Genomic DNA, 144,179 nt, shown 5'->3' on the forward strand with positions numbered 1-144,179 from the left:
TTTATCACTTCTTTCTGTTTAAATTTTAAACAGAATTTGTATTTATTTATCCTCTCTTGATGACAACAAATTGCTGTTGAATTCGTAAAATAACAATTCAGTATGTATTTACTCATTTTCGATATTCTGAAGTAAAAACTGACCCTGCCCAATGTCTGTACAGGAGGCTACACCTGCAATTCTGCTTATCTTGCCAATGCTTTGATTGAGTCTCAAGAGCTTAGCTGATTCTCCACCCATCTGCTCTACCAGTTACTGCAGTAAGCAAAGCACTGGGTCATGTTCTTTATGCACCAAACAGAAGAAAACGGACTAAAACCAGGAGGAACTACCTGGGCTTGTCCGTTTCAAAAAGTTTCAAATTCAAGTTTTATTGTAGTTCAGTAATACTGGTTAATAAACGATCATTGGGAGTTCTTGTGTAAAAATCCCAATTAGAGCTCCGCGCTTAGAAATCCCCAATCCATATGCGACTTGAGCATTTTATGAGAAACATATTTGGTTCTGTAAGGGTTAAAGAAGTTAGGCATCTGTTCCGTGCTCCCCTGCAATCCCCGACATTTGTCTTGTTTCCCTGCGCTCCCCCTTCTCACTGCTCTCTTAATTCGCTTGGAACTCAGCCCAGAGAAAGCTAGAAAGTCCAATCTTTTTTTAATGATTTCGACCTTAAACTTCTCTGCTTTTCTCAGTGAAGTTGTTTCTATGTTCTAGTCATTGTTTCAAGCAAGTTGGGATAGCTGGTACTCACTGTCTGGCTCCATTAGGAGGTACTATCTGCCTGGATTTTCCTCTCAAATTCACTAAGAAGAAGCCAATGAGCTGACTGCCTGATTAGTCAGTTCCACTCCATAACCTAACTGTTTATGTTCATTCTCCATATAATATTATATGAATGCAGAAATGGACTGGCCATAGGGCAGTGCGGTCAAATGTCAGATGTCCTGTTGGCCTGTCTGAGGTTTTCTGGATGGGCTGGTGTGTTAGTACGATTGACATGCAATAATTTCTATCTTGCCTCATCCATGGAAACGAAGTGATGCTGTAGACCCATGGGTAAGTGGGGTGAATAATCTGCACTTCAATGAAGAGATGAGTCTAATTTATTTTGCAAGTTACACATTCAACAACAGAGGGCGCTATTATGTCACATTAGACATATGCACAGACAGGTCATATACAGTACAGATCACTGGCTACATACAGAACAAGATATCAGTACAGCTGAATGCATGGTCTCTTGCTGTGATGGGAGCAGTATTTGTGTTACTCCAAAACAGTACATCTAGAATGCTAAAATATGTGCAGTTGTAATCAGATAAAGGTGGATCATGAAAGTATAAACGTTCCATGGTCTAAACTAAGTCTGTGAATATTTGGTGAATGTCATTGATATGTCAGCATGAACCATCAACAGAGTGATTAGACCAGTAGCATAGTCTGTAAACATACAGCAAGTAAAATATTAAGCGTAGCGTAAAGATTGATCAGATCCAGTAATAGGATTCTGTTTGTTAAAGCTATTCTTTTTCACAATGGAACCGGGTGAGATTATGCTTTATGTGGCTCTTTGACACATGTTGAAGAGCCAATCACAGGTACCGAAAGATTCTCCACACACAGATGCTTCAACTCTGTCTACTCCGTCACATGACATGGGGAGTGAAGTGGAGCCCGCTAAATAAGTCTCTTGCATTCCTTATCTCTTTTTGCACGTGTTCAAAGGGAAAGGGAGAAAGTGTTTATATGTCGCCCTTCTCTCAAAATGTTATATTTGGGACCTCTAGAGACATTTTGTATTGTTGGTTAATTTAATTAAATCTCTCGGTATTGCTGGTTTCCCCACATGACACCTCTTGGGTTATTCCTTTGTGTAGTAGAGTTGCAATAACTGTGTAATAGAGCTGTATGGATGGTGTGATTGCCAAGTTTTCTGTTTTAGTCAAGCTGCCAAATGTGAAACTGACCAAGGGGAGGGGGAGAGGGCTCTGAGGCATTTTAATTTACAGCTTTGAAGTAACTCTGGGCCAGCAAGACAAAGAAGAGAAATGACACTGAAAACAATGGGCGGGGGGAAGAGAAGGAGAGAGAAAAAGAGAGAGAAATGACAAAGCATATGGGGTTGGGGAAAAGAGTGCAGGGGAGGAGTGGAGTGGAGACCCTTAACTTGGACGTGAGAGGGGGAATGACACGGAGCAGGAGAGAGAGAGGATGCAGAGGAGAGAGTGGCAGCAGAGAGAGGGAGAGAGAGTTTGCTGTAGTATTTGATGTGTCGAGCCTCTCTTCCAAGCAGCTTCTCGGAATCAAGTGTCACTTCTACCTCCTGGAGCCTCTCAGCTTAGCCGTCTCTCTGCAATCAGGAGTCAGCAGGCAGCTGCCCACCCTACACACACACACACACACACACACACACACACACACACACACACACACACACACACACACACACACACACACACACACACACACACACACACACACCCCAATAGCTCTGGAGATGAGCAGCACAGAGGCACTTCAAGAGGCTGTCGGATACACATTCACCCTAGGATAGGAGTGTGTTTTCTATCAGGTAAGGTCAAACATTTGCTTTCAGTGCTATTACTGTACTTCCATTATTTACTTTGCCTCTTGCTCTGTCAAAGGTATTGCATGCTTTGGCTGTGTTCATTCAGTGTCCACCTTTACATTTCAAGGCAATCGCTCATCAGGATGACAGTCATACGTACAATTTTGTTTCCAGGGGATGAAAATGAGACTTTTAGCCCAAAAACATGTTTGCATTTGCCAAGAGCCTATACAGATGATGAAGTTGTTTACAGTGCATGTCGGCCATAGTTTCTCATGAACCCCTTGGACTGTTGCTTGCCAAATCAAACATAAACAACAAGGCTGGAGCAGAGGTTTGACTTCTGCAGGGTGATATTTCAAAACAAGTAAGCCTCATGTCTTCTCACAAGTCTGCAGCCTCCGTGTTTATTTTTCAAACTCTGGCACGTGCTCACGGAAAATGGTGAGCCACAATCTTTCTGATGGGAAAACTTGAGTGGACTGAACGCTTTCAAGCTGTGCTTTCCACAGGTGGGGGAACCTCTAGCTTCGAGTTAAATACTGTATAACATTGCATGGAGGTTGTGTAGAAGTGGTGTTTTTGTTTACTGTACACTAGGGCTCTCTTTGGGCTACTTTATCTTGGGGTTTCTCCCAGAGATTGCAAAGCAGATGATGTCTATTCTGAAGTAATACCCATTTTGATGTGAGTAATGAGGGCTAACAGAGCTTTGACACACGCTAATCAAAAGCAGCCTCCAAGGAAGAGTCAGACATGTCCCATGTAGGCTTATTAGCAGGGTGACATGGAGGGTTGCTGCAATCCTTAATTTAAAGATAAATATGACAAAATTATGAAAAATGGCTAGACTACACCTCTTAAAAATAACTGAACAATGCCTTAGACCCAGGACATGCTTTCAATGGTACTATCCCACTTAGTAGTGTACTGTCATCATAACCCTCCATTCCCTCCACCCTCGTCCACTCGATTCCACCCATCAATCCCCATCCCACCCTTCCTCCACCACCCCCCTGCAACTCGCATTGATGCCATTTTGTGAGAACCTGAAACTGAATTCCAGATTAAACTACTCGCTTGAGAAATATGAAACTCTGAAAGGGAGAGAAAATCCAAGCCAGGAATGAATGTTTCAGTTCCAGTTGTGAGAACTGTTTTTTCCCCCATACCGTATGGTGATGGAATTCAGTGAAAGAGGTAAATGTTTTTAAATCAAAGTGAAAAATAAAGACGTCAGTTGAGCAGCTCTCAGGATCCATTACCTTGCATAGACAAGCCATTAACACATTAACACTGTGCCAATAACCTTTTTCTGTCACGATCGTTGGAATAAATGGACCAAGGCGCAGCGTGCGTAGAGTTCCACATGTTTATTAAATGAAACTCACAAAAACAATAAAGAGTAACGAAACGTGATGCAAAGGCAGTGCTCACAGGCACTACACAAAAACAAGATCCCACAAAAACCCAGTGGGAAAAGGCTGCCTAAATATGATCCCCAATCAGAGACAACGATAGACAGCTGCCTCTGATTGGGAACCATACCAGGCCAACATAGAAATAAAAAAACTAGAGTACTCACCCTAGTCACACCCCGACCTAACCGACATAGAGAATAAAAGGCTCTCTATGGTCAGGGCGTGACATTTTCTCTTAGAGTGTAGGTCTATCTCTGTAATGATAGTTATTCTTGTAAATCGGGACAATCCCATCTTTTTTTACACAAATATTTCTTCTTCATTTTAACAACATTTTAAAAATATATTTGTATAGATCACAGTATCAGCTATCACACCATGTACAGTATTTTTAGAAAGTATTCCCACCCCTTGACATTTTCCACACTTTGTTGTGTTACAAAGTGGGATTAAAATGGATTTAATTGTCATTTGTTTGTCAATGACCTACACAAAATACACTCTAATGTCAAAGTGGAAGAAAGATTTACATTTAAAAAATATAATATAATTTATCTTTATGAGATATTCAACCGCCTATGGCAGCAATTACAGCTGTGAGTCTTTCTGGGTAAGTCTCTAAGAGCTTTGCACACCTGGATTGTACAATATTTGTACCAGATTTTTTTACCCAATTGGTACGGACTTGGGAGAGGCGATGGTCGAGAGCCATGCGTCCTCCAAAACACAACACAGCCAAGCCGCACTGCTTCTTGACACGATGCCCACTTAACCCGGAAGCCAGCTGCACCAGTGTGTTGGAGGGAACACTGTACACCTGTTAGGCGTGCACTGTGCCCGGCCCGCCACATGAGTCGCCAGTGCGTGATGGGACAAGAACATCCCTGCCGGCCAAACCCTCCCCTAACCCGGACAACGCTGGGCCAATTGTGTGCCGCCCCATGGGTCTCCCGGTCAGCTGCGACAGAGCCTGGACTCGAACCAGGATCTCTAGTGGCACAGCTAGCACTGCGATGCAGTGCCTTAGACCACTATGCCACTCAAGAGGCCCATACAGGATTATTTAAAAAATTCTTCAAGCTCTGTCCAGTTGGTCGTTGATCTTTTCTAGACAGCCATTTTCAGGTCTTGCCATAGATTTTCAAGCCAATTTAAGTCAAAACTGTAACTAGGCCACTCAAGCAAAATCCTAGAGGAAAACCTGGTTCAGGTTGCTTTCCAACAGACTGGGAGACAAACTCACCTTTCAGCATGACAACAACCTAAAACAGTGCATATTTGGCCTTGTGTTTTAGGTTATTGTCCTGCTGAAAGGTGAGTTTGTCTCCCAGTCTGTTGGAAAGCAGCCTGAACTATGTGTTCCTCTAGGATTTTGCCTGTGCTTAGCTCTATTTTGTTTCTTTTTATCCTAAAAAACTCCCTAGTCCTTGCCGATGACAAGCATGCCCAGAAAATGATGCAGCCACCACCATACTTGAAAATATGAAGAGTGGATTTGCCCCAAACATAACGCTTTTGTATTCAGGACATAAAGTTAGTTTCTTTGCAACATTTTTGCTGTTTTATTTTTGTGCCTTATTGCTAACAGGATGCATGTTTTGGAATATTTTTATCTGTACAGGGTTCCTTTTTTTCACTCTGTGTCACACTCTGGCCTTTGTTATATTGATTTTCTTTATTAGTTTAGTTAGGTCAGGGTGTGACATGGGATGTTTATGTGTTTTGTCTAGTTTAGGGTGTGTGTATTGTTTAGGGGGTTTTGTATAGTGTATGGGGTTGGGTTAAGTAGAGAGGTTTAGGAAAGTCTATGGTTGCCTGGTTTGGTTCTCAATCAGAGACAGCTGTTTATTGTTGTCTCTGATTGGGAGCCATATTTAAGGCAGCCATAGGTTTTAGGTGATTGTGGGTAATTGTCTATGTTGAACGTTAGTAGCTTGTGTGTGCACTTTCGTTTATAGCTTCACGGTTGTTTATTGTTTTGTTAGTTTTGTAAGAGTGTTTCGTGTTACGTCTTCGTCTAATAAAAGGAAGATGTATGTCTCTCACGCTGCGCCTTGGTCCGCTTATTATGACGATCGTGACACTCTGTCAATAAATCCCCACAGTGGAGGTGTCATAATACCGATAAAACCTAGCGGACAGACAGAGAAATGGTTCGTATTGTTTTTTCACCATTAATTTTTCCCATAGGGGATTTTAGAAACACTTAAAATAAGGGCTGTGTTTCGTATAGGCTTAGCCTGGCGTGATGCTTTGATAACCATGTGAATCTCTCTCGGACAAGATTAATTTTATCAATATATTGTGCAGTCTACTACTGGTTGATACATGCGACGTCTGAGCAGGGGAATGTAACCAATATCTGCGGTGCTGCTCATGGCAACATCCTCTCAATGGGACCGCCAGATTCAGAAGCTTGAAAACCACATTTAAAAAAATTGCTTGAAACCCCCATTCAATTTTTACCCAAAATGTAGACAATTTATTTTTTAACTGAACATAATTCATGATGGTTTTATTTTATTTGTAGTTCCTTTTGAAGTCAAAGATAATAATTTCAGTATTGTTTTAGTTTTTCAAACGGGTTTATTAGTTATTCTATTTCAGTTTACGAAATAGTATTTTCATGATTAGCTTTTGTTTTAGTTTCAATTTTAGTTTACTATAATAACCTTGGTTTGTTGATAGTATCCGGACTGTCTAAATAAGGTGGATTTATGTCAACTCCGTCATGCACATAATAAACTCTATGGCAGCTAGCCATATTCCAAGATCTTCATTTCAATCCCCCAAAAATCGAATATCTTAAGTAAACAAATTAGCCTTCCGGAAAGGCAACAACAACAAATGGCTGTCCAAATACTGTAGAAAGTAAATGGGATTTTTTTTAAATTATCTTATCAGAACTGTATTGTTTTACTGAGAAAAATAAAGCTTTCAAATGAATTACATATTAGATAATAGGCCATATAAGAACGGCATGTGAATATCGATTAGTACAGTTGGTATAGAATGTTTGGCTAACAGAAAACAAATGGAATGTGTTAGCTAGCATTAGCAAAAGTTTGCAAACGATTTCCTTTTAAGACTGACACGTGACCTCTGTGTCCCCCATGTTCCCTCCTCATCCCCCAGGGAGGAAGCCTCCTAGCTGGTAGTGCACTACATAGGGAATAGGGTTAATTTGGGACATAACCACACACATCCCTCCCTGGCTTCGAAATAACACCCAAAACATTGATTACTCTGAGAGGAAAAAATGTGTAACTCTGAAGCGAGAAAAGAGACTGTGTTACGGAAACATCCTCAGAAGGCTCCCTTGTAACAGTAGGCCTACTGAGTTGCAATGATTAACTAGACATTATGATAGAGTTAGCCTGTCCATACCCAATAAAGATAAGGAATAAGATTGACCAAAACAGGTCGGCAGTAGCTGTTCGTCTATGATAATTAATAGGATTGTGTCACTTTCTGTGGCTTTGGAGAACAATGGCATCTACTACAGGAAGGTATTTGTGGAACTATGCCATGGCACACATAGGAAAATTCTATGCACCCCCATCCTCTGGAGTCAGATATCCGGTTTTACTTTTCCAGATGACCATTTACATTAGTAATGTATGGAGGCATTGGCATATGCCGATAAAAAGGTACAGTGCTGATAGGAAACAAGGCTTTATCATGAAGTTATTGAGCTAGGAGTTCTGCTGAACGTTAGTTGTTGTGGGGGCAAAAGTTTTGCAGTGACTTCAATGGCTATACTTCCCACTGGTGTACCAGAGCATTTAATACTGATTCTTCCACTGTGAATTCTTATTTTTCTTCCCGCAATGGGATTTTGCCTCTGCCTGGAACATAAGTCATTTAGAAAATAAGAATGAGGAGAGAAGTAATAGAGGAAGGATGGGATGCAGGCCTGTGAGTGTTTTGCATTTCAAACGAGAGCCAACATCCCATTGCCTCCAACTGAGGTGTAGAGAGAGAGAGAGAGAGAGAGAGAGAGAGAGAGAGAGAGAGAGAGAGAGAGAGAGAGAGAGAGAGAGAGAGAGAGAGAGAGAGAGAGAGAGAGAGAGAGAGAGAGAGAGAGAGAGAGAGAGAGAGAGAGAGAGAGAGAGAGAGAGAGAGAGAGAGAGAGAGAGAGAGAGAGAGAGAGGTGAGCAATAATAAAAAGAACACTTACTGGACAGTATGTACTGTCCTCTGTGTCCTTTATTGTTTCCATTACGGCCTAAAGTAAATAAGGTCCAGTGTAAGTCATGAATGTCCCTTCAGGGCCACTGTACAGGAGCCATGATCCCAGGAGTCTAGTCATGGGGGAAGCTTGTTATGCTATTCCCTATGAACATGTAATGCACTACTTTTGACCAGGGTCCATAGGGAATAGGGTGCCATTTGGGATGCAGCACTAATACAGCCCATCTGGCATTCCACACAAACAGGATGCAGGGCACCAGTAGCTCTGGGATCCATTAAAACAAAACAGAACAAAAATATCAACTTGAAAGAAGCCTTGATTGAACTCCTCGTGGATCTGTCTCTGTCTGCCCTGTCATCTCTCAGGCTTTCAAGTGGCTCTCTACAAATACCAAAGGGGAGAGATTTTGTGCTCGGGTTTAAACCAAAAAACCCCACCTTTATTTTTGTTGACACTGTGGAAATCGTGTGCATGTGACCCTCTTTGTTTCTAAAGGGAATTGTTAAAACCATTTGTTTGTTTCCCTGAAATATTGACTGTTTAACCAGTCTCCTCATCACCAGTTTTAAAGGCCCAGTGCAGTCAAAAACTGTATTTTTCTTATTTCATATATATTTCCACACTATGAGGTTGTAATAATACTGTGAAATTGTGAACATGATGATAATGCCCTTTTAGTGTAAGAGCTGTTGGTAAGAGCTGCCGGAAATTTCAGGCTGTTTTGTTGGGATGGAGTGTTGGCCTTCCAAGGTGACATCACCATGCAGTAAAGTAGTTAATAGATAAAAAAGAAAGACATTTCCAAACCTCTCTGGCAAGAACAGATAATTTTCAGATAATATCTTCAGTTTTATAGCTAATTTCCTGCAATTCTACACATTTTGTAATGACTTAATGTATGCCATGTTAATATGATATCTGAGTGAGAATGTTTAACAAAATCAATGGGGGCACCCTGGAGGTCAGGGCCCCTGGGCACGTGCCCTGTGTGCCTGGTCAGTATTCGGACATGATTACTACTACTACTAAGTATAGATAGCTGGCGAGACTAACCACCACTCTCAAAATTGTCAGCTGACATGGCTAATTGAGTGACTCTCTGTGACTGACATAACAAGAGAAAAACTGCTAATGCACTACTAAATTTTGAAATTGCACCTGGTGTTTTCTACTATTCTTACTCTCAACAGTAAGTTGAGACCCCGACTGAGTCACCCCCCCCCCCGAGTCACCCCCCAATAAATAGATAAAATATTAATAAAAAATAATAATATATATATATATGTTTTGGATTGGGGGCCCACTAGCAACCACTCAGAACTCTTGGAACTGGCCCTGCTCATCACATTTTATTAGCATGTTTTTTGGGGGAAAACAACAATATGGTGATCATAATGATGCAGAATGTTGCATAGGAAAGACATTATATTCATATTATATTCACATAAAGTCAAAGTGCACATAAAACTTTCTTCATATAAGATCATCTGTTTCTATGCAATTTTACCTGCTGGCTAGTGAATAACCAGACACATAGTCTCACCTCGCTTTCCCTCCCTATGCCAAGCACTGCATTCAAGTAACGCATAACAGAATCTGACATCTTTTCCAGGTTTGCCTTCAATTCACAGAGTCAGCAGGAGAGTACATTAGAATGTATTCCCTCCTCACTCTGCACACGCATGTGCACACAAGCACACACACACACTTTAAATAATTGTCATTGTCTGCCTCGACCGACGACACACATTTAGATTAAGATAAATGTATTGGTCAATTGCACATAAGGTCCATCCAAAAGTTTACTTCTGCTTTGAACCCACCCCATCGAAGTACACATATACATACACATATACAGGTCTTGGAGAGGTGCGGGACATCCTTTGATGCTCTCACGGTATAGACCTACATGAATACCCCAAGAACCGTCTTTTATGTAAGTCAGGAAGTGGAGTCTTCCCTATTTTATTCTTAAGGATGATCATTTTTGTATTGATTCCGGAGGGATTTTCATAACAGCTTTGAATCAAGATGGCACCAAAAAACATGGCTGACGTTTTACGTTCTCCCAACCAATTGTGCCATTTTGTTATTTTTGTTTTGTTTTGTGTAACTTATTTTTTTACTTATTCTGTACATAATATTGCTGCTACCGTCTCTTATGACCGAAAATAACTTCTGGACATTAGAACTGCGATTACTACCAAGACAGTCGTGAAGAGGGCACGACAAAGCCTTTCCCCCTCAGGAGACTGAAAAGATTTGGTATGGGTCCCCAGACCCTCAAAAGTTCTACAGCTGCACCATCGAGAGCATCCTAACCGGTTGCATCACCGCCTGGTAAGGCAACTGCTCGGCATCTGACCATAAGGCGCTACAGAGGGTAGTGCGAACGGCCCAGTACATCACTGGGGCCAAGCTTCCTGCCATCCAGGACCTATACAATAGGCGGTGTCAGAGGAAAGCCCATAAAATTGTGAGAGACTCAGTCACCCAACTTATAGACTGTTTTCTCTGCTACCGCACGGCAAGCGGTGCTGGAACTCCAAGTCTAGAACCAAAAGGCTCCTCAACAGCTTCTACCCCCAAGCCATAAGACTGCTGAACAATTAATAAAATCGCCACCGGACAATTTACATTGACACCCCCCCCCCCCTTTTGTACACTGCTGCCACTCACTGTTTATTATCTATGCATAGTCACTTCACCCCCACCTACATGTACAAATTACCTCAACTAACCTGTACCCCCTCACATTGACTCGGTACCAGTGCCCCGTGTATATAGCCTCATTATTGTTATTCTTATTGTGTTACTTTTTATTATTATTTTTATTTTAGTCTACTTGGTAAATATTTTCTTAATTTCTGTTGTTTAAGGGCTTGTAAGTAAGGATTTCACGGTAAAGTCTACACTTGTTGTATTCGGCGCATGTGACAAATAAAGTTTGATTTGATTAGATTTGAATGTCTGAAGTTCCACCCTATTCCCTATACACAATGTACTCTATTGGCCCTGGTCAAAAGTAGTGCACTCTATAGGGAATAGAGTGCCATTTGGGACATTGCCTGGAAGATCGATATGAATGGCCTTCCTATTGTTAAGAGAAAGGTTATAACTGATGAGTACAATACTAATATGGGGAAAGGGCAACAATCGTTCAGATATAATTTCTCACATTTGGCACTACAAAACATGGTTTGACTTGAACTTTAGAGGCAGAAATGTCATTTGATTTACATTTGATTCACTTTCAGAAAATAAATAATGCTGTTAATTATGCCATGATGAAGGTATGACAACAATAAGGGAATGATTAAGATGCCATGATAAATCATGCAGGGGCCAAGTTCATCACCAAAAGGGAGCACAGAGCAAGCATGGAGAGAGGCATGCAGCATCTGGAGAAAACATTTTGACTAACCATTATATACCCCGAATATCTCCCCATTTTTTTTAACCTTCCTGTTTAAAGGAAGTTTTTGCTGGCTTGTATGGCGCTAAAGCGTCTCATCGTTTCTGGTTACAGAATTAGTATCAAGGTTTTAATGGGTATTCACGTTATGGGCCTTTTCTTTACAAGAGGGTCTCTCTGGTGAGGGTTCCAGTGGTTAGCCTGTGGTCCAGGTTGTGTGTGTGTGTGCTTATTTATGTGTTTGTTATTTCTTTGAATGTCTGAGTGTGGGGGTATACATACACTATATAAACAAAAGTATGTGGACACCCCTTCAAATTAGTGTATTTGGCTATTTCAGGCACACCCGTTGCTGACAGGTGTATTCAATCGAGCAAACAGCCATGCAATCTCCATAGACAAACATTGGCAGTAGAATGGCCTTACTGAAGAGCTCAGTGACTTTCAACGTGGCACCATCATAGGATGCCACCTTTACAACAAGTCAGTTCGTCAAATTTCTGCCCTGCTAGAGCTGACCTGGTCAACTGTAAGTGCTGTTATTGTGAAGTGGAAACGTCTAGGAAGAACAACGGCTCAGCAGCGAAGTGGTAGGCCACACAAGCTCACAGAATGGGACCGCCAAGTGCTGAAGCGTCTGTCCTCGGTTGCAACACTCACTACAGAGTTCCAATCTGCCTCTGGAAGCAACATCAGCCTAAGATCACCATGCGCAATGCCAAGCGTTGGCTGGAGTGGTGTAAAGCTTGCCACCATTTAACTCTGGAGCAGCGGAAAGGTGTTCACTGGAGGGATGAATCACGCTTCACCATCTGACAGTCCGACGGACAAATCTGGTTTTGGCGGATGCCAAGAGAACGCTACCTGCCTGAATGCATAGTGCCAACTATAATGTTTGGTGGAGGAGGAATAATGGCCTGGGCTGTTTGTCATGGTTGGGACTGTTAGTTCCAGTGAAGGGAAATCTTAACTTTACAGCATACAATGACATTCTAGATGATTCTATGCTTCCAACTTTGTGGCAATAGTTTTGGGAAGGCCCTTTCCTGTTTCAGCATGACAATGCCCCCGTGCACAAAGTGAGGTTCATACAGAAGAACGCTACCTGCGAGATTGGTGTGGAAGAACTTGACTGACCTGCAAAGAGCCCTGACCTCTACCCCATCGAAAACCTTTGGGATGAATTGGAATGCCGACTGCGAGGCAGGCCTAATTGCCCAACATCAGTGCCCGACCTCACTAATGCTCTTGCGGCTGAATGGAAGCAAGTCCCAGTAGCAATGTTCCAACATCTAGTGGAAAGCCTTCCCTGGAGAGTGGAGGCTGTTATAACAGCAAAGACAGGACCAACTTCATATTAATGCCCATGATTTTGGAATGAGATGTTCAACGAGCAGGTGTCCACATACTTTTGGTCATGTAGTGTATGTGAGTATTGTGTAGGTATATTGGGGGTGTAGGTATAAGTGTGTAGCCTAGGTCTGTCTATGTGTGTGTTTCTGTCAGGGTCCCCTCCTCTGGGCCCTATTGTGGACCTTTCTGCCCATTGGGGAGGCTGTTTCTTAACAATTACTGCTGACCTGTGAGTGATTTACACGTGTGAGTAGCCCCCTTATGAGAGCCCAGCATACGTCATACCTCTCACATGTAAACACAGGCCCCCTTCTCCAATGTACACAAGCACATGTGAAGCTGGAAACACAAGGAACTGATTTGGGGCATGTCTCTTTTTCCCTCTCTCTTGGGTGGGATGCGGGGAGTATTCATACAGTATGTTTGCATGTACAGCACCAGTCAAAAGTTTGGACACACCTACTCATTCAAGGGTTTTTCTTTATTTTTGCTATTTTCTACATTGTAGAATAATAGTGAAGACATCAAAACTATGAAATAACACATATGGAATCATGTAGTAACCAAAAAAGTGTTAAACAAATCAAAATATATTTTAGATTATTCAAACTTGCCACCCTTTGCCTTGATGACAGCTTTGCACACTCTTGGCATTCTCTCAACCAGCTTCATGAGGAATGCTTTTCCAACAGTCTTGAAGGAGTTCCCACATATGCTGAGCACTTGTTGGCTGCTTTTCCTTCACTCTGCGGTTCAACTCATCCCAAACCATCTCAATTGGGTTGAGGTCGGGTGATTGTGGAGGCCAGGTCATCTGATGCAGCACTACATCACTCTCCTTATTGGTCAAATAGCCCTTACACAGCCTAGAGGTGTGTTTTGGGTCATTGTCCTGTTGAAAAACAAATGATAATCCCATTAAGCGCAAACCAGATGGGATGGCAAATCACTGCAGAATGATGTAGTAGCCTTGCTGGTTAAATGTGCCTTGAATTCTAAATAAATCACGACAGCGTCACCAGCAAAGCACCCCCACACCATCACACCTCCTCCTTCATGCGTCATGGTGGGAACCACACATGCGGAGATCATCCGTTCACCTACACTGCGTCTCACAAAGACACGGCGGTTGGAACCAAAAATCTCAAATTTGGACTCATCAGACCAAAGGACAGATTTCCACCAGTCTAATGTCCATTGCTTATGTTTTTGGCCCAAGCAAGTCTCTTCTTATTATTGGTGTCCTTTAGTAGTGGTTTCTTTGCAGCAATGAAGGCCTGATTCACTCAGTCTCTGTTGAACAGTTGATGTTGAGATGTGTCTGTTACTTGAACTCTGTGAAGCATTTATTTGGGCAACAATCTGAGGTGCAGGTAACTCTAATGGATTTATCCTCTGCAGCAGAGTTAACTCTGGGTCTCCCTTTACTGTGGCAGACCTCATGAGATCCAGTTTTATCATAGCTCTTGATGGTTTTTGCGACTGCACTTGAAGGAACTTTCAAAGTTCTTGAAGTTTTCCGTGTTGACTGACATTCATGTCTTAAAGTAATGATGGACTGTCGTTTCTCTTTGCTTACTTGAGCTGTTCAAAAAATTCGACAAATTAACAAGGTGCACATGTTAATTGAAATCCATTCCAGGTTGAAGCTGGTTGAGAGAATGCCAAGAATGTGCAAAGCTGTCATTAAGGCAAAGGGTGGCTACTTTGAAAAATCTTAAATATAAAATATATTTTGATTTGTTTAACACTTTTTTGGTTACCACATGATTCCATATGTGTTATTTCATAGTTTTAATGTCTTCACTATTATTCTACAATGTAGAAAGTAGGAAAAATTAAGAAAAACCCTTGAATGAGTAGGTGTGTCCAAACTTTTGACTGGTACTGTACATTTGGTTGAAGCGAAGTTGAGGAAGAGTTCTGATTGTTTTTGATACTGTGTCTCTTTTAGCCTTACTCTCTAAGTCTAAATTAATGCATATGCATACATACCCATACACCGATAGAATTGAACGATGCACTCCGTTGCTTTCCTCTCCCTTGTGGTTGGAGGATGAATTACGTACACAATTGCAGGTTGTTATCTCCTAGGAAACAACAATTCACATGTCTCTTTACTCAACCACAGCATATGGAGAAACGCTTATAGTCTCCTTACCTCTTGTACAGTCAGTAAAACTCAAAACAAAAAGGTGGAACATTTTGTGCGCTCCCCACCCTCCACCCTGCTCAATAAATGCTGCTTTCTGGGGATTCTTGGTTTCCCTCTGTAGCCCCTACCCCTTCACCTCCCCATTCCTCCATCTCTGTGAAACAGCTTTTCAGTGTCAGTGAAAACATGTATCTCGCTCTCTCTTACACTCTCTCTCTCTCTCTCACTCACTCACTTATTCACTCACTTATTCACTCACTTATTCACTCACTTATTCACTCACTTATTCACTCACTTATTCACTCACTCACTCACTCACTCACTCACTCACTCACTCACTCACTCACTCACTCACTCACTCACTCACTCACTCACTCACTCACTCACAATCTGTCATTCCCCTCTCCCAGACTTCTGTAAATCTTTAGGAGAGCCCCAAACAGAGTGAGCATGACTTCTTAACATCATTTTTTCCCCTGAGGAAAATGCATTGACCACACAATGCTTTTGGGATACACTGTATATTGTAAACTGGGTGGTTCCAGCCCTGAATGCTGATTGGCTGACAGGCGTGGTATATGAGACCGTATACCATGGGTATGACAAAACACTTGTTTTTACTGCTCTAATTACATTGTTAACCAGTTTATAATAGCACTCCGGGATGCATCGTGCCTAAGAACAGCCCTTAGCCGTGGTATATTGGCCATATACCACACCCCCCCCGTGCCTTATTGCTTAAATATACGTTGCACAATGTACTTAATTGGGCTCAACAACTTCCATACGCTCTATTTCCATATAGGTCCAAATGTTCCAGAGTGTTTATACTTTACAAATGCCTCCTTAGGAGAGGCTCGTTGTTTGTTTTTTTGCGAGGAGAGCAGAGAAACAGACATACTATTATGATTATCAGATTATGCATTGCGAGGCCCCGTCATCTGTGGCTCAGAGCCAAAGGAAACTGACTGGCTCTTGGGGAACGGTCATGCTGGAGTTAAAGTGCATTGATGAGTAACAGTCCCCTGAGTGAACAGCTATGCTCAACATGCAGAGAAGAGAGGAGAAACATCACTTCCCAAAACAGTGACTTAGTAACAACGAGAAACACTCACTGCAATAGACTAGTGATGGGTTGTTCGCGAATGAACTGCTCTTTTTGAATTACTCTTTTTGGTGAACGTCAGGAACCGGATCGCATCTGTAAAATAGCCATTCATTAGGTAGTGCGGAGAGATCCTCATTCTGGTCCACACATCACTCAACGTAGAGCTGTTTGGCAGAAAAATGAACGGCTCTTTTAGGTGAACAGAGCCAAAAGATCCGGCTAACTGAAAAGAATGCTCATCATTACAATAGACAACATCCTCAATCAGTCAAAGAAAACTAAAAGGGTTTACACAACGCCAATTCTTTCTATAGTGATGTCAACTTTTTAAGAATGTTTTTTATATATACAGTCGTGGTCAAAAGTTTTCAGAATGACACAAATATACATTTTCACAGTCTGCTGCCTCAGTTTGTATGATGGCAATTTGCATATACTCCAGAATGTTATGAAGAGTGATCAGATGAATTGCAATTAATTGCAAAGTCCCTCTTTGCCATGCAAATTAACTGAATCCCTCAAAAACATTTCCACTGCATTTCAGCCCTGCCACAAAAGGACCAGCTGACATCATGTCAGTGATTCTCTCGTTAACACAGGCGTGAGTGTTGACGAGGACAAAGCTGGAGGTCACTCTGTCATGCTGATTGAGTTCGAATAACAGACTTGAAGCTTCAAAAGGAGGGTGCTTCCACTGGTCCTGGGGCCCTTGTTAAGGTCAATGACATCATCAACTTTACCCAGTACCAGGACATTTCCGCCAAAAACCTGGTTGTCTCGGCCAGAAGGCTGAAACTCAAGTGGATCTTCTAGCAAGACAATAACCCCAAGCACACATTAAAATCCACAACAATTTTTGACATATACTAGATTCTTGACATAAGTCACTCTAAAATATCTACTACTGTACATATCATTCTAAGTATATCTTGTGTACATTTGTCTGGTGTAAATATGTATAGATTACATTTTGATTACTGTTACAGTGCTATTTGGGTTGTTAATTGGAACATTCTTGATTTCTAGTAAAAAAAACAATATACAATAACATTTGAATTATTTGTGTACTTGTTTGACATTTTACTGCATTGTTAAGAGCTAGTAACGTAAGCATTTCGCTGCACCTGCTACAGTATAACATCTGCTTAACTGTGTACACAACCAAAAAACCTGGTTTGAAAGAAATAGTTAATTGGCCACAAAATCAACATTTTGCAATGGCCATCGCAATCTCCGGACTTGAAGCCCATTGAAAACCTGTGGTTTGAATTTAAGATGGCAGGTCATGAGTGCAAATGAAGGATATCAAGGATCACGAAAGATTCTGTATGGAGGAATGGTCTTATATCCTTCCCAATGTGTTCTCCAATCTTTTGAAACAGCTCAGTGCCTTTATGCTCACAAGGTGAGGTATTGAAAGGAATTGAAGAACAGGGGTGCCAATAATTTTAAAAAAAATCAATTGACTTGTTAAACAAAATCTCTTTCGCTGAGTAATTGTATTAGTATAAAATAATATATATAAGGTTGGAGCATACAATATAGCTCAGTATTTGTAGCATTTATTTTATGCAGTCTTTTTTTGCTCATCCTTATCAAGGGTGCCAATAATTTTGAACATGACTTTAGAATGTGGACTAAATTACTAGACTATGCCGCCTTTTTGTATCATGAGGGGAGGTATTCAGGCAACTAAATAACAATGCAGGTTTGTAAAAGTCAACACCGACTAAGTCGAATCATAAAATACAGGTTTCAACACTGCCTTGACATAATGTTTTGACTTTGTGTCAAATATGAGAATAATTCTAGTGAATCTGGGGCAATTCGTGGAAAATAGCAAAGAAACAAGCAAACAAGAACTGTGAGTTGTGATTCTCCAGATTGTCTCTTTAGTTTCCACAAGGACATTTTTGTTACTGGATCCTTTCTTTGTGCTAATATTTCAGTTGGCCCGGGCTTGGTAACTGCAGCGTTGTCATGTGGAGAGACACGGCTATCCGAGTCAAAGTGAACCCGGTGTCAAGATTAAAAGACTTTCAGTAACTTCATTGGCCATCTTAATCCTTTTTCACTTCCTACAAATATACCAGCGCTAACATTATTATGGAAATGGTACACGCCGCCCCAAACACCATCTGAGCCATACATTCTCAGAGAGCATAGGAGATGTGTTTATTAAAGCCGTGTGTTGGAACATGTGTGATGATGGCTCTCATGAAGTCAACTCCTTCCCACTCAAATCATCCCTGTTTATTTGTCCACTGTTGGAGACAAATCTCTCATAGGGAGAATGTAACCGTTTTCAGATGTGCCCCAAAAACTGTTTTAAGTTAATCTCGCTGAGTCCCTCCCCTGTTGTGTAAATTTTTTCTCTCGTGGTTGTGTAGATCTGACACTGAAAGCTGAAGGATCCAAACATACACAGACGCTGAAGTTACCTCAGGAGATCCAAAGGTCTTTCTCGGAGAGTGTGTGAACGTAACATTTGCCTCTTGTCAGTCTCTGTCTTGATCTCTATTCGAGCCTACACTTTTACTTCACCTCTTGGCATGGTTGTTTCGCATATTAGACCATTTTTTAAATGTTTTATTATTATTGGTAGTTACGCTCTTGTCCCATCGCTGCAACTCCCGTACGGACATAGGAGAGATGAAGGTCGAGAGCCACGCAGCCTCCAAAATACAACCCTGCCAAGCCGCACTGCTCGCTTAACCCGGAAGCCAGCCAGCCTGGCGACTGAAGTCAGCTTGCAGGCGCCCGGCCCACCACAAGCAGTTGCTAGAGCACGATGGGACAAGGACATCCTGGCCGGCCAAGGATGCGCCGCCTCATGGGTCTCCCGGTCACGGCCAGCTGTGACACAGCCTGGGATCAAACCTGGGTCTGTAGTGACACCTCAAGCACTGCGATGCAATGCCTTAGACCGCTGCGCCACTCGCGATGCCCTGACCATTACTTCCCTTGGTTACTCTGACCATTACTTCCCTTAGAATCTTTCACAATTACAATAAATCAGTACTGCAGCAGAGATGTGCTAGGCTAGAGTATGTCCAGTGACACATTAGACACAAACTGACATAAAGTATTCTAATAGGCTGATTTGCCTCTTTGCCTTTGCCTTGAGTCTCTTTGATCTTGTGCTACCTCCATAGCAAAACAGAAAGGACTATCTTAAACTGGATAACCCTGCATTGCGTCATTGAGTAGAAACATTGAAGGCCCAGTGCAGTCAAAAACATGATTTTCTATATATTTCCACACTATGAGGTTGGAATAATACTGTGAAAATGATAATGCCCTTTTAGTGTAAGAGCTGTTTAAAAAGACCTCCTGACATTTCTGCCTGTTTTGGTGGGATGGAGTTTTGGCCTGCCTGGTGACATTACCAGGCGGTAATTAATAGACCAATAAGAACGAGAGATCCTAACTTTTCTGCCAATAACAGCTAGTTTTCAGTTTTACCCTCCCCACTCAGACCACGCCCAGACAGGCCTAGCAAAATTCTTGCTTGTGAAATTGCTCTTTGCTAAGAAGCTATTTTGGTTTCATTATGATCATTTTAATTGAAAACAATCAAAGTAAGGTACTTAATTGTTATCCAGAAATTATTTGATGTTGATATACAAATGGCTGCATTGGTCATTATGGCCTCTCAAGCAAATCCTGTTTAGTTGTAGATATAAACATGTACAAGGCTCCCACCCACACTGGAGATGGGGAACAAGACATGTTTAGATGTTTACTTCTTCTGTGTCAAAATTAATTATTTTCTAGGGTTGTCGGAGAATATGCTGTCTTCAAGCACAATTACAATATATTTGAGTAGTTGTATACTGTTTTTTAAAGTGTTGATATTTTATATGTCTGGTTTCACTTAGTTGCCTATATTAGTGAGTAACAGCAACAACAAAAAAATCCTGTCCAAACTATTGCTTAGTTCTGTGCAAATTTCTACCTCCGGCAGGAAATTGCATGAGTTACAACCCGAGGGAGGATGAGAAGTTCTGGGTTCTCAATCTCAGTATCTCTCCATGGCCCTCGCCTAGATCTGAGCCTAACTTACACAGAGACAAAGCGGGAGTGTGTGTGTGTGTGTGTGTGTGTGTGTGTGTGTGTGTGTGTGTGTGTGTGTGTGTGTGTGTGTGTGTGTGTGTGTGTGTGTGTGTGTGTGTGTGTGTGTGTGTGTGTGTGTGTGTGTGTGTGTGTGTGTGTGTGAGATGCTGGCGGGCTATGGAAGAGAGTAAAAAGCCATCTCACACTAAAGAATGTACAAATGAAGTGGATGACAACAAACTGAGACATATGAGGGGAGACAGTACAAAACTAGGGCTGTCAAATTATTTTAAAAATATTGATGATGACCGCTATGTGTCTTTCTGGCTTCACAAGAGGGTGTGTGAGGGGGGAGGATGGATGAGGGGATGAAGGAGTGAAACTCTTTTTATGTTGTGGTAGAAAAAATCCTTCCTATCCTGTTTATCTGGATTGGAGAAAAGTCCTTTCTAATATACAGGGCCCAGTGCCATCAATACAAGTAACCAGCTTTTCTGGCCAAAACCATTTAAGGTTAGAAGAGAGAGAGAAAGTATTCTGGTGCTGTGAGTATGGGTGTTTGATTTCATTATCAATGTAGCAATGTTTACTGTGAAACAAAACAATTAAACTTTGTTTACATTTCAAAATTCCAACATTGTAAGAGGGATCCTAGAAAACCTGGAATTGTAAAATAACCTGAGTGATTAAGGCCCTCAGTCTGTTCACTGTAGGCTGAATGTACAGTAACTAAAATCAACATTGTGTGTGTGTGTGTGTGTGTCAGGCAGGCAGTGGACAATGTCGGTGAAGCTGCGGTTTGAGTGTCCCGCGGACGAGTGCGTGGTCCAGAGGAGCTGCTCCTTCACGAGGTTCAGCCCCGTGAGTGGACGCCGCCGGTGAGTGACATCCTTAGTCGACCACTAAGGTGATAAACAACTATCATATAATATGGTCACGTGTAACATGGTCACACATCATGGTCCAATCAACTGAACTATCAGACCCATGGCTATGGAACCATGAAAATCCTGACCAGCTCAACAGGAGCTTGTTCCCTGCAGTCTAAAATACATGTACATATAATCACCCTATCAACCCCCACACATTCACTCTTTATTAGTGTGTATGGATGTCTTTGCTGACAGGGACACACACGTTTCATGCCACTTCATTACAAAGTGATTTTCGTAGCAGGTTAGGGGAGCATTTTCCCTAACCCTAACCCTTTTCCTAATCTTAATCTAACCTGTAACGAAAAGGTCACTTTGGTATCAAGTGGCGTGAAAAGAGTGCTTCCCAGATTGCCTCAGGCACAAATATTGCTCTGCAAGAGAGCCAATCACTTCACTTGACCAGTGTTAGAGATAGTCAATCACTATCCAGTACAAGAGACAGTCAGCCTCCTCCCACAACCTCAGTCTTGCCTGCCAATCAACCACCTTGTATTCTAGATAGACAGATATAAATACTTCATTAAGCAACTCAGTCACAAGGACAACAATCAACAACAGTTAAACAATCAACAGGTAAATAAAGGTTAAATAAAAAGGACTTTATGACTGAATCACTCCAATGCTTGACTTATGCTTGACTTACTTACAGTACGTTATCAATAACGAATATCAATAACGAATAGTGAGACAAGTAGAACTCAAGAGGTGAGCCAGCAGAAGAAAATACAGTCATAGGGTGCATGTAAATTCGCTCTGGCTATCTACTTCGATTTCAGAGCACTCTCGTTTGAGTGTGCCAGAACGCAGAATAACTGATGAGTTTACAAATGCTCAAAACCCGTTGTATATGGCCGGTGTCAGTAAACATCGGCAAAAAAGGTAATTAAATTGTGCCAGCAGCACAGTTACAGTCACCAGCGCTCTGGATAACATGAAAACAGCCTAACCAGCTCTGCTAGGGTGAAAAAAATGGTCAGAGTGAGGTGTTCTCTCATTTGTGTCTGGAAGTACCTAGCAAGCTAGCCAACGTTAGCCAGTTAGCTTGGGTGCTTGACTGCTTTTGTGAGGTCAGAACGTTCGGATCAACCCTACTCTTCTGCCAGAGTGCGCTCTGAACACTCCGGGAGCGAAACGCTCTGCATTTACAAATGGACAATCTGACAACGCTCTGAATTTTTGAACGCCCAGAGCTCACTCTGAGCACACTCTGGCAATCAAGATTGAATGTACGAACACACCCTTAATGAATATTCATTCCAACCCAAAGCCCTTAGTTTGCTATGCGCTGTGTATATCATATCATGAGTGTAAGACATAGCTGCAAGTTGGAGAGGGGAGATTTTCAACAATTTTAGTGTCATATTTACTGAACACTAATACAAACGTAGCATATGGGACAGCAACCCGTTCCATCTCATCCCAAAGTTGCTCTATTGAGTTGAGGTCTGGGGATTGCGCAGACCCCTCAAGTAAACTGAACTTGGTGTCATGTTTCAGGCACACCTCAATTGTCCAGTGTTGGTGAGCACGTGCCCACTGGATACACTTCTTCTTGTTTTATTTGATATGAGTGGAGTGCGGTCGTCTGCTACAATAGCCCATCCATAATAAGGATCGACGAGTTGTGCGTTCTGAGATGACGTTCTGTACACCACTGTTGTACTGCACCGTTATTTGTCTGTTGGTCGCTCGCCTTTTAGCTTGCATGATTTTTGCCATTCTTCTTCGACCTCTCTCATGAACGAGCTGTTTTTGCCCACAGGACTGCCGCTGACGGGATGTTTCTTGTTTGTCGCACCATTCTTGGTAAACCCTAGACACTGTCATGAGTGAAAAGCCCAGGAGAGCGGCTGTTTCTGAAATACTGTATCCAGCGCGCTCAAGTGACTTACAGTAGTGAGTGCATACTTTGTGTTGGTGGCCCTAGTAGGAATCAAACCTCCTGGCATTGAAAGCACCATGCTCTACCAACTGTCACACTTTTTTTTGCACTAAAACGCTTCTGCAATTCTGATGGGTTAGCAAAGGGGGACGTGATGTCATCTTAAGAACCCAGGAGCAACACACTGGAATGCATTTCCTGCCTCAAAGCAGAGAGGGACAGAGGAAAACTGAGGCTATTTATTTGATTTATTTAACCTTTATTTTGACAGGGAGTCATGCTGAGACCAAGGTCTCTTTTACAGATGAGCCCTGTATCAAACATACACATCAATACACTCTATACACATCAATATACACATCAAAATACACAAAATGCAAAACACAATCATATAAAACAAACACATTCTTCAGTAAAAAGGCATTCATTCAGCCATCTGAATTGCCCCAGAGGCACCAGCGCTTCCAATTGCAAAAAAAATAAAATCAGATTAACCTAACTCAGTGGATATCGAAGGGATCTTCAGAGTTAGCCATCCTTGAGACCGAGTCTGGCAGCTCGTACGTCTGTAACAATGAAGTAAGGTATGGCAGAAGTTTATGCAAGTCAAGATGGCTTTATAAACAAAAAGAGTGCAATGCATCAATCTACGAGACTTCAAAGAGGGCAAGGCCTACTTTCTGATACAGAAAGCAATGATGTGATCAAAGTTACTAAGTTTATTGTGCTAAGCGTGAACAGCACTTGACAGTGGTCCTCATACGTTGTTATTATAAAGCTTTCATGGTGACATACAGTGGCCTGCGAAAGTATTCACGCCCTTTGGCATTTTTCCTATTTTATTGCCTTACAACTTGGAATTGAAATAGATTTTTTTTTAGGTTTGTATCATTTGGTTTACACAACATGTCTACCACTTTTAAGATGCAAAATATTTTTTATTGTGAAACAAACAAGAAATAAGACAAGAAAACTGAAAACTTGAGCATGTGTAACTATTCACCCCCCCCCCCCCCCCCCCCAAAAGTCAATACTTTGTAGAGCCACCTTTTGCAGCAATTACAGCTGAAAGTCTCTTGGGGTATGTCTCTATAAGCTTGGCACATCTAGCCACTGGAATTTTTGCCCATTCCTCAACGCAAAACTTCTCCAGCTCCTTCAAGTTGGATGGGTTCTGTTGGTGTACAACAATCTTTAAGACATACCACAGATTCGATTGAGAATTGGATTGAGGTCTGGGCTTTGACTAGGCCATTCCAATACATTTAAATGTTTCCCCTTAAACCACTCGAGTGCTGCTTTAGCAGTATTCTTAGGGTCATTGTCCTGCTGGAAGGTGAACCTCCGTCCCAGTCTCAAATCTCTGGAAGACTGAAACAGGTTTCCCTCAAGAATTTCCCTGTATTTAGCGCCATCCATCATTCCTTCAATTCTGAACAATTTCCCAGTCCCTGCCGATGAAAAACTTCGATGGTGTGGATGGTGGATGGTGTTCTCAGGGTGATGAGAGGTGTTGGGTTTGCGCCAGAAATAGCATTTTCCTTGATGGCCATAAAAATCGATTTTAGTCTCATCTGACCAGAGTAACTTCTTCCATATGTTTGGGGAGTCTCCCACATGCCTTTTGGTAAACAGCAAACGTGTTATCTTATTTTTTTCTTTAAGCAATGGCTCTTTCTGGCCACCCTTCCATAAAGCCCAGCTCTGTGGAGTCTACGGCTTAAAGTGGTCCTATGGACAGATACTCCGATCTCTGCTGTGGAGCTTTGCAGCTCCTTCAGGGTTATCTTTGGTCTCTTTGTTGCCTCTCTGATTAATGCCCTCTTTGCCTGGTACGTGAGTTTTGGTGTGCGGCACTCTCTTGGCAGGTTTTTTGTGATGCCATATTCTTTAAATTTTTTAATAATGGATTTACTGGTGCTCCGTGGGATGTTCAAAGTTTCGGATATTTTTTTATAACCCAACCCTGATCTGTACTTCTCCACAACTTTGTCCCTGACTTGTTTGGCGAGGTCTTCATGGTGACGCTTGCTTGGTGGTGCACCATGCTTAGTGGTGTTGCAGACTCTGGGGCCTTTCAGAACAGGTACATACATGTATACTGAGATCATGTGACAGATCATGTGGCACTTAAATTGCACATAGGTGGACTTGATTTAACTAATTATGTGACTTCTGAAGGTAATTGGTTGTGACAGATCTTATTTAGGGGCTTCATAGCAAAGGGGGTGAATACATGTGCACGTACCACTTCTCAAGCTCTGTCAGGCTGGATGGGGAGCGCCGCTGCACAGCTATTTTCAGGTCTCTCCAGAGATGTTAGATCAGGTTCAAGTCTGGGCTCTGGCTGGGCCACTCAAGGACATTCAGAGACTTGTCCCGATTCCACTCCTGCGTTGTCTTGGCTGTGTGCTTAGGGTTGTTGTCCTGTTGGAAGGTAAACTTTCGCCCCACTCTGAGGTCCTGAGCGCTCTGGGGCAGGTTTTCATCAAGGATTTTTCTGTTTTTGCGCCATTCCTCTTTCCCTCGATCCTGACTAGTCTCTCAGTCCCTCCTGCTGAAAAACTTCCCCACCGCATGATGCTGCCACCCCCATGCTTCACCGTAGGGATGGTGCCAGGTTTTTCCTCCAGACGTAACGCTTGGCATTCAGGCCAACGAGTTCAATCTTGGTTTCATCAGACCATAGAATCTTGTTTCTCACGGTTTGAGAGTCTTTAAGTGCCTTTTGGCAAACTCCAAGTTGGCTGTCATGTGCCCTTTAATGAGGTGTGGCTTCCGTCTGGCCACTCTACCATAAAGGCCTGATTGGCGGAATGATGCAGAGATGGTTGTACTCTGGAAGATTCTCCCATCTCCAAAGAAGAACTCTGGAGCTCTGTCAGAGTGACCATCGGGTTCTTGGTCACCTCCTTGACCAAGGCCCTTCTCCCCCGATTGCGGGGCGGCCAGTTCTAAGAAGAGTCTTGGTGGTTCCAAACTTCTTCCATTTAAGAATTATGGAGGCCACTGTGCTGTCTCGGAGCTCTACAGAGAATTCCTTCAACCCAATGGCTTGGTTTTTGCTCTGACCTGCACTGTGGGACCTTATATAGACAGGTGTGTGCCTTTCCAAATCATATCCAATCATTTTACCACAGGTGGACATTTCAAGGATGATACATGGAAACAGGATGCACCTGAGCTCAATCTCGAGTCTCATAGCAAAGGTTCTGAATACTTATGTATATAAGGTATTTCAGTTCGTTTTTTGTTAAAATTTCAAAAAACCTGCTTTCACTTTTTCATTGTGGTGTATTGTGTGTAGATTGATGAGGATTTTGTTTTATTTAATCAATTTTAGAGTAAGGCTGTAATGTAACAAATGTGGAAAAAGTCAAGGGATCTGAATACTTTTCGAATGCACCATACGACATCTTGGTCCTCTTCCCTGCTATTCAAATCTGTGTCACGTTCCTGACCTGTTTTCTGTTGTTTGGTATGTGTTTATTGGTCAGGGCGTGAGTTTTGGGTGGGCAGTCTATGTTTTCTGTTTCTATGTTGGTTTTGGGTTGCCTGGTATGGCTCTCAATTAGAGGCAGGTGTTTGACGTTTCCTCTGATTGAGAGTCATATTAAGGTAGGTTGTTCTCACTGTTTGTTGGTGGGTGATTGTTCCTGTGTCTGTGTAATCCACATGGGACTGTTTCGTTTGTTCGTTCGTTTTAGGTAGTCTGTTCCTGTTCTTGCGTCCTTCGTCTATATGTAAGTTCGTTTGTTTCAGGTCTGTTGCCTTCGTTTATTGTTTTGTAGTTTGTTCTAGTGTTTTGTCAGTGTTTCGTCTTGTAAATAAATTCAGTTATGTATTCATCACCCACTGCGCCTTGGTCCGTTCATACACCACCAGACGAACGTTACAGAATCACCCACCAAACCCAGATCAAGCAGCGGGTTAACGGACAGCAACGACAGCAGCAGTGGGTCAAGGAGGATTGGACATGGGAAGAGATTCTGGACGGAGAAGGACCCTGGGCAGAGCCAGAGGAGTGTCGCCGTCCCAAGGCGGAGCTGGAGGCATCTAAAGCGGAGAGGCGATGATATGAGGAGGCAGCACGGAAGCAAGGCTGGAAGCCCGCAAGTACAACCCAAAAATTTCTTGGGGGGGGGCTAAAGGGTAGTGTGGCGAAGTCAGGTAGGAGACCTGCGCCAACTTCCCGGGCTTACCGTGGAGAGCGAGAGTACGGGCAGACACCGTGTTACGCAGTAGAGCGCATGGTGTCTCCTGTACGTGTTCATAGCCCGGTGCGGGTTATTCCACCTCCCCGCACTAGCCGGGCTAGAGTGAGCATTGAGCCAAGTGCCATGAAGCCGGCTCAACATATCTGGCCTCCAGTACGTCTCCTCGGGCCGGTGTACATGGCACCAGCCTTACGCATGGTGTCCCCGGTTCGCCAACACAGCCCAGTGCGGGTTATTCCACCTCCCCGCACTGGACGGGCTACGGGGAGCATGCAACCAGGTAAGGTTGGGCAGGCTCAGTGCTCAAGGGAGCCAGTACGCCTGCACGGTCCGGTATATCCGGCGCCACCTTCCCGCCCCAGCTCAGTACCACCAGTGCCTACACCACGCACCAGGCTTCCAGTGCGTCTCCAGAGTCCTGTTCCTCCTCCACGCACTCTTCCTGTGGTGCGTGTCTCAAGCTCAGTGCCTCCAGTTTCGGCACCACGCAGCAAGCCTCCTGTGCGTCTCCAGAGCCCTGTACGCACTGTTCCTTCTCCCCGCACTCGCCCTGAGGTGCGTGCCCTCAGCCCGGTACCTCCAGTTCCGATACCACGCACCAGGCCTATAGTGCGCATCGAGAGTCCAGTGTGCCCTGTTCCTGCTCCCCGCACTAGCCTTGAGGTGCGTGTCTCCAGTCCGGTACCACTAGTTCCGGCACCACGCACCAGGCCTACTGTGCGCCTCAGCGGGTCAGAGTCGGCCGTCTGCCCAACGCCTTCTGCACTGCCTGTCTGCCCAGCTCCGTCTGAGCCATCCGTCTGCCCAGTGCCATCTGAGCCATCCGTCTGCCCAGCGCCTTCTGAGCCATCCGTCTGCCCAGCGCCTTCTGAGCCATCCGTCTGCCACGAGCCATTAGAGCCGCCCGTCTGTCCCGAGCCATTAGAGCCGTCCGTCAGTCAGGAGCCGCTAGAGCCGTCCGTCAGTCAGGAGCCGCCAGAGCCGCCAGCCAGTCAGGAGCTGCCAGAGCCGCCAGCCAGTCAGGAGCTGCCAGAGCCGCCAGCCAGTCAGGAGCTGCCAGATCCGCCAGCCAGTCAGGAGCTGCCAGATCCGCCAGCCAGTCAGGAGCTGCCAGAACCGCCAGCCAGTCAGGAGCTGCCAGAGCTGCCCTTCAGTCATGAGCTGCCCTCCAGTCATGAGCTGCCCTCCAGTCATGAGCTGCCCTCCAGTCATGAGCTGCCCTCCAGTCAGGAGCTGCCACTCAGTCATGAGCTGCCACTCAGTCATGAGCTGCCACTCAGTCAGGAGCTGCCACTCAGTCATGAGCTGCCACTCAGTCATGAGCTGCCACTCAGTCATGAGCTGCCACCCAGTCCGGAGCTGCCACTCAGTCCGGAGCTGCCACTCAGTCCGGAGCTGCCATTAGTACAGAGTTGTCCCTCTGTCCTAAGCTACCTCTCTGTCCGGAGCTACCTCTCTGTCCGGAGCTACCTCTCTGTCCGGAGCTACCTCTCTGTCCTGAGCTACCTCTCTGTCCTGAGCTACCTCTCTGTCCTGAGCTACCTCTCTGTCCTGAGCTGTCTCCTCTATGTAGGAGGGGCCTTAGTGAAGGTTCCTGGACCATGGTCGGGGGCGAGGGTCGCCACTCAAAGGACGCTAAGGAGGGGGACAAAGACAGTGGTGGAGTGGTGTCCTCGTCCACCGCCGGAGCCGCCACCGCGGACAGATGCCCACCCAGACCCTCCCCTTGAGTTGTAGGGGTGCGTCCGGAGTTCGCACCTTGAGGGGGGGGTTCTGTCACGTTCCTGACCTGTTTTCTGTTGTTTGGTATGTGTTTATTGGTCAGGGCGTGAGTTTTGGGTGGGCAGTCTATGTTTTCTGTTTCTATGTTGGTTTTGGGTTGCCTGGTATGGCTCTCAATTAGAGGCAGGTGTTTGACGTTTCCTCTGATTGAGAGTCATATTAAGGTAGGTTGTTCTCACTGTTTGTTGGTGGGTGATTGTTCCTGTGTCTGTGTAATCCACATGGGACTGTTTCGTTTGTTCGTTCGTTTTAGGTAGTCTGTTCCTGTTCTTGCGTCCTTTGTCTATATGTAAGTTCGTTTGTTTCAGGTCTGTTGCCTTCGTTTATTGTTTTGTAGTTTGTTCTAGTGTTTTGTCAGTGTTTCGTCTTGTAAATAAATTCAGTTATGTATTCATCACCCGCTGCGCCTTGGTCCGTTCATACACCACCAGACGAACGTTACAATCTGAAATCGGAACTGCATTATCTGGTACTGATGCAACGTTACAGCTGTTTTAGTAACTGCATCAACAACATTTTCTGTATAATTTTAAAACAACTGACATTTTTACCACTTTCCTAACAAGTTAGAAAAAGTAAACTTCTCTGCTATTCAAATTTGTCAACGGATATCTCATTATAAAGCTTTCATGGTGACATACAGGGTATATGACCACACAGACCAATGAAGAGTGTGAGAAAGATTTCCACTGTCTGTCTGTAAAGAGAAGAGCGGGATGTACGTTGATCCTGCTGCTCTGATTGGATGGAGTGAAGCTGTCTCCGTTCACTCGCTTCATATTTCACCTGATCACTTCTCATCGCACTTCTTTCAGTTTTCACACGCAACAACTGTAGTTTAGACACTGACCACAGCTACTGACCACAACCATACACCTCTGACCCAAACTACTGAACCAGAACTACTGACCATAACCACAAAACTACTGACCACTACTGACCACAACTAGCTACTCACCACAACCACACAACTTCTGACCACACACCTACTTACCAAAACGACTAACCACTAAAGACCACAACTACTGACCTCAACTACTGACCACAACCACAAAACTACTGATCACAACTACTGACCACAACTACTGAACACAACTACAAAACTTGGGACCACAATGACTGACCACTACTAACCATAACTACTGACCATAGCTACTGACCACAACCACACAACTACTGACCACAACTACTAAACCAAAACTACTGACCACAACCACACAACTAATAACCACAAAACCACTGAACCATATAAGTTATGACCTCAACTACTGACCACAACCACAAAACTACTGACCACAAGCACACAACTACTGACCACACAACTACTGGCCACAACTACTGACCAGGTCCATACTGTAGGGACCAAAGAACCTTCAACACAATTACTTACCACAACTATTGACCACAACTACTGACCGCAACTGGCACTGTCATAGTATTCCACCTTTCCAACAAGTCAGTTCAGCAAATTTCTGCCCTGCTAGAGCTGCCCCGGTCAACTGTAAGTGCTGTTTTTGGGAAGTGGAAACTAAGAGCAGCAATGGCTCAGCCGCAAAGTGGTAGGCCACACAAGATCACAGAACGGGACCGCTGAAGCGCATAGAGCATAAAAATTGTCCTTGGTTGTCCCCGGTTGCAACACTCACTACCGAGTTCCAAACTGCCTCTGGAACCAACGTCAGCACAAGAACTGTTCATTGGGAGCTTCATGAAATGGGTTTCGACGGCCGAGCAGCCGCACACAAGCCTAGGATCAATGCCAAGTGTCGGCTGGAGTGGTGTAAAGCTCTGGACTCTGGAGCAGTGTCACGGTCTTGATAATGGACGGACCAAGGCGCAGCGTGTGTTGGGTTCCACATATTTTATTTAATGAACTAGAGCACCCCCTAGTCACGCCCTGACCTAACACTCCATAGAGAGTCCTTGGATCTCTATGGAGTGTTAGGTCAGAGCGTGACCTAACACGCTCTGACCCCCCCCCCCCAAAGGTGCGGACTCCGGCCGCAAAACCTGAAACCAAATGGTGAGGGTAGGGGGGGTGACTAGTGTCGGTGGCGGCTCCGGTGCAGGTCGTAGCCCCCGCCCAGACCCCGGATCCGGCCATGGCGCCGGGCTGAACGCCGTGCCTGGACTGGGCATCGGCGCAGAAGAATGCTCCGGCCATGGAGCTGGACTGGACGCCGTGCCTGGACTGGGCACCGTGCCTGGACTGGACCTCGGCGCAGAGGAAGGTTCCGGCCTTGGAGCTGGACTGGACGCCGTGCCTGGACTGGGCACCAGCGCAGAGGAGGGCTCCTGCCATGGAGCGGGACTGGACGCCGTGCCTGGACTGGGCACCGGCGCAGAGGAAGGCTCCGGCCATGGAGCAGAACTGGACACCTTGCCTGGAAGCTCCGGACCGTTGACCGTCGCTGGAGGTTCCGGACCGTTGACCGTCGCTGGAGGTTCCGGACTGTGAACCTTCGCTGGAGGTTCTGGACTGTGAACCGTCGCTGGAGGTTCTGGACTGTGAACCGTCGCCGGAGGTTCCGGACTGTGAACCGTCGCCGGAGGTTCCGGACTGTGAACCGTCCCCGGAAGCTCCGGACTGTGAACCGTCGCCGGAAGCTACGGACTGTGAACCGTCGCTGGAAGCTCTGGACTGGGGAGGCGCACTGGAGACCTGGTGCGTGGAGCTGGCACAGGTGGCACCGGACTGGTGACACGCACTTCAGGGAGAGTGCTGGGAGCTGGCACAGGACATACCGGACTGGGGAGGCGCACTGGAGGCCTGGTGCATGGAGCCGGCACAGGTGGCACCGGACTGGTGACACGCACTCCAGGGCGAGTGCGGGGAGTTGACACAGGACGTACCGGACTGGGAAGGCGCACTGGAGGCCTGATGCGTGGAGCCGGCACAGGTTGCCCCGGACTGGTGACACGCACTTCAGGAAGGGTGCGGAGAGCTAGCACAGGACTCACCAGACTGCTGACAGGCTCTTCAGGTCGGATGCCATGCAGAACACACCTACATAACATTTCTCTCCTCTCTCTATCTCCCAACCTCTCCATTGCCTCCCTGGCGGTCTCTGGCTCTTCAGGGCGAGTGCGGGGAGCTGGCACAGATGGCACCGGACTGGTGTCACGCTCCTCGCCAAAACCTCTCTCCGGTATCCCTCATTGAACTCCTCCAGAGACTCCCATTCGGGTTCTGGCACTTTCCGCTGCTCAGCTGCCAGCTCCTGTGGCCGTGGTCCCCGGTGTTGTCGCTGTCCCTCCACCTTCCTTGGTGTCTCCTTCCAAGGAAGGGTCTCACAACCTCCCATGATTTCTTCCCAGGTCCAAAACTCCTTTACCATCACACGCTGCTTGGTCCTTGAGTGGTGGGACATTCTGTCACGGTCTTGATAATGGATGGACCAAGGCGCAGCGTGTGTTGAGTTCCACATCTTTTATTTAAGTGAAACTTAAAAAAATAAATAAAAAAAACAAGCAACCAAACGTGACTTACGTGGTGCAACCAGCACAAACACAAACAATATCCCACAAACACAGGTGGGAAAAATGGCTACCTAAATATGATCCCCAATTAGAGGCAACGATTACCGGCTGCCTCTAATTGGGAACCATACAAAACACCAACATAGAAATAATGAACTTAGAACAGCCCCTAGTCACGCCCTGACCTAACACTCCATAGAGAACCAAGGGCTCTCTATGGTCAGGGCGTGACAAGCAGTGGAAACGCGTTCTCTGGAGTGATGAATCACGCTTCACCATCTGTCAGTAAGACGGACAAATCTGGGTTTGGCGGATGTTAGGAGAATGGTACCCGCCGGAATGCATAATGCCAACTGTAATGTTTGGTGGAGAACGAATAATGGTCTGGGGTTGTTTTTCGTGGTTGCAGCTAGGCCCCTTAGTTCCAGTGGAGGGAAATCTTAACACTACAGCATACAATTGTAATGGCGCCGGGGAGGATGGCTGCCATTTTATTGGCTCTTAACCAACCATGCTATTTTGTTTGTTTTTTCACATTGTTTGTAAGTTATTTTGTACATAATGTTGCTGCTACCGTCTCGTATGACCGAAAAGAGCTTCTGGACATCAGAACAGCAATTTCTCACCTTGAATTGGACAAATAATTTTTCTTTAATGAGTTGGACAAGAGGGATTTACTCCAGACACCCGAACAGGCCCTCATCCCAGTCATTTGCAGGAGAAAGAGACGGAAGAGTTATCACCGAAGGAGATTATGGTGCCTTGTGAGGATCCGCCGACGAGTGACTAATTTGCCTTTGTCATCGGTCCTATTGGCCAACGTTCAATCGCTGGATAATAAAATGAACGAACTAAAAGCACATAGATCCTACCAACGGGACATTAAAAAGTGTTATATCTTATGTTTCACCGAGTCGTGGCTGAACAACGACATCAATAACATACAGCTGGTGGGTTATACACTGTATCGGCAGGATAGAAGAGCAGCCTCTGGTAAGAGAAGGGGTGGCGGTCGATGTAGATTTGTAAACAACAGCTGGTGGACGATATCTAAGGAAGTCTCAAGGTATTGCTTGCCTGAGGTAGAGTATCTCATGATAAGCTGTATACCCGATTATCTACCTAGAGAGTTTTCATCTCTATTTCCGTAGCTGTCTACATACCACCACAGACTGATGCTGGCACTAAGAACGCACTCAATGAGCTGTATACCGTCATAAGCAAACAGGAACACGCTCATCCAGAGGCGGTGCTCCTAGTGGCCGGGGACTTTAATGCAGAGAAACTTAAATAAATAAATCCATTTGACCTAATTTCTACCAGCATGTTAAATGTGCAACCAGCGGGAAAAATACTCTAGACCACCTTTACTCCTTACACAGAGACGTGTACAAAGCTCTCCCTCACCCTCCATTTGGCAAATCTGACCAGAAATCTATCATCCTGATTCCTGCTTACAAGCAAAAATTAAAGCAGGAAGGACCAGTGACTCGGTCAATAAAAAAGTGGTCAGATGAAGCAGATCCTAAGCTACAGGACTGTTTTGCTAGCATAGACTGGAATATGTTCCGGGATTCTTTCGATGGTATTGAGGAGTACACCACATCGGTCACTGGTCGCTTCATCAATGACGTCGTTCCCACAGTGACTGTACGTACATACCCCAACCAGAATCATGGATTACAGGCAACATCCGCACTGAGCTAAAAGGTAGAGCTGACGCTTTCAAGGAACGGGGCTTATAAGAAATCCCACTATGCCCTCCGACGAACCATCAAACAGGCAACGCGTCAGTACAGGACAAGGATCTATTCGTACTACACTGGCTCCGACGCTCGTCGGATGTGGCAGGGCTTGAAAACTATTACAGACTACAAAGGGAAGCACAGCCGAGAGCTGCCCAGTGACACGAGCCTACCCGACGAACTAAATTACTTCTACGCTAGCTTCGAGGCAAGTAACACTGAAACATGCATGAGAGCTTCAACTGTTCCGGATGACTGTGTGATCACGTTCTCCGTAGCCGATGTGAGTAAGACCTTTAAACAGATCAACATTCACAAGGCCAGACGGATTACCAGATTGTGTAATCCGAGCATGCACTGACCGGTGTCTTCACTGACATTTTCAACCTGTCCCTGTCTGAGTCTGTAATACCAACATGTTTCAAGCAGACCACTATAGTCCCTGTGCTCAAGAACACTAAGGTAACCTGCCTAAATGACTCTCACGTCTGTAGCCATGAAGTGCTTTGAAAGGCTGATCATGGCTCACATCAACACCATTATCCAAGAAACCCTAGACCCACTCCAATTTGCATACTGCCCCAACAGATCCACAGATTATGAAATCTCTATTGCACTCCACACTGTCCTTTCACACCTGGACAAAAGGAACACCTATGTGAGAATGCTATTCATTGAGTACAGCTCAGCGTTCAACACCATAGTGCCCTCAAAGCTCATCACAAAGCTATGGACCCTGGGACTAAACACCTCTCTCTGCAACTGGATCCTGGATTCCTGACGGGCCGCCCCCAAGTGGTAAGGGTAGGTAACAATACATCCGCCACGCTGATCCTCAACACGGGGGTCCCTCAGGGGTGTGTGCTCAGTCCCCTCCTGTACTCCCTGTTCATTCATGACTGCAAGGCCAGGCACGACTCCAACACCATCATTACGCTTGCCGATGACACAACAGTAGTAGGCCTGATCACCGACAATGACGAGACAGCCTATAGGGAGGAGGTCAAAGACCTGACAGTGTGGTGCAAGGACAACAACCTCTCCCTCAACGTGATCAAGACAATGGACAGACGGGCGGCTCAGGACAGACGGGCGGCTCAGGCGGCTCAGGACAGACGGGCAGCTCAGGCGGCTCAGGACAGACGGGTGGCTCAGGACAGACGGGCGGCTCTGGCGGCTCAGGACAGACGGGCGGCTCTGGCGGCTCAGGACAGACGGGCGGCTCTGGCGGCTCAGGACAGACAGGCGGCTCTGGAGGGTCCGGACTGGAGGGAGGCTCTGGAGCGTCCGGACTGGAGGAACACACAGGAGACTTGGTTCTTAGAACAGGCATAGTACTCACCAGGCTGGAGAGATCTACTGGAGGCCTGGTCCTTGAAGGAGGCACAGGATAGACCGGTCCGTGGAGGCGCACTGGAGGTCTCGAACTAAGGGCCTGAACAACCCGTCCTGGCTGGATGTTGATTTTAGCCCGGCACTTGCGGGGCGTAGGCACAGGACGCACTGGGCTGTGCAGACCCACGAGAGACAGTGCGTAGGGCTGGTGCCATATAACACGGACTGAGGAGACGCACTGGAGACCAGATGCGCTGAGCCGGCTTCATTACTCCTGGCTCGATGCCCACTCTAGCCCAGCCGATACGAGGAGCTGCAATGTAGCGCACCGGGCTACGTATGCACACTGGGTACACCGTGCTCTTCACCGCGTAACACGGTGCCTGCCCGGTCACTCTCTTTCCACGGTAAGCACGGGGAGTTGGCTCAGGTCTCCTACCTGACTTAGCCACACTCCCCGTGTGCCCCCCCCAATACATTTTTGGGGCTGCCTCAAGTCCCAGCCGCGCTGCTGTGCTGCCTCCTCATACCACCGCCGCTCACCTTTCGCTGCCTCCAGCTCTGCCTTGGGACAGCGATATTCCCCAGCCTGTGCCCAGGGTCCTTCTCCGTCCAGAATCTCCTCCCATGTCCATGAGTCCAGAGATTTCTGCTGCTGCCCGATACCACGCTGCTTGGTCCTTTTTTTGGTGGGTGATTCTGTCACGAACGTTGTAGTGATGAGACCAAGGCACAGCGTGATTTGAAGACATACTTCTTTTAATAAAGAAATATACTGAACAAACAAAAATACAAAAAAAACGAACGTGACCGCTATAAACAATGAGTGCAGACATGCAACCTCACAAAGACAATCACCCACGAAATGCTCAAGGAATATGGCTGCCTAAATATGGTTCCCAATCAGAGACAACGATAAGCAGCTGCCTCTAATTGAGAACCAATCTAGGCAACCATAGACATACAAAACACCTAGACTAGTAACAAACCTCATAAACATACAAAAACCCTAGACAGGACAAAAAACATATATCACCCCTTGTCACCCTGACCTAACCAAAAATAATGAAGAAAACAAGGAATACTAAGGTCAGGGCGTGACATTAGGATTCTACAAATTAGTTGATTACTGCATCTGATTTTGAAATTACATTGTTGGGCTTCGGTCTGAACCTGTCTAGACTTGGATGCAATACACAATTGAAATCTCTGCCCAATATCAAATGATGAGAGTTAAGGTCGGGAAGTGTTAAGATGAGGTCAGAGAAAAATTGAGCGTCATCCCAATTAGGACCATAGAGGTTAGCCAGAATAATCTGTGTGCTAAACATTTCCCCATCACTATAATATATCTGCCATTAGTATCTGAAATTACTTTGGAGGAGCCTTTTCTGATAAGGATGGCTGCCCCTCTGGCCTTAAAACCAAAGTTGGAGTGAAATATTGGGTTTACCCATCCTCTCTTTAGTTTATCATGGTCGCTGGACCGGAGATGGGTCTCTTGGAGAAAAACAATGTCCGGATTTAAGGACTTAAGATGAGCATACACTCGGCTACGCTTGACCACCTGGTTAATTCCTTTCATGTTCCAGCTGATAACGCATGTGGAGCCTAGAGTATGTGAATTAGGCATAGTCATAGTAATCAGAAATGAATGTTAGTACGATCTGAAAGGTCAGAGTAATAAAATAAAAATAAATAAAAAAACAACAAAATACCCAGAAGAAAACCTTGGACCCCTATGCTGGCCTTCCCCCTGTCGGAAGGCAGCATCTACCTCTCCTAGACTAGAGCAAAATGCTACCATGTTAAACTGAACCTAAGTAGAGCTCTGTCCAGGGCGAACATAATCAAGTTTACACATAGGGAAAGGGATTCTGGAGGGAACCAACTCAGCCATCCAAGGTGGCAAACAATATATAAAAAGGAGGTATAGGTATATGTCCCCCCCACCAACCCCATCCACTTGGGATGACTTAAAACAAAAATATGTATACAGTTGAAGTCAGAAGTTTACATGCACTTAGGTTGGAGTCATTAAAACTCATTTTTCAACCACTCTATAGTATAACAAACTATAGTTTTGGCAATCTATTTTGTGCATGACACAAGTAATTATTTCAACAATTGTTTACAGACAGATTATTTCACTTATAATTCACTGTATCACAATTCCAGTGAGTCAGTAGTTTACATACACTAAGTTGACAGTGCCTTTAAACAGCTTGGAAAATTCCAGAAAATGATGTCAAGCTTTTGATAGGCTAATTGACATCATTTGAGTCAATTGGAGGTGTACCTGTGGATATATTTCAAGGCCTACCTTCAAACTCAGTGGCTCTTTGCTTGACATCATTGGAAAATCAAAAGAAATCAGCCAAGAACTAAAGATTGTAGACCTCCACAAGTCTGGTTCATCCTTGAGAGCAATTTCCTAACACCTGAAGGTACCACGTTCATCTGTACTAACAATAGTACGCAAGTATAAACACCATGGGACCACGCAGCCATCATACCTCTCAGGAAGGAGATACGTTCTGTCTCCTGGAGATGAACGTACGTTGGTGCGAAAAGTGCAAATCAATCCCAGAACAACAGCAAAGGACCTTGTGAAGATGCTGGAGGAAACAGGTCCAAAAGTATCTATATCCACAGTAAAACGAGTTCTATATCGACATAACCTGAAAGGCTGCTCAGCAAGGAAGAAGCCACTGCTCCAAAACCACCATAAACAAGCCAGACTACGGTTAGCAACAGCACATGGTGACAAAGATCGTACTTTTTGGAGAAATGTCCTCTGGTCTGATGAAACAAAAATAGAACTGTTTGGCCATAATGACCATCGTTATATTTGGAGGAAAAAGTGGGAGGCTTGCAAGCCGAAAAACACCATCCCAACCGTGAAGCACTGGTGTGGCAGCATCATGTTGTGGGGGTGCTTTGCTGCAGGAGGGACTGGTGCACTTCACAAAATAGATGGCATCATGAGGGAGGAAAATTATGTGGATATATTGAAGCAACATCTCAAGACATCAGTCAGGAAGTTAAAGCTTGGTCGCAACTGGGTCTTCCAAATGGACAATGACCCCAAGCATACTTCCAAAGTTGTGGCAAAATGGCTTAAGGACAACAAAGTCAAGGTATTTGTGGCCATCACAAAGCCTTGACCTCAATCCTATATACAATTTGTGGGCAGAACTGAAAAAGTGTGTGCGAGCAAGGAGGCCTACAAACCTGACTCAGTTACACCAGCTCTGTCAGGAGGAATGGGCCAAAATTCACCCAACTTATTGTGGGAAGCTTGTGGAAGGCTACCCGAAACGTTTGACCCAAGTTAAACAATTTAAAGGCAATGCTACCAAATACTAATTGAGTGTATGTAAACTTCTGACCCACTGGAAATGTGATGATAGATATAAAAGCTGAAATAAATCATTCTCTCTACTATTATTCTGACATTTCACATTCTTCAAATAAAGTGGTGATCCTAACTAACCTAAGACAGGGAATTTTTACTAGGATTAAATGTCAGGAATTGTGAAAAACTGAGTTTAAATGTATTTGGATAAGGTGTAGGTAACCTTCTGACTTCAACTGTATATACTGTATTTTATACCGTCTATTGCATCTTGCCTATGCCGCTCGGCCATCGCTCATCCATATATTTGTGTGTATAAGGTAGTTGTTGTGGAATTGTTAGATTACTTGTTAGATATTACTGCACTGTCGGAACTCGAAGCACAAGCATTTCGCTACACTCGCATAAACATCTGCTAACCATGTGTATGTGACCAATACAATTTGATTTGATTTGATTTTTATACATGACCCAGAGCATGATGGGATGTTATTTTCTTAAGAATTGCTCAGGAACCACACCTGTGTGAAATCAACTGCTTTCAATATACTTTGTATCCCTCATTTACTCAAGTGTTTCCTTTATTTTGACAGTTACCTGTACATGTAGTTCACTACTTCCCAACTCTGGCGATAAATATGTTGATTGAGTCAACCAGGATGTGTAAACTAAGCTATGACATACATGGACATACAGCACATATTTGACATATCATAAATACCTCAGTAATTACAATACATTGCATGTGTCCCAAATGGCACCCTAAATCCAAGCATACCTGATTCAATGTGTCAACTGATCATCAAGCCCTCAATGAGTTGAATCAGGTGAGTTTGTCCGGGGCTACAACAAAAAGGTGTGCTGTTGGGGGTACTCGAGGACTGGAGTGCCCTATATGGTGCAGTACTTTTAACCAGGGTTCATAGGACTCTGGTCGAAAGTAATGCATTATATAGGGAATAGGGTGCCATTTGAGACGCAATCAGCACTGTGTGTAAATGCTTGCCTTCTTCATCCTCTCCTCCATACAGGGTCTCCCCTTTACAGAACTCTTTTCGATCCAAGGCCCTGTCGGGGAAATCTACCAGGGTGCATCCCTCTCCCAGTCGGATGGGAGCCAGTATCTGGGGACAGCAACCTGAGCAGGTGGACCGGATATTCCAGGCCTTACGGAAAGGCCTCAAGTAAGTAGCAACTCCAATCATATGAATGTCCAAAGGAGTAGACAAGAGTGATCTAAGGTTAGTCGCCGATCTAAGGTTTTATGTTTTCCCTTTTAATTGGTGGGGGGGGGGGGGGTACGCTTGGGGAAACATAAGCTGATCTTAGATCTGTGCATCAGGGCAACTCGCTGTTAATTCAGAAGTCTCATGTACTGTACAGCACGAATCAGCATCACGCACAGTGCTTGGTGGCTGATATTGAGCTTTGTTGGCAGGGAGTATCTAGATGGCCATCAGACGGAGATGGACTTCCTGTCCTCCCAGCAAAGAGACACCAAGAGGAACTCCAGACTGGTGAGTATATAGTAGTCGAGGTTGTTGGATGGGAAAATGGGAAGTATGGGCTCATTGCATTACACTCCTAGATAAAAAAAGTTTATTTGTTTGTCACCATAGGTGAACACTTTTTGGTTCCAGGTATAACCCTTTGGTGGTGAAAACGGTTCTACTTAAAACCTTTTAGTGGACAAACGATTCCACGAAGAACCTTGTATTAATGAAAGGATTCCACTAATAACCACAAATAAAATATTTTCAGAGGGTTTTCCTACTGGGACAATTGAAGAGCCCTTTATGGTTCCAGATATAACCTTCTTTTCTAAGAGTGTAATGAGTGGAACTGCAGTAAACACATGGAAAAGAAAGTCTCCACTAGTACACAGTCCAGTCACAATGAACAATTTAGGCTCTTTATCAACAGTCTTTTCTCAATCTCTCACGTCCACTCTTCTCGTCTCCTCAAAGCACATTGGAGCAGAATATCTGAGGTTCCTCATCTAGGATCTCTTCCTCCAAAACGGTTTGAGAAAGAGGCGAGGAAAGAGAATGTGAGGAATAAAGAAACAACTTTTAAGACATAGCTTTTGTATCGAGTTCATAAAACATATAGATCTCCCAGAAATAAACCTAGACAATCCTTTGTTTTCAGGCTTTTCTGTATGATTTGGAGAAGGTGAGATACCGTTTTTTGCCTGCTCTCTTATTATTTTTCGAATGGTCAAAATTAATTGTCATGGGGCCTCCCGAGTGGTGCAGTGGTCTAAGGCACAGCATTGCAGTGCTAGCTGTGCCAATAGAGATCCTGGTTCGAGTCCAGGCTCTGTCACAGCCGGCCGCGACCGGGAGACCCATGGGGCGGTGCACAGTTGGCCCAGCGTCGTCCGGGTTAGGGGAGGGTTTGGTTGGCAGGGATGTCCTTGTCCCATCGCACTCTAGCGATTCCTGTGGCAGGCCGGGTGCATGCACACTGACACGGTTGCCAGGTGTACAGTGTTTCTTCCGACACATTTGTGTGGCTGGCTTCCGGGTTAAGCGGGTAGTGTGTCAAGAAGCAGTGCGGCTTGGTTGGGTTGTGTTTCGGAGGATGCACGGCTCTCGACCTTCGCCTCTCCCGAGTCCGTATGGGAATTGCAGCGATGAGACAAGACTGTAACTACCAATTGGATACCATGAAAAAGGGGTAAAAAAAAGAAGACCATTTTTAAAAATTACATTTAAAAATTGTTGTCATAAAATGTACCACTTGATTTTGCGATGTCAGGAGATCCGAGCATTGGAGAGATACATAAGAAGACTGGAGTTCCAAATCAGCAAGGTAACAACTTCCATAACTTTCCTAATGCATATTGCTGGTGTTTTTATTTAACAGACATGATACTGAAGAGATGACAGGAAAGGTATGACATCTATGAGTCAGAGGGGCAGTGGTTCAGTTTCGAACCCATGTTGTCTCCGGTATACATGCATGCCGGGATCAACAGCACAAACCGCTAGACCACACAGGCCACACTTCTATGACCTCTATGTAGGTCTATGTAGTGTCAATTCTGTCTCCAACACAGTCATACACTGAGGGATTTTCCCACCAGCCAATGTGCATCGATGCATCAGGAAGAATAACACCATGTGGGAGCAACAGCCTCATAAATAACCAGAGGGAGGGCAAAATGGTTGCCTGTTTATATTTACATTTCCAGGTGGAAGAGCTGTACGAGACTTACTGTATTCAGTGGCGTCTGTGTCAGGGGGCGGTGAACATGAAGAAAGCCTTCGCTCTATCGCCCTCTTCACGGGCTTCCAGAGAGAGCCTGCAGGAACTCAACCGTAACCATCGCCACAGCCTGGAGGTATTGCAGTCACACGCGGCCGGGTGCCACACAACTTAATTTACCTCAACAATTTCATGGGTTATCTCACACACCGTATACACAGATCCTCTGGTCAAACGTGTCCTTCGGTTGCCATGTTTATAACATACGGGTGGATATGGGACATAAACAGACAACCAAAAGCTTGTTCATCTTCCTGTTTCATGAGTTAATTCGCACGTTATACGCTTAGCAGCCAACCGCTGAGTCTGGAGTCACATGTCACTGATGGGCACCTGAAGGCCCATTACTCTTCATATTTCATGGGTCACACGGGAAGGTATGGGTCACACGTGAGCTAGCGTAACCCCATTTACCACTGACATAGTGTGGAGGTATGGTTCACAGATGGACTTTGAATCTCCCATTTGTCTTCTCTTGTCATGGGTTCTCACACACAGAATTTCACTATAAGATCTATTAGACATATTCAAGTATACTTTAAAGGATTTTGAAGTAGTTTATAAACAGGTTTGATTAGTTCATAGATAGATTAGAAACGAATAATAAACCACGTACAAACTACCTAGAAATACTTTATAAAGTTAACCTGTGTGTAAAGTGTTACCAAGACAATTTAAGTCTCTGATCATGCAGACAACTCCTACAGGTCCAGTTAGATCAATAAATTCATTGTGAAAATGAAGTACAGTAGCAATCCACTGCAGATCATAACCTACAAATTCTTTCAGGATATGTGTGTCATGGAGGGGGAGTTGGAGATTCTCTTGGGAGAGCTTCACATCAAAATGAAAGGTAAAACATATGTTCAACCTTCATCATTCTAGTGAAATGGAATACAAAAAATGGCACACCTCAATGGCAAGCTTCAACTTTGTCTGAAAAATATATTCCAACAGGATTGATCGGCTTCGCTCGACTATGCCCAGGCGACCAATACGAAGTGAGTGCCTCTATCAAAACATATCCCAGTGAAAAACGCTCTGAGGAACCACAACTGAGGAAAAAGACTCAGGCTGCGGCCGAAATGGCACCATATCCCCATAGCTCTAAGGACCTTGGTCAAAAGTAGTGAACTTCATAGGGAATAGGGAGCTATATGGGACACGGTCTCAAAGATGTCTGCTTTTTTCCATCCAGGTTGTGATCCGTCTGGGGAGGCAGAGGTGGAAGATCCGTGGAAAAATCCAGACGGATGATAGGCAGTCATGGGATGTGGAGGAGATGATCTTCCTCGCTCACATCCACGAGAACTTTGATATAAAGGTGAGCTTTTGGGGGCGGCTTCCCATACACGGATTAAATCTAGTCCTGGACTAAAAAGCTTGCTCAATTAAGAATCTGTATTGAACTAGTTTTAATCTGTGCCTAGGAAACTGGCCCCTAAAGATTTAGACTGAGCTGCATCTCAAATGACAGTCTAACTCATACATAGTGTATAACTTTTGACTGGAGCAACGTATGGTCACATAGCACACTACTACAGAGGTAATAAGGTGACATTTGAGATTTAGAAGCAGTTGAAAGCAGTTGATTTTCCCTGTGGAAACTTCATTTGTGTGTCTGTCAGGTACATCCAGGCACATCAGGATCACACATGACAATACATTCAGATGCTCTACGGGTGCAAGCCCACACACCAGTGTAAACGTCATATCCTGTCAGGGACGACCATGTGGGTAGTGATGACAAGCTTATTCCTGTCCTTTGTGTGCGGGAAACACAGTGGCATACAGTGCATAATGTGGATGAAGTTACATTCTATGTTGATGGGGAAAACAACATCCCTTCTGTGAAAAAGATATGAAGCCCATTTTCTGGCTAAGTGAGTTATCTTTACAATGGACAAAGGATTTCCAGTCAAACTAAGTCTAATTGAAGTTGCAGACGTTCAAAGCTAGAAACAGTAGTCTTCAAGTGCATGATAATACACCTTAAAAACAAAAAAAGTAAATGGTTGTGAATGAAAAGGATAGAGAAAGAAGAAAGTTGTATTGTTAAGAGTCTACACATGAAAGAATGAGGAGTAAGACATTTCTGACCTTGTGTGACGTTTCAACTGACCAATCAAGTGTCTCTACTCAGGTAACAGAGGTCAAGGGCCTGGGCTCCCTGCTGGTTGGCATGGTAATGTGTAAGAGTGCTGACTTCTTCATGTCTCGACCCCAGCTCATGGTAGTGGACATCACTGAACTAGGCACCATCAAGCTCCAATTAGAGGTGGTGTGGAAGTAAGTACACCAGGTAGCCATTTGAAAAATTATTTACAAGGTTTATGTTTATATGCAGAGTACGAATTATACCGTGACATTGGGGGGGGTCTCTATTTTTTTCAAAGAACTTCAGGTGAATGCACAAAAACATGTATGGGTTAGACATGTATTATAAGACATGTATTATAACGGTAAACATGTATTACCTTTTAATGTGGCATTAACACAACCAGTCATGATGTTTTCATCTTATTGTCAAACAAATCACTTCAAAAAGTCGGCTACCTGCTCACGTTCGTCCACTCAAAAATAATTCCAGCATCCAAACAGTGCACTGTGCACCGGCCATTTGATGAATGGAAATAGACATCTGTTATAAAACATCAAAAAGTGTAATTACATTCGCAGATTGTCATTAGGCCAACACTCTTGTAGCCTGAATTAATTGATGCATCTTGCTGACAAATTGAACTGTTTTTGTAAAAAGTAAAGTTGGGACACCTGAAAAGGGGCTGAAATACAGGAAACAAATACAGTTGTGTCTGTCCTGAGCTCATCGGCATAGGAAACTGTGAGGGCCCAGTTTGCTAGCAGATGCTCAAGACAGACAGAGATGCAGATAGGCGGAGTAGAGAGAAGAATGCAATTGAAAGAACCTGAACCAACTGTCACTGGTATAAACCATGACAGAGAGGTGGTGGTGTTGGTTTCATTCGAAATAAACTTTTATTTTAATATTTGTATCAGTACACTGTTTATATGGTTATGGTTATAGGGTGCTGAGTTATTCCTGATTATACTGAGAAGTTAGTGGTGACATGTGCAGGTAGGAATTAAAAATAGTAAAACATAAAAATATCTTCCTTACAAATAAAACTATACGAAGGTGAAACTAGGTAAAAACTAGACCCTGGAGTTTTACCTGTTCAAGTCACATGGTCAGGGATATCTGCTGGTTCTTATTTATAGGTCATGGGTTTGGAAGTTATGTGTTTTTTCTCTCTGAGAATTGAACGTAGCATGTATTAGATCAATAGAATGATATTTGCAGCTGCTACTCAGACAGTGCTAGATAGATTTAGATAATTTAAGCATTTTTCTCAGCCAGTTTTTCATTCATTCCTAAGAGAGGGAGGACTGAAACTGACTGAAACACAGACCAGACAATTACTGTACCTCTCCTCTAACATGACCCAGCTGTGAAAGAACAGCTGATCCTATACAGACTATAGACTACCTCATCCATCCTCTTCCATGGACACACACACACACACACACACACACACACACACACACACACACACACACACACACACACACACACACACACACACACACACACACACACACACACACACACACACACACACACACACACACACACACACACACACACAAATGCTCTGCCCTTGCACCACAACAGATCAGATTACAGTGGGTATATAGACTCCAGGTGGAGGACATTTCATGGTTTCTCTTCACAGTGCTGGTAGTTTAACCAGATCCTAAACCTCGGCTATCAAGAAGTGCCTTCTGATTGCTCCTCCATTCTGTCATGATGCTATTCTGACCTGCTTTCTCAGTCAGCACACCAGCCATATAAACTACCTTCTGGTTTACTCTGAGAATGAGTTACACTAAAATAAAAATAAAAATGGAGTACCCGCAAAACACCAGTCTCAACGTCAACAGTGAAGAGGCAATTCCGGGATGCTGGCCTTCTAGGCAGTGTTCCTCTGTCCAGTGTCTGTGTTATTTTGCCCATCTTAATCTTTTATTTTTATTGGCCAGTCTGAGATATGGCTTTTTCTTTGCAACTCTGCCTAGAAGGCCAGCATCCCGGAGTCGCCTCTTCACTGTTGATGTTGAGACTGGTGTTTTGCGTGTACTATTTAATGAAGCTGCCAGTTGAGGACTTGTGAGGTGTCTGTTTCTCAAACTAGACACTCTAATGTACTTGACCTCTTGCTCAGTTGTGCACCGGGGCCTCACACTCATCTTTCTATTCTGGTTAGAGCCAGTTTGCGCTGTTCTGTGAAGGGAGTAGTACACAGCCTTGTACTAGATCTACAGTTTCTTGGCAATTTTTCGCATGGAATAGCCTTCATTTCTCAGAACAAGAATAGACTGACGAGTTTCAGAAGAAAGTGCTTTGTTTCTGGCCATTTTGAGCCTGTAATTGAACCCACAAATGCTGATGCTCCAGACTCAACTAGTCTAAAGAAGGCCAGTTGTATTGCTTCTTTAATCAGGACAACAGTTTTCAGCTGTGCTAACATAATTGCAAAAGGGTTTTCTAATAATCAATTAGCCTTTTAAAATGATAAACTTGGATTAGCTAACACAACGTGGCATTGGAACACAGGCGTGATGGTTGCTGATAATGGGCCTCTGTACGCCTATGTAGATATTCCATAAAAAATCTGCCATTTCCAGCTACAATAGTCCTTTACAACATTAACAATATCTACACTGTATTTCTGATCAATTTGATGTTATTTTAATGGACAGTGACCCGAAACATTTGAACGGTTGTGTACATTCTTTCTCTCTTTCTCTTTCTCCCTCTCTTTCTCTCTCTCTCTCTCTCTCTCTCTCTCTCTCTCTCTCTCTCTCTCTCTCTCTCTCTCTCTCTCTCTCTCTCTCTTTCTCTCTCTCTCTCTCTCTCTCTCTCTCTCTCTCTCTCTCACCCTTCCTCCCTCCCAAGTCCATTTGACAGTGGGGAGATGAGGCCAATCACCACTGCATCCAGCAGGCAGTCCATCCACAGCAGGAAGGGCTCGGTGTACAGCTGGATCCCTCCCAACACACCCAGCTTCACAGAGAAATACTTCATAGTGAGTGACCCAGACATAGCCTCGTCCCATACTGTATGTGCTATAGCCAACTCTTCTATCCTTCATTGTAATGCTATTGTATTCTATGACAATGAATGATAGAAGAGTTGATCACTTTCATGTGTTATCCTCTGGGATTGGGACTATACAGGTGTTGGATCTTAATTTTACCCCTTTCGTCACAAGAGGAAAATAATACTCCAGCAGGAGGATTTGAATAGCTGAACAAATATTTTGAATCGCCACCAGGGGGCAGCCGGAAGAGATGTTTGTATACAATGCAGTACCGTACCTACATTGTAACTTCTGTAGGCTATGTGCAGGCTACAGCATGTCTTATGTGATTTCTTATGTGGATTATAATAAATGGACATATCTGTAGGGGCTAGATGTATTTTTAATTGGGGGAAATCTGTATACTGTATGTTGAAGGCAAGCAATAGGCAGAATAAGCTATTGTTTTTCTCAGTGCCTGTGTGGTCCAGTGTTTACAGTCACTGACCCTGGCACACATGTGTCAGGCACACATATTCCAGAATTGGCATTGGTTAGAATCTGGTCCAATGACTGATGGATGAATATCTATATTTTAGGCATTCATTCTGCATGGTTACCGGGTTAATTGTGTGTGGTTACAGGGTTAAAATAGAAACAACTCAAAGATTAACAGTTTAGGCGTTAATTCCGAATGATTAAAGTTAGGGCTGTTATTTGGGGAAGGCTTAAAACAAAATAATAAAAAACGTTTCGCCTATGTATCCATAGTATTTGCTAGAATAGTCTAAGCTACGCGCTCCATCTCTGAGCCTCATGAATTGCTGGGCAATATAGTGATCAGCCTGAGCATACGTGAGCCCCACAAGTTAATTTTTTTTATTTAAATTTTTCCTAGAAGTAAAACGAATAGTCTGATAATTTACACAAAGTGTCTCAGCTCAACGAAATCATCTTTGGATAGGTTCAAATGCATAAACATCTTGACAGCTTTACGAAAGTAAACATTAAAGCCACATAATATAGGCTTTCAATCCACACCAAAGATCAGAACTATATTGACAAATTATACATAACCTAATTATAAAACGTGGGCGAGCATCCATACTGCAGAAAAGTGTATTTTTCTACATTAGGCCTCCATCTGTCAATCAACAGATGGCCCAAATCAGCTCATCAACTCAGCCAGGAAAACACAGTAGCCTATTATCGGTTTTCACACCTTTCATTATGTGACAATGGATAGGGTAATGGATGGCCTCCAGAATATAGCCTTTTGGAATATAATCGAATTACAAGGGGGCTGTTGCAACCAACGATGGCACTAGATTATCGCCAGCTGATGTCTTGTTAAACCATCAATATGCGCTAAATTCACACACACAGCTGATCACAATTGCAACCATTATTGGTCACCTCTGAAAGATGATGTTGGTGTTACCCTTAGTCCTGCTTGCAACCAAAGTCTTTCAAGATATGTTTGACTTCTGGTTGGTACTGTAATCTGAATAATTTAGTCCTTTTGGGTGATTTATCTATTTGACAAGCATTCTCTAAAATAGAAATAAAGCATTTCATCGTTTACCATGGCAAATCTACTATGAATGGAAACTGTTGGTGTAGTCTACTGTTATTATTTTATTTCTTTCCTATTTATGTTATCCAAAAGTGTCTAGTACGGTCATTTCTTATCGAGATAAGGGGTAAAATATCCCTGGACTGTTCATATTTTAAATGTGTGTAACTAAATCAAGTCAATCGAGTTATTTGTGCTGAGAGGGCATGGCCCGGAATCAAACCAACACCGACACAGTAGGCCTATACAGTATGTCCACTCTGGAGGCAGCAGCCCTAACAATTGAACTCAATTTTGACCTTATCATACACTTGACACTTGTATGTCGTAGCCTAGTGAAGACCAATATCTACCTTGTTTTATTAAGCTATAGAAAATGACGGTTGTTGATGTGTATGGCTGCATTTCAGGTTTACATTTTTTAAAATTTGAATGTTGCAGTAATAGGACCTAGGCCTAGCGTTTGAGCGATCGAGAGAGAAAATAATTTTGATAGCAAGCCCTGATCCCAATGACTCGACTGCCCCCGCATGGAGAGAAAGGGAACTGGTATTTTTCAGAAAGGCCAAATGCAATATTTTATCAAATAATAAATAAATAAAAATGTTGATACCTAGGGGGGTGGTAATGTAGCTATTTTGATTTTGAATTTTAGGACCCCTGTAGGTATAAAAATATGTACAAAAAGTATGAGATAAAATATTGAATTTGTCCTTTACTGCTATAGCCCTTAGAAACGCATTGAATAACACATTCATAAATAGCAAAACAAACAGTCAAAAAATAGGAATATGGTTTTGAAGAGTCTGTTCTATATCTATGAGATATAAGAAAGCTCAGGTAATATATAAAAACATTTGGGACACATTTAACCCCTTTTTCTGTTGACGCAAAACTACTTCCATACTTCCATTCATTTTTAAAAATCAGTACTGGGTTACCTTCAGACAAGTCCTGTGATACTTGTGAAAAACGGAGAACACCATCGTGTTTGCGAGAGTCTCCCCTTTTCCTAGGCCTATAGGCTATAAAACATTTATAGCCATACATTATTTAATGAAAAGCAGTCAACATACACATTGTTTCACATTCTTTAGTAACAGACTCATAAACACAATCACACAATGGGTACAGCTTGGTTCACAGCATCCCCAGGAAACTCAAAGTATTGTAGCCTCATGCGGAAGTTGGCACATCGGCTGTACCGACTTCAGACTAGTCCCCATCGTGTTAATGAAAGTCTTATTTTTCCATAGAGGGGTCAAATTAGTTTGTAGGCCAAACCTTTCAGATGTTTTCGTGAGAAGACCGATTTTTGGGGGATTTCTCCTAGTCTGACAAACAGCGCTGTAGCTCTGCCACTTTCCACCGCAGATGCGGAAGGTGTACATAGGCAGATGTGGTGCATTGAGACGCAGCCCATACAAAAAAAACAGCTATCACTAGCTTAAACAGACGGATTTTGATGGGGATTTTTTTATTATGTTACTTAGATTGCGTCAATAGACTTTTTTTTACACTATTATTAGGAAATAATTCCTTACAGGCAACTTCAGTTAGTGCAAATGGAGGAGACTGAAAAGAGAACATTGTCACGATTCCTGTGTTTTGTGGGGTGGCTTATGTTCGCCGTTTTAGTGCATTAAATTAGCACTACCACTGAACTCTCTGCTTCCTGCGCCTGACTTCGCACCCACTACACCCAGATCGTTACAAACATAAGCTTAAAGTATTTTGCTTCCTCTTTCAAAATATATTTTAGTGAATCGTGGATGACTCCGTCATTTGTAACACGTTTCTGTAAATTCGGGTGCGTCAATCGACTAGTAAGGATTAAGATCTGACATCTGTATCAATTAACTATATTAATTTTTGACCCCCCAAAAAATAATACAAAAGTTGGCTATAGCACAAGAGTATGGGACTAGGCTAACCTACCTCTATTAGGCAGTCTCACACACTACTCTGTATGGTATGCCTGCACACTCCATGGTCCCTATCTGTTAAGTCTTACCAAAGAAAACCCTGTATTTTGTATATTTTTATTAAATTATGGGATTTTGCTCAACAAGCTGTAAAGGCTATTTTATTAGAGGAAATGTATTGTAATGTTTTGTAGGTTGGTGTTTTATTCTGTATTTGTTGGGCTTAGATGTTTTTCCAAGCATGTCTCCCATGTACCTGTGCAAATCCAGGAATCTGGAATGTGTCTCCAGTCCAGATGCCAGGCCTGGACGTATGAATGCAATACTTTTCACACCAAAATACTTTTGTTTTTCATGCTGTCTCTCTCCTTATCCTCCCTCTCTCTCTATACTCTTGAAAAAGGGTGCTACCTTGCATCATGAGGGTTATTTGTCTTATCCTTATGTAACAGTTAGCTTCCGTCCATCTCCTTGCCCCATCCTGGACCCTCTGAACACATTGACAAATGTCACCCAGGAAGCATCGTAACCTGTCATTTCACAAAAGCCGCAGCTCTGGCAAAGCAAGGAAAACAACTGCTTCTAGGTTTCAGAGTGGGTGACGTCATCGATTGAAAGTTACTAGCATGTACCACTAACAACCTAGCCATTTCACATTGGCTACACACATAGACTGCTTTCTGGTGCTATTTTCCATAGAGATCCTAATAATTCTATGGGTTTTTCCAAGAACTACCCTTCAAGTAGATCTCTAAAGAACCATTTTGAAACATGGCTAATATATCTGTGGTCTTCTATCTAGTCCATGGTACGACAGCTCCAGCACGACCCAGAGGGCTCCTTCTCCCTGGTGTCACGGGAGTCTCGAGGGGTGTCTCTACTCAGCTTCCTTGCTGACACCTCCCAGGCCCTCAACCCCACCCCCACGTACAGCCAAGGGGGCAGCCAGACCCAAATCAGCCTGACGGAGGACCTAGTCTCAGAGAGCAGCCCACCAGAAGAGAGGATGTCGAGGGGACTTCCAGGGACTTCTGAGACAGGGGACGAGTGGCCCCCGACCGACCCGGACACGGGCCTCTCCTCTCCCTCAACACCCGGGGAGACGAAGCGGGGGTCCCTGCTAGCCCAGCAGCAGCGGTACAGCACTCCGGACATCCTCAGGCAGAATGGAGGAGGCCCCAGCCCCAGTTCTAGCCCAAGTCCTGGTAGAGAGACAGACACTGAGACTGTTCCAATAAGGAGCAGCAAAGGGGAGCCAGGTGTGGAGGTGGAGGTGAGGCTGGGGTACGAGGACATTGAGGAGCAGGAGAAGGAGGCTCTAGCCAGGCCGGTGGTGACCAGTAACCAGCACAAGGCTCAGGCTCTGAGGATCAGTGCTCTGTTAGGGGAGCTGGAGTCGGCTCTACAGGGCCAGGAGTGCAAAGAGAGAGAGCTGAGGACACTAGACAACCAGATCCTGCACCTCAACACCATCTTAAAAGTGAGTGCTTAGAGAATGCATTGACACATGCTGTAACCTTTTGAACCCCTTTAACCCTTGGAACCCCGACTTTCACTCTCCTAACAAATATTGTTTATGATATTCTAATCCCTGTGAAAAAGCACTTACAATAGAATGCATGGACAGAATGTTGAAGCCATTTACTGTAACACACTATCCCCTCCTAAAACAAAGTGCTGAATGAATTTAAGTTGGAACTAATCTGAGTTCACAGCAACTGATAGAGTTGTTTAATACATGAAAGTGTGTGTGTTTGTGTCTGTGTTCATGCAATCATGCTTGCGTGAATGTGTATGTGCTCATGCGTGCCTGTGTGTGTGTGTGTGTGTGTGTGTGTGTGTGTGTGTGTGTGTGTGTGTGTGTGTGTGTGTGTGTGTGTGTGTGTGTGTGTGTGTGCGTGTGTGTGTGTGTCTGCACATGTGTGTGTTACCCTCTCAGAATGACCTTTCCTTGCTGAAGAGCTCCTCTGCCAAAACACTGGCTGTGGAAGAGAAGGAGGTGCTGGAGAGTTTTGACTTCCTCTCCACAGACTTCAATGCTGATGAAGACGTCTCCTGTATGGGCAGCGTGCGCCTCAAAGACACAGGGTGGGTTGTGAAGAGTTTTCATGAACATACTCCCATTCAGCCATAGATGAGACTGTAGACAGTGGTGTAGTGGAGGGTATATGCAGGTATACGCCGTATAGCCTACCCACTTATTTTTCAATGGGCATTGCATATATTCACTTCTTAATCCCCATGATTCGTATCAAAGTAGTGTTGTGGAGGTATACACCGTATGAATTAATACAGTTGATGGAACATATCAGAATATTTCTTTTTTTTCACATTTTAGGCGCAGCAATGTGCATACAGTTGTAGGCCTATACGTGAAAATGTTCCAAAATGCAATGTGCGGGAAAACACTGTTCTAAAATGCGCACAGCACATGCAAACGGTTTCATGGACAGAGACCGAAATATCAATTTGAAATTGATTTGAATACAACTGACTAGGGGTATACCGAATGCCTTCAACTGAAATGTGTCTTCCGCATTTAACCCAACCCCACTGAATCATAGAGGTGCGGGGGGCTGCCTTAATTGACATCCATGTCTTCGGCGCCCAGGGAACAGTGGGTTAATTGCCTTGCTCAGGGGCAGAGCGACATATTTTTACCTTGTCAGCTCAGGATTGGATCCAGCAACCTTTTTTGTTTTTTTGCATAAACCCAGTTGCCATTTGTTTCGCAAACTCCATCTCATGTGCTACAGAAACACGGCTAACCAAACAACCATGCTAGGTGCCTGTGCACTTGAATGAAAGGGTAACTATACACTTTAAAAATAATAATCTAAGATTGTTCCCAGACCTCAAAAGTGGTCTCCTGGTTTGGTTTAAGCATTGTTATGCATTTTGTTGTGTTTTTATTTTTTTAAAAGTGTGAGTATAAGAACAAAAACCTGAAAAAAAGTGAAAATTCTGAAACCTGTGAATTCTGCCTCAGTTGATAGCCTCATTTATCTTTTTCAATAGTAGGCCTGCTAGTAGTCTACTTTTACAGTACATATTGGTTTGGTCTGACAGTGAACGACCAATATGGGATTTATATTTGTAGGTTATTCACACAGGGCGCCTTTCCTTTGCTGGGCGGGACATTTGGTACATTTTTGGCAAATTAGAATATACCCACTTCTCTAGGCACCACGACAGCACTGACTGTAGATGAGACTAGCTGTCACGACTTCGACCGAGGCAGGCTCTCCTTCCCGTTCGGGTGGCGTTCGGCGGTCGTCGTCACCGGCCTATTAGCTGCCACTGATCCTTTTCTCCCCCTCCCTATGTGTTTATTGGGTGCACCTGTTTTGTATGAGGGTGTAATTAGTTGGGCTTATTTAGTCAGCCGGCCCGCACGTTTCTTTGTGCGGGATTGTTTGTATGTAAGTGTGGTGTTGGTTTTGTGCTTCACGTTATTCTGGACTGTGTTCATTTTCCCCCGTGTCTGGGGTAGTTTATAGTGGACTCTCAGTGTGTTAATAGGGTGGCCTATTTTGGTTACGTGTTCATTAAAGAACATTTATATTTGCACCTGCTGCTCCTGCGCTTTTCCTTCACACTCCGACACCCAGGCCTTACACTAGCAGAGTAGCTACATGGAGAAATCTCCAACCCGCCCCCTTGTGGATGTGTAGCGCTACTGAATATGTGATAGACCTAAACAAATATTGGAAATATATCATGACATAGAGTAGCATAAATCCATAATCCCCATTTCAATCATACACATTTGTGAAATGTGATTTTAATACTATCACATTATAATAACGTGGATTAATGTGTAGTCTGTGGACCACCCAACCTGAGATAATTAAGTACAGTAGGCCCACACTGTAGTATTTGGACCTACTGTAGTCCCTACTGTATTCCACTATGTCTCTTTCATCCAATATTTTCATGTCTCTTTCATCCAATAGAATCAGCTCATTTCAGGAAAGCACGCTGAGGAGCCTGGGGCTTTTCTATCAGGAAAGCCAATCACGAGACAAGCTAGATGTTGCCACGCTGACCACTGGGAACTATAGTCTGGACCATGCTCTGGAAACACACCTGGGCATCTGCACTCTACTGCTGGAGGTATGGGGCCTGTCCAATACCGTCAAACACAAGACGGCCATTTTGGTTGTTAATAGTCTGTGTTTAGTAGTCTGTATTTGTCCTTTCTCCTTAAGTGTGAGATCATGTATTTTTCACCGCAAATGTACAAGCATTGGATTGGTGTAAGCATGGTCCAGCAGTCATTTCTTTTTAAATCCAATGGGTAAGTGAACAAGTGCACTCTTCAGGGGAAAGGACAGAGAATTGGGACACAGGGAATAGTTTTAATTAAAAAACAAAGTAAATCGTAATAGAAGTAGTTATAACTGTGTAACTATGCAGCCTAAAATTGAAAGTGTGTAACCAGTGGCCCTGATTTACAGGCAATGAGGAGTTCAGAGTCAGCGCTAGTTCACAGGGACATTTTGGAAGAGATGTCACTCCAAGCAGAGGTACTTGAAAAAGTGAGCAGGTTGATGCTGGAGACGACAGACATGCTCTCTGTCAATAACAGTAAGTAGCCATATTCTCTCTTAAATGCTTTGTTTTAGAGACTGGTTCAACTATTTAAAAAAATTGGGGGGAAAATGACAAAAATAGCTTTGTATATGTCAGAGTTTGGGTTAGTAGCCAACAGAGCTGCTTTTGGACCATACATATGGCGAGGGTTCGAAAGCCTTGACAGTACCTTCAGTACAGGGTCGGCAGGTAGCCTAGCGGTTAGAGTGTTGGTCCAGTAACGAATCCCTGAGCTGACAAGGTAAAGGTGTACGCTCTTAATTTGATGACTCTGTTGTCGCAGACAGGAAATGCAAACTTGTAGTGTATGCAAGGTTTAAAAAGGCTTCTAAAGTTTGATTTGCCCACCCCAAAAAATAGACCAACCCCTAAAAAAATGTCCATTAATTATTATCCATATCATAATTCACATTTCTTGTTGCTGCAGGATTATTTTCTTGCTGTGAGAAACTGGTCAAATTAACATAGTACATCTGTATAACTCATCCTCTGATCTTCCCCTAGTTCTCCCAAAGGCCCAGAGACAGAGGGAGTTGCTGGTGTTTTGGGAGGAGTGTACAAGCCCTGAGTCGCCCCTCTGCTGCCCCACTGACACATTTGTCCAGACCCTAAGGAAACGCTACATCCACAAGGTCAAAGCCAAGCAGCCCGGCCAGCCAGACGCAGGTCAGCACCGTAGCACAACAGCTAACTCAATGGAAACAATAAGAGGGCATGGCTTCGGGATAGTTGCTAGCCTGGTTGCTAGTCTTTTACTGCTTTGGCCACCTAATTGTTGTCTTGGCAGGCCAAGGCGTATGTAGTGTCATTGAATGCAGAGCAGGTAATCAGGCTAAAAGTGATATGTTCCAGTATTAGTCACAATATCAAATCTGTTGACTGACGCAAAATGTCCCAAACGGCAGCTGTTATCCTTTACCTCCGACTGCTCCTTTCGGTTTCGTTAAAACAGCTATGCCTAAGGTAGATAGAGGGGTCGTTCCATGAAAAGTGTGCCAACAGAGCCTGTCAAATGAATGTGTTGTGTTAGAGATTTCATGGTGCTAGTATCTAAACCAAAGCAGATCATTTTTAAATTGTTCTATATATCAGTTGGGTTCTCTATAAGCTTCAATATGAGGTCATAAACCTAGCATGAATGTGCATCCTTGTAGCTGTGTGGACTAATATAGTCAAAATTGGGCAAGTTGAGCAAATTGAAGCAAGGCATTATCACTGGGATATGAGGTAACAACAGGGCCTGGCCTATGTTAAATGTGTAAAATTATTTGTTACAGTAGGTGTTAAGCCTGTGTTAAAAGATGCTTAACATTATTAAAAGACAAACAAGCGATTGTGATTGTGTTGAATTGTGTTTTGGAAATAAAGATAGACATGGTTTAAAAAAAAAGTAGTGGTAATATTTCATTCAGTACAGAAATTTGTAGGCAGCTTAACCACTTTTTTATGGACAAGCTGTTTTCAAAACTGTAATGTTTACATGAATTGAGATGTTTTTATTAAGTTCAACATAATTCTCTTTATGACGGAATGTTAAAATTGGTGAAATCAACATTTATTTATTTTTTACCAAGTTACTCTTCCCAAAAGGCACCAAATTGGTGGAATGACCTAGAGGCTAGCTGGTATTTGACTGTAGTGGGTCACTGATACATTGTGTCGTCTGCAGTGTTTGCGCAGCTGTTGCAGCAGATCCAAGCTAGCTGTCGGATGGTGCCTATGGCCCGCTACAGTCCACAGAGGGTCACAGTTTTCCAGCTCTCCACCTACCTGAGCCGCTGGAGCTTCACAGACCTGGGAGAACACATCTCCCGCCTCTCCAGAGAAGGTATCCTGTCAGAGACTCTTTCACACTATCATGCTGACCTGACCTGAACCAAACTGTGCTGGCTTGGTTTACATGGCAAGAGGATCATTTACATGCCATCCAAACAAAGCTCCGGTGCTGTACGAAAAAGTAGCAAAGATATAAAGAAAAAGAAGGGACATAGACACAACCGGCGACAACCTTCAACATTGAAGTGTTGCTGTATCACCTCATTCAGTTCCATGCATTTGAGAAAATGTAACTACAGTATGTTAATCTTAGGACCATAATGGAAGACATACGGATTAACAGAACAGTCTTGAGTTGATCTTGAGGGTAGTGAGTATCATACATTTATTTATGCATATTTTAAAGCCCCCAAATCCTATCCATAGGAAACAATGGGGTTTTGTACAGGAAGCAGAGGCAAATACAATGTAGTAGACCACAGCAAAATAGATTCTCATAGATACAGATGAAGTCGGAAGTTTACATACACCTTAGCCAAATACATTTAAACTCAGTTTTTCACAATTCCTGAAATGTTATCCCAGTAAAAATGCCCTGCTTTAGGTAGGTTAGGATCACCACTTTATTTTAAGAATGTGAAATGTCAGAATAATAGTAGAGAGAATGACTTATTTCAACTTTTATTTCTTTCATCACATTCCCAGTGGGTCAGAAGTTTACATATACTCAATTAGTATTTGGTAGCATTGCCTTTAAATTGTTTAACTTGGGTCAAACATGTCGGGTAGCCTTCCACAAGCTTCCAACAATAAGTTGGGTGAATTTTGGCCCATTCCTCCTGACAGAGCTGGTGTAACTGAGTCAGGTTTGTAGGCCTCCTTGCTCGCACACACTTTTTCAGTTCTGCCCACAAATTGTATATAGGATTGAGGTCAGGGCTTTGTGATGGCCACAAATACCTTGACTTTGTTGTCCTTAGCCATTTTGCCACAACTTTGGAAGTATGCTTGGGGTCAACTTCCAGACTGATGTCTTGAGATGTTGCTTCAATATATCCACATGATTTTCCTCCCTCATGATGCCATCTATTTTGTGAAGTGCACCAGTCCCTCCTGCAGCAAAGCACCCCCACAACATGATGCTGCCACCCCCGTGCTTCACGGTTGGGATGGTGTTCTTCGGCTTGCAAGCTACTCCCTTTTTCCTCCAAATAATTATATTTGATGGTCATTATGGCCAAGCAGTTCTATTTTTGTTTCATCAGACCAGAGGACATTTCTCCATCTTTGTCCCCATGTGCAGTTGCAAACCTTAGTCTCACTTTTTTTATGGCGGTTTTGGAGTAGTGGCTTCTTCCTTGCTGAGCGGCCTTTCAGGTTATGTCGATATAGGATTCCTTTTACTGTGGACTATATTGTATTAACAAGAAATTTGTGGAGCGGTTGAAAAATGAGTTTTAATGACTCCAACCTAAGTGTATGTAAACTTCCGACTTCAACTGTATTTTAGATCCAAGAGAACGTGAGAGTCCCAAAAACATTCCCAAGACATACTATACATCTGGATGGAATCTGTCGACACTATTCCTATTCCATGTACACCAGAACTAAATGAAGTCATAAACTGAAGCATATGGGTGCTCTAGGACATGAAAAGACCCATAGTGTGAAACAAAGGACAGGTTTCGTTAGTGGCCCCTACAGCTGTGTCTTCAGAAAGCCCAGGGGACAACCCACACCACACACTGAAAGATCCATACTACTGTAAATCTGCATGTGCAGAACGTGATGAGTTACCCGGTGAAGAATGCTGCAGAAAAGCTTAGATAATTGGGCATGTATGGTCTAGCCAGACCTGGGGTCAACTACTGTTTGAAATGCATTAGATGTGCTTCGTTTAGTGTGCCTGTTGCAATGTGGAACCAACAGAAAAGTCCCAAAAGTGCAAAACCATCCACCTGGCACTTCAGGCATGCTGAAGAAAGTGTTCAAAGTATTTCAAATAGTATTTGAACCCAGGTCTTGTCTGAGCTGCCACAGCAGCAGTTGGGAAACAGCCTAGAGTACTGTATTGGATGGAAGCCATTGTCACGTTCTGACCCTAGTTCTTTTGTTATTTCTTTATTTTAGTTGGTCAGGGCGTGAGTTGGGTGGGTTGTCTATGTTCGTTTTCTATGTTGTGTTTTACGTTTGGCCTGGTATGGTTCTCAATCAGAGGCAGGTGTCGTTAGTTGTCTCTGATTGAGAATCATACTTAGGTAGCCTTTTTCCACCTGTGTTTCGTGGGTGTTTGTTTCCTGTGTCTTTGTGTATGTCACCAGACAGGACTGTTTCGTTTCGGTTTATTCTCGTTTATTGTTATTTTGTTGTTTTGTTCGAGTATTTCGGTTTTCATTAAAAGGAATATGAATACTCACCACGCTGCAGTTTGGTCCTCCGATCCTTCCTACTACTCCTCCTCAGAAGAGGAGGAAGACGAGCGTTACAGCCATGCATAATTTGTTTTATTATTGTACAATAGGCTATGCATTTTGACTGATAGGGGATGGTTCAGTCTTGTGGTTTTTATTGATAAGCCCTTTTGGATTTCTGCTCAACATCTCAACATGTGTGTCCTTTATCTCTCTATCTATTTCCTTTCCAACTGTTGTTGTACAAATATTTAGCCTGTCTATACCCGCCTTACTGTTTCTGCATTCAACAATACCTACCGAGTTGTTCGGCAAATTAATGACAAGTTGTCTTTAAATCCACTTCAATCAATATAGATGAAGAGGAGGAGACAGGTTAAAACTTCTTATGGCTGCAATCCCGGTAACGGGATGATATGGCAACAGCCAGTGAAAGTGCAGGGCGCCAAATTCAAAACAACAGAAATCTCATAATTAGAATTCCTCAGACATACATGTGTCTTATACCATTTTAAAGGTAATCTTGTTGTTAATCCCACCAAAGTGTCCAATTTCAAATATGCTTTTCAGCGAAAGCACCACAAACGATTATGTTAGGTCACCACCAAGCCACAGAATAAGCACAGCCATTTTCCCAGCCAAAGATAGCAGTCACAAAAAGCACAAATAGAGATCAAAATAATCACTAACCTTTGATGATCTTCATCAGATGACACTCATAGGACTTCATGTTACACAATACATGTATGTTTTGTTTGATAAAGTTCATATTTATATAAAAAAATCTGAGTTTACATTGGCGTGTTACGTTCACTAGTTCCAAAAACATCCAGTGATAGTGCATAGCCACATCTATTCAACAGAAATACTCATCATAAATGTAGATGATAATACAAGTTATACACATGGAATTATAGATATACCTCTCCTTAATGCAACCACTGTGTCAGATTTCAAAAGAACTTTACGGAAAAAGCAAACCATGCAATAATCTGAGACGGCGCTCAGAACTGTAGTCAAATTAGCCGCCATGTTGGAGTCAACAGAAACCAGAAATTACCTGATAAATATTCCCTTACCTTTGATAATCTTCATCAGAATACACTCCCAGGAATCCCAGGTCCACAATAAATGCTTGATTTGTTCGATAATGTCTGTTATTTATGTCCAATTAGCTACTTGGTTAGCACGTTTGGTAAACAATTCCAAAGTCACAAAGCGCGTTCACTAAAACGTGACGAAATGTCCAAAGGTTCCGAAACAGTCAGTAGAAACATGTCAAACGATGTATTGAATCAATCTTTAGAATGTTGCTAACATAAATCTTGAATAACGTTCCAACCGGAGAATTACATCGACTTCAGATGAGCGATGGAACAGAGCTCTCTCTTATGTGAACGCGCATGGTGAAAGCATGGTCAGGTCTTGGCAGACTTGACTAATTCCTCTCTCATTCGCCCCCCCTTCACAGTAGAGGCATCAGACAAAGTTCTACAGACTGTTGACATCTAGTGGAAGCCGTAGGAAGTGCAAAATGACCCATATCCCACTGTGTATTCGATAGGCGACGAGTTGAAAACCTACAAACCTCAGATTTCTCACTTCCTGGTTGGATTTCTTTATCAGGTTTTTGCCTGCCATATGAGTTCTGTTATACTCACAGACATCATTCAAACAGTTTTAGAAACTTCAGAGTGTTTTCTATCCAATACTACTAATAATATGCATATATTAGCAACTGGGACTGAGGAGCAGGCAGTTTACTCTGGGCACCATTTCATCCAAGCTACTCAATACTGCCCCTGCAGCCATAAGAAGTTAACAGGTGACATAGGTAAGGGATTATAGCTTTCACCTGGATTCACCTGGCCAGTCTATGTCATGGAAAGAGCAGGTGTATCTAATGTTTTATACACTCAGTCTATAGAAAGGTGAAAATAACTTATAATCTTTTGGTGTGTGTGTGTCAGTGTACCTGGTGTCTGCTCTGGATAGTCCTAAGAGGAGAAAGGCCTTGAAGAAGCTGAAAGGGAGGCGCATCGTTGAACTGCTGCCCCTGGGCTATACCCTCCAGCGCCTAGCCAGCCTCCAGACAGATGCCAACCACAAGGTGTCCCAGGCTGCCAGCAACTGTCTCTGCAGAGCCGTGGGCTACAAGGCCTTCAGGACAAAGGTACGGATGAGGCCAATAGTTTTAATAGATCGGTGTAACTTTTAAGTCATTTCCTGCTTGGTAACACTTTATATGACACCCAGTATCATAACACGTTATGACACGGTTATTACACTGTCATGACACATATATTTAGACCTGTTGTGACATATATTGAGTTATTTTAAGGCTGGTTATAACACCTACATAAGAGTGTGAAAACCTACAAAACCTACTACGGTAGTTATTTCAAGGCTGGTTATGACACCTACATAAGAGTGTCAAAACCCACAAAACCTACCACACAAGGCAAAACATTCCATTACACCATAGCCTACGTGTCAACAGTATGTTAATTTTAGATTTTTTTACATTTTATTGACCATATTAAATTATCTTTGTAATTGCGCACACATTGATGTCAGACATGCACCTACCCCAACGCTTTGTAGCTGATTACTGGGATGAATGCAGGAGCATATTTTAGGAGTAGGATGAGACATTGTTCTTTCGACTGATGACTGATATAATGGCATGTATGTGATAGGCCTATCTGGCTTATATGATTATGATGGTCATAATACTTCTTGTCATTGTCAAAAGTGTATTTTCTTAGTCCAAGCATTTTCTACAAGTTATTTCAAATATGATGAAAAAAACATAACTGTAAATAATTCATTACAACAACAAAGGATTTAAGAGACAAACTTTCAAATGGAAGGAAACTTCAAGTTGAATAAATGTGGGTTTTGACACTCTTATGTCCATGTCATAACCAGCCAAAACATAAAGCAATATATGTCACAACAGTTGTAAATATATGGGTCATGACAGTGTTATGACCAATTATGACAGGTTATGACAAGTTATATCAGCTGTTATGACAAATTATGACAGGATTATGACCGTGTCATAACGTCTTATGGCACTGGGTGTCAAGTACAAGTTACAAAAAGCTTATAAATGTTTATAAATCCTTATTTGTTTAAAACCTCTGAAATGTAACTGCATATAATCTAAAATGTAATCCACATAATCCCAGAAAGTAATTATTTATCATGAGAGGACCATAAACAATAACTAGTAATGGGCTCCTGAGTGGGACTGCGGTCTAAGGCACTGCATCTCAGTGCAAGAGGCGTCACTACCGTCCCTGGTTCGAATCCGGGCTGTATCACATCTGGCCGTGATTGGGAATCCCATAGGGAGGCGCGCAATTGGACCAGCGTCGTCCAGGTTTGGCCAGGGTAGGCCATCATTGTAATAAGAATTTGTTCTTAACTGACTTGCCTAGTTAAATAAAGGTTACATTTAAAAAACGTAAAATTAAAATATTCCAAGAAAGGTTCAATTGTCACCTTTCTGGTAAAAAATAGTTATACATTTCTGAGGTGTAGTCACTTTTGAGGACACAAGCTGCAAGTACACAGAACAAATATGATAAAAATATGAAATATGAAACTATTCAACAAAAGTGTATGAATAACACTGAAATATATATATTTATGCTTTCTAAATGTAGTATAATCAAATTATAAAACCACTAACTATAAGATTTCACCTTTCTTATAACTGTAAAATACATATTTGTATGTTTAGTGTTAGAGAACATTTGCATATTTTCTAAAGGTCTGTTTTGATCAAAATGTCTGCTGCCACTGCTATGAACATCACTCAGCGCTCTAGGTTCCTTCCTTCTAGATTGGCTTCCTGAACTCATTAGGAACTAGTCTTTCATCTCATATTAATCTTGTCCATATATGACAAAGTGTTTTTTGTTTAGAATCTATTAATCATTTTAGATTAATAGCTATAAATCGATCTCTGAAAGTGCTATAGTGATGAAACCACTCTCTCCTGCTGCGCTACGATGTAAGGATTGCAGGCATGTGCTTTGTCAGTGGCCGTGACATAGGGTTCAGCCAGGAGTTGATGGACAGTCGGAAGAGCGAATGAAACGGTAGGAGGGACATCCCAGCTTCAAGTGGTTTAAAATTTCACATCTTACGTCACACAGGCGGACAAAATATACTACTGTGTCCATGGGAACCAGGGCTATGCAAGCAATTTCGATCTACGGTGTCCACAGATCGATGTATAAGCAAAAATGTCGGTTGGAACCGGTACCAGAACCACACAGGTCTCCTGAACAGGGGACTTTACATCTAAGAGGATTTATTAAACGTTATAAATGCTAATGATTGTAATGCTTATGAATGTTTTATAAATAATGAAATACTAATTTCTTTACATTTATAAATTGTGTAATTATTCTCAGAGTCCTGGGATCCATAAGAAACAAATCCATTACCGAAGGACAACACAAGCATCTCATCCTAATATTTAGTCTTTACTGTAGCTGTAGTCTAGATCCATCATCCCTCTCTTGGTTGGGATGGTATTTATTACAATTGATTAAACTGAGACTCAGTGATACGAGCAGCAGTGCATATAATTGTCATATTATGCTTTATTAGTGAAGTACTTCTAGGACCGGTTTTGCAGATACAGATCAAGCCTTGTCCAGGAGTAAAAAGCATTCAAAATGGAGATTCTCCATTGAAAGAGTTTTTTAGTCGAGGACTAGGTTTAATCTGAGTCTGGGAAACTGGAACATAAAGTAGTTTATGTCCTTGTAATTGTATTATCCTCCTAGGCTATCGTCTACTACACGGAAACCCTGAGGGACAGCAATGTCCAGCTCCAGCAGGCTGCCTGTCTGGCCCTCAAGTGTCTCAAAGTGAGTCCTCTTGGTGTGTTATGTCTTTGTGCTGAAGCCACAGGGTTTCACAAGGAGACAAACACAAATCCCAGAATACACAGATGATCTCTCCTCTGTCTGCCCACATGTTGCCATTCGCCACTCTGCGTCAACACACTCCATCTTATCCTGGACACGAATGCTGTAGATTACCAGCCCGTTGGCTGCCAATGCTATAATCCTGTTTGTTTTGGCCTGGCAGTTCTCTCTACCACCCTATTTCATTGGGACTTTTTGATGGCATATTTGAGGGAGCCACTCAAGTGGTAGACGTTTGGCCGCTTGAAAATAAAGACACCAAGCCAGTGTAAAGCTAAGGGTGTTTGTTCTTGAGATGTGTTGTGGTTGTTTTGAAGACATGGCACCCTAGTGGTTTGGTTTATATAACATGCTTTGAACTCCTGTGTTTGGTAGGCGACTGAGAGCGTGGAGCAGGTGGCTGAGTTGTGGCGGTCGGCTGACGAGGACCTACGCAGCGCTGCTAGAGAGACTGTGCTATCATTTGGTAATCAGTCAGTCACATGGTGTTTTCATTAACCTGTTAATTTGCATGCAATTACTTGATTACATAAATCATTTTAATAACCATCCTGTGTTCAATTGGGCTAGATTTCTACCTAAGATGCATCATTTTCTGAATTCCTATATTGTGTTCTTGAGTGAATGATAAGAAACCTGGGCCTATATCACAAATCCTCTAAGAGTGCTAATCTAGGATCATATGGGGCAGTTATCCATTATGATTTAAAAGGCAAAACTGATCTTAGGTCAACAATCGTACTCGGAGACGCTTTACAAATGTGAGCCTTGATTTTTCGTAGACCTGATGCATTTTTTTCTTCTTTTAGGTAAAAAGGGTCACCTTGCATTTCAGCGAATGGACAAGATTTATTGTGAGTTGCAAGATGAAGCATATCAGAACTTGGATACTGAAATCACAATCCTTTAAAGTTGAGAGAAAAGTCATATGAATGTACCCCCTCTCCCGGTTGGGCTGCCAAACTGCAGTGACTGGATCTGCGCCAGAGGAAAATAGAATAGGCCAACAGCAAAACATAACAATGGGCCATAATCCCTGTACATACTCAAATTGTACAGATGTACAAAGCAGTTGTCCTGACCTTAGTGTATGGGGCCTTAAACAGTCGCCCTGCTTCACGTACAGGCAAAACCTGTATAATCATTAGATGCTCTGTATGATATAAAACACTTAAGATATTTATTCTATATTTTAGCAGTATCAATATGAAATGTACACAATACAAATAAAGTGGATACATGTACATATTCAAACCAAGCATTTTTGTGTTTATAAATGTTTCTGGAGTGTGACCAAAGTTTCAACCGGCAGGAACATGTTGGGAAGCATTAATTGGACAGGTAACTCTACAAATAACTCCTTGCCAAGACAAGACCAGCAAAGATTTATTGAAAAATTAGCTGTAAAATCTCCCTTTTAACAAAATACTCTCTCCCTGTGCATTACAGTGAAAAGCTCCATCTGTTTATTTACATCTATATGTAGAAATTACATTGGATGTAATTTCTAAATATACCACACTGACAGGTGTATAAAGGTATTAAAAAGCACAATGCACTAATTACAAACCAAAAAAGATTAGAACAGAATGACTAACAAAACCAAATGAACTATTTGCATTACAAACCTCCCACATATTGAATATATACTATAAATAAAATTGGCAGCAACATTTTCATGAAAGAGCAAATCGAGACTGATGACCTAACCTCTTTTAATGGCAAACAATTTGTCATTAGCTACAGCAACAGAACATAATACAATTAACTTAAGTTTCATTGTCAAAAGTTCTCAAAACCAGACCGGGCAAAATGTGAACAATTCGTGTGGTCTGTGGTTCGCTGTATAGCCAGCTGCAAAATGGTGAACTTTCCCTGATAGGTATCACACCGTGCTGGAGTTAAAAATAATCCAAAACATTTTGATTAAGAGCTCATTAGCTTTTCCAGCAGTTTCTTTATGGCCCAACCGAAAATAATCAATGTTAATATCCCTCCAGCAGCAGACAGCATTAGTATACTGTACTTCACATTTCAATGACTACATTTACAAAAGCAAACTTTTGTCTTTTCAAATATTGTGATTCTGTGAAATCTCAAAAATCAGATCTTTGTTCTTTCAGCAAATATGTATTTTCATTTTTCGGTCTTGGGCATGGGGTTCTTCGCTTTCTCAAATGCAGATAGTGGGCAACTGATAACACTTGGAAGTCGATATGAAGCCTAGAAGAACTGAGAAAACAAGGCCACAGCATCATGCTCAGTGCGATAACACCTTCAGAGGGTGAACTTTATTAAATGAAAATCAGTAGTAGCATTTGAACTCTGCAGAAGTGACATACAGTGCCTTCAGAAAGTATTCATACCCCGTGACTTTTTCCACATTTTGTTGTTACAGCACAAATAAAAAAGTACATTAAATGTAAAAAAAAGTGTGTCACTGGCCTACATACAATAGTAAAAATGTGCTTAACAAGTCACATACGTTGCATGGACTGTATGCAATAATATTGTTTAACATGATTTTTTGAATGACTACCTCATCTCTGTACCCCACGTATACAGATAATTGTAAGGTCATTCAGTCGAGCAGTGAATTTCAAAACATAATCAACCACAAAGACCAGGGAGGTTTTCCAATGCCTCACAAAGGGCACCTATTGGTAGATGGGTAAAAAATTTAATAAAAAGCAGAAATTGAATATCCCTTTCAGCATGGTGAAGTTATTAATTACACGTCGGATGGTGTATCAATACACCCAATCACTACAGAGATACAGGCATCCTTCCTAACTCAGGTTGCCAGAGAGGAAGGAAACCGCTCAGGTATGTCTCCATGAGCCATTGACTTTAAAAGTTAAGAGTTTAATGGCTGTGATAAGAGAAAACATTGTAGTTATGCCACAATACTAACCTAATTGAGGGAAGGAAGCCTGTACAGAATACAAATATTCCAAAACATCTGTCATGTTTGCAACAAGGCACTAAAAGTTAATCTGCAAAAAATGTGGCGAAGCAATTAACTGTTTGTCCTGAATACAAAGTGTAATGTTTGGGGCAAATCCAATATAAAACATTACTGATTACCACTCTCCATATTTTCAAGCATAGTGGCTGCATCATGTTATGGGTATGCTTCTAATCGTTAAGGACTGGAGAGTTTTCCCCGATAAAAAAGAAATGGAATGGAGCTAAGCACAGGCAAAATTCTAGAGGAAGACCTGGTTCAGTCTGCTTTCCACCAGATACTGGGAGATTAATTCAACTTTCAGCAGGACAATAACCTAAAACACAAGGCCAAATCTACACTGGAATAGCCTACCAAGAAGACAGTGAATGTTTCCGAGTGGCAGAGTTACAGTTCGGACTTAAATCTACTTGAAAATCTATGACAAGACCTGTAAATGGTTGTCTAGCAATGATCAACAACTAACATGAAATCGCTTGAAGAATTTTGAAAATAATTATGGGCAAATATTGCACAATCCAGGTGTGGAAAGATCTTAGAGACTGACACAGAAAGACTAACAGCTGTAATCGCTGCCAACCGTGCTTCTACAAAGTATTGACTCAGGGCTGTGAATACTTATGTAAATGAGATATTTCTGTATTTAATTAGCAAAAATTTCTAAAAACATGTTCTAACTGTCATTATGGGGTATTGTGTGTAGATGGGTGAGATTTTATTTATTTAATAAATTTTGAATTCAGGCTGTAATACAACAAAATGTGGAGTAAGTGAAGCTGTATGAATATTTTCTAAAGGCACTCTAGATAACAGGTTCACATCACTCGCCTTCTCTTGACGTCCAAAGCTCAACAGGGAGGCAGGATTTTCATGTTCACCTTCCTACTACTATACTGATAGTCAGCATTTTCACACCAACACATTTGATTTCTAACCTTTGGAAACTTTCAGATTTCTGTAATTAAAACATATGTATTAACACGACTTTTGAAAACTCTAAAAGGCAACCCATGCAAACATTTAGATCCAATGAGGCCAGGGTAGGCGACGTTCACTGAAAACCAGGGGGAAAAGGCAGGGGTGGAGGGCAGTAGTGAGGAGGTTAGGGTAGGCTATTCTCTGGGAAGTGTACACATGCCCACACATTTAAAAGCATTGGATTGGTGTATGCATGGGGGAGTAACCATATTTCATACACCAGTCAATTCCTTTTAAATCCATTAAGAGAAGTGAACAAGTGCACACTAAGGGCAGAGGGGTTGAGAATCGGGATGAAGTCTATGTTTCTCCACATCGACAGTGTCGGGTGGGAGATTTTATTCACAGCCTAGATACAGATTGTCCAGGATCCATCTGCGCATCATGTCAGGGGGAATCCTCTTAGGTGCCCACAATGCTGGGGTCGTGTGCATAATCTGGTAGTGCGGAGTCATGGCAGTGGTACAGAAAACAGTTCCCCCAGCAGCTGTAGCAGATGAAAAACAGAGCTGCCAGGAACACTAAGGCACAAATGGTACATGGCTTCCTCTCCAGCAGGAAGCTGAGCAGGTAGAAGCCCATGAACATTGAGTGGTTGAACCATAAAGCCGGGTTCAGAGGTTTCGGGATGAGGAGAACCGGGAGCAACCACTGAAGGCAGTACATTGTCTTTGAGGGGAAGGCAAATACACACCAAGCTCAATCAGGTGGCCACAAGGCTGGGTGGAATGACACAGTGGGGTTTCCTAACCATCGCAGTTGTGACTTCGGAGTAGGTTGTAATCTGTTACCTTCAGGTCAGGCCTAAAAGGAGAGCATACAATAAATAAAAAAGGTGCAGAAACACAACACAAGCCATCAGTTTCTCTTTGACATGACAATGAAGAAAGTTCAGCATATTGTAGCTATTGGTAGGGTCTTAGGTGACGCTACAAAAAATGGACACAGAATTCTACAAAGAAAATGCAGGAAAATCTGGTTTTCACATATTGCCAATAATGTGGTTGTCAAAATACATAAATCATTTGAAAACAATGTGGCAGTTGTCACCCATGTCTAAAAATCCCAATATTGTACATTACGATATTTACGCGATATGAGTCCAAATGTAAAGCATGTGCTGTGCTAACGTTCAAATCTGTGGGACAGCCCTTTTTGCAAAACCGGTGTGTTCATATTTGCTATTTGTGATTGGTATTCCTCAACTTATCAAAGTAAGATCGATGTGACATTTGAAGTATGGGAAAGTCCTCAGGGTGTTGCATGGTCTTAGGACGTCTTTTGACTGAAATATAAGGTGAAATGTTTTTTCCTTCGTTTCAGAAGTTTTCAGATACAAAAAAATAGCAGGTAACAAAGTAGAACTTCGTAGCTACTTTTTGATGTATGGTTGTCAGGGATTGGTCCATGCCGTTCGTGCTGCACAGCATTGACTGTTTTGTGCCAGCTGTACATTTTTGGATTGATGGTTTTATTCTTTCAAGTAAAAACTACCAGAATTCAGTGGCTAAATACCAGTGAATTGAAAATGGGTCAAATCTCTCTCTCTGTGCAGCTGGCTAGCAGGTACCCCACTGTTTCTTCTGAGCCTATGCTAATTATTTGCTGTAAACATTGCAGTTTATCCTTCCTTCAAACTCATCAACGCCAAAAATAACATTACAATGTAACCCTGCTAATGTGTAGGCATACCTTTGAAGTAGGGCTGACCCCAATTAGTCAGTCGATAGGCTGCTGGTAGACTGGGATTTTTTTGTAGAGCCGTAGCTAGATATATACAGTACCAGTGAAAAGTTTGGACATCAAAACTATGAAATAACACTTATGCAATCATGTAGTACATTTATTTATCTTTTTATTCAACAAATCAAAATATATTTTATATTTGAGATGCTTCAAAGTAGCCACCCTTTGCCTTGGTCAAAACGTGTTTAATTTAAGAAACCAGACAGGTGTTTGGTGCCATTATTGACTCATGATTAACATTGATCTGTCTGCGACCTTTTTGACCTTTTCCGATAACTTGAAAATAAGATCTAAACAAAGTACTACCCTCATGAAATGAAGTGTTCCTGAGAAGATTTTCTACAACGAAGTAACGTTACAACACCAGAACTAGGCTGGACAATAGAACGAGTCAAAACTCACTAAAGGCTGGAAAAATGGCCAAAGAACATTGGCTGAACTTGGAACACTAGCACAAGGCCATAAAAAACGAATTGAAACAAACCTCCGCAGAGCCCCTTCTGACTGAAGTGATGCTTAGAATTCCATTTCCCCTAAATGGCACTTTTTTTTATTTTTTATTCCTTTCCATTTTACCACTACAATCTGTTCTTAGGACGAAACTGGAAAAACAATAATTTGTGTAGAAAGTAAACAACCACACCTCGATGGTGTCAACTGAGCTTATGTCTGTGTAATGAGGAAGTAGGGAAAGAATAAACTGACTATTTCTGGCCTAGTGATCAACGACTACCGAGCTCGCTGCGCAGACTTACTTTATTACAAAGAGGAGATTGTCCTGACTAAAATGGTGTCTGACTTATACTCTAAATATACACATTGTGAGATATTTGGCGAAATAGACAGTCATACCCCTATTTGCTCTATAGGAAACAATGGGACGACATCGGGATTCCATGAGAAAAAAATATAATTTTTAACTACCAGAAATGGATCGCAGCATACTAGGCTACCTACATTTACATCATTAGAAAGAATAGATTATCTTGAATTAAACGGTGTAGAACTTCAAAACACATCAATTGAGTTATTTGGCGAAATACAGACATTGCCATTATGTTGGGGAAATAGGGATGTCTAAAAAGCGCTGTCTTTTATTTAACCAGCTTACTATTTATCTGCTACCATTTGCCTTTGTGTTCTACATTTTTTTGTTTGAACTAGCAATAAATTCACTTCTCATTATTCACTGGTCTAATTCTTTGATAGCATGGCATGGCTGGCAGCACACTTCTGAAAACAAATGGCTCAGCAAAGCAAAGGCTCTTAAAATCTCTACGGGATCGGTGTCCCCCCCATGGGACGGTTGAGCGAACATAGGCTAATGTGATTAGCACAACAAAAAAATCCCAGGACAGACATGTCTGATATGGGCAGAAAGCTTAAATTCTTGATAGTCTAATGGCACTGTCCAATTTACAATAGCTATTACAGTGAAAGAATACCATGTTATTGTTTGAGTGCGCACAATTATGAACTTGAAAATGTATTAATAAACCAATTAGGTACATTTGGGCAGTCCTGATACAACATTAAGAACAGATGGTTCCTTGGATCAGCCGAAAACTTTGCACATACACTGCTGCCATCTAGTGGCCAAAATCTACATTTCACCTGGGCTGGAATAATAAATTAATGCCTTTCTCTTGCATTTCAAAGATGGTAAAGAAAAAAAATTCTCATTTTTTTTTCTTTGTATTATATTTTACCAGATCTAATGTGTTATATTCTCCTAGAGTAATTTCACATTTCCAAAAACTTCAACTTCAGAGTTTCCTTTCAAATGGTATCAAGAATATGCATATCCTTGCTTCAGGTCCTGAGCTACAGACAGTTAGATTCGGTTACGTAATTTTAGGCAAAAATTGAAAAAAGGGTCCAATCCTTAAGAGGTCTTATGAATTCCTGAGATCAGTCTCAAACCTGCCCCACCTATCCCAGCCAATTGCTGGACTTTCACATGGAGGTTACTAGGTCACACCCAGTTCAAATCACATTTGAAAAATAAAAATAAATGTGGCTTAACTATCAAGTGTTCTGCTTTGCAATAATACATATCATAAAATAACTAATAACAAAGAAACAGCTAAACGCTTATAGGTTTTCATTAAAAAAAGATAAAATGCTATTTAGTACTATAATGGTATTTACTAACATTGTATTACTAAAATAGTTTCAAAGGTGTTCTAGGCTACCCTACCAAAGAATTAGGGTTAAGGCTAAAATGGGTTACACCTATTGTTAGGGGTTAGGGCTAAAATAGGTTATACCTATTGTTAAGGGTTTGGGCTAAAGTAGGTTATACCTGGGGTTAAGGCTAAAATAGGTTATATGTAGGTTTAGAGTTAAGGCAAAAAAAACCTTTGGGTTTATAGCTCTCTTGCTCCTCCCTGTGGCCTTCTGTGGGTTCTATATAACTCATTCGCGACACTTGCTGGGCCATAATCAACTGCGTCAGAGCTACAAATCAATGAGCTAGACCTATCCATTTGGTGGGGGTGCTCAAGATGGCGGCATGAGAGGGTGTAACATTTCTAACTGAGGAACAATTTTAGGGTTTTCTCACAAAGTTTTAGACTGCAGTTGCAATTTGTTTTTTCACCCAAAAAATGTATAACAATACAATGTAGCTATTCTGAATAATTTTGTAATTAATCAAACCATTGAAACATTTGACAATTTCCAACGAACAAGCTAGCTATCGAAAAGTTTCAGAGTGTAGTTAAGTTAGCCTGCTAACGTCTTCATAGCTAGTAGCATCGAAACAGGACATGACCAAACTGTTGCTGAGATAATGGATGTTGAAACTTCCAAGGAGAAAAGAGGCATTGTTGAAACTCACTCATATACTTTCAGTATAAAAAAAGGGGGGGAATGCGATTCATATCCGAATACACCAACCAAGGAGCAACTTCCAAAGAAGCTGAGAAGTGAACCATCAATGAGCCAGCTACAGGACAACATCGTCCGCATCCTCACGGCTAAAATCAAAGAGAGCGCAGATGACATCATGGATTTGGTGAAAAAGAACACTATCAGTATCGTTAACCTGAAGAAATTTATTGATTTCAATGCTGAGTAAGTAAAAACTGAAGCAGCAGAAAGCAACATTCAGGTTGCAAAGCAGGAGAAGAAACTCACTGAAATGGAGTCAAAGGTAAACGAGAATGACCGGTATGGTCGGAGATGGAATCTTTGAATTTATGGAATAGCAGAAAAATCTGACGAGAACATCAAAGCAAGAGTGAAGGACATTTGCAGGGCAATAGTCCTGGAGGAGGAGCAAAATGTTGTTGCAGGGTCTCTGGATGTAGTGCACCGTCTGAGTAAGCTGAGAGATGGGGAAAACAACCAGCCACCACGACCAGTGATCATGAGATTCATCGTCAGGACAGCGAGGGATATGACATGGAAAAGTGCAAAGAAAAATGACTATTTAAAGAAGAACAACCTGAGGTTCAAGGAGGATCTGACAGCATTTGACAAAGAAGCTCGGAATCGTCTGTGTCCGATGATTGAGAGAGCAAGGAAGGAAGGGAAAAGTGCATACTTTGCGGGAGCCAAGGCTTTGGTTAATGAAAGGGAAATTCACACTGACGCCTAGCTTGTTGACTGCTGGATTTATCAAGTGAGTTGTGCCGGACTGAGTTTTATTTGCATCTGATAAAACTTCATATTTATTGAGGAAAGAGCATTGTTTGTGTGAGCCAAACCTTTTTTTATATATATATATATTTTTTTTTTATGGCAGGGAAATTCGCACTGACACTTAATGTTAGATTGGTAAAACAAATAGCCATCAAGCTATTGTACAATATTATTTGCAATCGTATAAAAATATATATATAATTTAGGTCAACCACTTGCGTGGTGCAAAGGACTGTTTTTATTTGCAACTATTAAGAACTTATCTTTTTGTGAGAACCCGATTCATGTGAACGTATACAAGTTTTATAATATCCTTCATATAGTCACTGTGATAGTAAATGTCCATTTCTGTTTTTTCTATTAATGCCAGGGGAATCCGTAATATTTTGAAAAGGAAATCTTTATTTTTGTATTGTAAGGGTAGGAGTACCGACTTTAATTTAATTCAAGAAACTCATGTCTGTTCCACAGATAATACGTTTTGGAAGTGTCAATGCAGGAATGATATTTGGTACTAATCGGTCAGCAGGTGTCGCTATTTTAAAAGGCAACTTTAAGGGTCATATATTGAGTCATGAAGCAGGTAATACAGGGAGATGGATTATACTATTGGTATAGATGTCAACCACATTCAATTCATTGTTGTAAATACTTATGCTTCCAATAAAAAGTCAAGTAACTATTTTATTTAGAGACACTGAGAGGAAAATAAGTGAAATTACGTCTACATTTCCATTGGCCAAAGTAATATGGGGTGGAGAGTAATACAGTATTACATGATAATCTAGATGGCCTCCTAATGATAGCAATTCTGTTTGTGAGATAAGGAATATATGTCTACGGTTAGGTGTTGTAGATATTTGGAGACATAAGAACCCAGATAAGATTATGTTTACACGGAGTACCAAAGATGTATCTATACAATCCCGTATTTATTTCTGGCTGATATCTGAAGATATGGCTGACAAGGTTGATACAGTCTCTATTGAACCATCAATTTTAACAGACCACAAAGGGATCTCAATAAAGTTAAATATGCATGGTTTGTCTTAAAAAAAAAGTTAGTAAAGGTTACTGGAAAATGAACAAGACTTTACTAGAGAATGAAGTATTTAAGAATGAAGTAGCAGGATTTGTTGATAAATACTGGAATTGTGCCTGTGTTATGAATACGTTTGGAAGTTACTGGGAGCTAATGAAATTTGATATAAGGCTTTTGGCTATTTCAATGGGGAAAGAAATGTCTCATGCCAAGAGAGAGAAAGAATATGACATAATAAAGGGAATAATGGATTGTACTAAAAAAAAACTGAACTAACTAATAAGGAATTACTGGAGCTATCATCATTGCAAATGCAGTTAGACTGTATCAACGAGGGAAAGGCCCCTGAGCGTTTGTAAGATCAAGACGAAGATGGAAGGAAGAGGGAGAGAAAAATACTAAATATTTATTTAATTTAGAAAAAAGGGCAGGTGAAAAGACTTCCATATGTAAATTAATGATTAATAATATTCCCAATGAAAATCCAAAAGAAATCTCTCAGCATGTTGCCCAGTTTTATCAGAATATGTATACATCAGCCCAGTCAACTTCCAATGGATCTTTATTTAGACAATGTAGCAAACATTGCTAAGATAGATAATCATTTCAGGGATTTTTGTGATGAGTTATCTGAAATTGAGATAAATGACTGTATTAAAAGCCTTAAGGACAATAGGTCCCCTGGAAATGATGGTTTAATAAGAGTTTTATAAAGCATTCAATGATCAATTGATTCCTTTCATTCTTGCTATGTTTCAAGAATCAATAGAAAAAGGGGAGTTACCGGCTTCCTTAAAGCAAGGTGTAATTACTTTGATTCCCAAACCTAATAAGGATACTCTTTATATAGACAACTGGAGACCCATTAGCCTGTTTAATAATGATGGGAAATTATTTGCCCTTGTATTTGCTAAGAAGTTGAAACAAGGCTTGCATCATATAATTGATGAAGAACAATCTGGTTTTATTTATGGTCGACACATTAGTAATAACATCAGGTTGATCTTAAATATGATTGACTATAATGACCTCATCCTTGATGATAGTTTTTTTTTTATGTTTGTTGATTTTTATAAAGCTTTTGACACTGTAGAACATGAGTTTATGTTCAAAGCAATACATTTTTGGGGGTTTGGTGATTTTTTAAAAAGCAGTCCAAACTTTATATAGTGGTTGTACTAGCTCTTTGCTCAGGGGACATCCTGAAGATTTGATATTGGCTGTGGCATTAGGCAGGGCTGCCCAATTAGTCCATTTTTATTGGTTACTCAAATTATGGCTCTTCATATCAAGAAAGGGAATTTAAGGTGTTTCAGCACTTGGCAATGAATTTAAACTATGTCAACTGGCTGATGATACCACCATATTTTTAAGAGACAGGAATGAGGTTTCTAAAGCAGTTTCCTGTATTGAAGACTTTTCCTTAGTTTCGGGTTTGAAAATTAATATCAATAAGTCAGTCTTATTTCCACTCAAGGATGGTGTTTTACAGGAAGTATATGGTATCCCAATTAAAGATAAGGTTACTTATCTTGGAATTGTTATATGCAAGGATGAAAAACAAAGGAGTGAATTAAACTTTAACCCCATTATTGAGAAAACAAAGAACAAATTGAACCTCTGGTTGTTGAGATATTTTGTTATACGATCAGGTTTTATTGTCCAAAGCTGAAGGGTTATCCAGATCAGTTTATGTCTCGTTATCACTTGAATTATCCCCTAAAATTGTAAAGGACTTAGATCAGATTCTTTATAATTTTATTTGGAGGAACAAGCCTCACTATCTACGAAAATATATTCTCACTAATAGCCAAGAACAAGGAGGTTTTAGATTTAAATACTCTAAATAATACTTAAAAAATAAATTGGATTCTAAAGTATGTTAAGAACCAGAACAGTATTTGGAATGCATTCCCTAAGTATTTATTTGACTCTTGTTGTTGGTTTAGAATTTTTGCTTCGATGTAATTTTGATGTTGATAAAATCCCAGTAAAGTTGGCCAAATTCCATAAGCAGGCAATTTTAGCTTGGATGTTAGCGTATAAACAATTTTTCCCCTCACAGATACTTTATATGGAACAACAAAGACAAACAATTTAAAAATAAGTCTCTTTTTTTCCGTAATTGGTTTGAGAATAAAATTATTTTGGTTGGTCAGTTACTGAATGAGGATGGATATCTACTCTCATATGGGGAATTTCTTGATAAGTTTAAAATTCCAATAACCCCGAAAGAATATCCAATTGTTTTTGATGCAATTACAAGGAGGTTGTATCTCTTTTAAATTCCTCTGTGGTTGATGTAAGTAACATAGACTTACATGAAAATATATTCATTGGTAATATTAACATCAAAGATAAATGTAGTAATAAACAGATTAGGAATATTGTTTGTGATACTACAATTCCCTCAGCAAGATTATTTTGGTCAAATATCTATGGTGATATACAATAGGGGAAAGCATGGAAAATAAACAAATATTGTATCAGTAACAGGGTAAAGGAAGTTTCACTAAAATGTTACATAGAATTTATCCTGTGAAACATGTTTTGGAAAGATTCAAGCTGAATATGGACTATAAATGTGATTTCTGTGGAATGGAGGAGACCATTTCGCATTTGTTTTTTGCCTGTGTTCATAGTAGAATTTTTGGGATTGACATACAAAATTTTGTTACAAAAAAAATAGGGCCCACTGTACTATTTAATGGTTTTGATATGATTTATTTCAAAAATTCTGACAGATAAAGATGTAGTATATTTAATTCAACTGCTAATAATACTAGGTAAATTTCATATTCACAAATGGTCTAATTCCAAACCTAACTTTTTCACTTTATAAATGAGTTCAAAACAATATGGCACTACTTTAACTAAAATGAAAAACAAACAATTAAAACTTGTATTATTAAATATGATTTGTTTGTTTAGGATTAATGGCAATGTAAATAGTTTGTATGTATGCTTGTTTGCATGTGACTATTCCGCTTGTTTGTTGATATTTGTTAATAAAATAAACCTATCCATTTGGTTTGCAACTCATTGAAGCTGTGCAGCATTCGCTCAATTAGAAGGAACAGATTGACATATCAAATTACCCAGCAGCCATTTTTTAAATTTTACCTTTAACTAGGCAAGTCAGTTAAGAACAAATTCTTATTTTCAATGACGGCCTAGGAACAGTGGGTTAACTGCCTTGTTCAGGGGCAGAACGACAGATTTTTACCTTATCAGCTCGGGGATTCGATGATCGAATGGTTACAAGTCCAATGCTTTAACCACTAGGCTACATTAAATCGAAAATAAAAAATACTTAATTTAAAAATGTCTTCTAGCTGTTTTATAATCGGACACATCTTGAAAAAGACGACACGACGTGTTTTGTTTAGGTTCCCACCCTTTTCTGAAGAAAATAAATGGTTAACCATGACCAGAAAGCTATGCGCCAGCCAAACGTTATCATACATTACACCACAAAGTGTACCCAGGCGAAAAGTGAGCTAACGTTACCACACCAAGTAGCAGTAAGATATTACTTGAGGTAAATCTACGAAGTTAACGTGGGCTCATTGCCAGCAATAGCAAAACAGGCTTTATGACGCAGAACAATAGGCTAGGAATAGAACACTCGGGACGTTGGTGCCACGGTGCTATATAACTAATAGGAGCTGGCAGGGTGAAACATGCCCTAAAATAAGGCAGCTGGGACATATGGTAATATTATTTAACTGGACTCCACGGCGGATGCAATTAACGAGTTTTTAAATCTAAAAAAATGCGTTAATTTAAATGTCCAGCCTACCAGAACCATAGAGTCACTTGGTCCCCTTAACCCAGCTGCTTTAGCAAGTTTGTTGCAACATGGCTAATCAAGCTCTGAATCAGTGTATTTGCTTGTTAGTTAATAGAAACAAAGGATCACATGCACACAATTATCTTATTAAATAGCTAGCTAGTAAAATGTCTCTGCAAATGCAAAAATAGCTACGCTAGTCTGCTAATACGTAGGGCTGAAGTGGCTAACATAGCTACTACTAGCAGTTAGCTAAAGCAGATATGTTGGTTAGCTAAGATCCAGGACAACAAATTGTATTTTTCGCATTCAAGGCCGGTTAACTATGGTGGGATTGATTTGGTTGACTAACTAGTTAGCTACAGTCAGTAACGTTTACGTGATAGCTAGCTAACGTTGGCTTCAACAATAAAACAAGTAGTCAACGTTACGTTTGCTTGTTAATAATTAGCTGGCTGGCTAGTGAGATACTAGCTACTTGCTTGCATACCAAGTTAAAATAATATTTCACATTGAATCATACATACAAGTTAGTGTTAATAGCTAGCTAACTATTTGCATAAACGCTTTAAAGAATAAAACTAGACCTGCCAATTTCCAGGTTCATTCTTGCTCGAGCACACTACTCGACTCCATTGCTGCTGCCTTAAGAGTAGACGACGGTCTGTACTATGATGGATACTTGGGACTTCCATACACCCCCCATTGCAGTTTAAAATGGTTACGCTTCGAACACACCGACAGTGTTTACGCAAATAGTAAGCGGCATCATCTGGATATGTATGCAACACAAGTTCAACATTCACACCGAACACAATGCATCTGCAACGCAACGTTTCAGTGGAAATTAATGTAATTCTGGTGTTCCAAAATGCCAAACACTGTCTGTGTTTTCGAAGCATTAGGATTTAGGGACGTCTCAAGGATCCCAGATAGCACTGACCCCTAGACGACTGCGTAGCCACCAGCGGTTGTCACTAGATAACACAGCCACAAATTCATAATTATGGCGAAACACCGCACATTTCAGCAATTTATCTTCTTACATTTTGATTTTAAACCTAACCTTAAATTAAGACCGAAAATCCTTTTTTTTTAAAGCCGATTTTGTACTTGTGGAATCTGACTTTGTGGCTGTGTTGACTAGTGATGACCCAGTCTGGCGTAGTTTTAGCATTTCTATTGCAGGACCCTAAGAAATATACTGAACAAAAATATAAATGCAACAATTTAAACGATTTTACTGAGTTACAGTTCATATAAAGAAAACAGTCAATTGAAATGAATCCATTAGGCCCTAATCTATGGATTTCACATGAGTGGGCAGGGGCGCAGCCTGGGCTGGGAGGGATAGGCCCACTCACGGGGGAGCCAGGCCCAGCCAATCAGACTGAGTTTTTCCTCCACAAAAAAAGGGCTTTATTACAGACAGAAATACTCCTCAGTTTCATCAGCTGTCCAGGTGGCTGGTCTCAGACAATCCCGCAATTGAAGAAGCCTGGTGTGGAGGTTCTGGGCTGGTGTGGTTACACGTGGTCTGCGGTTGTCAGGGCCGGTTGGACATACTGCCAAATTCTCTAAAATGACGGAGGCGGCTTATGGTAGAGAAATGAACATTCGATTATCTGGAAACAGTTCTGGTGGACATTCCTGCAGTCAGCATGCCAATTGCACGCTCCCTCAAACCTTGAGACAACTGTGGCATTGTGTTGTGTGACAAAACTGCACATTTTAAAGTTGCCTTTTATTGTCCCCAGGTGCTCCTGTTTAGTGATCATGCTGTTTAATCTGCTTCTTGATATGCCACACCTGTCAGGTGGATGGATTATATCGGTTATATCGGTATATCAATTGTACGTCATCAATGACATCCAAAGCTTAGTTTGATCATGTGCTTTTTCAAACCATGTTACAAAATGCGAGCTCCCACTGATTTCGCCGCAGTTCCGAAGCTTTCTTCGATTCCAAGCTGCCTTCAAACACCGACCTCTACTAGACACCGTACTTACAAATATGCACGGAACAAACATAAATGCAACATATAAAGTGGGCATTCGATCCCATGTTTCATGAGCTGAAATTAATGATCACAGAAATTTTCCATACGCACAAAAAGCTTATTTCTCTCAAATGTTGTGCACAAAATTCAGTTGTGGACCAATTCAGTTTGTCCGTGATGTGTACGCCGAGGGACTTAAAACTTACTACCCTCTCCACTACTGTCCCGTCGATGTGGATAGGGTGGTGCTCCCTCTGCTGTTTCCTGAAGTCCACGATCATCTCCTTTGTTTTGTTGAGTGTGAGGTTATTTTCCTGACACCACACTCCGAGGGCCCTCACCTCCTCCCTGTAGGCCGTCTCATCGTTGTTGGTAATCAAGCCTACCACTGTAGTGTTGTCTGCAAACTTGATGATTAAGTTGGAGGCGTGCATGGCCACGCAGTCATGGGTGAACAGGGAGTACTGGAGAGTGCTCAGAACGCACCATTGTGGGGCCCCAGTGTTGAGGATCAGCGGGGTGGAGATGTTGTTACCTACCCTCACCACCTGGGGGCGGCCCGTCAGGAAGTCCAATTACCCAATTGCACAGGGCGGGGTCGAGACCCAGGGTCTCGAGCTTGATGACGAGTTTGGAGGGTACTATGGTGTTAAATGCTGAGCTGTAGTCGATGAACAGCATTCTCACAAAGGTATTCCTCTTGTCCAGATGGGTTAGGGCAGTGTGCAGTGTGGTTGCGATTGCATTGTCTGTGGACCTATTGGGGCGGTAAGCAAATTGGAGTGGGTCTAGGGTGTCAGGTAGGGTGGAGGTGATATGGTCCTTGACTAGTCTCTCAAAGCACTTCATGATGACGGAAGTGAGTGCTACGGGGCGGTAGTCGTTTAGCTCAGTTACCTTAGCTTTCTTGGGAACAGGAACAATGGTGGCCCTCTTGAAGCATGTGGTAACAGTAGACTGGAATAAGGATTGACTGAATATGTCCGTAAACACAACAGCCAGCTAGTCTGCGCATGATCTACACGGCTGGGGATGTTGTCTGGGCCTGCAGCCTTGCGAGGGTTAACACATTTAAATATTTTATTCACGTCGGCTGCAGTGGAGGATAGTCCACAGGTTTTGGTAGCGGGCCGTGTCAGTGGCACTGTATTGTCCTCAAAGCGAGCAAAGAAGTTGTTTAGTCTGTCTGGGAGCAAGACATCCTGGTCCGCGACGGGGCTGGTTTTCTTTTTGTAATCCGTGATAGACTGTAGACCCTGCCACATACCTCTTGTGTCTGAGCCGTTGAATTGCGACTCTACTTTGTCTCTATACTGACGCTTAGCTTGTTTGATTGCCTTGCAGAGGGAATAGCTACACTGCTACACAGTCACTAAGTAACTGTATGACTGTGCTCTTTAAGAACAAGGCACACAATGGCTAACAGTCAATGGTATACATAGAAGCCTCAATCACGCTAGTTCATTTTGCTGTGCTAATCATTTGTTTCATTGTCATGGGTTTACAAACGATTGAGTTATCACAGGTTGGTTTTCAAAGGTATCAAGATGAATCAACTTCATAAATGTTTTGTGTCCTCGATTGAGGGCATATAGACACTTTCAAGTAAAAACAAACAGGAATGTTTGGAATATACAGTGTGGCGATTACCTTGAAGATGATGCGATTGTGATAACATGACTTCTTTTGTGGTCTTTGTGTGTAAAATGTGAAGCTGACATCATGTTAATGATCATTCAATTGTCAAATATCAAAATATCAGTATTGCATTAACTTTTTTAGGATAGGGGGCAGCATTTTCACTTTTGGATGAATAGCGTGCCCAGAGTGAACTGTTTCCTACTCTGTCCCAGATGGTAATATATGCATATTATTATTACTATTGGATAGAAAACACTCTGAAGTTTCTAAAACAGTTTGAATGATGTCTGTGAGTATAACAGAACTCATATGGCAGGTGAAATCCTGAGAAAAATCCAACCAGGAAGTGGGATATCTGAGGTTGGTCGATTTTTCAACTCAGTCCCTATTGAATGCACAGTAGGATATGGATCTGTTTGCACTTCCTACGGCTTCCACTAGATGTCAACCGTCTTTAGAAACTTGAATGAGGCTTCTACTGTGTTGTGTGGCTCAATAAGAGGGGAATGAGTCAGTGGTCTGGCAGAGAGCCAGGTCCTGGTCACGCGCATTTCACATGATAGCGACTTGCGTTCCATTACTTCTCTAGACACAAAGGAATTCTCCGGTTGGAACGTTATTGAATATTTATGATAACAACATTCTAAAGATTGATTATATGCTTAGTTTGAAATGTTTCTTCGACCTGTAATATAACTTTTTGAAGTTTTTGTCCGATGTTATGCGGGACCTGCACGAGCGTTTAGATATGTGTACTAAACGGGCTAAAAAAAGTAGCTACTTGGACATAAATAATGGACATTATCGAACAAAACAACAATTTATTGTGGAACTAGGATTCCTGGGAGGGCATTCTAATGAAGATCATCAAAGGTAAGGGAATATTTATATTACAATTTCTGATTTCTGTTGACTCCAACATGGCGGAGAATTTTATTTTCTTTCTGAGTGCCGTCTCAGATTATTGCATGGTTTGCTTTTTCCGTAAAGTTTTTTTGAAATCTGACACAGCGGTTGCATTAACCTCTAACGAGTCACAAACCCGGATCCGGGATCCCCCCCATCAAAAAAGCTGACTAGCATAGCCTAGCCTAACGCCACAGGGATATCATATAACATAATTTTCATGAAATCACAAGTCCAATACAGCAAATGAAAGATAAACATCTTGTGAATCCAGCCATCATTTCCGATTTTTAAAATGTTTTACAGCGAAAACACAATATGTATTTCTATTCACAATAGCAAAAGACTCAACCGCATATTTTCACCATTTTTCTACCGCATAGGTAGCTATCACAAAACCGACCAAATAGAGATATAATTAGTCACTAACCAAGAAACAACTTCATCAGATGACAGTCTTATAACATGTTATACAATAAATCTATGTTTTGTTCGAAAATGTGCATATTTGAGGTATAAATCATAGTTTTACATTGCAGCTACCATCAAAAATATCACCAAAGCAGCCAGAATAATTACAGAGAGCAACGTGAAATACCTAAATACTCATCATAAAACATTTATGAAAAATACATGGTGTACAGCAAATGAAAGATAAACATCTTGTGAATCCAGCCAATATTTCCGATTTTTTAAGTGTTTTACAGCGAAAACACAATATAGCATTATATTAGCTTACCACAATAGCCAAACACACAACCGCATTCATTCACCGCAAAGATAGCATTCGCAAAAACCAGCAAAAGATATAAAATTAATCACTAACCTTGACCAACTTCATCAGATGACAGTCTTATAACATCATGTTACACAATACATATATGTTTTGTTCGAAAATGTGCATATTTAGAGGTACAAATCTTGGTTTTACATTGTGAATACGTAGCCAAAATGCACAAAATTCTCCGGAGATATTTTGGACAGTCACCTAATCTAATCAAAGAACTCATCATAAACTTTACTAAAAAATACATGTTGGACAGCAAATGAAAGATACACTAGTTCTTAATGCAATCGCCGTGTTAGATTTTTTAAAATAACTTTACCATAACAAACAGCTTACGTTATAGCGAGACAGCGCCTGCAAAAAGGAAGGAAAATAGGACTAAACATTTTCCACAGAAATACGAAATAACATCATAAATGGTTCTTACTTTTGCTGAGCTTCCATCAGAATCTTGTACAAGGAGTCCTTTGTCCAGAATAAATCGTTGTTTGGTTTTAGAATGTCCTCTTCTCCTGTCGAATTAGCAACATTAGCTAGCCATGTGGCGCGAACATGCCCAAATTCTCCTGACGCAAAGAAAGGAACATTTCAAGACTCGCAATAAACGTTGAATAAACTGATACAACTCGGTTGAAAAAAACTACTTTATGATGTTTTTATCACATCTATCAAATAAAATCAGAGACGGAGACATCCACCGTCTATACCGAACGCTTTTCAGAAGCCAATGCTGATGTCCTTCCCGCACCTAAGTAGAGAAAGGAAATTGTGGTCACGTCATTCCAAGAGCTCTTGTTCGACCTCAGATCAAGCTAGACACCCCATTCCACCTTCCACTGCCTGTTGACATCTAGTGGAAGGCGTATGCAGTGCATGCAAATCCATAGAAATTAGGCAATTGAATAGGCAGGCCCTGGAACAGAGCATCGTTTTCAGATTTTTCACTTCCTGTCTGGAAGTTTGCTGCCAAATTAGTTCTGTTTTACTCACAGATATAATTCAAACAGTTTTAGAAACTTGAGAGTGTTTTCTATCCAATAGTAATAATAATATGCATATTGTACGATCTAGAATAGAGTACGAGGCCGTTTAAATTGGGCACGATTTTTTCCAAAGTGGAAATAGCGCCCCCCCTATTGACAAGAAGTTTTTAAGAACAAGTGTATCTTTAATTCTATGTAAAACATGTATCTTTCATCAAAGTTTATGATGAGTATTTCTGTTATTTGATGTGGCTCTCTGCAATTTCTCCGGATATTTTGAAGGCATTTCTGAACATGGCGCCAATGTAAACTGAGATTTTTGGATATAAATATGCACATTATCGAACAAAACATACATGTATTGTGTAACATGATGTCCTATGAGTGTCATCTGAGGAAGATCATCAAAGGTTAGTGATTAATTCTATCTATATTTCTGCTGTTTGTGACTCCTATCTTTGCCTGGAGAAATGGCTGTGTTTTTTTTGACTTGGTGGTGATCTAACAAAATCATATGTTGTGCTTTCGCTGTAAAGCATTTTTGAAATCGGACACGATGGGTAGATTAACAATATGTTTATCTTTCATTTGCTGTATTGGACTTGTTAATGTGTGAAAGTTCCATGTTTCGGAAAAATATTTTTGAATTTCCCGCGCTGCCTTTTCAGCGGAATGTTGTCGAGGGCTTCCGCATGTCCTAGACAGGTTTTAACCGTAATATGATCCTGTGTGCATTAATGTGATGCCACCCACATTCACCTTTTGATTTACTTTCATTCATGAACCTTGAGTGAGAAGTAACCTGGTCCCAGATCTGTTTGTGCTATCATGTCAACTCCTTGTCATCTTTGGCATGACAAAAAGTGGCAAGGAGTGGCATGATGGCAAAAACAGACTGGTACCCAGGCTAAGTGGAAAGGTATTGTAGTGTATTCCAGTTGTGCATATGTGAAATGTATGTATTCGCGTGTAATAACTGGACATTCAATGGAGTCTCTCTTTAAAACTTCTTAAGGCTAGGGGGCAGTATTCGGAAGTTCGGATGAGTGACGTGTCCAAAGTAAACTTTCTGTTACTCAGGCTCAGAAGCTAGGATATGCATATAATTGGTAGCATTGGGTAGAAAACACTCTGACGTTTCTACAACTGTTAAAATAATGTCTGTGAGTATAACAAAACTGATATGGCAGGCGAAAACCTGAGGAGAATCTATCCAGATGTTTTTTTGTTGAGGTCACCACCCATTCAATTGCTTGTCTATGGGATATTTAAAGGAATTCCTCTCAGATTGCAGTTCCTATGGCTTACACTAGATGTCAACCGTCTTTAGAAAGGGTTTCAGGCTTGTTTTTTGAAAAATGTGTTAGTAATTGTAGTTTTTCAAGGTGGTTCTCATTTTGGACTGTAGTCTTGTGGCGCACGTGGATGAGGGCGTGCACTTCGTTATTTATCTCCGGTATTGAACATACTACATTCCGTCTTAAATTGTATAATTTATTTACATATTAGGGTACCTTTGACTTGTTTGGACGAATTTATTGGTAACTTTTGGGATTCCTTTGTATGCATGGGGAAAGGGTGGATTACTGAATCAAACGTGTCAACTAAACTGACTTTTTTCTATATAAAGAAATGGACTTTATCCAACAAACGACCATTTGTTGTGTAGCTGGGACCCTTGGGATTGCAAAAAGAGGAAGTTCTTCAAAGGTAAGTGATTTATTTTATCGCTATTTCTGACTGTCGTGATGCCTCTGTAACAGGGTTATATTGGTGATTCCCCTTGCCACTTTATTGTTAAGCCAATGGGTTTTTGGTTTTAGTTTTGTCTTGCCTTCACCTACTCAACGTTGCATCTTATTGGCTGGTTTGCGTAGCTTGCTTACGAGGGAGGATGTTTCAGTTAGAATCATCCCAGTGAACAAGCACCAAACCAGCGGTAAGTTGTTGGTTGCAAAGCACTGTACGTCAAAAGTGATTTTTATAATCCCAAGTGATGATTTAAATGTACAATTTATATCAATTTGTTTGTAAATGTTATTCGAACATCACACATAAGATGCAGCATTTTTTGGTGAATATTTGTTGTGCATTTTGTTGTAGAGAATTCCCGCAAATACTAGCTAGCAACATACTGTGTCTGGTGGGGGCGTTCGTATATTTTGTACAGTGCGTGAGTGCAGAGTTGGATGGTGAGCCGTGCATTGCATGACGTGCAATTTTGTGCTGTTTCTATCAGGTACATTGTTCAAAATATTATATTGTAATTGTTGTATTATTTTGTTAACTACATTGCCCAGTGAACAAGCACCAAACCAGCGTGCGTGAGTGCAGAGTTGGATGGTGAGCCGTGCATTGCATGACGTGCAATTTTGTGCTGTTTCTATCAGAATAAAGCTCCATGACTGGTGATACAAGTTGGAGTTCGTGTCGATGATTGATTGTACACAACGCAAGAAGAGTACTGTTACACCTCTGCTGGTTTGGAAAATGTTTTTAATGCTTTTGCATGCGGGGCGCTGTCCTCAGATAATCGCATGGTATGCTTTCGCCGTAAAGAATTTTTGAAATCTGACAAAGCTGTTGGATTAATAAAAAGTTAAGCTTTTAAACGATGTAAGACACTTGTATTTCCATGAATGTTTAATATTACGATTTTTGTACTTTGAATTTTGCACTCTGCAATTTCACCAGATGTTGTCGAGGTGGGCCCAAAGAGGCCCAAAGAGGTTTTAACCGTTTGAATAACAAGCAATGCAACATTACTTTTGGTCATAACCTATAGACAACTTATTGATTGTTGAAAATCCCATTATTAGAAAAACCAGAGAAACACCCACCCAGAACCTTGAACTGATATCTAAGGCCAGATCACTGCAAAATTCATCAATGTACAATACTTATAAGTAGGCCTATGATGTGAACAGCAGCAATTGTGGAGGTCAAATATTTTTATTGATCCAACAATGGTTGTTGTGATTTTTGTTAGATACTGTATATTAATAGCTGTTTATTATCTGTAAATGTAATTCTCTCATATATTGTCTACATTTGTTGTAAATATAATAATATCTCAATGATTCAAAATTAAAACAATGGTCACATTTACATAACTTATATATGACTAGTAGGCCAGATATTTGTAATTTCTTCTAGGAAAATGTGCTCCTCCTTTTTAAAAGTGCACTTTTAATTGAGGAACCACTGTATATATGAATCTGAGAACATGTCTAAAAAACATTTCAAAATCAACCAAAATCTGATGTCTTTACAACCGACCTGTGCCTGTTGGGATACAGTCTAACGTGAGGTATGGGGGGTGTTAAGTGCCAGAATTAAGCCTTGTGAAGCTACTGATACCTCTCACCAAGTCACCTAATGTCTTCCTAGCGCCATAAAATACCGCTATGAATTACCATGGACTGTCAATGGAGACTCGTTTTTTTCTAAGGCGTCAAACTGCCGATGCGTCCACGTCACGTGACACGTACACGTCATGTAGACGTAGTGTACACGTCATGTAGACGTAGTGTTCACGTCGTGTAACGTGGCACTGACACATCACGTGTCAGTTTGCTTGTAAGTTTATTATGAAAGATCTTACCATGAACGCCTTAAAAACGTCTACATGTCTTACACGTCACGTGTCTGTTTAGTTTATTATTAAAGATCTCACCATGAACGCCTTACAAACGTCTACATGTAGATTTTTTTTTCATTGCCAGAGTAATCTAATCAATTTAATTTGTCAATTTAGCTAAAATAGGCATATCACCTAAATACAAAAATTATTAGGCTAGTTGATATTTCAGCCAGCCACCATTACTGTGTAGATATGCCTATTTCTCACATCAATACAGACACAAGGGCTTCTTTGTTGGAGGTAGCCCTATTCAGAAATAAGGGATAGCCAAGGTCTCTAGTTGCACATTCAAAACAACTCGGAAATCGTCAATCTCTGACTTCCGACTTCTGTGGTTCAAGACAACAGGGAACTCTGAAAAAAACGAGCTCAGACTGGGATTTTATTTTTTGGAACGGTCATCCAACTCGGAATTACAATCCAGAAACTCTGGCATCTTTCTCTGACCTGAAAATCACTGATATCATGATTTGACCTCGTCCCCCCCCCCCCCCCCCCATTTTTTTAATATTTTGATGCCCCCCCTCCACACATTGTTACTTACCTTGCTGATCACAAAGTCGTCTAATTTCAACTCCATTCATATGCAAATACATTCGATTCATATACTGGCTTGTCTGGCTGGCATGTTTTCATTTTAAACAGGCCTTCCCTTATCTACACAGAAATAATATTATGATTTTTTACAAATCATAGCTACAACAATGAATAATATTGAACTAACAAATACCAAAGGATACATTACAATTTACAATAATAAACACCTTATGAAACAACTGTGAAAACCGATCTGGCAATATTTAAAATTTAAATATATAAACATTTATATTTTTTTGGTACGTGTGTACACTCACATGGCAATCAGACTGAAATACTGAATTCTGGTGTGTGGAATGGAGAGGAGGTGGGTGCTATGTGGATGGGAGATTCAGCCTGTCACTTGTTTTCAACAGGCAGTCAGTCTCGGAAGGGGGACTCGAAGAGGGAAACTGCAAAGTCCAGGCGTTGCTGCTCTCTTTGTTCTAAGTGTTTGCAGTGCTAGTGTTTTTAGCTTATCTGTGCATCTCACATTATGTGCCCAGTATGATAGTTTTCTTGCCCTTTCTTAGCAGATAATGACAACATGACAATAAGAGTAGCTGATGTAATGAAAAGTTGGAGGGTGGTTGGTAATGGAGGGTCAGGTTGATCCATGTCTGGGTTTTAGGCAGAACCCCTAGGTCCTGGACAACAGGAGCAGAGTGAAGGGAACAGGGTAGGAGACAGACGTTAACAAGCAAACACACAGGTTACAGGTTTATCAGGTATGTAAAAATACAGCTATTGAATGATTTAATTTAAATGTTTGATGAGATATGCAATAATGTTAAAGGCAGACAAAAGAAAGGATACCTGTCTGTCATTTTTTTATGTCAGTGGGCTTGATGTGGGAGGTAAGGGATGGTCCCTGGAAAAGATTGAGAGATGAGTTGTGAGAGAAACTCCAGGGTGGTGTCATGACCACTGGAGTCATACACCTTAACAGTACCTTCCTGGAAGCGGCAGTTACTTAACGTGACCGAGTGGTTAGCCTTGAGATTGACTATTTGGAGATACCCCTGGTATCTCGTCTGACAGTATGGCGATGCCACCCAATACGAGAAGGCAAATGCAAATAGTTATCATCTGAGATTTTTATATTTACCTTAACGGATGGTGACCCCAGCTAGAAGCGAAAGAGCAGCAAGGTTTCCCAGGTCTCGCCTTCCTTTTGTCCTTCTTCCTAGCCAAGTCATTCGCCCAGATGTCGAAGCACTTGGTCCCCTTGATTCTCATCTGGTGGCTTTCCTTCTGTTTCTCCTGCACCTTGTCCATGTACAGTCTCACCTTGATTGATAATAGAAATAAATGCAATTATATTTCATATTATTACAAATACATCTCTTATATATCTCTTGGAAGGCCAGAAAATAAATAACTGCGGACAATCATTTTTACCTGGTCAAAAATCTCCACATCCTTCTCAGCCCATGCCTGAAGGTGGTCCTCGAAGGCATTCTGATCTGGTTTGACAACTTCCACCACATCAGGTGGAGTTTCAGTGACCTCAAAGTACGTTATACAAAAATAGCAAATGAAAAAACACAAACGCTAAGTCAATCACACAATTTTTATACTACAGTATATACAATAATTGTATATACAATTGCATTGTCTACCTCAGTACACAGCTGTGGCTCCTGTCCGTACATCAGGTGATAGGGTGAGAACTCTGGAGGCCTGGACGCTACCGTTGTGTGCAAAGATAATTACCTTCAGATTGTCCTCCCACCATTCCTGGTACCCGTCAAGGGACTTGCCCATGGCAGTCCCATTGGTCCGTACATCCAAACCTGGAGTCACCATACATCTACACATTATATATAACTCATTGTACTATCAGTGTCAATTTCAAAAACCAACGCTAAATTATTGGAGGCCTATGTAAAACAATGCTACAACCATTACATTATTAACCACTAACATGTAAGCTAACATTCACTGAAACCAACTAGCCTAGAGCTAACTAATACTTAGCCAAGCTCAATTTGGTTAGCATCAAGCTAGCGAACTGTTAAGCTCTATTTTTGTACAAATATTGACACTAACACATTTTATCGTCACATCACACATTTACATATTACCTAAAGTAAACTGAGCCTTTGTTCATAGAAAATAAAACTTTGGTGAAAAAAAGTACAGAAAGTTCTGACGCCATCTTAATCCCTTCTCTTACATGTAAACCATTAGCAACCTAGCAAACCCCATTAACGTAAACTCACCCCATTCCGTACAAATGTGCGTAACCGCGACATTCAAACGAGGCTACAAAGAAAACTAACGGGACTGTAGCGACTGTGTTGACTTCAAAATCGGGGGTGTGAACTAGGTTTCTATTCAAGCGTTGATCGACATGGTAATGGCTCTATAGTATTGGAGAAAAGTTGAAAAAACTGACCCTCCGTTACATCTTGACGTGTCATGTCGTAACGTACAGCACGCATAAAGCAACTATTTCTGTCTTACAATCTCTCTCCACCAGGTGTAGCACTTCTCTCATTGTTTAAAAACAAGAAATGGACAGTGACGGGGGTAAGGGGGGATACCTAGTCATTTTTTTCGTCATCATTGCATGCGATCATTATTCTCAAAGCCGCTGTTTACTTCTAAGATCACTTTAGCACCGCCCTAAAAACCCGATTCAAATTTGACACAAACCTTCAAATAGGTATGTAACGACACATTATATAAACTCTTTATAGTCTTTTATTTGCATTTTAGAAGCGATAAGGTGATAAGTTGGACAGATCGAGTGAAAAAAGCAATTTTCCCACACGACATCTGTCCTTCTCACTACCACGCATTAGTTTCACTTCCCCACCCGCCATTTTTAAAAAGACCCGACGTGACTCATTGCCTGCTTGAATTATGCAGAAACGGGCAGTGTTTAGGTCATGTAATCGATTTTGTTGGAAAGGGGAGAAATTGTGCTTTACAATGGTATTGACATTACAGTTTATCTGGAAGTATTACGTTTTTGGGGCGCTAAAATAAGGGCAATTGTACGGACCAAGGCGATGTACGAGTTTACGTTACTTACAATGGGAAAAATACCAACCAGTTTTTCACTCTGTGAAAACTCCCTTTAATTGCCTTCAAACATCACAAACTCATGGTCTATCTAATTAACCATGTTACCTCAATATTTTGAGTCATATGGCACTTTTGCACATTACATACCTGAATTAATAGGGTAAAATGATGAGACGGAGAAATTTTCATTTTCAGTAGTAGTCATTCTCCAAGATTGAAGAAGAAATCTCGAAGATCTCACTAACTCACTCCATTGACGTCACAGCTCCCCCTAGCGGAAGTAATCATATACATACATTAAATGTAAATACCTGGGAGGCCTAGAAAATGATACAAGGATGGCTTCATAAAATAACAAACAAAATAAAACATAAAAAATATGACCATACATATTTGTGTGTGTCACATACACATGGCATATGCTTGGGTACCACCTTGACATCTCTGATCTGCTTGCCTCAATAAATGAACGCTAGAACATTGGTAGCCAGGATCAGCTATTTTTATGTAGTCTCCTAATAATTGCATAACGGTGCAAGTTAAACACATGTTATCTTTTGTTTGCATGTGAGCATGTCTTTTTTTGTCAGTCCTGTCAATGTTAAGTGATCACACATGCCTCAACACACATAGGTTACTTTGCCTGCTTGCAAATGTGTGCTAAAAGTGGGGATGTTTCATAGTAATTCTGATTATCTAAACTCCCGCCACCCCGAATGACATTTGTATATATATTTTTTAAAGAAAACCACAGAACCACCACTGCAATATAGGCCTACAAAAAAAGTGCTATCTACAAACTAAATGATTCTTCCACTGTCCCCATAGGAGAACCCTTTTTGGTTACAGGTAGAACCCCTTCTGTGTCTAGGTAGAACCCTTTTGGGCTCCATTCCACAGAGGGTTCTACATGGAACCAAAAGGTGTTCTCCTTTGGTGACAGCCAAAGAACCATGTTGGAACCCCTTTCTCAAAGCGGGTACTCAACAAGTTTAACCTGTTAAGTTTACACCATTTAATTCTGTACTCAAACATCTGCCTGGTATTCTCATTTTAGATCCCAAGGGGTCTTTATTTTCATACTGTATGCTCTCACTCTCATCACTATCTCCTTTGTCATCTTCTCGTGTCTTTTCTTGGAACGCCATCCATACACAACACACACTACTGTAGCATCTTGTTTACATTTCTCACATTTTAGGCTTCCAGCTTTGACCTTGGATGGATCATCTTGCAATGAGATGGGCACAGAGGTATGTATGTACAGTCCTTTTCAGTGTGGCGGCAAATTAATTGAACAGGAGAAGAGGATGTGGTTGCTTGTAGAGGGAGAGCTGTGTGGGTGGTGGGTAGAACAGCTACAGTGACACTGATTGGTTGCTGTACGTCCCGTGTGGCTCAGTTGGTAGAGCATGGCGCTTGCAACGCCAGGGTTGTGGGTTCGATTCCCACGGGGGGCCAGTACAAAAAAGTATGATTGTATGTACTTGTAAGTCGCTCTGGATAAGAGCGTCTGCTAAATGACTTAAATGTAAATGTATGTAAATGTAAAATGTAAATGTTGCTATGGCTCATCACTTCTTGGCTAAAAGAAAGATAGATTTAGAAATTAGTTTCATCTTGCCATAGTTCAACAGCTGAAAAGCCTTCATTAACATACTCCCAGAGATAGCAAGACATTCAATATTCACTGAATGAAGTAGCCTACCCATCCCCATTTACAATTTCATTCATCAATGAAAAAAGTTATACTATAACACATTCAATTACATTATTATTGGAGACTATAGGCTACTCCTGTATCTTTATTTAATTTTTATTTTACCTTTATTTAACTACGCAAGCTCAGTTAAGAACAATTTCTTATTTTGAATGACGGCCTAGGAACAGTGGGTTAACTGCCTTGTTCAGGGGCAGAACAACAGATTTTTACCTTGTCAGCTCGGGGATTCGATCTTGCAACCTTTTGGTTCCTAGTCCAACACTCTAACGACTAGGCTAGCTGCCGCCCCTACCTTGTACAATACCGTAATCATTGAATGAAGTAGGGTACCCATCCACATTTACAATTTAATTCATAATTTAGATGAATAATACAAGCACATACAGTTACATTATTGTAGAATAGGCTACTCTTGTATCCACACTATATTAGGACACTGTTATGATTTCATTGGTCTTGTCAGGCATGATTTTAAGGTCTTCGATCGAAGTTGTATATCGTACCTTGTTCCCATCTTCAGTGAAAAGTAGTTATGCATCCCCCATTCAATATAGGTTGAGTGTGAATGTGTAGGCCTAGTGACAATTGAAAAATAAACCCATAGCTCCAGCACACAATGCCTTGTAGGGGTAGTGTATTACAATGTAAAATATGTATACTGTATATCCTATTGCATCACGTCTGTATATGTCTTATGTAGCAAAGTTTGAAATTGTGTTTTTTACATTAGATAAAAGTAGAGACTCAGAGCTATAAAATTGTATATCATACAGTTGAGGAACAATGAGAACATACTTTTGCTTTGAAAGTTGATCAACTTAATCTCACTTTTGAGAAAATGGCCTTTGAATGTTTTGATACTACTACTGGAGAGAGCCTCTTTGTCTACACCCATCCTTTGTTCACACCTCATAAGGATCGGACCCTTTAAAAAAAAATTTGCCTAAAATTACATACTCAAACCTAACTGCCTGTAGCTAGGACCTGAAGCAAGGATATGCATAGTCTTGATACCATTTGAAAGGAAACACTTTGAAGTGTGTGGAAATGTGAAATCAATGTAGGAGAATATAACACATTAGATCTGGTAAAAGATAATACAAATATTTTTTCCCCCATCGTCTTTGAAATGCAAGAGAAAGGCCATAACATCACATAGTAGATTAGGTGCAATTTAGATGTTGGCCACCAGAACAGCAGTGTGTGTGCAAAGTTTCAGACTGATTCAGTGGAGCATTACATTACTGCACAACATTTCGAATCAAGTCTGCCCAAATGTGCCGAATTGGTCAATTGATACATTTCCAAGTACATAACTATAGAGACCATACAAAAATCTTATGGTAATAAAACATGTAAATTTACACACTCCCAGGGTGTGGGGCCATAAAAGAAGGGGCTTCAAACTGTAGAACCCAGTTCCTACATTTGAATATAAAAATGGATTTTATCAAACAAAACTAGGCCACTTTTTATCTCTGGGACCCTCAGGATGACAAATCAGAGCAAGATTACTGAATGTAAGTACATTATTTACCTTTAGAGGTGAACGTATCAAACCAGTTACAGTGATAAAAGTTTGTTGTTGTGCACTCTTCTCAAACAATAGCATGGTATTTTTTCACTGTAATAGCTACTGTAAATTGGACAGTGCAGTTAGATTAACAAGAATTTAAGCTTTCTGCACATTTAAGACATGTCTGTCCTGGGATTTTGTCCTGGAAAATAGGCTGTTACTTACAACGTCATTCTAGTCACATTAGCAACAACCGTCCTTAAAACATTTAAAAGTGTCCCATACAATAAGGGGATCTGCTATAACTATGTTGTCTGAAAAAGTCAGTTATAAATTATTCTGTCCTAGTTCTAAACAATTTATAATCTAGTAGGCTTTGATTAAATTTCCAATATCCTCGCCCACATGGAAATTCTGTAAGAGTAATATATATGCCAATTATGTAATGATCCGACCACATTCTGTCCCCTATCAACACTTTTTAAACTTTTGGTGCCAGAGAGAATGGCATAAGAAAGTAGTCAAGACGACTAGCTTGATTAAGCCTTCGCCATGTATATCTCACTAGGTCAGGGTATTTAAGTCTCCATATAGCCACTAACTCCAATATATCCATGACATTCATGATTTCCTTAAGTGCCTGAGGGTGATAGTTTGTAGTGTGATTTCACTTCCCTGTTCATAGAGGTATTTAAGACCGTATTAAAATCTCCCACCATAATAATAGAGTCTAGTGTTGCTTGTAGAGTTGATCAATTCTTATATATATTTTCAAAGAAGCTAGGATCATCATTATTTGGACCGTAGGTTAATAAGCCATATCTGTTTTTTGTCCAATAACATATTTAAATTAATCCATCTACCTTGATGATGTTTGGACAATTTGTACATTTGGATCAAATTTACTGTTAATTAAAACCATCACCCCTTTTGAATTTCTTTTCCCATGAGAGAAATATATTTCGCCCCCCAGTCCTTTTTCAACAAAACATCATCTAAAATTGTTGAACGAGTTTCCTGTAAACAATAGATATTATATTCCTTCTCTTTTAGCCAGGTAAATACTGATCTTCTGTTCGTATTATCTGCTAAGCCATTACAATTGTAACTGGCTATACTTATTTCACCACTTACCATAATGAGACACAACTTTCAATTCTATTTATCAAAATATATATTTGTAAACATATCATTAAAAAGTAAGATGATGATTGAGTGTCTATATAGCTGTACCATGATATTTGATTTTCTACTAAGTAAACCTCCAATTGGTCCCCACTATTCCACCCACTAAAAGCCCTCCTCATCCCGAGTTGGGTTGTCATCACCCCGACCCCCCGTATCCCATAGCCCTGAAAAGACTGGGATCCATCCTTCGAAAAGAGCACACAGTGCCATTTACAGAACAGAAGTAGATCAACTGCCAAATGGATTTCCATTGCCCTCACTTCGATTTGTATTTTTTATAGCCATCAAAAATATATATACATATTTTTAAAATCCTGTTTCTTATTTTGCATAATTAGCTATTAATATTTGTAGTAATGTAGGCAATTTATGCAAAGGATTTTACCTCTCACCATTATTGCAAGCAATTATTATATTAGCAAACAATTATTGTGAATCATCCTATATTGTTCATAACATCTTTTCACTCCTTCGCAACAATTGTGGGATACGCACATACACCCACACACTCATACACACTCAACCCTTTCCCCCCACACAACCATAGGCTCACATTCTCAACAGTTGCACCATCCAAGAGCCCAACTCAAGAAAGGTCTTGATTTACGAATGCATATACAGTTGCAGCTGTATGAGAAGGCCTGCAAGACCGTGCAAAAAAAATGGGCAGAAATGGAGAGATTTTATTAACCAATGTCACGTACTAGATGATGGAGGTCAAATATACACCTTTCCCTGAAACATCCACAACACAGTCCCCCGTATTGACCATATTCCCAAGCATCTCCATGCAGTCAGACTTTTGATTTTGTGCCACCAGGACCACAATAATATACTCCTCTCTGAATGTCCGAGTGTGACCCCCTCCCCATGGGTTACTGCAGCTAGTGTTGCCAGCACTGCCACTGCCTGGGTGGGGGCACCACACCGGAATCCCCACCGGCTAGGTACAAGGTCATCAAGGTTCTCATTAGCAGCTTTGAGAATTTCCTTGTATAGTATGCTCTCCCTTTGGGGGGCTTTGGCTTTGCAGGACCAACCATGCTAAGAATCTTGAGGGGGTGGTGCTGCTCTCGGTCTCAGACTGCATTTTGGCTGCATACAGATCGCTTACAGCAGGCCCATAAAACAGTTAAGGACATCTCCTTAGTATCTGGGTCATTCAGGTGGGTATTTAAGGTATAGGGTTGTGGACCATTCCATCAATATAGGATCATAAATAAATAAATTAGATATCATCATCATACCCATGATAGGACAATAAATAAATTAAATGTATAATTTATTTTAAAACACTGTTCCACCATAATAGGACAATAAATAAATAAGACATAATTCATTATAAAAAGTATATCCATCATCTGAACAACATTGAAAGCTCTCTCACCCCCGCTCACAGCAATACATTGGTTCTGGGATATGCAACCATTTCCTTTCTCACTCAATGCCACACTTTCCCAAACATAAAAAACACACACCACACCATCCACACATACTGTGCCTTCTGTTTAGTTTTTATCTTTACCAATTTGAATTAGTGCTTTTGTGTTCCAATTAGTTATATTTGAAGAACTTTGTAATTTTTAAAATAGCTATGGAGTAGTCTTTGTGTTTTTGAACAACTGGTTATCAATATATAGTTTATCGACGACGAGAGCTACTCGTTTCCCTTTTAATCTATTTTCCTTGAAAAATGGATACAGAACTTTACGCCGTTCTGCAATTTCCTTCGGGAACTGGTCATTCATGACAATTTTGGTCCCAGCAAGTCTTTTACACAGGCTTTTAAACATTATTTTATATTTAAAGGAAGCAAATTTGGCAACGATTGGGCGTTTATACCTCTGCCCTCTCTGTCCGAAGCGGTGTACACGTTCGAGTTGGATTTTGTTGATAGCTTTGCGTGGAATCTGAAGCGCTGTAAGGAGGAACTCTCTAACTACAGATTCAGGAACTTCTCCTTCTTTCTCTTGGATACATGTAAAGTACCAGATTCTCTCTCATGGATCTAGTCTGTATGTCAAGTAAGGCTTCTCTCAGAACGGTGTTCTCCTTTTTAAGTTCATTCACTTCGGTTTCAATCTTATTGACTGTCCCTTTTAGCTTGTTTGTTTCCTTCTCCAATGTCGCAGCTTTTTCATCACTCATCTTGAGGCTTGCCTTCAACTCTTTTATATCCTTACTGACTAATTCAAGTATACCCAGTTTGTCATTTATTGATTTTAACAGATCGGTTTCGACCTTTACCATTCCCGGTGGTGAAAATATTAAATTGCTTGTGTCTGTAGAAGAGTCACATTTTCGTTTTGAAATCGGTTCCCCTGTCTTACTCTCCGTCATGTTTGGGTGTTGCTTGTTTTTGTAATATTTGTCGATAAATTTCTCTAGTCTTAAGATTTGTTTTGTGTTATTATCCAGATTGAAGGTTATCACCCACCATATTGTGTAGTGCTAATATTTAGTCTAACTTGCCGATATTGAATATTACGTTTTTATCTTGAGGTGCTCTACATAACTACGTTCAGTCCGCCATTACCTGTCTCAGTCCCGCCAGTTCTGAATAATGAATAATGACAACCTTCTGTTTGTTTGTTAACTTGCTAGCTACTTCCAGACACAAATGAGAGAACAGCTCACTGAACATTACTCGCCCTAGCAGAACTGGTTAGGCTGTTATGTTAACCAGAGCGTTGGTGACTGCCACTGTGCTGTCAGATTGTCCATTCGAAAATTCAGAGCATTTCGCTCTCAGAGCGTACACTGGACACTCTGGCCGATGAGTAGGGTTGATCCGAACGTTCTGACCATAACAGCAGTCAAGCACCCAAGCTAACTGGCTAACATTGGCTAGCTACTTCCAGACCCAAATGAGAAAACACCCCACTCTGACCATTTTACTCGCCCTAGCAGAGCTAGTTAGGCTGTTTTCACAATTTAATTGAGCTTTTTGCTGACATTTACTGACACTGACCATATTCAATGGGTGTTGTGCGTTCGTAAATTCATCAGTTATTCTGCACTCTGGCACACTCAGATGAGATTATTTTGTTAAGACATGTAGCTAGCTAAACAATGAACCATAATCCCAGCTCATGACGTTACTATGCTGCATGAATCTGCAGGGAGCTAACCAATCAGGTTCAATGTTAGCTAGCTGGGGCAGAGGTATGAACGCCCAATCGTTGCCAAATTTGCTTCTTTTAAAGATAAAATAATGGTTAAAAGCCTGTGTAAAAGACTTGCTGGGACCAAAATTGGCATGAATGACCAGTTCCTGAAGGAAATTGCAGAACGGCGTAAAGTTTTGTATCCATTTTTTCAAGGAAAATAGATTAAAAGGGAAACGAGTAGCTCTGAGATATGAATAATAAGACCATACACGTAACGTTAGCTAGCAAGCCAGCCAACACTTTAACTTGAAATGAAACCACTTTCTGTCAAAATTTTAAACATGTCATATCTGAAAATGTAACTCGCTAGACTATCTTACCCATATACATCATGGATGGACGCGTCTCCTGTCGGATGCCATGGTTGCTCTTAGTTTGAAGATGGTTTTTTCTCCATCTCCTTAGCCATCATACTCGAATTTCACTGATTTCAAAACTCGGTCCTCCAGAATGTGGAGAGCATACACGTAACGTTAGCTAGCTAACAGTACACTCTAACTTGACATTAGGCTTATCCAGTTTTACTATGTGATACATAAAACAGCTGCGTTAGACAGGATTACCTAGACACACAGACCAGCTCAAATAGATAAATGGGTGCTATATAGCAGACCAATCCAAACTCATCTCTGGGCATGTCCAGCCCACTCATTATTTCAGCCAATCATGGCTAGCGGGAAGGTTGCTGGCTTTTTCTGTGGCTAAACCAACTAGGCTAATTTTGATTTAAAAAAACACATGTTCAAACGGCTCTCTGTGAAGTAGTGACCTGTGACATATGCCTAGTTTCCTGAAACAGGCCACATATTTTCTGTTACAATTTAATTGATCCATGAAATAAATAATACTAGCACATCAAATTGCGTTATTATTGTACACTAGCCTACTCCCCTATCGACACAGTAAATAATATTGCCTAAGTGCTTTCGACAATAGGTTATCAACTCGTTTTCAACAAAAAGTAATTATTTTCAAATTAACCAAATTTGCCTTATCAACACAGTAGGCCTAAATATCAACACAGTAGGCCTATATTTCCTATCGATATCACAACTTAAATATAGCCTACTTACTACTCAATTGGATCAGGGAGATCTTGATAGTTTCCTTAGAGACGTTGAAAATAATTATCTGGGGCAGACACTCTCGAAAATCGCTTCTGCCCGCTTGTAAAAAAACAAACAAATGAATGTCTGTGTCGCCGCCGAGCTCTCAAATAACATGCCCTTCTCTCACTCTATGAACGGTCACTGCAATCCAGATTCCTTTGGACGTCCCTACCCTGAACGCTAAACCCTAAACTATAACCCTTAACCCTTAACCCTAAACTATAACTCTTAACTAACATTAAACTTAACCATTTTACATGTATAGTTGATTGAGGGAGGGATATCCCAACAATCCTGAATAGCACGGACCCTCTGGGAACACCTATGAACACCTCTATTTGACTGAAAGCCATGGACACAACTCTTATTGGTTATCTGATGTAGGTTACTGGGAACTGGTAACAACAGAGTCTGTGATTGGCTAACAACATTTAGATCGGTATACAGCGAGACAAGATAACATACCATGAGGTGTTAGACAGATTACCTATAGATTGGACATTATCTTTTCTAGGCAATTAGCGATAACAGGATAGCGATAACAGGAAATACACAAGCCGTAGACTACACTATAGCTCAAGGTGGCTACTTCGGAATGTCGGCGTGCACGGGAAAAACTGTAAATGTCTAACATTTATGGTTGAGATTTAATTAATATAAACTATGCATGTTAGTTGTACACAGATGTTAGTAAGGCGTTGGTATCATGTCAAGTCAGTCAGAAGTTCAATGGACAGCCACGTGGTTGTATGGTTGACTAGGCTTAATTCTGGCACATATCACCCCCCATAGTGCAGGTTACGTTTTTAATGTCATTACTGGCAGCTCCACAACCTGCTGAAGCGATGCGCTCCATTTCAACCACCAATTTCACGGCACCGTTTGTTTGCGCATGGCCAGTCTTTCGGTCCCCCTCGAAACAACCGGCATCTTTGCACTACAACATCTTATCACTGGAGCGTCAACGCTTGGGGGTAGGTTCATTTTTGTGTTTAATATTGATATATCAATAGAGTAGGCTGTCTTTTTTTGGATAGGATGTTTGTTGTAATATTATTGTAGGGTATGCGGTTCTTGTTGAATAGTCCTCTTTAATTGATTGATACTTAGATATAGATATGCTACCGGTCAAAATACCTAATTTAATCCAATACATAGGCTACGTTTTTGTGATGGGAATGAAGGTCATGCCAGGGTTGATTTTGCGATGTTTTTAAAGACGATTAAACCCCTATCATGGGCTGAAATAGAAGGTATTTCATGAAATGTAAATCATATAAAAATGTGTCAAGAGCCCACTGTTCTAGGTATATGTAGCATATATTGTCACAGCTAGACCCTTATCAAACTGGTAGATAATCTGCTAATTGTAGGCTGAGCTGATAATGAAAAGGCTGTTCTTGTTAACATATCAACGTTTTTTGAAGCCTTGACTCTCTCCACCCAGTTTAATGATAATCGGAGCAGCTGTGTTACCAGTCGCACTACATGGTCTTCCTTCTAGGTTAGAGGGTGGGAGGGATGCATTCATTCCCATAAATAGCCTACAATCAGTGACTTGAGTGAAGTGTTTAAGATGCATAATGTCAGTATAAGGATAGCCTCTATATGAATCTGAGAACATATTTTGGTAAGACTTTTAATAACACTGCTAGTTTAACTCCAAGCACAGAAATTAATTTGCTTAGAATTAATCATGCAAACACTTATTTATTGTGGCACAGAGTCAGTGAGATTCAAAGCTATGATCTTATGTCCTCTATCCATGGAATTAATCCACTGAGACACCAGGATGGAGCTAGCATGCCATATTTTTGTAACTCATACAAAGCTGTTCATTTTAGTCTATTAAAACAGACCTCATTTCAAAGGAAAAAAGCGCTCATTAAAATCAGGTGTGGCTAATTAATGGGCGTGGCCAGCACACCTGAACACACTTAACAGGATAGAGGATAGAGTTTTGTTGACACTGAGAATGGAATGTATGTTTTTAAATAACATTCTTATAACATTCAAATGTTTTCTTGTGGTTTTTATGGAAACCTTTCTTAATTTTCTGAGAACATGACTTTAAATAGAACCACGAGGAACCCTGCTGAAAATGTTATGCCGAAGTACTGAAATTCCTACAGAAGAACGTTGTTTCTAAATGTTCTATAAACATTTTGAGATCATTACTTTAAACATGAGGAAACATTGTGCTGAAATTCCCACTTAAGGTCATGTACTAGTTGGGATGTCTCACTCCATGACCAAGGTTGACACACTTCAACGCTTTGTTGTTTTGTTTTGGCTACATGTTATTTTATCACTTTTGAATAAAGATATATATATGGCTTAAAATTAGATTGAAAATTGTATTTATATTTCACAAAATATTGCGGACTATTCAAATTTGAGCGGCAGACACCGCATGCATGATGCCTATGCAGCTTGTTAATTCTATTTCATAATTTAAAATATTCCTGCAGGTATTTGGCAAAATAAGGAAGGGTGGCCGAATCATGACATGAGCAGATCGACTGAATTTCAATGGAGTCTTTGAATGCCGTAGAGCTCTGTGAATTGGGAGATGGCGACAAGCCCGCTGCCTGCGAGGTCACTACAACTCCTCGAAAAGCTACCCAGTCAAGACCTCGGACAGTAGCTAGCACTGGAATCGAGAACACGTCATATCAGGACGAGGAGCACGAGACGAGGTTCAGTCACCAGGGAGCAGACAGCTCGAGTGTTCATCGGTCCACATCTAATGACAGGGGCTATCAGTCACAACCCCAGCCTTTCCAGCGAGATGAGCTGTCACACCGCTCTGAGGAGGGACATGAGACTGACTTTAAAAACCATTCACTCGACTACGGGTTCATATTTGCCATGGTGTTCTTGGTGAGTGGAATTGTACTGGTAGTCATTCCCTACACCATTCCCCGAGAGGCTAAGGTCAACCCAGATCTGGTGTCAGCCCGTCAGATGGAGAAACTGGAGATGTACTACACACAACTGGGCTCGCACCTCGACAAGTGTATCATAGCAGGCCTGGGACTGTTAACTCTAGGGGGAATGCTCTTGTCCATCTTGCTAATGGTGTCCATATGCAAAGGTGAGCTGTACCACCGGAGGACATTTTTCCAACCCAGGAAAACATACGGGTCGATTCACCTCCAGATAAGACAGTTGGGCAAGGTGGAAGAATCTCTGTTTGAATGTGAACTTAGCCACACTGGCACCACAGCTCTAGCCATTAGGCCTACAGATGGATCACAGGTGCATAGTGGCACCCAACAGGAGTAGCACAATATGAGCACATTTCTATCCACAGACCTATGTCAAGGGTTGTAATCATTGCTTAACGGCCTTTGTAAAAAAAGTGAAGCCAGCAAGGTAAGCCGACTGTGGTTAAGACTATATGAGCACATTTGGAAATACACATCATGTATTGTTAGATGTAGGATCAAATCAGAGACTGAAATAGATAGGCTATAAAAAGCACAATGGGCACCCTTGAGGAATGCATAGAATAGGCTAACTTGACATGCTGCAAATAGATGGCTATCAGACTCTTAAGAATTGAATATACAGTATGTCTGGATATCATATCATTAATGAACAAAACATGTACAATATGTATAGGCCTACAAATCTTATTCACATTACATTTTAGTCATTTAGCAGACACTCTTATCCAGAGTGCATACATTTTTGTATTTGTTCGTACTGGTCCCCCGTGGAAATCAAACCCACAACCCTGGCGTTGCAAGTGCCATGCCCTACCAACTGAGCCACATGGGACATTATTATCATGTAAGGATACAATATGCCTTAAACTTAGTCACTGTAAACATACCAAGCTCCTGTGAGCAAATAAGCCAAGGTAAATATGTAGCAACTCACTGGAACCACTTAATCTGTTGGTTTTTATTATAACATGATATTGGTAAGAATATACAGCAGCACAAACAAAAAAATCCAAGCAAGTGAAATGTTTAGATGTGCATTAGAGGCTTTTGGACAGGTTTTTGATTAACTTAAGAAAACCGATGATTTTATTTCATAATGATGTAGAAATATATACCAAATTTGGAAACCTAGAAACAACTTTTACATCAAAATGTGTTAAGGGGAGGATGTCTGCACAATCATCCCAGTTGTTTGGACAAATATAGCCTTTATCTTTATAAAGACATCAGAGTCATTCGTTAAAACAGTCATCTAAAGCTAATAATGGAAGTGTAGGTGTGAATTTCTCTCTCGCGCTCTTGCTCTCATGCTTTCTTTTTTTAAATCAGCGAGTTAAACACCAGCACATAAGTCCTTTATGTATTATAAATATTAAATCCAATCAAAGTTTGTCACTTGCGCCGAATACAACAGGTGTAGACTTGACAGTGAAATGCTTACTTACAGGCCCTAACCAACAGTGCAATTTTAAAGTAAAAAATAGGTATTAGGTGAACAATAGATAAGTAAAGAAATAAAAAGACTGTGAAAAATAACAGTAGCGAGGCTATATACAGGCACTGGTTAGTCAGGCTAATTGAAGTAGTATGTACATGTAGGTATGGTTAAAGTGACTGCATATATGATAAACGGAGAGTAGCAGTAGCGTAAAAGAGTGGGTGGCGGGACACAATGCAGAGTCTGAGAGTCCTTTAGTTGCCTTTTGGCAAACTCCAAGCAGGCTGTCGTGTGCCTTTACTGAGGAGTGGCTTCCGTCTGGCCACACTACCATAAAGGCCTGATTGGTGGAGTGCTGCAGAGATGGTTGTCCTTCTGGAAGGTTCTCCCATCTCCACAGAGGAACTCTGGAGCTCTGTCAGAGTGACCATTGGGTTCTTGGTCACCTCCCTGACCAAGGCCCTTTTGCCCCGATTGCTCAGTTTGGCCGGGCAGTCAGCTCTAGGAAAAGTCTTAGTGGTTCCAAACTTCTTCCATTTAAGAATGAAGGATGAACAATGGAAACCGGATGCACCTGAGCTCAATTTCGAGTGTAATAGCAAAGGTTCTGAATACTTATGTAAATAAGGTATTTCTGTTCTTTATTTTTTATACATTTGCCAAAAACTCTAAAAACCTGTTTTCGCTTTGTCATTATGGGGTATTTTGTGTAGGTTGATGAAGAGTTTGTATTTTTTTAATTCCTTTTAGAATAAGCCTGTAATGTAACAACATTTTGATAAAGTCGAAATGGGCCTGAATAATTTCTGAGTGCATGTGGTGGTACAAGAGTAACAAGGAGGACGCTGTTGAAACTGCATATGTATTTTGTGAGATAATGTCAAAATCCAATGCCTCAAAATCCAATGGCTCATGACAATTTTTAAGAATAATTTCAATGTGACAAACATTTGTTTCTTCTCTCTCGACTTTACATCTCTTGTGTCCTCTTTATTTTTCCTCTGTGGTTGACTCTGTTTTTGTTGCTTATCAGCACAATATTAACATTCAGAGCCATCTGTAGATTTAAATAAGACTGTCCTGTGATAGAATTGGTTATCTGATTGATAGAGGCAGTGGAACACGGGTAGGGTCTTTCTACAGTGTATTGAATACTTCTTGTATCCTTTTGAATACTTCAATTTTTCAATGTAGGTGCAGTGCCATTATGTGGCTAGTTCAGGGTTGGGGTCAATTCCATTGACTGATTTGAAATGGAATTGACCGACCCCAACTTAGGGCTGGTCTATTCCTTTAATGAACTTTTTGAGCACATCTCATGTAAGATGGTATCAAGAGTCAGGGGTCACGATGTCAGAAGACATTGAGATGAGTGGGCAGGTATAGGCTACTTTTAGTTTTCCACTTGCCAATATGATGACCAGTTAAATCCCAATGGCATTAGAAGGCACATATGCCTGGGGTTTAGCATGTCTGACAAGTTAAACTCCCTGATCCTATTATTGTAGGCTGCAGATAAAGGGACATTTGCTGAAATGCAGGACACACAAATACTATAGTGGTAACAGAAAACATGAATGGAAAATGTGGGATAACTACTGAAAAAGACCACTATTGAGTTAATGTGAATGCAGAGTGCAATCCATAATGGATACTGTACACAGAGTATGTCTGCCTGTTATTCCAGTTTAATTCAGACAGATGCCTTGGGTCAGATCCCCTTGGTTTTCCTTTGGGTGTTTTCACCATAGAAATAGAATTACTAAAACGTTGAGTGCATACCCATGAGTGATCCAGTCAAATTGCTGTGGTCTAAAGGGGTTTTGTCCATTCAAGGAATTATATTTCTATGGTTTTTACTGTAATTCCTTCTGTTCACATTGTTATGGGTCTGTGATAATACATAGAAACCCTAGAACTGACCATTGAGGTGAATTGATTGATAGATTTAGATTCAAATTAAAGAATTTTATGAATTAGATAGAGAAGCTAACTATTCTCGCCAACTATCATAGAATCAAGAACTGTGTCCACTCCATATGCTCAATTTCTACTGGGGCAAGCTCTTAGAATGCATCTGCACAACAGGACAGAACATCATAATTGGAAACAACCTCTGCCACTGGTAGTAGACAATGCATAGATTTTTTGTGCTAGCGACTGCATGTGCAGTGGATGTTTAGCTGACTAACATGCTGCTGTCCAAGACCTTGGCTTTTCCCTACAGTAACATGCATAGTAAACATATCTGACAGAGAAGAGTAATGAATGTCTCTCCCTGTGTCTTGTCCCTCTCAGAGGTTATGTCCCACATGGCACCCTAGTGCATCTGATTCAATCAGATCGAGCTTTAACATGCGTTGGCCGACATCCGCGTAGCGGATGGTTTGGAGCTGTGGTATGAGCTGACAAATCGGTGAGTGGATACTCTTGTGTGTCACCAACCACTCCCTTTCTTATTATCGCTTCCAGGTTAGAAGTTCACACGGCAATATAAAGTGTAGGCTCTATCCTTGATAGAAATAATGACAGCCATGTTTTCACGTTAATTTTAGATGTGTGTGTGAGGGGGGGGAGTTTAAAGTGCCTTCAGAAAGTATTCACATCCCCTTGACTTTTTCCACATTGTTGTTTTCCAGCCTGAATTAAAAATGTATGAAATTCCGAATTGTTTTTGTCGCTGGCCTACACACATTTTTACAAATTAAGTTATTGACTACACTTTGGATGGTGTATCAATACACCCAGGCACTACAAAGATACAGGCGTCCTTCCTAACTCAGTTGCCGGAGAGGAGGAAAAACGCTCAGGGATTTTACCATGAGGCCAATGGTGACTTTAAAACAGTTATATAGTTTAATGGCTGTGAAAGGAGAAATCTGAGGATGGATTAACAACATTGTAGTTATTCCACAACACTAACCTAATTTAGAGTGAAAAGAATGAAACCTGCACATAATACAAATATTCCAAAACATGCATGCTGTTTGAAACAAGGCACTAAAGTAATACTGCAAAAAATGTGGCATTGCAATTAACCTTTTGTCCTGAAAACTATAAGTGTTATGTTTGAGGCAAACCCAATACAACACATTACCTCCATATTTTCAAGGATAGTGGTGGCTGCGTCATGTTATGGGTATGCTTGTAATCGTTAGTGACTTGGGAGTTTTTCAACATAAAAAAGAAATGGAATGGAGCCAAGCACATGCAAAATCCTAGAGGTTCAGTCTGCTTTCCAGTACACACTGGGAGAATTCACCTTTCAGCACCCAGGAGGTTGGTGGCACCTTAATTGAGGAGGACAGGGCTCATGGTAATGGCTGGAGCGGCATCAGCGGAATGGAATCAAATACAAACACATGGTTTGTTGCCATTCTACAGTCGTGGCCAAAAGTTTTGAGAATGACACAAATATACATTTTCACAAAGTCTGCTGCCTCAGTTTGTATGATGGCAATTTGCATATACTCCAGAAAGTTATGAAGAATGATCAGATGAATTGCAATTAATTGCAAAGTCCCTCTTTGCCATGCAAATGAACTGAATCCCCCAAAAACATTTCCACTGCATTTCAGCCCTGCCACAAAAGGACCAGCTGACATGTCAGTGATTCTCTCGTTAACACAGGTGTGAGTGTTGCGGAGCACAAGGCTGGAGATCACTCTGTCATGCTGATTGAGTTCGAATAACAGACTGGAAGCTTCAAAAGGAGGGTTGTGCTTGGAATCATTGTTCTTCCTCTGTCAATCATGATTAACTGCAAGGAAACATGTGCCGTCATCATTGCTTTGCACAAAAAGGGCTTCACAGGCAAGGATATTGCTGCCAGTAAGATTGCACCTAAATCAACCATTTATCGGATCATAAAGAACTTCAAGGAGAGCGGTTCAATTGTTGTGAAGAAGGCTTCAGGGTGCCCAAGAAAGTCCAGCAAGCGCCAGGACCGTCTCCTAAAGTTGATTCAGCTGCGGGATCGGGGCACCACCAGTACAGAGCTTGCTCAGAAATGGCAGCAGGCAGGTGTGAGTGCATCTGCACGCACAGTGAGATGAAGACTTTTGGAGGATGGCCTGGTGTCAAGAAGGGCAGCAAAGAAGCCACGTCTCTCCAGGAAAAACTTCAGGGACAGACTGATATTCTGCAAAAGGTACAGGGATTGGACCGCTGAGGATTGGGGTAAAGTAATTTTCTCTGATGAATCCCCTTTCCTATTGTTTGGGGCATCCGGAAAAAAGCTTGTCCGGAGAAGACAAGTTGAGCGCTACCATCAGTTCTGTGTCATGCCAACAGTAAAGCATCCTGAGACCATTCATGTGTGGGGTTGCTTCTCAGCCAAGGGAGTGTGCTCACTCACAATTTTGCCTAGGACCACAGCCATGAATAAAGAATGGTACCAACACATCCTCCGAGAGCAACTTCTCCCAACCATCCCGGAACAGTTTGGTGACGAAATTTGCCTTTTCCAGCATGATGGAGCACCTTGCCATAAGGCAAAAGTGATAACTAAGTGGCTCCTCCGCCTCCGCCTCAAGAGGCAGGTGAGCAAACAAAACCCCACACATTCTGACAAACTCCAAGCATTGATTATGCAAGAATGGGCTGCCATCAGTCAGGATGTGGCCCAGAAGTTAATTGACAGCATGCCAGGGCAGATTGCAGAGGTCTTGAAAAGAAGGGTCAACACTGCAAATGTTGACTCTTTGCATCAACTTCATGTAATTGTCAATAAAAGCCTTTGACACTTATGAAATGCTTGTAATTATGCTTCAGTATTCCATAGTAACATTGACAAAAATATCTAGACACTGAAGCAGCAAACTTTGGAAATTAATATTTGTGTCATTATCAAAACTTTTGGCTACGACTGTATTCGCTCCATTCCTGCCATTATTATGAGCCGTCCTCACCTGTTTCAGCAGGACAATAACCTAAAACACAAGGCTTAATCTACATTGGAGTTGCTTACCAAGAAGAGAGTGAATGTGACTGAGTGGCCGAGTTACAGTTTTGACTTAAATCTGCTCGTAAATCTATGCCAAGACCTGAATGGTTGTCTACAAATGATCAACAACCAATTTGACAGATCTTGAAAAATTCTGAAAAGAAAAATGGTCAAATGTTGCACAATCCAGGTGTGGAAAGCTCTTAGCGATTTACCATAGAAAGACTCACAGCTGTAATCGCTGCCAAAGGTGATTATTACATGTATTGACTCTGGGTTGGATACATAATCCGGATACATACAGTATTAGTGTTTATTTTTCATAGAATATTTCTTCCACTTTGACATTACAGTATTTTGTGTAGTCAAAAAATTACAATTAAATCCATTTCACTCCTACTTTGTAACACAACAAAACGTTGAAAAAGTCAAGGGGTGTGATTACTTTCTGAGGTATAAACAATAGAACATCACGCATTCGAGTGTTGGAACTTGTAACACGGTTGCATGAACTTCTAATGGGGCTGCATGGAATTTGTCAGATATAATGTTGGGTGTGGTTTCATTTCATCCAATAGCAGTGTGTGTGACAAGGTAACGCAAGGAGCCGCATGTGATTTTGACAGCTCTAATGCAGTTCCGACACCGCCAAAACAACCGCTATGCAGATGTTGCTAGCACGGATCTGTTACAATCTAGCCCTTAGTGTAGTAGAATTAGGAATTGCTCATCTTATGTTAGGGTCCAGCCAAAGAGCATTCATATCTGCTTACATCATGAATACCATTACAGATGTAGGATCTTAATTTGAGTCAGTTTGCTACAGCAGGAAAATAATTCTGCAGCAACAGGACATGTGCATTATGTGGATTATAATTAAAGGATATTTTTGTAGGGGTATATCCATTTTTCGTTAGGGAAAATCAAGTCGGAGAAATTTCCGCTTAGAAATGTCTAACTCTAGAACAGTGAAGAGGTGACTCTGGGATGCTGGCCTCCTAGGCAGAGTTGCAAAGAAAAAGCCATATCTCAGACTGGCCAATAAAAAGAAAAGATTAAGATGGGCAAAAGAACACAGACACTGGACAGAGGAACTCTGCCTAGAAGGCCAGCATCCCGGAGTCGTCTCTTCGCTGTTGACGTTGAGACTGGTGTTTTGCGGGTACTATTTAATAAAGCTGACAGTTGAGGACTTGTGAGGCGTCTGTTTCTCAAACTAGACACTCTAATGTACTTGTCCTCTTTCTCAGTTGTGCACCGGGGCCTCCCACTCCTCTTTCTATTCTGGTTAGAGACAGTTTGCGCTGTTCTGTGAAGGGAGTAGTACTTGCATGGAATAGCCTTCATTTCTCAGAACAAGAAAAGACTGACGAGTTTCAGAAGAAAGTTCTTTGTTTCTGGCCATTTTGAGCCTATAATCGAACCCACAAATGCTGATGCTCCAGATACTAAACTAGTCTAAAAAATACCAGTTTTATTGCTTCTTTAATCAGCAAAATAGTTTTCAGCTGTGCTAACATAATTGCAAAAGGGTTTTCAATTGATCAAATAGCCTTTTATGATAAACTTGGATTAGCTAGCACAACGTGCCATTGTAACACAGGAGTGAAAGTTGCTGATAATGGCCCTCTGTACGCCTATGTATTTATTCCATAAAAAAATCTGCCGTTTCCAGCTACAATAGTCATTTACAACATTAACAATGTTAACACTGTATTTCTGATCAATTTGATATTATTTTATTAATGGACAAGAAATGTGCTTTTCTTTCAAAAACAAGAGCATTTCTAAGTGACCCCAAACTTTTGAACAACAGTGTGTGTGTGTGTGTAAACAGTTGAAGTCGGAAGTTTACATAAACTTAGGTTGGAGTCAAACTTTTTTTCCACTCCACAAATTTCTTGTTAACAAACTATAGTTTATGCAAGTCGGTTAGGACATCTACTTTGGACATCTAAGTAATTTTTCCAACAATTGTTTACAGAAAGATTATTTCACTTATAACTCACTGTATTACAATTCCTGTGGGTCAGAAGTTTACATACACTAAGTTGACTGTGCCTTTTAAACAGCGTGGAAAATTCCAGAAAATGATGTCATTGCTTTAGAAGCTTCTGATAGGCTAATTGACATTGTTTGAGTCAATTGGATGTGTACCTGTGGATATATTTCAAGGCCTACCTTCAAACTCAGCGCCTCTTTGCTTGACATCATGGGAAAATCAAAGGAAACCAGCCAAGACCTCATAAAGAAAATGGTAGACCTCCACAAGTCTGGTTCATCCTTGGGAGCAATTTCCAAACGCCTGAAGGTACCATGTTCATCTGTACAAACAATAGTACGCAAGTGTAAACACCATGGAACTACGCAGCCTTCATACCGCTCAGGAAGGAGACGCGTTCTGTCTCATAGAGGTGAATGGACTTTGGTGCGAAAAGTTTAAATCAATCCCAGAACAACAGCAAAGGACCTTGTGAAGATGCTGGAGGAAACGGGTACAAAAGTATCTATATCCACAGTAAAATGAGTCCTATATCAACACAACCTGAAAGGCCACTCAGCAAGGAAGAAGCCACTGCTCCAAATCCGCCATAAAAAAAGCCAGACTATGGTTTACAACTGCACACGGTGACAAAGATTGTACTTTTTGGAGAAATGTCCTCTGGTCTGATGAGACAAAAATAGAACCGTTTGGCCATAATGACCATCGTTATGTTTGGAGGAAAAAGGGGGAGGCTTGCAAGCTGAAGAACACCATCCCAACCGTGAAGCACGGGGGTAGCAGCATCAGGTTGTGGGGGTGCTTTGCTGCAGGAGGAACTGGTGCATTTCACAAAATAGATGGCATGATGAGGGAGGGAAATGTTGTGGATATATTGAATCTCAAGACATCAGTCAGAAAGTTAAAGCTTGGTTGCAAATGGGTCTTCCAAATGGACAATGACCCCAAGCATACTTCCAAAGTTGTGGCAAAATGGCTTAAGGACAACAAAGTCAAGATATAGGAGTGGCCATCACAAAGCCCTGACCTCAATCCTATAGAAAATATGTGGGCAGAACTGAAAAAGCGTGTGCGAGCAAGGAGGCCTACAAACCTGACTCGGATACACCAGCTCTGTCAGGAGGAATGGGCCAAAATTCACCCAACTTATTGTGGGAAGCTTGTGGAAGGCTACCCAAAACGTTTGACCCAAGTTAAACAATTTAAAGGCAATGCTACCAAATACTAATTGAGTGTATGTAAACTTCTGGCCCACTGGGAATGTGATGAAAAATATAAAAGCTGAAATAAATCATTCTCTCTACTGTCATTCTGACATTTCACATTCTTAAAATAAAGTGGTGATCCTAACTGACCTAAGACAGGGAATTTTTACTTGGATTAAATGTCAGGAATTGTGAAACTGAGTTTAAATGTATTTGGCTAAGGTGTATGTAAACTTCTGACTTCAACTGTATGTAGTGCATTCGGAAAGTATTCAGACCCCTTGACTTTTTCCACATTATGTTACGTTACAGCATTTTTTCTTTTCACTCATCAATGTACTCACAATACCCCATAATCACAAAGCAAAAAATCTAATTTTTGCAATAAATAAAAAAGCTGAAATATCACGTATTCAATCCTTTTACTCAGTACTTTGTTGAAGTACCTTTGGCAGCAATTACAGCCTTAAGTCTTCTTGTGTATGACGCTACAAGCTTGGCACACCTGTATTTTGGGGGTTTCTCCCATTTATTCTCTGCAAATCCTTTCAAGCTCTGTCAGGTTGGAGCCTCGCCCCACAGCTATTTTCAGGTCTCTCCAGAGATGTTAGATCTTGTTAAAGTCTGGGCTCTGGCTGGGCCACTCAAGGACATTCAGAGACTAGTCTCAAAGCCATTCCTGTCTTGGCTGTGTGCTTAGGGTCGTTGTCCTGTTGGAAGGTGAACCTTTTGTCCCAGTCTGAGATCCTGAGCGCTTTGGAGCAGGTTTTCATCAAGGATCTCTCTTTGCTCCGTTCATATTTCCATCGATCCTGACTAGTCTCCCAGTCACTGCCACTGAATAACATCCCCACAGTATGATGTTGCCTCTTTCACCGTATGGATGGTGCCAGGTTTCCTCCAGACGTGACGCTTGGCCAGAGAGTTCCATCTTGGTTTCAGACCAGAGTATCTTGTTTCTGCTGTGAGATTCCATTAAGTACCTTTTGGCAAGCTCCAAGCGGGCTGTCATGTGCCTTTTACTAAGGAGCGGCTTCCATCTGGCCAGTGCCATAAAGGCCTGATTGGTGGAGTGCTGCAGAAATGGTTGTCCTTCTGGAATGTTTTGCCATCTCCACAGAGCTCTGTCAGTGACCAATGGGTTATTGGTCACCTATCTGACCAAGGCCTTTCTTCCCCGATTGCTCAGTTTGGCGGGGCGGCCAGCTCTAGGAAGAGTCTTGGCCCCAAACAAGATACTCATTTTAAGAATGATGGAGGCCACTGTGTTCTTGGGAACCTTCAATGCTAAAGAAACGTTTTGGTACAATCCCCCAGATCTGTGCCTCAACAGAATCCTGTCTCTGAGCTCTGCGGACAATTCCTTCGACCTCATGGCTTGGTTGTTGCTCTGACATGCACTGTCAACTGTGGGACCTTATATAGACAGGTGTGTGCCTTTTTCAAAGTAATATCCAATCAATTGAATTTACCACAGGTGGACTTTTATCAAATTGTAGAAACATCTCAAGGATGATCAATGGAAACAGGATGCACCTGACCTCAATTTCGAGTCTCATAGCAAAGGGTCTAAATACTTCTGCAAATAAGGTACTTAAAAAAAAATATATATATACATTTGCAAACATTTCAAAACCTGTTTTCGCTTAGTCATTATGGAATATTGTGTGTAGATTGAGGGGGGGAAATTATTTAATCAATTTTAGAATAAGGCTCTAATGCAACAAAATGTGGAAAAAGGTGTCTGAATACTTTCCGAATGCACTGTATATTACAACATAATATTCAGTGCTGTTTAATTTGAGTATAATGCAGCCTGATTCTTTGTAATGTTTTCTGTCCTCAGAAACAGAGACTTTTGAAACACTGTCTGTGGATGAAGAGGATTATGGGGACCTACTGTATATTAGCAAATTTTAAACAAAAATACAGTTTAAAAATCAATATGTATAAAGCTATTTCAACTAGAGCAGGCCAACCCTGCTGGGTGTGCAGGCTTCTGTTCCAGCCCAGCACTAACACACCTGATTCAATTTATCAGAACTAAGTAAATGATAATCAAGTGTGCTATCGCTTGAACAGAAGTCTGCTCACCCAATAGATCAGGGATCAGTGGAAGGAGGTTGGCAACCTCTGGTATTGACTTTCTTTTGTTCACCTGAAATTATGCGTTAGTAATAATAGCCTACTTGTTACTAAGATGTCCAACCTTTACATATGAGTTTGATCACTTTCATATTTCAAAGTATAAAAGTAAGCTTTCTTTGAAGTGAAGTGCTTAAACTCGTTTTTCGTGATGAAGTACTGTCAATGTTAATTAATCACAGATCACAATTGTACTAGAAAGAGAGGAAGAGAATATGTCTCTAATTTGTCTGTTTCTGTGGTGTATTCTCAAATGAACAAACGGTACCTCTTTGTTCAGTCTGAAGCTCTCCAATTAGTTTTATCCTGAAAAAAAGAGTGACAATCAAATATCAGCCATGTGAAGCCATTTTGCAGCTTGTTATGGTATGCAACACCAATGTACCCATAGGCCTACAGCAGTGGTCCCCAACTCCAGTCCTTGAGTACTCCCAACAGTACACACAATTCTTCAACTCATTGAGGGCCTGATGATTAGTTCACAAGTTGAATCAGGTTTGTTTGCCCGGGGCTTCAATAGAACTGAACTGTTGGGGGTACCTGAGGACCAGAGTTAGGGACCATTGACCTACAGTATGATGGCATTAGTCTTATGGGTGTTTGCAAGGCACCCAATTGACATTCTGCATCTGACCCGAGAATAGATTAACTCACACATTGTTTACATATTGTTGAGCTAGATGTTCTCAATTTAAAAATGATACCACAAGACAAAGTATGAGGCTAATCGTTATACTAGAGTTTGTACATGCCTTGTGCTGACATTTTACATTGTTTAGTGCAAGTCCAACCTTTGCAATCTAGGTATTGAGATGTCTGGAAGCAGGAGATGATGGAATCCTTATCTTAAAACATACACACAACTACTACCAAGTTCAATGCTCGACACTTTTCTCCCAGAAGGTCTGAGTGGCACTTGGAGGTGCCACTGTGATAATGAAGATGGTTTGCCTTAGACTATCACAAAAATGACATGTTAAATGTGTCTGAATTGTAAAATGAAGAAAAGTTAGGCAATAAGAAATATATTTTATTCAATGGCGCAAGGAAAAGCAGACACAAAATATTTTGAATGTCACCCATACAACAATATAGCCTATTATTAAAGTACACTATGTTTACATAAACAATAGTATTTTACATGTTCTAAATTACATATTATATTATTATATATGTTATATATTCATACGGTTTAAGGGGGCACATGTGTCATGTCGACAAGGTGAAGGTGCCCTCTACTCAAATGGCACAACAGAATCATTCAGATTGACCAAAGCACAGCACATGACAACCATCTTGTACAACTGAGGGATGTCTCCTTTCATATCTGGATAAGGACGAAGTAATAGAAGTAGAAACTGATGCTGCTGCACCATTGCTCATTTTCACAGGGGGAATCCAGTCAACATGGGTGTCTTGATAGAGGTCTGCTGGTGAACCTACAGTACATAACAAATTAAAAGCCACCTGATGTTAGATTATCACTTATTCAGGTCACCTATACCATCAGGGCTCATAATTGTTTGGTTGTGTTTAATTCATTCAGCTGTTTTGGTGTCAAATAAAGAGTAAATATATTGTTGGGCTGGAACAACCAATATTCAAAACAGCAGGTTGTCTTATCCTGAGGCCTTTGCTGTAATGTCCATACCTTTTCCCTCTTAAGAATAAAGTTCTCAACAAATTATCATTGGGTCAGTGCCACTGGACTTTTTTTGGACAATAATGTCCTCCTCCAGGCTATATGGACTTCATATTGTACAATTTGGTTCTCCTCTTTTCATGGTCATGTCTAGAAGGTTTTGTCATAGCAGATTGGGATAATTAAAGTAGCCGGTTAGGAGAATGTTAGGAAAAGGGTTAGGGTTAGCTAAAATGCAAAAAATAACTTTTGAGGTTCATTTGACAAAAGCTGGATTTCTTCTAGCCATGAACCCTTTACATAGGTCTTCGTTACATGGTTGCATTCAAGACAAGTTTGTTTTTATTGATCTGTTGTCATTGTCAGCAGAGTAGGCCTAGGTTACCATCATATAAAAAGTATGCTAATGTCTCCAGACATATAAAGTGTAGTAGAATTGCATGAAATGTTTGTCAAAAGGCCACATTTTTTCCCGTGCAAAGGAAAGAAACGTCTCTGATATATGCTATAGGCCTATGCCACTACGTGCTCATTGGAGAGTCAATTTAGGCTATTAATATACCCATTACATTATGAATAGTAGGCTTGCATTAGTCTGCAAATGCAATGATAGATGCATGTAATTCTTTGTTTATGAGGGTGAATTTTTATGGTTAAAAATAGCTTCCCCAAAATGCAACACATGCTAATTGCTAGACTAAGCTAGCTAATTTAGTGTTGTTGTTAACACCTAGTTAATATAACCACTAAACTCGCAATCAGACTTGATTTACGAGTGATGAAATTTATCGTAAAAGACCCGTTACTGACAGCTGTCTGGGTTCCGGTCTTGACGGGCAAAAAGGTTTATTCGCTTTTCTGACAGTTTTTGAGTCTCATCTCATTGGTTTCACCAATGGTGTTTCCTGTTGTCTTTCCTGCCTTGTTAGAGCAGCCGAATACGCTACAGAAACGCTACAGAAAATGACCGTAGTGATGAATCAACTAGTTTTAGGCACTGTTATCATGCAGTTTGGGGTAGCCACTTGGCTGTTGTTGTCAGAAGAATAATGCGGTGGTCTTCCAACATGGCCAACTCTATCTTCACTCAGGTCGTCACTAGTTCCCACAGCCACAAAGTCTTAAACCCCACCTATTTCTACAATTCTATTCTTAAAATGTGATTTTAAAATATCCCTAACCTTAACCACACTGTTAATGAATTGTTACAATATAGCCAACCAGGTTATCATAGGTCATCTAAGCAAAACAATTGTCTATTGCTGTATTTGTCTGCACTGACCCAATAATTGTTATTTTGAATGATGATGTTGGAGGTCCCTTAGAGTGCAGGAAGTACACCTTTACCTGATATGCCTCAGATCAACAGTTTAAACAAGCAGCCTTGCACGAGCTAAATAGAACAGCTCATAGGAGCTTAACTCCTGTAGTGGACAGCTTGATTCAAAAAGCAGACAGGATACTAGTCTGTTGCAGGGCCTGGCCCCCAGTCTATCTCCTTAAGGTTGTGGTGGCTCCAAGCAGAGCCGTATCAGATCCCATTTTTACTGTCTTTATTATGACTCGGCTGGGAATCAAACTATCAACCTTCCAATCTCAGGGCAAACACTCTAACCACAAGGCCACTGAGTTGGTTCTACACTAAACTGTGATATGGCCTTTTAATTTGTTCCATTTGCAGCTGGAATTAGAAAAACTAGTGTCATACGTTTTGTTCATGGTTTGGCGGGTCATGTTTTGGAGGATGCATGACCCGACCTTCGCCTCTCCCGAGCCTGATGGGAAGTTGCAGCGATGAGACAAGATCGTAATTGGATCGCAATTGGATATCACGAAATTGGGGAGAAAGGTTTTGGTTTATCCCCTAGCACTACACAGCTGATTCAAATAACATTTTACATCAAATAACCAACTCATTATCAAGCTTTGATTATTTGAATCAGCTGTGTAGTGCTTGGGGAAAAAACTAAACCTGCACCCATGGGGGCCCCAGGACCGAGTTTGGGAGACCATGTGCTAAATGACTAAAATGTAAAGATTTACATGAATCTATATAAGTGCCAAATTTGGTGCTTTTATCACAAAATGCACGATTGTTCCAGATTTTTCAATTTAGAAGCTTGATGAGAAGATTCATGGCCATGCACAGATCTTTTGGGGTGCATGTGCTCCCCCCCCAAAAAATGCCACCCCGAAAACTGTGGTCACAGACTCTGAGAAACTATCTTACAATCTGATGAGTAAAGTATTTTGCAAAGCTATTTTGAAATGGAATAAATTCTGCCCTTATTAGCAATAACCAACACGATTCCAGTAAAAATGTAAGATTGTAAGAAATACTGTAGCCTACCATTACTATATCCAACCCAATTTACAAATGTTGCCTGTCATTACAGCTATATAGGTGATGCATTTTCAAAACTCAAGATAGGCTACAGAAATAAACTGCGTTTTATACCTGCATTTGGAGCTGAAAGTCATTCATGTTAGCAGCCAATATCAAGTAGGGATACACATATCTGGAGTCCAGAGAAAGATGAATCATACAACCATATGACCTACTTGTAGAAGAGGTTGCAGGATCGGATGGAAAGCATGTCATGTCTGGAACGTGCCATCACGTTGGAGGGCAGCCTGCCTACCGAGTGCTCGTTGCCAGCCGGGTAGCCATTTTCTTCCTCACAAATATCTTAATAAATTATTCTTCCCATAATATTGAAGACAGTGTAATGTTACCGCTACTTATCATTAAACATATAGCAGGTAGTCACCCTAACTAGGCCTATCTGAAATACAAAAATTATCAATGAAATCGTCAGGTAGCCTATTGAGTCAGTAGTAGATTGCTAAATTGTATTTTATATGGATGATAAACGTAGTTGATAATGATAATCTGTTTTTGTCAGGCAAAATTGGAGGAAATGAAACGAGTTCTTTCTGGTCACTAATCTGGTATTCGCGTCAGCCTTTGTATGGAACACCGTTTGGGTCTTTGCGTGTCCGTAAAGATACACGTCAAATAACACTATTTGACATGTCAAATAAGCTTGTTGACCAATCAGGACCTGAATATGACTGTACATAATAATTTAACACGTTCATACATTTTTTACGTTATTACACATTGATTATATTCTCATGAGTCATAGATTTTTTCACTGATGATCCTCATTTGCATGAGGTCGTTTGGACTGCTCAATTCTCAGGTACTGATGAAAGACATTCACTCAACTTTCTGTTCTTCTGAGGTTAAGTTAGCTAACTGTTCTTCTGAGGTAAAATTAGCTAGCTACAGTAGTTAATGGCCTTATCGAGCACATCTCATGTAAGACGGAATCAAGGGTCAGGGGTCACTATGTCAGAAGACATTGAGATGAGTGGGCAGGTATAGGCTACTTTTAGTTTTCCACTTGCCAATATGACGACCAGTTAAATCCCAATGGCATTAGAAGGGGTTTAGCATGTCTGACAAGTTAAACTCCCTGATCCTATTATTGTAGGCTGCGGAGCTGCAGATAAAGGGACATTCGCTGAAATGCAGGACACACAAATACTAGAGGTAACAGAAAACATGAATGGAAAACGTGGGACAACTACTGTACTAGCCTACTATTGAGTTAATGTGAATGCAGAGTGCAATCCAGAACGGATACTGTACACAGAGTATGTCTGCCTGTTACTCCTGTTTAATTCAGACAGATGCCTTGGGTCAGATCCCCATGGTTTTCTTTTGGGTGTTTTCACCATAGAAATATAATTACTAAAACGTTGAGTGTATACCCATGAGTGATCCAGTTAAATTGCTGTGGTCTAAATGGGTTTTGTCCATTCTAGGAATTATATTTCTATGGTTTTTACTGTAATTCCTTCTGTTCACATTGTTATGGGTCTGTGATAATACATATAAATCCTAGAACTGACCATTGAAGTGAATTGATTGATAGTTTTAGAGTGTACGAGTATTGTGGTGGGCTTTCCAGTACTTTAAGACATTAACTTTGGAGTTCCTTAACAGAGTTACTCCATCATACGGTGCTGTTTTTACTGCTTGGATATTAAACCGGAGATAATATTGCAGTTGGCGTAAAACAAAAACAATAAAACGAATAAATCAAATCAATTACCTGGTTGCTGTTTTTTTTGTCTGCCTGCTTTTCCCACATGGATCTTCCCCATTTTTTTTGCAGAGGTACTGGGTAATTTATCCCTCACTTATCCCTCCACATCTATTCCTCCAGGCGGGTCACGACATAAGCTCTCCCAGGTAGTCGGACCCCTGCTCCATGGCCTTGTTGGCTTGGCTGAGCTTATGGCTTCCCTTTGTGACAGGTGTGATGGTGGCATCCCCCCTGGGGATCCACATACCTCGTGTATGCACTGCCTGGGCTTGAGCCACACGGAGAGGGTGGTGGAGCACCCTACTCCTCCCTCAGGAGTGATGCGCCAGCGAGCTGTCCCTCTACTGGGCCCAGTACTCCTCCCAGGAAGCGTGGTCGGAGCCACCGCAGGAAGAAACCATCTGCTGCCAGTCCTGGACGGGGGCAGGAGTCAGACCGCTGGACCACCTTGAATGGAGGGCGCATGCCCTGCATCAGAAGGTTGATAGCTTCGATGGCAACGACAGCTATTCCCTGTTGGCCAGTGATTCCCTGTTGGCCCTGTTGGCCTCGTTTCCTGAGGGACGATGCTGGCACTGTTCACCACCGTGAGCGGGGCTACCAGGCTGACGGGCCATCAGAAGCCGGCAGCGGGGCTTCAGTGCCCCCAGCAGCTTGAGAGGTTATGAGGAGCCTACTCACTCGGGCAGCCACTGCACTGGACATCAAACTGGTGACTCTCCATCTGTCCACATCTTTGCTGAGTTCCGCGAGGCCTTGCAAGAGAGCTGGGCCTCTGCAAGGGGGCGCTTCCGACTCACAGCAGAGACTTTACCTCCAGGCGCCATCTCAGGCTGGCCCAATCCCGTCTGCCAGCTGCTCTCCAGAGCACATTTTCCACTCTCGTCATCACCCCAGGGCTCATGATTGGCCCAGGGGTTGATGACGTTCTGGAGCAGACCGATTCGTAGGGACCGGGAGACCCTGAGACGGTTCATGCTGCCTCCTCAGGCCCCGGGTTCAAGACAGAAGGACCGTCGCCACCCACCCACACCCAAACGATGGTGGGGTCCTTCTCCTGCCCCATCGTGCTGAGGGATGACAGCGGGGAGGGGCAACAACGTGCAATGGAACAACAACCTGTCAACCATCACTGCCATAGGGACATGCCTGGGGTCCCAGGCGCTCGGGTGCCAGAGGAGAGGCGGGCCCAAGCAGGACCCCTGACACACCCTTCCCCGGCCACTTCTTACGATCTCAAAGGGCAAAGTGGGAGGAGTATGTGGAGTACCCCTGGGTGTTGTCCACAATGCTTGAGGGGTACCGACTCCACTTATTCTGTGGTCCCTAAAAGAGACGGAGGGTTTCGACCGATTCTGGACCTCCGCAACCTCAATGGGTACTGAGGTTCCACATGCTGTCCCCAGCCCGCGTGTTGCAGGCTGTGTCCAGGGACCAGTGGTTTGTGACGCTGGACCTGAGGGATGCGTATTTCCATGTTCCTGTTCACCCAGCTCATTGGCAGTACCTCCGATTCGCTTTCGAAGGGACGGCTTACGAATTCATGGTTCTTCCTTTTGGCCTCTCCTTTGCACCCCACACTTTCACAAAGTGCATGGATACTGTCCTGGCACCTCTCACGTCCCGAGGATTGTTTGGCCTAATTACCTGGATGATTGGCTGATTTGTGCCCCGACCAGGACCCAGGGCCTGTCAGACAGAGACATGCTCCTGACCCACATTGACGGGCTGGGCATTACTGTAAACGACAAGAAGAGTCGTCTGACAGTGAGGGTGGCCTTCATTGGTATGGAACTGGACTGCCCAACAGAAGGTTTCAAGTGATCTTATCTTGTCTCGACCACTTTCGGCAGGGGCGGGTGTTATCTGCACTGACCTGCCAACGCCTGTTGGGCTTGCTGACGGCGGCCTCGTTACTGATTCCCCTGGACCTGCTCCATCTCCGGCCTCTTCAACGGTGGTTCAACTCCCACCGGCTGCACCTGAAGCGCCACCGTCACCGCACAGTGTCTCAGGGCATTGTTGAGGTGGCACTGTTGCTCCTTTCTCTCAGGTGGGGTGGAGATGCTGAGGATGTGCCGCCGGGAGCTGGTCAGCACAGACACCTCCCAGATCGGCAGGCCGGGGGGGCAGGCCGGCCAGCGGCTGTTGGCTACCCCCTTGGAGCAGCAGTTGCACTAGAGCTCCGAGCAGTACTGCTGGCCCTGTGGTCTTTCCTCCCAAATCTGAAGGGAACACATGTCCTGGTCAGGACAACAACGGACAACACCACAGTGGTGGCTTACATCAACCATCAGGGTAGACTGAGGTCTCACCGCCTCCATCTTATAGCACGGGAGCTCCTTCTCTGGGCTCAGGGACATCTAGGATCTCTACGCGCAGCGCACATACCTGGCTTCCTGAATGTGGCAGTGGATATGCTCTTGAGGGAGGGCCCTACACACCTTGGGACTGGAGTCTACATCCCCAGGTAGTGCAGCACCTGTGGGACAATTTCGAGAGGGCTCAGGTGGAACTGTTTGCCTCCCTGGACAATGCACACTGCCTCTGTGGTACTCCATGTCGGAGCCACCAGGGCCTCTGGGCTTGGATGCTCTGGCTCACGATTGGCCAGGGCTGGAGCTTTACGCATTCCCCCTTTTTCCCCTGATCCAGGCTGTGCAAGACAGAACCAGGACGGTGGAGCATCTGTCTCAGGCCGGGGGAACTCTGTGGCATCCGAGACTGCACCGCCTCAGTCTGTGGGCTTGGCATCTGAACGGCACCAATGGTCCATGTTAGGACTACAGGAGGGTGTAATGTACACCAGGCAGACCGCAAGTGCACCGGCTACCACCGCGGCATACCAGTTGCGCTGGTGGTTGTTCTGCTCTTGGTGCAGTGGTATTGAGGTTGTGCCCGAGTCATGCGGGGTACAGTAAGTCCTCCAATACCTGCAGTCTCGCTTGGATGAGGGCTTGGCAGCCTCTACACTGAGAGGGTATTTGACCGCTATATCTGCCTGCCATGTGGGGTGGATGGACATGCCAGCGGGGCGCCATCCCTTAGTCCCCAGGTTTATGAATGGGGTTCGTTACCTGAGTCCAGCTAGGACCCGCTCAATGGTGAGCTGGGAATTGGATGTGGTCTTGGCAGCTTTGGCAAAGCCGCCATTTGAACCGTTGGAGTCTGCCTCCCTGAAACACCTCTCTATGAAGGTGACTTTCTTGGTAGCGATTACTTCCATGAAGAGGGTGTTTGAGCTCCATGCTCTTTCAATAAGTTCTGAGTGCTACCGGATGGACCCCGGTGGGAGGAGTATATCTCTCCTCCCCAATCCTTCCTTCCTCCCAAAGGTTCTGTCAGACAGGCATGTGAACATCCTTTTTATCCTGTCTGCTTACGACCCCCCGGCAGTGGCGGCGGAGTCTGGGCCTCCCTCCGACATGCTGTGCCCTGTGTGGGCACTGGCTGCCTATGTGGAGCGGACACGGTCAGTGAGAACAACAGACCAGCTCTTTGTCTGCTGTGGTGAGCGAGTCCTGGGAGCTGGGTTATCAAAGCAGAGGCTCTCTCACTGGATCGTGGATATGATTTCGACAGCATACCGCCTGGCAGGCAGGACAGGGCTGGGATCTGTGGTGGCACATTCAACACGAGGTGTGGCTGCGTCCTGGGCTCTACTGAGAGGAGTGCCCCTCGTTGATATCTGTGCTGCGACCAGCTGGGCTTCCTCTTGCACCTTTGCTAGGTACTATCGGGTAAATGTGGCACCTCCCTCTGCGGTTTGTTGAGCAGTCCTGGGCATCGCCTCCCCTTCCGGGGACTGTGCCGGGACCCCCCTTTCACATTGACGGCCCCTGCGTCTCCATTCTGCACTGGAATTTCGCCGCTGGCTGGCCAGGTCCCTTTAGCACCGACTACATCTGGTACGGGTGTACCAATATATTGAAGTGATACATAACCTTCGTTATGTTTCACTATATTGTATGTAACCACGGTTATGTGAGCTATATGGATCACTCCAATGTGATGTCGCGGCCATGGGGTCTATATATAGGGGAGAACCCCAGCCGTGACACAGGTGTACACGGGAGTAAATCTGTAAATCCTCACCTCGGATGTATCCCTCCGTCGCGGAGTGATACCAATATATTGGAGTGATCCATGTAGCTCACATAACCGTGGTTACATATGTAACCTATGTTCTATTTGTGATGCTCAACGCGCTGCAAGTTAGCAAACAGGTGAGCATATATTACCATTGGACAGTTAACGTTCGCATGTTGATTGAGTTTTAGTTATTAGTGAGTTCTATGGAGATATCGTGCAATTCAGTTTACCTAACGTTAGTCTAGGTTATGTTAACGCACTGCTTGACAATTGCATGCTATGACCGTGTGTACAGTACGGCGACGGCATGGGTTTAACGTTATGCCAAGGGTGCATGCGCTGAAGAGATGCAGCAGCACGTAGTTGGTTCCATTGGTGTTAGCATAACCCTAATCTTCTGCTGCAGCGTGGTGGTCATAGTTTATTGAGCCCACTGATCTGGGGAGTTATAAATTATCAACACATTTGAATTCCTTGCTGTGTAAAATGTATTCAAACATCTGTGCGATTTGACTTGTTAACTCTAATAGCTAGTTTGCTAAACTAACGTACATCGTGCTTGCTAAATAGATAATTGCAAAGCATTGATACATAGCATGTGGGCTAGTTAACATTAACCATCAAGCGAAGTCCTGTTGATTAAGTACATTAAGTGCTCTATTTTCTGATTCAGATGCATTTGTTGCATCGACCTGTGACTTTGTCTGGTTGTTTTATTTTGTGTTACTCAGTTAAGAGGTTTTGGTTAAATGGTAATGTACTTATAAGTAACGTAAACTCACCCCATTCCGTACAAATGTGCGTAACCGCGGCATTCAAACGAGGCTGCAATGAAAACGAATGGGACTGTAGTGACTGTGTTGGCATCAAAATCCGGGGTGTGAAACTACGTTTCGATTCAGCGTTGATTGACATGGTAAGGGACTAACATTATTGGAGAAAAGATGAAAAAACTAACCCCTTTGATGATGTACGTTACATCGTGACGTGTCACTACGTAATGTACAGCGCGCATTTGCAACTCATTTTGTGCCATACAGCCTCTTTCCACTAGGGGTAGCCCTTCTCTCGCAGATTAAAATCATGCTTAACCATATACACTTGTAAGAAAACTTCATTATTTTTGTCTAAATTAATATAATTACTGCTAATATTAAACTAATATTTCATGACTAGGGTGCCAATTGCATTTTTTTGCGCGTCATTGCTGCGAGCCATCATGACACTCAAAAGCCGGAACAGCTGCAGTTCACTTGTGAGGCTAACGTTGTTAGCGCAGCCCTAAAACCCTCTTCAAATTCGACACAAACCTTCAAACAGGTATCTGATGAGACATTACATAAACTCTATGTTTTATTTACATTTTTAAAGTTGATTAGTTGGACAAATCGGGTGAAAAAAACTTTTCTTCACACAACATATTTCCCCCTTTCAAGATCACTTCGTAGCCTTCGCTCCCCACCCGCCATTTTTAAAAATACCCGACGGAGCTCATTGCCTTGTTGAATTATGCAGAGATGGGCATCATGAAGGTCTCGTCATTAATTTAGTTGGAAAGGGGAGAAATTGTGCTTTACATTGGTATTGATATTACAGTTGATCTGGAAGTATTACGTTTTTTGGGCGCATAAATAAGGTCAATTGTACGGACCAAGGCGATGTACAAAAGTGAGTGAGTTTACGTTATCCATTAGCTAAGTTCCAGTGAGATATTGAATGCAATCTCAAATGTCTGTCTTGACTCTTTGTTATATTTTAGGTGAAGTTTAAAAAGCCACATTTCTTCTTCCTCCCTTAAGCACAAGCTCAGAATAGTGAGTGACAGTCCTTAATTAATGCCGTACTTAAAGGTATGTTTCAATGGAAGGCTGTACCATTTGAGTATCCATGAAAATCTGTCCTGTGATGCCATAAGATATAGGAATTAGCTTAAATGGGAGTCTATTTAGATAAATCTAAGTGACTAAGGAATGAACACCATTTTAGTTTGACTTTCAGATTTTTCATTCGATGGAGTGGAAATGTAAGTTGTCTGCTGCTAAATTACTTAAACATTACCGTTTGAAGCACAGTTTTTACTCAAGAATAAGCCCACTGCCATGTCTTTATCATGATTGCCTGTGCACATTTCAATCCATCAATGCACTCAAAATTAATTGATCTCGATTCCATCACGTGACAGCGAGAGATTTAGGTCAGGGGAAATGTATGTATTTTACCTGTCCTATGTGTGGATTCAAACAACCCTTCTCAGAGGTAACACTCTTACGTCATTTAAGGGGATATTTAAAAAGCCATGAGATGGTAACATGCCCGTTTAAGAATTGTGACTATCACACTAATGTATAGTCCTCATTTAATGCACACAAGAGTAGGAAACATGCAGTTGCTGTTAGTTCTGACTTCTGTGAAGATGTTGTATGTGTGGAAAGTGATAGTCTCCCAGTCACTAGGTCAGTTCACCCTGATGAAGAGTGTCCCACTCAGAGTGCAAACTCTTTTGACCTCCCTGAGTGTCAGTTTGACACAAACGAGTTGAGAGCCTAGTTAAATAAACATTTGGCGCCTCTATTCTTAAAAATGCTAAGTGTTCTCCATGTTTCTGACTACACAACACAGGAAATAGTTGAGCACTTGGGGCAGATATTTTCTCTCTCAACCTCTAGTCAAGGAAGCAATAAAATATGTATTACTGAAAAATGAACACACCATTAGCGATGCTACCCTTGACGATGTAGTCAAGGCAATCATGGACAGCAATGTTTTTGCCAGTGCCACTGCTTAAATTGCAGAGATGTCAACTTCTAAGCGCAGGAAAACCTTTGTTGAAAGGAACTACCCTTTAGTCATGTCAGTGCAGTATGTAATAGAGCTTCCTGGACACACCGCAGTGTATTTTCCTCTTCTTCAAATGCTTCAGGAGATGTTTAAACATACTGATATCAGGAACAAAATCCAAGAATCTAATGTTGCTCAACCAGGTCTTTACATGTCGCATAGAGATGGCTCATATTTTCAGAAAAATTAATTGTTATGGGCAGGAGAACTTAAATTGTCATTGCTTTTGTATATTGATGACATAGAACTAGCAAATCCACTGGGCACTTCCAGGAAAATACACAAACTCTGTGCAGTATACTGGCTGCTTGCCAATCTGCCAAGTAATCATGGCACATGATTCAGCTGGCAGTATTATGTAAGGTACCTGATCTCCATAGGTGCAGTTATGAATGTGTGTTAGGCCCTTTGTTACAAGACATTCACACTCACTCACAACAGGATGGGGTTTTCATCGAGTCCATCGGTCAGTGTGTCCAGGGTACTGTCCTGTGTGTTGCAGCTGGCAATCTTGCAGCCCATGGGTTAGCAGGCTTTTTAGAATCATTTAGTGCTGACTTTGTGTAGATTCTGTACAGCCACTCGAGACCAATTTCAAACCCATGAAGTTGGTGAGGGAGAATTTAGTAGGAGAACAAGAGCCACCCATGACCTTAACCTGCAAGATGTTTTGAATGGTCAGAGTCAGTATGGTGTGAAGCGTGACTGTGTTTTGAGCCAGACCTTGCAATATTTTCATGCAACCTTGCTCAGACTGCTTGCTTCAATGGTTGGTAGTGATGTGCCAGAGGGAGATCAAATCAAATCAAAATCAAATTTTATTTGTCACATACACATGGTTAGTAGATGTTAATGCGAGTGTAGCGAAATGCTTGTGCTTCTAGTTCCGACAATGCAGTAATAACCAACGAGTAATCTAACCTAACAATTCCACAACTACTACCTTATACACACAAGTGTAAAGGGATAAAGAATATGTACATAAAGATATATGAATGAGTGATGGTACAGAATGGCATAGGCAAGATGCAGTAGATGGTATAGAGTACAGTATATACATATGAGATGAGTAATGTAGGGTATATAAACATAAAGTGGCATAGTTTAAAGTGGCTAGTGATACATGTATTACATAAAGATGGCAAGATGCAGTAGATGATATAGAGTACAGTATATACATATACATATGAGATGAGTAATGTAGGGTATGTAAACATTATATTAAGTGGCATTGTTTAAAGTGGCTAGTGATGCATTTTTACATAAATTTCCATCAATTCCCATTATTAAAGTGGCTGGAGTTGAGTCAGTATGTTGGCAGCAGCCACTAAATGTTAGTGGTGGCTGTTTAATAGTCTGATGGCCTTGAGATAGAAGCTGTTTTTCAGTCTCTCGGTCCCTGCTTTGATGCACCTGTACTGACCTCGCCTTCTGGATGATAGCGGGGTGAACAGGCAGTGGCTCGGGTGGTTGTTGTCCTTGATGATCTTTATGGCCTTCCTGTGACATCGGGTGGTGTAGGTGTCCTGGAGGGCAGGTAGTTTGCCTCCGAAGCGTGGGCAGTGTTAATGGATTTGAAATACATCGTCGAGCTTGTGTTGTCACCAACATTTACAGCTGAAACTGTCCAGTATTTGCAATCTAAAATCAGTGATCATAGACAGACTCTGCAAGAGGTCTTTCCTGGGTTTAGGCTTCGTCCCAAACACCAGTATGTTGAGCATTACCCTGAGCTCATTAAGTATTATGGGGCTCTTGTACACCTTTGGACCATGAGGTTTCAGGGTAAACACCGCTTTTTCAAAAGGGTTGTGCACTCAGAACTTCAAGAATGTCCTGGAAACTGTCAACCAACACATGATGGCATATTACCTCAGTGCACCACCATTTTTGTCACCTCTGCCCTTGTTTCAACACTACCGAAGTAGCTAAGCACTAGATTGAACAAGAGACAGAAAGCAACACTGTTTACTGCTCATCAAAAGTCACTATTGATAGCACTGATTATGCCAATGGCATGTTTGTATCAGTGGGAATGGATGGAGGACTCCCTCAGTTCTGCAGAATTGAACAGATCTTCCTTGTGAATAATAATGTTTCCTTTCTCTGTAGAAAGTAAGAGTCCTGCTACGTGGAACATCTTCGATCCTATGAACTGTCCTCAGGCAACTCAATATCAGAGTTCAACGATACATCCACCCTCTCAGCATACAACACAGGAGGCGGATTGCTACTGAGGCTCAAGAGATTCATACAACTATACTGAAAAGGTGACTGATATTTTCCCTTACTCATGAAAAGGGAATTGTTAAATAAAATAATATGCTATGGAAAAATGGATCATAAAATTCAGTGTATCTATATTTTTCCTCCCTCAGATGGCAGAACCTACATACCAGACCTTACTTTGTCTCCATATAGCAACCCTCTCCTCCCGTCCACAGTCGGTGGATGTCCTGAAGATCATCATGTAAAACAAATTTAATTTGGACTATGACTTCACCCTTCAATATGAAGATCCTGACTTCGATGGACAATTGTGCTGTCTAGTGGACATTGAGGAGTTTCCTGAGGAAGCTGTCCTGAAGGTAATCAGATCAGAGAGTGATGTCAACTCAACCGGATCTGGAGACACAGATATACTGCCCCACGCCAGAGAATCTCCAGAGTGCCTAGAGAAGTGGCCTGACGGTTTTCCCGGGTGCCATCTTTTTCTTATGATATTGAGCACATACTTAGAGAGGAAAATACTTGCCATGAGAAAACTGTAAAGACTCTTAAATTAACAAGAGCCCAGAAGCATGACGTTCTTGAGAACATAGCTAAAGCAATACACAGCTTCAAGGCCTATCCAAGTGGGGGAGAATTAGGCAAGCTTACCAACGCGCTTGTTACCAAGCACCCATGTCTCAAAGAAGCAGGGAGTCAGTCTGGATGGTATGCATGGATGACTAGTCTGAAGTTCAAGATGGGGAACTATCGGACCAAGTTGAGCAGAGCTGGAGTTCCTGAGGTCTATCTGAATGCAGGCAAGAGGAGCAGAAACAACCTAGAGAGAGAGTCACCCCACTCAAACATCAAGAGACCCAGACGAGCTGAGGTAAACTTCCTGCCATGCTTCCCGAAAGGGGAAGACCAAGAGTCTCTCAAGCAGCTGAGACAGCAAATCATCAGCAAAGTTTCAAAGACTGAGAGAAACCTGCCATTAATAGACAAACTGATGCAGACAACTTTTGCCCTTTGACGAAATGAGATCGTAAATGACGGACCGCCAGTGAAATGGTTCCCGAGAGAACTGGCCAGCCCTTCACCTGGAGTCTCAGGTAAAACAGCTGATATCCCTCTCTCTTTCTCTTATTTTGTCTCTGTCTCCCTCTTGCTCCCTTTAACCCTCTTCCCCTTTGTAAGATCTTTCTTTCAGTCAACATTGTGTTCAATGGGGCTTTTGTTTGTGGTTGATGCAGGTGTGTGCAGAGTTCCACCGCATAACAAACATACATTTGAAGAGCCCGATTCTATGCCGAGCTTACATTTATGCATGTTTCAGGTGGAGGAAACTGAAGAGCCAGACATTAGACACACCTGTCGCTCTCCTCACTGTTGTCAGCGAGAACTGAACTGATCATGTCCAGTTCAACCCAGCCAGGATTGCTGTTGTGCTAGAAGGTGACATTGCAATGAATGATCTCCCCAGGTTGGCTGATGCAATTATGTTGTTACTTGGTTTGATTTACGTCTTGCATCTGAGTTATCCCAAGCAGCTGATCCATACTTCTGACTTCATACAAAAAGTCTTAATGGGCTTGGATGATGGGAAAATGCTTAAACCCAAGCTTTTCTCTCTGAAAAATGAGCTATTGGAGCAAGACTAATGATGTATGGGTCTGTGTGGGTATTTGCCTTTAGAGGTATTTACCATCATTGAGGTTGTAGATGTTGTCTCCAACTCATGCCCTTACACGGCTGCAAGGCCTTTCTCGTAGATATGTCTTTAATGTGTGGGTCCACATTGTCCCATCATTGCCTTGTTAATTGCAGTATAGCCTCAAACAGCCAGTGTTTCCAATCAAGAACCATACATTCTTTCGAAGTTCTAAATGTTTTCCTTTCATTGTCATTGATGTTTGACATAAACCACGTCCAGTGGGTGTTATTTTTGACCTCACAAATGTTTTAGCTGTTCTGCTCTTCAGTAGAACTCAATAGAAACAGAGATATCTCTTTTTGTACTGAGTCAATCAACCTGTAAACAATGTGAAGTGCTTGATGAGATAAGCGAGAGTTGAGATTTGATTTCCACTCCAAATAAAGTTGCAACATACACTATGTTCTGAATGTAATGGAGGTAAGCAAGAGAGTTAATTTGCACTAAAATAAAGCTGGAACATATTTTCTAAAATGTATGTATTACAACGGTTATAACAGTTAATGGTTTTTGATCATGGCTGCAGCTTTAATGTGTTGCTCCTCATTTTCCCATTTTTGTCAAATCACTGCAGCCTCATACGGACAATGTTTCCAATAGAAAATTCAGTATTTGGATAGTCCATCTGTAGATAGTTAATTGAGCATCCAAAGACCATCAACAAATGTTAAATTGCTATCAACTAACCCTAACATATCAGCAGAGATACAGGGACTATCCAAATGGAGTTACAGAAAATTCTAAGTTCTTTAGAAGTTCTAAATGTTTTAACCAGGTTTCCATCCAACCATTTCATGCTCGAGCGCACGTAAAGCCTACATGATGAGATTGGACAAAAAAGCGAGATTATTTTTTTATTTGTCAAACTGCAACCAAGCATCAATGATCATGTCACCAGAATAAGACCCTTGATATTTATTGGAGAGGAGCACATTGCACTTTCACCACCCTGTGAAGTTTATCACAACCTATGTCATCTGTAGTCTAATAAACTGCATGCTTTCCCGACAAGTCGTAGTGGGAGGACCACACATGTCATTGTGTAACTCCAAGTTTACTTCAATATAATGGTTATTATCTAAAAATGTCCTCATAAAAGCGTTTGCACTTGTCTTTACTCGCATAAAAAGGTTAGATGGAAACTTGGTTAGTGTCACATTTGGTTATTGTGTTGGAGGCAGGCGTTTTGTTAAGTTGAATACACAGGCATTGGAATATTAAAGTTTGCGTTGTCAAGAACATTTAAAATTGTTTACTTTATTTGATTCCTAATTTTATTTTGTACAGTATATTTATAGTAATCTATATGATTGTTTTTTTATATTATTCAAGCCTTATAATAAAGATTCCTTGAATGCCTGAAAATTGACTGACTGAGTTGTGTGTACTAAGAATATAGTATGGTTTGGTAAGTTTTGAGTTAATAGTACCTACCTAAATCGAGGTAATCGGTTTCCAAAAATGGTTTGAGCAAGGTCATAAGAATTTGAGTTGGTACAACTATTGCAATACTCAATGAAGTTGAGTACAGACAAAGCATAGCAATTAAATATGCAGCAATTAAATGTATGAAATTATTTAAACAATATTTTTAAGTTAAGTACAGTTAAAAAATAGAGTTTGCATAAAACCTTTAGGTTAAGTACAAGTAATTCAAAATAATTAGGTGTGACCTTACTTTTTACTTTTGAGTTTATCTAAAACTAAGTTTCCTAAAAAAGATGTGAGTTCACGGACCTTTTACAGTGCGACTTCAAAACAGTTAGTTTAATGGCTGTGATAGGAGAAAACAGAGGATTGATCAACAACATTGTAGTTACTGCACAATACTAACCTAATTGACAGAGTGAAAAGAATGAAGCCTGTACATAATACAAGTATTCCAAAACATGCATCCTGTTTGCAACAAGGCACTAAAGTAATACTGCAAAAAATGTGACAATGCAATTAATTTTTTGTCCTGAATATTATCTATTATGTTTGAGGCAAATCCAATTCAACACATCACTGAGTACCAGTCTCGATATTTTCAAGAATAGTGGTGGCAGCGTAATGTTATGCATATGCTTGTAATCGTTAGTGACTGGGGACTTTTTAAGTAAAAAAACAAGTAAAGGAATTAAGCTAAGCACAGGACAAATCCTAGAGGAAAACCTGGTCCAGATCAGTCTGCTTTCCAGCACACACTGGGAGAATTCACCTTTCAGCACACAGAAGGTTAGTGGCACCTTAATTGAGGAGGACGGGTTCATGGTAACGGCTAGAGTAGAATCAGTGGAATGGAATCAAATACAAACACATGGTTTGATGCCATTCCATTCCCTCCGTTCCAGCCATTATTATGAGCCATCCTCCCCTCAGCAGCCGCCACTGTTTCAGCAGGACAATAACCTAAAACACAAGGCCAAATCTGCACTGGAGATGCTTACCAAGAAGAAAGTGAATGTTCCTGAGTGGCCGAGTTACAGTTTTGACTTAAACCTGCTTGGAAATCTATGGCAAGACCTGAAAAGGGTTGTCTACAAATGATCAACATCCAATATGAGAGTTTGAAGAATTATGAAAAGAATAATGAGCAAATGTTGTACAATCCAGGTTTGGAAAGCTGGATGCCCACGAGAGGGGTCGAACCCTGAGCGGTTATAACCAGCTCTCAAAGGGTCCACGATCATCCCCCCCTCCTCCACGACCACTGTGGGACAAACACAGAAACAGAGCTGGCATTGGTCTTTAGCATTTTTGTATTATTTTACCCCATTTTTTGTGATATCCAGTTGACATCGCCTCAGCGCTGTGATGCAATGCCTAAAACCGCTGCGCCACTCGGGAGGCCAACTGGCATTGGTCTTTTGAATTAGGATGAATAATGATCATGTTGTGCTATTTGCGGTGTTAGTGGCTCAGATAGAGTAATCCCTTTCATAATTTTTGGGCCTGATCTTCATTGATCTTCAATTTTGAATGGTCTGCCACATTGTCTGTTGTTCTATCCTTGCTGAGTGCAGTAGGGAAACTCACCCAAAGAGATCCAGATTGGCTCCTCCTGTAGTGAATGGAGCCATGGGGTCTGGCCTGAAAAATACACAATACACATGCACACACAATCAGACAGGCTGGGGGCAAATTAGAGACTGCACATAGTTTAGTTTTGCAAGGTATTGTCAGATGTAAACTAAGTCTCACAGTTGATACAATGGTTGATTGGTTGTTGTTGTTGGATGTACAATCAATTCACGTCTGTTGACAACAATACAATATCAAATGTACATTAAACGTTGTGTGATGTTGTTCGCCCACAGGGATATTTACTTATAAATGCTTTGTGCAGGTGAGTGAATACAGTATCAACACTATATATAAACTCAGCATAAACTTATTTCAGAAGACACATGACATAGCTTTCACCTCATCAGTCTATGATCCGTTATTGATGTCACTTGTTAAATCCACTTCAATCAGTGTAGATCAGGGGTGTCAAAGTCAAATGGACGGAGGGCCAAATAAAAAATTTAGCTACAAGCCGAGGGCCGGACTGTTCGAATGTTCATTGAAAAATTTTTAAATGACGCATATAGTCTAGTGAACCTAATTGAACCTACTGAAAACCTAACAAATATATTCCAATATGATCAGATAAATAAAGCAATATTTTCTTATGGCTCTGTCAGTAATCTTTAATTTTCAACAGACACAAAAGACAAATTTCCTTTATATAAAAATCCCCATAACATGAACATTAAATGAAAGAAACCGGTATTCAAGGCACCATCAGTAGCCTATATTTTCTATTTTAGCAAAAGTGGGCTAAATTTACTTCAAAGAAAAAAACAATAATAGCAATTTTCTATCATCCACTCAACTGAAATATTTTTAAAATATAATTGGATTGAAATACAATAAAATAAAGTGCAAAAATCTAGCCTTTTGTAGCCTTTGTTCCATGTCCATATTCTTGTTTTTGTCCGCGTGTTTCGTTTCATAATGTCGTCTCAGATTATACTCTTTCAGTACCGCCACACTTTCTCCACACAGAAGACACACAGGTTTTCCAGCTACCTCCGTGAACATATACTCCGACTCCCACCTTGTTTGAAACCCCCGGTTCTCAGTGTCCTCCTTCCGTTTTGCCATTTTTGATGGGTATCTGAAAGTTAATTTTACTGTGATGCTGACGACTGCTGTGCCAATAAATATTGAAATGAAGCAGCCTACTGCTCGGTGCGTCACCGTTGCATTGTGGGAAATGTAGTATTGGTGCGTGTAAAAGATCTGCGGGCTGCCGGCTTGCTGCGGTCTGCGGGCCGGTTCTAATAATAAATCAAGATCATCCCAGGGGCCGTAAAAAACCTTCTCGCGGGCCGGATGTGGCCCGCGGGCCTTGACTCTGACATATGTGGTGTAGATGAAGGGGATGAGAGGTTAAAGGAGGATTTTTAAGCCTTGAGACAATTGGGACATGGATTGTGTATATGTGCCATTCAGAGGGTGAATGTGCAAGACAAAAGATTTAAGTGCCTTTGAACAGGGTATGGTAGTAGGTGCCAGGCGCACCGGTTTGTGTCAAGAACTGCAATGCTAATGGTGTCCCACCCTGATCTGTTTCTCCTGACTCCGAGCCCGCCTACTGACCTGTACCTTTGCCCCCCCCGTTTGATTTTGACCTCTGCTTACCCTGAGCCTGCCTGCCGTCTGGTACCCTTGCCTGACCTCTAATTTTCTGACCCCTGCCTGGCTTGACCTGTCTATTGCCTGCCCCTATTGGATCATTAAACTATTATTTATTCGATGTGGTCTGCATCTGGGTCTTACCTTCATACCTGATAAATGGGTTTTTCACGCTCAACAGTTTCCCGTGTGTATGAAGAATGGTGTTGGGTGCAACTCAGGTGTTCCTAATGTTTGGTATACTCAGTGTATGTATTCATTGTGTACTATTACCCTAATATTACCCTATGCATAGGATTAGGTATTAGAATAGCTTCTGGTAATTTATACTGAACAAAAATAGAAACACAACATGTAAAGTGTTGATCCTATATTTCATGAGCAGAAATAAAATAAAAAAGTTTATTGCACAAAAAGTGTATTTCTCTCAAATTTTTAGCACAAATTTGTTTACATCTGTTACTGAGAATTTTTCCTTTGCCAAGATAATCCATCCACCTGACAGGTGTGGCATATCAAGAAGCAGACTAAACAGCAGGATCATTATACAGCTGTACCTTGCGCTGGGGACAATAAAAAGCCATGGAAATGTGCAGTTTCATCACACAACACAATGCCACAGATTGCAATTGGCATGCTGACTGCAGGAATGTCCGCCAGAGAATTGAATGTTAATTTCTCTAAGTCATCTCCAACGTCGTTTTAGAGAACAACCACAGACCACGTGTAACCACGCTCCCCCAGGATCTCCAGATCCGGCTTCTTCACCTGTGGGTTCGTCTGAGGCGGGGGTGTTGAGTATTTCTGCCTAATAAAGCCCTTTTGTGGGGAAAAACTCATCCCGATTGGCTGGGCCTGGCTCCCCAGTGAGTGGGCCTATGCCTTCCCAGGCCCATCCATGGACCCTGCCCAGTTATATTAAATCCATAGATTAGGCCTAATGAATTTATTTATATTGACTGATTTCCTCAGCATGTCAGAGCATTTTGTGAAAAATGTGTCCCTTTGCCCTTTCCTAACCATTGTATACTTCACACAGACAATGTAAATCTGCTGTATCATTCTGCTCCCTCTCCCTCGTGGACAAGGGCATGACAACACCAAGGTCGATAAATTGCTGACATCACGAGACAAATCTGATAGGGTCAGAGGAAGCAGAGGGAGTGAGAGAGAGAGAAAAGGAGTAGGTGGACGCCAAGTGACAGGCTCCATCTTTGGACCGGTGCCATTTCCTAAGGATGACTCTTCTTCTTTCTCTCCTGCACCGCACACTATGCCCTGTCCCTATATGTCTGCAGTGCGGGACACTGAGAATACTCCAAATACCCTGTCTACTCTTAGTCTCTGTATCCATTTTACTTTCTCTCCTGTGTGAAGCCGAGGCAAAAAACCCATGCTGTAAATGTTGGCTAAGATGGATATGAGCTGAGATGATGCCCTCCAATACAAGATATTTACATTTTTTATTTAACCTTTCTTTTGACAGGGAGTCATGCGGAGACCATGGTCTCTTTTACAGATGAGCCTTGTATCAAACATACACATCAATATACACATGAATACACAAAAATTATTCTCCATATTCTCCATACACAGAAATTATTCTCCATGGCTGGAGCCTTCCTCTGCGCCGGTGTCCAGTCCAGGTACGGCATCCAGTCCCGCTCCAAGGCCTTCCTCTGCGCCAGTGCCCAGTCCAGGCACGGCGTCCAGTCCCGCTCCAAGGCCGGAGCCTTCCTCTGCGCCGATGTCCAGGCACGGTGTCCAGTCCAGCTCCAAGGCCTTCCTCTGCGCCGGTGCCCAGTCCAGGCACGGCGTCCAGTCCCGCTCCAAGGCCGGAGCCTTCCTTTGCGCCGGTGCCCAATCCAGGCACGGCGTCCAGTCCCGCTCCAAGGCCGGAGCCTTCCTTTACGCCGGTGTCCAATCCAGGCACGGCGTCCAGTCCCGCTCCAAGGCCGGAGCCTTCCTCTGCGCCAATGTCCAGGCACGGCGTCCAGTCCCGCTCCAAGCCTGGAGCCTTCCTTTGCGCCGGTGCCCAATCCAGGCACGGCGTCCAGTCCCGCTCCAAGGCCAGAGTCTTCCTCTGCACCGGTGCCCGGTCCAGGCACGGCGTCCAGTCCCGCTCCATGGCAGGAGCCTTCCTCTGCACCGATGTCCAGTCCAGGCACGGCGTCCAGTCCCGCTCCAAGGCCGGAGTCTTCCTCTGTGCCGGTGCCCAGTCCAGGCACGGCATCCAGTCCCGCTCCATAGCAGGAGCCTTCCTCTGCACCGATGTCCAGTCCAGGCATGGCGTTCAGTCCCGCTCCAAGGCCGGAGCCTTCCTCTGCGCCGAGGCCCAGTCCGGGCACGGCGTTCTACCCGGCTCCATGGCCGGACCCGTGGTCTGGGCGGGGGCAAAGTCCCGCACCAGAGCCGCCACCGATGCTGGCGGATCTGCGAGCGGAGTGGGTACTTTGCCCCGCACTGGAGCCGCCACCGACGCTAGATGCCCACCGTGACCCTCCCCTATAGAGTCAGGTTTTGCGGCCGGAGTCCGCACCTTTGGGGGGGTTCTGTCACGCCCTGACCATAGAGAGCCTTTTTATTCTCTATGTTGGTTAGGTCGGGTGTGACTAGGGTGGGTAATCCAGGTTGTTTTTTTCTATGTTGGCCTGGTATGGTTCCCAATCAGAGGCAGCTGTTTATCGTTGTCTCTGATTGGGGATCATATTTAGGCAGCCATTTCCCCACTGTGTTTTGTGGGATCTTGTTTTTGTGTTGTTGCCTGTGAGCACTCCAGAGCTTCATGTATCGTTTGCTCGTATCGTTTTTTTATAGTTTTGTGCGTTTTACGAATAAAAAGATGTGGAACACAGATCACGCTGCGCCATGGCCCGAATGTTATTTAGACGATCGTGACATTAACATTAAAGTCCTAAACTGCCTTAGAGCCACCATAGAGTCAAGATGTAGGGAGTTTTGTAGGCTATTCCAAAAATGGGGGCACTAAAACTGAAGGCGGATTTAGCTAGATCTGTGCATACTAGTAGAACCGAGAGTTAACCATCCCTGTGAACGGGTTTGGTGTCTCATATTTTTTTTTATTTGAACAGTAAAGTGAGGTAGGTCGGAAGCTTTTGTAGTCGAACTTTGTAAATAAAAAGGGAGTAATTAACTAATCTAAGGAACTTTAATGAGGACCAGCCAACCTTTTGATACAGGATGCAGTGATGCGTATTAACTGTCACCTGTGATAAAGCGAAGGGCGCTATGGTAGACAGCATCTAAAGGTTTAAGAGTAGTGGCTGCTGCATTCCGATAAATGGTGTCACCATAGTTGAGAGAACTGGCAGAAAAGTTGACTGTACAATCTGCTTCCTGCTGTTTAGGGAGAGGCATAATCTATTTCTATAGAAGAAGCCCACTTTAAATCTCGGCTTCTTAACTAGCTCATCTTCATGTTTTTAAACGCCAAATTGTCAATCCAAAAGCCCAGATACTTGCTAGATGAAAGAATCATTCAATGCATAAAATGTGTAAGCTATCTGAAATATTTCTATGAGAATTAGAAAACAGCATAGATTACATTTTTCTCGCATTAAATATAAATTTTAAATCAACAAGTACTTTCTGTAAGATGCAGCTCCAACATAGCCTGGTCAGCCATAGAGGCAATAACAGTGTCATCTGCATACAGATGAATGCTACAGGTTTTTGCAGACAGACCAATATTATTTATATAAATAGTAAAGAGGACAGGTCCCAAAATTGACCCTTGTGGGACACCTTTAGTAATATCGAGGTAACTTGACACCATCAGAAAGCACACATTGTGTCCTGTCTGACAGATAGTTCCCAAACCACTTGCAAGACGTCTGGTCAAGGTCCAGTTCAGACAACCTTTGAATGAGTAGGGGATGGTTGACGGTATCAAAGGCCTTGGATAGGTCTATAAATATGGCTGCATAGTAATCTAAGCAATTTAGTATATCGCTTAAAACAAGTGTTGCTGCTGAAACAGTGCTATGTCCAGGTCTAAAACCAGACTGGTATACATTAAGAATATAATTTGAAGTTTAAAAAGTTCTTAGCTGAGAGTATGTCAGTGATTCTACTATTTTTGCAAGGATTGATAGTTTAGAAATTGGGTCGGCAGTCATCTAGGTCAGAAGGATCTCCACCTTTGTAAAAGGGAAGGACCTTACAGATCTTAGGGATAGCACCAGAAGCAATTGTTAAATCAAACATGTGGGTCAAAGGTTCTACAATGAGGGGGGCAGAAAGCTGCAGTAGAAAGGGATCAAGCGATTCAGCTATAATTTTTATTATATATATAGATTTTTTACATCTAATTCCAAAATCACGGGCATAAATATGGAGTTGGTCCCCCCTTTGCTGCTATAAAAGCCGACACTCTTCTGGGAAGGCTTACCACTACATGTTGGAACATTGCTGTGGGGCCGTGCTTCCATTCAGCCACAAGAGCATTAGTGAGGTCGGGCACTGATACTGGACGGTTAGGCCTGGCTTGCAGTCAGCGTTCAGATTAAATCACAAAGGTGTTCAATGGGTTGAGGTCAGGGCTCTGTGCAGGCCAGTCTAGTTCTTCCACACCGATTCCGACAAACCATTTCTGTACGGACCTCGATCTGTGCACGGGGGCATTTTCATGTTGAAACAGGAAAAGGCCTTGCCCACACTGTTGCCACAAAGTTGGAAGCACAGAATCGTCTAGAATGTCATTGTATGCTGTAGTGTTAATATTTCCCTTCACTGGAACTAAGAGGCCTAGCCATGAACCATGAAAAACCATGAACCATGAATAACAGCCCCAGACCATTATTTATCCTCAGCCAAACATTACAGTTGGCACTATGCATTCGGGGAGGTTGCGTTCTCCTGGCATCCGCCAAACCCAGATTCGTTTGTCGGACGGCCAGATGGTGAGGCGTGATTCAGTGTGTTTCCACTGCTCCAGAGTCCAATGGCGGTGAGCTTTACACCACTCCATCCCGACGCTTGGCATTGCGAATGGTACTCTTAGGCTTGTGTGCGGCTGCTTGGCCATGGAAACCCATTTCATAAAGCTCCGACTAACAGTTATTGTGCTGACGTTGCTTCCAGAGGCAGTTTGGAACTCGGTAGTGAGTGTTGACATTTTTCTTTTTAACCTTTAATTAACCAGGAAGGGCTCATTGAGATTTGAAATCTCTTTTTCAAGAGAGTCCTGGCCAAGATAGGCAGGGCCAAGTCATCACACAATTACAGACAGACAACATGAAAAACTACAAGAGTATAACAAAATCATTAACTTTTACCGAACCTCAACCCCGGATCCGGGATCACCCACCCCCCCCACACTGATTAGCATCGCTAGCATAGCGTCACAATTAAATAGTAGCATCTAAATATCATTAAATCACAAGTCCAAGACACCAAATGAAAGATACAGATCTTGTGAATAAAGCCACCATTTCAGATTTTTTAAATGTTTTACAGGGAAGACAAAATATGTAAATCTATTAGCTAACCCCGTTAGCAAAAGACACCACTTTTCTAACTCCATCAGTTTCTTACTCCATCAGGTGCTATCACCAATTCGGCCAAATAAAGATATTGATAGCCACTAACCAAGAAAAAACCTCATCAGATGACAGTCTGATAACATATTTATTGTATAGGATAGGTTTTGTTAGAAAAATGTGCATATTTCAGGTATAAATCATAGTTTACAATTGCACCCACCATCACAACTCGACTAGAATAAATACAGAGAGCAACGTGTATTACCTAATTACTAATCATAAAACATTTCTTAAAAATACACAGCTCACAGCAATGGAAAGACACAGATCTTGTGAATTCAGACAATATTTCAGATTTTCTAAGTGTTTTACAGCGAAAACACAATAAATCGTTATATTAGCATACCACATATGCAAACATTACCCGAGCATTGATTCAAGCCAAAGAGAGCGATATCGTTATCATCGCCAAAATATATTAATTTTTTCACTAACCTTCTCAGAATTCTTCCGATGACACTCCTGTAACATCATATTACAACATACATATAGAGTTTGTTCAAAAATGTGCATATTTAGCCACAAAAAACCGTGGTTATACAATGACAATACTAGCAAAACTAGCCTGAAAATGTCGGGCGCCATCTTTCACAGTGATCTTGTCTCATGGATAACTATTCATAAACTTGACTAAAAAAATATAAGTTGGACAGCTATCGAAAGACAAATTAGTTCTTAATGCAATCGCTGAATTACATTTCTAAAATTATCCTTACTGTGCAATACAGGGTTCGCCAAGCGAAGCTATACCAAACAAAATGGCGGAATATGCGTTTAACATTTTTCGACAGAACAACGATTTATCATCTTAAATATTTCTTACTTTGAGGTGATCTTCCATCAGAATCTTGGGCAATGTATCCTTTCTTGGGTCTAATCTTCTTTTGGTCAAAAGATGTCCTCTTGTCCGTCGAAATGCCCACTAACGTTCGACCGGGACCCCGAAACGTGCCCGGCGCTTCAAAGTGCATCACATAGAAATGCCTCAAAATCGCACTAAACGGATATAAATTGCTATAAAACGGTTTAAATTAACTACCTTATGATGTTTTTAACACCTATAACGAGTAAAAACATGACCGGCCATATATTACTGGCTAAACAACAGCTTGGAAAGAAGCAGGTCCGACGTCCATCGTGCGTCAGGCGCAGGGAGCAAAAGAACGGTACATCCGGTCTTTGGTGTTTTATACAGGCCCTGATTGCGCAATCGACTCCATTCAAATTGTCACCACTTACTGACATCTAGAGGAAGGCGTGGGCAGTGTTTGTATCCTCATAGGATTTACAGGGACTTTAAAACTGACCTGGGACCAGAGGCCAACATTTCTGAAATCTCACTTCCTATCAGGAAAAGTGCTGTAGAATGAGTTCTGTTCCACTCAGAGACATAATTCAAACGGCTATAGAAACTAGAGAGTGTTTTCTATCCAATAATAACAATAATATGCATATTGTACGAGCAAGAATTGAGTACTAGGCAGTTTAATCTGGAGAGCAAATTATGCTAATGCAAAACAGCACCCCCTATAGTGGCAAGAAGTTAACCTGTTGAGGACAGAGGGCGCTGTTTTCACTTT

At 41.9% G+C, this 144,179-nt stretch overlaps 3 protein-coding genes across 6 annotated transcripts; 2 read left to right on the forward strand and 1 right to left on the reverse strand.

Moving 5' to 3' along the window:
• Positions 1-2,438: 2,438 nt before the first annotated feature.
• ripor3 (RIPOR family member 3) lies at positions 2,439-65,866 on the forward strand. 4 transcript variants are annotated; one of them, XM_039015246.1, is made up of 22 exons: positions 2,439-2,569; positions 21,040-21,147; positions 40,035-40,187; positions 40,442-40,520; positions 41,155-41,178; positions 41,767-41,820; positions 42,203-42,352; positions 43,066-43,129; positions 43,234-43,277; positions 43,475-43,600; positions 44,420-44,565; positions 47,255-47,384; positions 51,682-52,359; positions 52,819-52,967; positions 54,836-54,995; positions 55,340-55,469; positions 55,980-56,141; positions 57,145-57,303; positions 61,633-61,835; positions 64,471-64,554; positions 64,990-65,080; positions 65,424-65,866. In XM_039015246.1, exons 2-22 carry the CDS (start codon positions 21,050-21,052, stop codon positions 65,522-65,524), a joined length of 2,985 nt encoding a protein of 994 aa, XP_038871174.1. In that variant the 5' UTR covers positions 2,439-2,569; positions 21,040-21,049; the 3' UTR covers positions 65,525-65,866. The 4 variants fall into 4 exon arrangements, with proteins under 4 accessions (XP_038871174.1, XP_038871166.1, XP_038871190.1 ...); XM_039015238.1 differs by having other exon boundaries at positions 2,447-2,569; positions 21,036-21,147; XM_039015262.1 differs by lacking the exon at positions 64,471-64,554 and having other exon boundaries at positions 2,447-2,569; positions 21,036-21,147.
• Positions 65,867-68,251: 2,385 nt separating this feature from the next.
• On the reverse strand, positions 68,252-79,484 carry LOC120064642 (bladder cancer associated protein). The gene is made up of 2 exons (XM_039015270.1): positions 79,377-79,484; positions 68,252-69,364 (listed from the first exon to the last, which is right to left on the reverse strand). The coding sequence occupies exon 2, from the start codon at positions 69,224-69,226 to the stop codon at positions 68,963-68,965; it is 264 nt and encodes an 87-aa protein (XP_038871198.1). The 5' UTR covers positions 69,227-69,364; positions 79,377-79,484; the 3' UTR covers positions 68,252-68,962.
• Positions 79,485-103,598: 24,114 nt separating this feature from the next.
• tmem74b (transmembrane protein 74B) lies at positions 103,599-104,354 on the forward strand. Its single transcript, XM_038966090.1, has one exon. It carries the CDS (start codon positions 103,599-103,601, stop codon positions 104,352-104,354), a length of 756 nt encoding a protein of 251 aa, XP_038822018.1.
• The last annotated feature ends 39,825 nt before the right edge of the window (positions 104,355-144,179 follow it).

This window comes from Salvelinus namaycush, chromosome 2 (genome assembly GCF_016432855.1).
Source record: "Salvelinus namaycush isolate Seneca chromosome 2, SaNama_1.0, whole genome shotgun sequence".
Taxonomy (NCBI): domain Eukaryota; kingdom Metazoa; phylum Chordata; class Actinopteri; order Salmoniformes; family Salmonidae; genus Salvelinus; species Salvelinus namaycush.

Coding starts and splice junctions, on each gene's coding strand:
- tmem74b (XM_038966090.1), top strand. CDS start 103,599: ATGGAGTCTTTGAATGCCGTAGAGCTCTGTGAATTGGGAGATGGCGAC.
- ripor3 (XM_039015246.1), top strand. CDS start 21,050: ATGTCGGTGAAGCTGCGGTTTGAGTGTCCCGCGGACGAGTGCGTGGTC. Junction 40,188..40,441: donor GCCTTACGGAAAGGCCTCAA/GTAAGTAGCAAC, acceptor CTTTGTTGGCAG/GGAGTATCTAGATGGCCATC. Junction 40,521..41,154: donor CCAAGAGGAACTCCAGACTG/GTGAGTATATAG, acceptor CTTTGTTTTCAG/GCTTTTCTGTATGATTTGGA.
- LOC120064642 (XM_039015270.1), bottom strand. CDS start 69,226: ATGTACTGCCTTCAGTGGTTGCTCCCGGTTCTCCTCATCCCGAAACCT.